The sequence below is a fragment of the Microtus pennsylvanicus genome, chromosome 6 (genome assembly GCF_037038515.1).
Source record: "Microtus pennsylvanicus isolate mMicPen1 chromosome 6, mMicPen1.hap1, whole genome shotgun sequence".
Taxonomy (NCBI): Eukaryota; Metazoa; Chordata; class Mammalia; order Rodentia; family Cricetidae; genus Microtus; species Microtus pennsylvanicus.
Genome location: NC_134584.1, coordinates 119189902 through 119322483, shown reverse-complemented (window position 1 = coordinate 119322483; position 132582 = coordinate 119189902). Strand labels below are relative to the sequence as shown.

General features: G+C 51.5%; 3 protein-coding genes across 6 annotated transcripts; 2 read left to right on the top strand and 1 right to left on the bottom strand.

Annotated features, from left to right (window-relative positions):
• The first annotated feature begins 23993 nt into the window (after positions 1-23993).
• Positions 23994-34392, top strand: Cibar2 (CBY1 interacting BAR domain containing 2). Its single transcript, XM_075977471.1, has 9 exons — positions 23994-24124; positions 26349-26583; positions 28390-28458; positions 28543-28644; position 29000; positions 30990-31099; positions 32145-32258; positions 33284-33385; positions 34166-34392. Exons 1-9 carry the CDS (start codon positions 24105-24107, stop codon positions 34280-34282), a joined length of 870 nt encoding a protein of 289 aa, XP_075833586.1. The 5' UTR covers positions 23994-24104; the 3' UTR covers positions 34283-34392.
• A 1067-nt stretch (positions 34393-35459) lies between these two features.
• Kiaa0513 (KIAA0513 ortholog) lies at positions 35460-83782 on the bottom strand. 3 transcript variants are annotated; one of them, XM_075977469.1, is made up of 13 exons: positions 83570-83782; positions 53638-53976; positions 50687-50786; positions 49959-50032; positions 48781-48851; positions 48404-48599; positions 47496-47536; positions 46939-47017; positions 44921-44998; positions 43826-43855; positions 41142-41222; positions 40786-40880; positions 35460-39936 (listed from the first exon to the last, which is right to left on the bottom strand). In XM_075977469.1, exons 2-13 carry the CDS (start codon positions 53964-53966, stop codon positions 39887-39889), a joined length of 1224 nt encoding a protein of 407 aa, XP_075833584.1. In that variant the 5' UTR covers positions 53967-53976; positions 83570-83782; the 3' UTR covers positions 35460-39886. The 3 variants fall into 3 exon arrangements, with proteins under 3 accessions (XP_075833584.1, XP_075833581.1, XP_075833582.1); XM_075977466.1 differs by having other exon boundaries at positions 53638-54098; positions 83570-83734; XM_075977467.1 differs by lacking the exons at positions 43826-43855; positions 83570-83782 and having other exon boundaries at positions 53638-54093.
• Positions 83783-93384: 9602 nt separating this feature from the next.
• Zdhhc7 (zDHHC palmitoyltransferase 7) lies at positions 93385-111200 on the top strand. 2 transcript variants are annotated; one of them, XM_075977456.1, is made up of 9 exons: positions 93385-93524; positions 100379-100463; positions 100543-100653; positions 104529-104859; positions 106109-106233; positions 107505-107601; positions 108098-108179; positions 108924-109054; positions 109556-111200. In XM_075977456.1, the coding sequence occupies exons 4-9, from the start codon at positions 104545-104547 to the stop codon at positions 109730-109732; spliced, it is 927 nt and encodes a 308-aa protein (XP_075833571.1). In that variant the 5' UTR covers positions 93385-93524; positions 100379-100463; positions 100543-100653; positions 104529-104544; the 3' UTR covers positions 109733-111200. The 2 variants fall into 2 exon arrangements, with proteins under 2 accessions (XP_075833571.1, XP_075833570.1); XM_075977455.1 differs by lacking the exon at positions 100543-100653.
• The last annotated feature ends 21382 nt before the right edge of the window (positions 111201-132582 follow it).

The following is a 132582-nucleotide window of genomic DNA, read 5'->3' as shown; positions in this document are numbered from 1 at the left end:
GAATGAGTTCAAGGCCTCCTGGTGGGAACTGTGGCAGCGAGGCAGGTGACATGAAGCAGGGTACACGGTCCCTGGTGAGAAAGTCCCAGGTTTGGGGACTCCTGTGTGTTTCCCACTCCCCGCCCCACCCCCAGAACACCTCCAAGCTATGTAGCCTCTCAGCAGATGTGGGTTAATCAAGAGCGATTAACTCTATGATTATGGTTTCCTGAAGCTCGTGAAAACCCTGCCAGGAAAGCATACGATGGGGTGCTGGCGGCTGCGCTGGCCTTCCTGTCCTTATCTTCAAGACATCTTCAAAACAGTCCCATCCGATGGGACTCTCTGACAGTTTCTTACCCATTAATCTAGCCGTGTTTACAGAGCAGGAAGCCAGCAGGGGCTGCGGGGCCCACCCAGGGTCAGCCAAGAGGCCAGGTAAGTGGGCTGCAGGCTCATCTGGTACAGACCCACCAATAGACTAGCCGTAGAGCGGGGCCCCTCATGCCAGGTTGAATTTAGGTCTGAGGCCATCGCTCACTGGGTCCATGTGCATTTGCCCTGATTCCTGCAAGCAGGAAGGAAGGCCCACAGGGATCTAGGCTGCAGGGAAGAAGTAACTAAGGCACAGAAAACCAGAGACCTGCCCGTGCTGACTATGCTGGCCACAGAACCCTTCACCTTCCCCGAGCTCAGACTCCCATGCTCAGGCCCCAGACTGGCCACTCTCTTTGTGGTGACAAAAAAAATGTCCTACAAAAGCAGCATAAGGACGAAGGGCTTGTGGCACGAAAGAATGGCAGCAGAAGTCTGAGGCGACTGTAAGTGTCATCCCCAGTCAGGAAGCAGAGAGACATGAACACTGGTGCCCAGCTCGCTGTCTCCTTTTTATTCCATCTGGGACCCCAGCCATGGGTGTCTCTTCCCCCCCTCAGCTCATCCTGTCTGGAAATGCCCTCACAGATACACCCAGAGCTGCGCCTCCCTGGAGACTCCAAATTCAATCAAGGTGACAGGAACCATCTCTGAGTTGGGTATGTCCTAATTCTTAGAAGCATCCCTTCCCACCTGCCCCGCCTCCTTCTTGTCTGCATCTTGTCTGGTCTTACTGACTGCTCCCTCAAGTCACCATGCCACTTCCTATCCACACTGGGGAGCACCTCCCTAGGGATCACCAACCCATTTCCAAACCAATGCTCCCAAGATGGGAAGGTGGAGACATCAGACCCAGACCCAAGAGTGGCCCACAGGCACTGCTGCTACAGTGGCAGGAACCACAGCCTGGAAGCCCCTAGCTCAGAAGTTCGGGAAGGGAAGGGAAGGGGAAGAGAAAGGGAAAGGGGAAGGGGAGGGGGAGGGGGAAGGGAGGGAGAAGGGAAGGGGAGGGGAGGCGGAGGGGGAGGGAGAAGGAAGGGAAGGGTCCAGGTTTCTTCCCAGAACTCCAACAGGATCTAGTCCCTGGCCCCAGAATGTGACCTCCTGTTTCTTCTTTCTTCCTCCTCCATCTCCCCCTCCTCTTCTCTTTCTCCCCCCTTTCCTCCTCTGTCTCCTTCCCCCGTCTCCTTCTCCATCTCTTCTTCCTTCTCTTCCTTCTCTTGTGCTAGGCACCAAACTTAAGACCCCATGTGTATATACCAGTCAAACACCCTACCACTGACTTATGCCTCAGCCTTCCACATCAGACTTCTGACCCCCACAACTGATAGAATAAATGCAGGATGCTTGAAGTCTCTCTCTCTCTCTCTCTCTCTCTCTCTCTCTCTCTCTCTCTCTCTCTCTTCCAGACTAGCCTGGAAATCACTGTGTAGCTCATGCTGGCTTCAAACTCATGGCGGTCCTCTTGCTTCAGCTTCCTGAGTTACAGGTGTACCAGCCACCACATCTAGTCTACACTAGCATCCCAGTGACACCAGGAAACTGATTTGGTGCCTTGCCTGGCCTGCCCTATTGCTGTACAGAGTCCCGACTGTGCCCACCTGGCCTCCCCACCCCCAGCTTGGCTCAGCACAGCCCCAGCACTGAGTCCTGAAGGAGGTCTTGGCTGCCCCAGCCCAGTGAGTCAGCCCCTGGGTTGTCACCATATCTGCAGCTCCTCACACTCGTTCACCTCACCTCCAGCCTGACTGTAATTTCCTCAAAGGCAGGAAGCCCCATTCAGGCGTCTTTGTTTTGTCCACCCCCTGGCAAGGAGGGGGAGCCCAAGGCCAGTTAGAGCACTGTGCAGTGTGGTTCCCACCAGCATCTCCTGCTCGCCATCCCCTCAGAGCTCTGTTCCAGCCACCCCGTCAACCCCCTGCTGCATCAGCCCTTCTGACAGCAGTGGTCATGCCACCCCTCTGAGAGGCACTCTGATCACAGTCTGCCATGACACAGTCTCCCATGCACCTTCCAGGCAGAAGACATGTCATTTGGGGGCTCACCATCCCTTTCTGGAATATCTTTGAGTAAAGCATACTCCTATGCTATTCCCCAGGAATGACCACCGACTGGGCGGGCAAAGACTGCTGGGTAAATGCATTCTGGCATCTACCCAGCCCTACCTGGCCAGCGGAGGGACATTGTTGAGCCATGTCCCCTCTTTGGGTGTTTCACCATTGCACTACAGAACCTGCCTCTAGGAACAGCGAGTCTGATTAAGACATCGTATCTGGGGCCTGATACAAGCTTAGCCATTAGATGTTCATCGTGTTTTCTTTGGCCATCTCACAGCCACCAAGGTTTGCCCTGCACCCTAGGTCTGCAGGGAGGCATTTATGTTTTTTTTTTTGTTGTTGTTGTTGTTGTTGCTGTTTTTTTACAAGCATCTTCAAGACAATGGAAGGCTAAACTCAAAAACACCTGTCCACCTTCACCAAGGTGTGCCACCAGCTTGGGGGTGGGCAGCCACCTCACAGGCAGCTAACCGACTGGTCTATAGGACCAGTCTCCTGCTCTGGGCCCCATCACGATCTCAGGCTGGCCCACGCTGCTTGTGCCCACTGTGGCCAGCAGCAGGGATCAGGGCCATGAATCTGCCGGCCACTGTCACAGTGTTCCCAGAGCTGTGTCAGGACCCTAGTCTGTCAGTTACTGTGACAAGCAGAGAAACGGTTTGGGACAGGCAGAAGAACCAAAAGGCCTCATGGACCCTCAGACCAGACCTCAGGCCTGACTCCTGCCCTGGCCAAGTCCCAACCCCAGCCCCTAGGCCCTCTGAGGCTTTCCTATGGAATTTCTGGGTGGGTTTGGATCCAGGCCACAAGGAACATGTATCGGAAGCTCAGTGACAGGAAATGTGGTGTGGCCTTGGCTAGCTTTCCAGGCTGTGGCCTTGAGCCGGCTGTGCCCTGGGTACTGCAGTCATTGAAGGTTTCAATGAGTAGGAAGGGCTTTGGTCCCTAGGGCTGGCACTGACTCGTCCTCCCTCCCTGGCTGGCTGCCCCAACACCCTGTGCAGAGCCCGGTTATCCACAGGCACTGGGTAGACACCACATCATCAAATCTTGTTTGGGCTGTGAATGCCCAGGCCTAAGTCAAAGGGCCGAGAGGGCAAGGACTGACCATCCAGGGAGGACTGGGACAAAAAGGGGAGGGATCCTTTTACAACTCACTCTTCCTGCCATGTCCTTGGTACGAGGGGTAGTGGCCCAGAGCCATGGGGAGGGTATGAAAGGGTCGTCGGGTGGAGAAGGGTCACAGCTGGATCAGGCTGTGGCTGTACTCACAATTTCTGTGCTGGCTGCAAATACAGAGGAACCATTGGCAGAGGTGACAGCTACCCACCTCAGAAAGAAGGAGCCAGTTAGCACCTACCACCACACAGCATGAGGCACTTAAGATAGAGAACATGCTGGGAGCTGGACAAGCACCATGGGATGGGGGGGGGGCTGGAGGAAGTGGCTCCCAAGAGTCCTCTAACTCTGGCCCAAAAATGCAGAGAATACCCCATCCTAAGTGTCCTATTTGATGAGCTAATAGCTACCCTGACTCTGTCCCCTGTCCCTGACCTTAACCCAGAGTCATGGGACCCTCTTGGGAGGTTCCACAAAGATCTGTCCAGCCCTGGGCTGCAGCAGGAAATCCGGAGGCCAGCATATAATTCATTATTTTCGGCTACCCAGGGATCCCCAGGTACAGGACTAACCCAGGAGACCCCCCCCCAGCGTCTCCCCCAGTTTTATGGCCTTGACCATCCTAGTTCTTTCAAGGGGAGCAGACGTCCTTTCAGCCAGTGGATCAGGGACAACCAGCTGTCTACATGCAAAAGGATGAAGTCGCACCTCTGAGTCACACACAGTACAAAAGCAAACGGAGATGGGCAAAGATCTTCATGAAAAAGCTGTACATACACTTAGAATCCACCAGGGGGCTCTGTGACAGCAGAGCAGGTGACAACAGGATGTAACTGAACTTCTATCACAGTGCCTGAAGACTCCTTCACAAAGGCCAAGTGGAGGCTATGCATGTTTTTAACGGGAGGCAGAGGCAGGTGGATCTCTGTGAGTTTGAGGCCAGCCTGGTTTACAAAGGGAGTTTGAGGACAGCTAGAGTTGTTGCACAAAGAAACCCTGTCTCAACAAAAACCAAACCAAAACAAAACAAAACGAAATCCTTCACAAGGTAAGCAGAGGCACTGGAGAGATGGCTCAGCGGTTAAGAGCACTTGCTGCTTTTATAGAGGGCTCGGGTTTAGTTCCCAGCAACCACCTGGCAGCTCACAACCACCTGTAACTCCAGTTCTAGGGGATCTGATGCCCTCTCCTGGCCTCCAGGGGCGCCAGGCATGGAAGAGATGTACACATGCATACATGCGAAACACTCATATACATAAAATAAATAAACCTAAAAGAAAGAGGGAGGGAGGGAGGGAGGGAGAGAGAGACAGACAGACAGACAGACAGACAGACGGACGGCAGGCCTGGTGGCACAGGCTTGTCAACTCAGCTACTCCGGACACTGAGGCAGGAGGATCACAAGTTCAATACTCACCTAGACTAGTCTCAAAACAAACAAGTGGAAAGAGAGAGCATCGTGTACAGCTCCTCATACAGGTCCTGAATTCTCTCTCCACTACTGGGGCGGCGGATATTTTTTTAGTCAAAAGACAGAATAAAGAAAATTAGAGCACACACTTACAGCTTTATAGAGAAGAGTCAATGACTGAATTTTTAAAAACGAGCAGATGGATGGATGGATGGACAGACAGACAAAATTTAAAAGACAAATGGCCAGCAAGAACACTAGTCACTAGGGGAAAGGCAGCAAGTGATGTGAGCAGGGGAGTGGCAAGGCTGAATATGGGGGTTCCTCACAAGGTTGAAGCTAGCGCTGGAGCCAGCAGCTTTTCTGCTGGGTGTGGAAAGAAAGCAGTCACCCACACAAATATCTACAACCGTTAGCCATGACTGCCAGAAGTGGACACAACTGAGAAGTCACCAACATTGAATGAATACCATGGGGACTGGCTGTGTGTGGGAAAAGGAGCGGGGTCTGAGGCAGGAGCTACAGCAGGGAGGAAAATCCAAGACTGAGCGAAGGAAGCCAGACACAGGCAGCACAGCTCACAGGACCTGTCTGCAAAAGCTGTTGGGAACAGAAACATCCACGGGTGGGCCAGGAGTGAGCAAATTTAGGGGCGGGGAGGTGGAGGGAAATGGGGACTGTTTGAGGTTCACAGCACAGGACTCGGGAAACACTTTCGGATTCAGGGCTGCCCGCCTTCAAAGACACACTGGGAAGTGCTGAACTCAGAGGCATGAGGGTGGGGTGCACAAGCTAAACCTCAGTGCCTGTAACAAAAGCCTCTAAGGCAGACTGCTCTCCAGCTGGCTCAGTCCCCTGCAGACCCAGTCCCCACTCTTCCACACACCTCCCTCTACGGCGAGCCATTTGCTCCGCTCCCCACTCCAACCAAGCACTTTGGAACACCCTCTCTCTGCTGACAAGCAAGTTCACCAGAATGACAGAGAGGCAGACCAGACCCCTCTAGGAGGACACACTGTGGTCAGACAGCCCTCAGCTGTCACCCTCCAGAGCCAGTTCACCCAAGGTCAAACAGTACCCAGGAAGCACAGGCTCTCAAACCTGCCAAGACTGGCCCACAAAATCCAGCCATCTCCGTGTAGCCAAGGATGACCCTGAGGGACAACCTACCTCCGCAGCTCCTGGGGGTCAGCCAAGGCTGCACTGTGTCCTTCCAAGGGTGTTCCCCTAACATATGTCCACATGGCACTTACGCCTCAGGGTCCTCCACCTACAGACAGGAGCTGCCCATGCCAAGAGCTGGAAGCGCCCACAGTGGCAGAAAGCAAGGGGCAGCAAGGAGGTAGATGCAGCCCTCAGGGTGCAGGATGAGTTCCAGACCCTCAAATAAGGGCTGCTTGGTCTTCAAGGGCCAAGCCTGGTGCTGCCCCATCTCGTTTGTGTTTGCCTCCCATGGCCCATCCTGGGACCTGAGCCAGCATGGCAGAGTGCCAAGGGAATCCAAAGATCCCCCTCCCTGCTGTGACACTCCCTCCCTCCCATGCCAGCACTTCTCTCTCTCTCTCTCTCTCTCTTTCTCTCTCTCTCTCTCTCTCAGAGTGATTTGCCCTTAGGGGATAGTTAGCCAGACCAGGAGGCCACGTTTCTGCTATCCTGCTCAGAAGGAAGCTGGTGCTGAGGGTGCAATTGGCAAGGAGCAGGCAAAGGTGGAGACCCAACTCTGGAGGACCGAATACACTGAGAGCCTGCAGGATCCAGCTTGGTGGCCGTAGTGCCCAGCCCTAAAGCTAGCTTCTCCTCAAAGGCATGTTAGGACAGTGGGGACCTCACCAAGTTTCCTTGCAGAGAGTGGCAGAAAGAGGTGACATAAACGAGACTCTATACTAAGTTAACCCCTCACAGGCTGGACCTGATGGGACGTGGATCTAAATAAACCCTGTTCTATTCAGAGCAGAGAGAGCACACGGCTTTGGGCCTTGGCCAGGTGTATGCAACCACAGCCTGTGGGCTGTGTGCCACCTAGGTAGTTATGAATGCCACCCAACACAAAACTGTAAACGTACTTAAAGCCATTATACACTGTTTTTACCATTAAAAAAACAATTCAAAGGCACAAATGTGTATATGCCATTGACCAACGCGAGATGCCAGAAGAAGGTGGGACATGCCTGGGACAGCTTTCTCCGACAAGCCCCAGGGGATGGCTGGTCCTGAGGTCAATGGACCAAGCTCAGATCACAGCTGTGGGTGATAACGGGAGTCTCTTCCCACACAGCCCGTGTCTCTCCTCTTGTTCCTCCACACACTGTCTTGTCTGCTTTGCTTATTTGGAGGTGCTAAGGATTGAACTCGGGGCTCTGCACAGTAGACGGAGCTCTGCTGACTGAGCCACACCCCCAGCCTTGACACTGATTTGTCAGTGAACAAGCCACACCATCAGTGGCTGCTGAGCTCCCCGCCACTCCCCTGCATCCCGGCAAGATGTGACCATTTTAAGTATGTCAGAAAGCCAGGTATGCAATGGGTCTACCCTTGCAACCTCAGCACCTGAGAGGCTGAGCTGGCAGAGTGGAGGGTTCAAGGCCAACCTGGGCTACATAGCGAAGCTCTCCAAAAGACATAAAACAAGGTGAAACAGGTATTCTTCGAGGTAGGTCATTTATGCCACAGCAGGTATAGAGATTCTGCCTCCTCACTCCTGCAACCATCAAAGCAGACAGTGTGTGCACTGGCTCAGCAGGGCTTGCCCAGGAACCCTAATATCCTGAGTTTGATTTTTAGACTCTATGTAAAGGCATAAGGAGACAACAGACTTCACGGAGTTGTCTACCAACCTCCACATGCATGCTGTCACACACACACACACACACACACACACACACACACACACACACACACACACACTAATAATGCAAATTGAAACACTTCTTAAATGGAAAGTTCTATTCTTAGGATTGTCCTTCCAAAGGTTGAGGTGGGACAGGTACCTTATGCAAGGCAGGACCTGGGTCACCTTGAACATCAGCCCTGCAGGAGCTGTGGAGACCGGAGCTCTGAAGTCGTGGCTCCCTCCACAAGTGAGACCCTGTCATATGTCCTCAGGCTATCTATCTGTCTCCATGTCATCACAAGGCTCTGGCCAGAACCCTTCATGATTCGTTATGCATCTCCTCAGGACTAGTGTGGAGATGAGGCCTTGAAACCACCTCTCTATGTGAGTGATCAGGGGACTGGGGGCAGCCAATCTGAGCCCTTTGATAACCCAGCCTGTCACAGTCAAGTCCACCGAACCCTCCTAGAGGCCAGGTGGAGGCCTATTCCTGTAAAGAAACTGGAGTCCAGGGTCCTACTACTGTCCTGAGGTCACGTGGTAGCATAGCTGCCCCGCACTGGCTTCCTACGTGCAGGATGCAGCTCTGGTGTTGACACTTGGTCCAGGGATACCCGCTGGTTCCACAGGGCCTGGCTTTACCTCTGCTGCAGGAAGAAACTGTCCTGAGCACAAAGGGTTAATCAGGCTATGCTTCCACAGTATATGAGCGAGGGAAGTCAAGGCAGGAACTCAAGCAGCTAGTCAGAGGAAAATAATAATAATAATAATAATAATGACCCCATGCTGCTTGCTTGTCAGCTTCATGCTCAGCCAGCTTTCTTTATTCAGATAGAGTTTAGGGTCCAACCTAGGGAATGGTACCACCCATAATGGGCTGTGATAATTAATAGTCCAGACAACCTGCCATGGACATGCTCACAGGCCAACCCGATCCAGATCACTCCTCAATCGAGGCTGTCTTCTCAAGGGATTCTAGATTGTGCTGACAGTTAAAAGCACAGACAGAGCCCATCAGGACAGAGGCTCCTTCCAGACACCCCCCCCCATCCTTTCTGGCACCAGCAGCCACAGCTCACACGTTCTAGAGCCCTGGGGACCCCAAAGCCCTTCGCTTCTTGGAGTCCAGGCACACCGCATCCCTGTCCTGCATCTCCTCACCTGAGCCAAGAACACAGCGGCCAAGGTCCCTAAGGGTGTTTCGTCTCTGTACACAGCCAGTCCCCTGCTAGGAACACCTCTCTGCTCGTCCTCATCTCCCCACCCGCAGCACCATCCCCCCAATTCGACGATCAGTCTTTCTCTACTGTCTTTCCTGCTCATTCTCGGGTCTTCTCCATGTGACCCCCCCATAGGGATCCAGGCATGCTCCTGCCTCGCCCCACAGAGTGTCTTCCCTATTGCCAAACCCAGACCCTGTCCCTCCGCATTTTTTCTGCCCTCCTCCATGATGCCAGAAGGGCTTCATTTTAGATCCAGGAGTCCACAAGCTTCTCTGTGCCCCGAGGACCTTTGCACTGCTGCCTGGAGCATTGGTCTGCTCCTTACAGGGCTGAGTGACTGGAGGAGGAAGCCACAGGCAGATGGGAGAACAGAGGTCTGAGTCTCAGATTCCAAGGGGCAGGGCACGCGGCTTTGAGGCTGGAGCCGGGGGGGGGGGGCTGCTATGGGTCCCAGCCAGGATCTTCACTCTCCCTGAGCCCTGGGAAACCCCTTCTACTCCATTTCATTCTGGTAGCAAATGCCATGATCCCTATCCCAAAGAGATCTGGGGCCAAAGCTGGATGCCTGCCATCAAGCTGGTCTTGTCCTTAAAAGGCCTGTGGGAGTGTGTGACATGGTGTGGAGATGCGGGGTCACAGCCACTCCCTAGCCCTTGTCCTCTGAAGTAGACATGGCTATGGAGAGCCTGTAAGATACTCAAGTTCCCACCTCTAAGGGGGATCTTGGGATGGGATGGGCCCCTTGAGCTGGGAAGGAAAAGTCAGGAGGAGGGGAGGGAAGAGAGGAGCAGAAAGAGGAGGAAAGAGAAGGTAGAAAAACCATCGGGAAAGGAGAAATATGGGGACAGAGAAGAGAGAGCCCAGAGAAAAGGCAGGATGAATATAAGAAAAGTGTAGAAAAGAGGGGGCAGTGCCCTTGCTGCGAACGTCCCCAGCCACCCCAGGCCTGCTGGGGACCTGGCGGCAGCCCCAGCTGGAGCCCTGCCCCACAGCCTCGCCTCTCTCCTGGACAAGGCTGGTTACACAACGGTGGTGGCCGGTGTCCAGCAAGCTGTCACGTGGGGTGTGGGGTGGGGGCTGCTCCCTCAGCGTGGCTGGGACTCAACTCCAGCCCGGAGGCCAGAGCGTTCCCAGATGCGCTGGCGGCTGTAAAAGGCGCTGGTTCCTGTCAGCAGCAGGGCTCCGGGAGGGGACCCCCAGCAGCAGGCTGGCCAGATGGCTGCAACATGCGCGCTGGTGACAGGGCAGGATGCACAGGGTGTCCCTGCGCCTTCTCCTGGACACAGCACAGGATCCCCCTTCTCCTGTCCTGCCCTCCCTCTATCCTGCAAGGCTCTGCGTTAGGCTTGGGGGGTCAGCAGCACCCCAAATCCTTCTCCATACTTGGAGGTGATGCAGCTGACCCGGGACTGCTCCCCACTGTCCCTCAGCTTCTTGATAGTTGCCTAGCTCAGTAGTCTGCCATTGCACCTTGGCAACAAAGAAAGCATATAGCCCAACTCCATCCAATTGCAGGTTCCCATTTTCCCAGCAATGATGATTGGTGCAGACGTGGACATGTGACCCAGACAGACCCAATTAGTGTCCTTCCCTGAGATCTTTCTAGGTAGACCCAGGTGGATGAGACCTGGGAACAGCAGAACTAACCAACTTATGTTTGGGTGACCCTCAGTCTGTCTGGTTCCCCAATGAGGCTAGGGCTCATTGTCTGGGTTCATATCGCTGGCCAGGGCAGGTGACTCAGATGGCCCAACCACTGGAATGGGAAGGACACACAGGGCAGCCCAGTGGCTATGAACACAAGAACCGTGAAATCATAGCAGCCGCAGGAGGCCACAACTGGAGCCCATTTCCTGGACAAGAGGGTCTGGGAACTTTCACAGGAGGGCAGGCCGGCTGGCAAGTTCAAATAAGGAACTCAAGGCCTTGGAGGAGAAGGGATGCTACCCCTCCACCCCCAGCAGGCCCTTCTGAGTCTTCACCCCCTTTCTCTATAATGTGAATCCCTTGTAATTCTTCTTGATGTTTGCTCCTCATGACAGCCCCTTGGGTCAATGTGAGGTCTCAAACCCAGAACAAATGGCTAACTGAGGTGCCTGTTTAACAGAGAAGTGGACCTGGCTGCCAGGTTCTCCCATCATCCCTCAGTCCCTAGCTGTTTCAGGGCATATGGCTGGTGTATCCTGCCCCCTACCCTGAACCCTCCAGTCCAGGGGCTAGGATGCCCTTCTCCCAGCTGCCTTCCCTATATAATCCAGACATTTTGGTTACCCAGCCCTTTCACCTTTTTGGTGATTGTACCTAGGTACCTGGCTCACTCCTCTCCCCTCCTGAAGAGACTCTGGAGAGCTCCAGCATGTCAAACGTGGCCCTGGCAGGCCTTGCCCTTCTCCCCCATTCCCTCTGCCTTGTGAAAGCCAATAGATTATATTCCTAAAGCTAGCCACTAAGGGCCATTCCTTTATTTCGCCACTTCCCCCTCCTGAGGCTGACCACCAAGGTCCAGCTATCAAAGTATTGAAGTCCAGCAATCAAAAGCCCCCTTTGGCTCACCAACATGCCCAATTAAAATGAAACCCCTCATCCCAACACAGGGTTTTCTCTTGCCCCTTTACAAACCACCATTTCCTGTGTGCCACATCCATCTCCTCTCTATCCAGAGGCAATTCTTTCTTCTTCCCCCTCCAGGACAAATACCCCTGCCCCCTCTCTCCCATATTCCCTTCCCCTTCTCCCTCATCCTCTATCTCCCATCTTTGTCTATTATTCCCGGTCTCCTGGGGCAAATAAATCTCCTTTGTTCTGGGAACTTGGTCTTGGGGGTCCTGAGTAAATACAGTTCCTTTAACCTCTTGCTGCTCCTCACGTGGCCTGGCTCACGGTCATGCCCACTCTGGATTCTACCAGATGTCTCTGCTGGGCCCTGTGTCTCTGGCTATACTCTCCCCTTTATCTACACTAAACCTCCTTCACCAAACCTGGGAGCAGCCATGTTCTTCCTTCCATGTCATTGCTTTCATTCAGGCGGATGCTATTTTGCCCACTTGACAGAGGAGGAGACCAAGGGTCACAATGACCCTCTCCCCTAAGTTGCGCTGAGCCTGACAGAGCTGAGCTGGGATCTGGCTGGCTGGCCCCAGGCCAGTTCTTTCTTCCTGACCCAGTGACTCCTCCTGACCAGCTTGGCAGGAGACCAGGGAAGCCACCACATTGTACATGCTCTCCCCTCACACCCCTTGACCAGCAGTGGTCTCCCAGTGTCTCCCTAGCCTTCCTCTTCTTAGCCTCCGTCTTCTGCCTAACAGTGCCAAATTCACAGAGACCTCTGTCCCAGGTTGTGGGTGGTCACATGCATCCCTCTTCCCCTAGGTGTGCCCTGAAGAAGCCCAGAGGAGGGTGCCACATGGCCTCTTCCTTTAAGGACAGTGTCAGGACCTCTGTTCCAGCTGTAGCTGGTCACAACTCACCTATTGAGGAGCCAGAGTCATGAGTTAGACACACAGGGACATCCCAACCCTGGCTCGCTCCATGCAGGCCCAAGAGGCTCAGAGGTATTGGGATCCTGGGGCTGGTATGTCCCCAGTAAGATAGGGTAGAGATGTGATCAGACACTGTCTGCTGGAGGCATTCTCTCTTAACTGTGAATTTAGTTGTGTGAATTTGTCAAAACACTTCTCAGAACCTCAGTTTCCCCATCCATGCAAGGACAACAGTGACCCTCGGTGTCAGGTTGGCGAGCAGAGCCAAGCGGTTACCAAGGACAAACTCATGTCATCCGCTAGAACAGTGGTGGCACCATTGCCCCAGCCCTCCCTTCTGTCCTAGAGGAGCAAGCCTGTGGCAGGGTGGAGGCTCAGGGTGGGGACCCAACACTGGAGGTGGCGCAGGAAAGGTGTGGCCGGAACCCCTGGAGCCAGGACTACAGCTGGAAGGAAGGAGTCTCCAGGTGGCCGCCCTGGGCAGGCTGCCTGCAGGCACAGGGCCAGGTAGCTGGGCAGGGTCACTGGCCTCCGGAGACCCAGGGGTGTCCTTCGGGATAATGGGCCAAGCATTGTCCTTGATTACAAGAGGCCCTGGCCAGTGGTGTTGACACAGTCATTGTGCAGGGGTCTGTGGGAACTGATCTCAAGCTCCTGACTCAGTGGCAGCTGGGGTCGTGGCCTCGGCAGCAACCGTCAGCCCTGAGCTAGTGCTGTGGAGTGGAGTGGGGGCGTGGGTACTCGGGCTGCCATAGCTGACGGGGTTCCAACAGTGCTAGGCCCCAGGCCCTGGGGACACATCAACAGGTGAGGTCAGTATAGGGTCCTTGGTCCCTTGGGGACTCCCAGAGTGGCCACAGGGGTGCCGTAACCTGACTTAAGCATCTCAGGAGCTGGCTTCTAGGGAAGTCACTGGAGAAAGCCCAGAGTGGACCAATGGGAGGGGAAACTGAGGGCTAACAACCAAGAACCTAGCAGGCTAGGGTAGCAAGGAGGAGGTGATCCAGTCCATAGAACAGTACATACAAAGACAACCCTGTGAACATGACCACAGGCCTGTGCTCCTGCCAACTGAGATCTCAGCCCTGAGAAGGGGCTCCAAGAGGTAGGTGAAAGAAGAGATGGGTTGCAAAGCCTCTCCCACCAGTGGTCGGGGGTAGCACATAAACTCACACTACTAAGATCTGTCCAGGACCCTCAGCCAGTAAAGGAGAGGACAGGGACTCACCTCTGGCTGAGGGGCTCTGTCCTTAGGGCCAGCAGTCTAGCCAGACACCAAGCAGAAACCCGGCCCTGGTTTCTTAGGACAGGGGGCAGGCTCCGGGAGAGTGTCTAGGTTGTCAGAGCGGGTGACCTCATCCTGGTAGGATTTAGGATTCTGTGGGGAACAGAATGGACTGTGCATGAAGCTGAGATCTGTGGGAATGTGCTCAGGGCTGGTTCTGGGACAAAGCCATGTCTCAGGGTTCATGAGTGTCCCTAAAATGAAGGCCAGGGCTAATGAAAGTGATCAATGTTTAAAGTGTTTGCTGTGCGAGTTTGGCGACCTGAGTTCAAGTCCTGAAGTCCACGTGAAGGTAAAGGGGAACAGTGAGGCTGGGGGTTGGATGCCAGCACCCATGTGACAAGCCAGGTGTCCTACACAAGCCTGCAACCCCAGGTCCAAGTCAGGTGGAGACAGGAGGATTGTTGGTGCATGCTGGCGTCTAGCCTAGCCTAGAAAATGCAAGCCCTGGTTGGTTCAGAGTCCTGTCCCGTCTGTCGCCCCCCTCCCTCATGCCCCCATCCCCGTCCCCTCCCCTCTACCACCACCCCCACTCAGATGAACAGGCGGAGAGTGACAGACGAGGATGTGGCTGGTCTCTGCATACACACACAGGCACACACACACAACAGGACACATACAAGCAGAAACACACAGGCACACCCGCCCACACACGGACACACAAAGACACACGTGGAATCTTCTTTTCATTCACACTCCGCTGTACATAGCCCTCCCGGTTAGCTGCACTGTTGTGGATGACATACGAACCCCAGAGTCACTCACAAATGTTGCCTGCCTGAGCTGTCCCCTATCTGTCTCAAGAGCTGACCACTAGCCTTCGGTGTGCTAAGGATGCAGGGTGGTACATCAGAAGCTGGGATATTCAATGTGCTGCAAGCTTGCTCTGCAGCACAAGAAATAGGGAGGACACCTCGGTGCCTCAGTTTACCCCCTCTAGAAGCAAAATACAAAGCTGTTTGCAAGATCTCCCACTAGGGAGGACACACTGTCCTCGCTGCTCTGCTCCTGAAACTCTTGGCCCTGAGTGTCTCCCAATTTGGAGATGCCTGGAGCTGCGACCCCATTTCCTGTGTCTGCACACGCCCCTCCATTCTGGCTGCCAGAGAGGCCCCCACCAATCAGGCCCCTGAGACCTCAGAGGCCACTCAGAGAGGAAGTCCCCTTCCGCCTCTCCCAGGCTGGACCCTGTGGTGTTTCTTTTGGAATTTCTTGGCTCGCATGGGGCAGAATGTTCTAGCCGGCAGCCACAGGCCTTCCTTCTTGGCCAGGGGACTTGACCTGCCACCGCCCACCACCACTGCCTCCCATGTCTCTTTAAAGAAAACACAGTGTGTCTGGGAGCTGAGACCTGACCCAAGCTCACCAATACCACAAGACATGGGGATGGGCCTGATGGCTCAGGGTCCCCCGTGACGAGAGGCAGGATGGGAGGAGTTGGCTGGCTGGCAGGACCCTGAGTGGCCCTTCCAGAAGAGAAAGCCAGCCCTTCATTCACCGGCTCCACCAGGCCTCTTAGCCGTGGGGTAATTAAATATTTATGCCTCTCTCTCCCCAAGAAAAGTGATAAGTCAGATTTCTACACCAGAGAGAGCGCCCAGGGCGAGGTGTCTGTGCCAAGAGCCATGAAGACAAAGCCTTCACTTCAAGCCACGGGTGCAAACAGCCCTCACCTCCCACCGCCACCACGGGCTCCACACCGGACAGCCAGAGACTCACAAGGCTCCAGGACCAATTAGGCTCAGTGCTGACGTCAAGTCTGGGGCAGGCTTTCTCGCTGCCTTGATATTCATGACACCAACAGATGGAGCAGGGAAACATCCCAGGGCAGGACAGGGCCCAGCGCCACCGTGGGAGTGGGAGAAGGGGGTCTCTGGGAATGGAGCTCTAGGATGTCATGCTACAGAATGTGCAGACAGGGAAGGTGTGCATACTAAGTGCCTGTTGTATGCCTGTGTGCCTCCATATGCAAGAGCAACAAGAAGGCAGAAGAGGGAATTTACTGCATACCTACTGTTTACCTACAAATCCTCGTCTGCCATGGTGGCAAGGTGACGGGAGAAGATTTGCTTACTAAGTACCTACTGTGTGCTGACGGGTCCCTAGGCGAGTTCTAGACTGCTTTGTTTGCCTTGTTACGACAGACCTGGCAGGATGATCTCCCTTGCTTCAGCTGGGGAAACGAAGGTGGTAGCAGCAGGTTGGGACGGGTGAGGTCAGGGTGGGGCCTGGACCACTCCCCTTGCTCAGAGCACAGCTGCCCTCTGGAGCCCTCTTACCTGTGTCTGTGCAGATGCCGGGTGGGTGTGAGCTTCCCTGGGGATGTAGAGGTGCCGCCTGAGGGGTCTGTCTGGGAACAAGTCTCTACTGAGAGGGAGGTGAGGTGAAGATCCCATGCTTCTGCCTGATAAGACCACCTGCAGCGGGGGGCATCTGAGTCGGCACCCACACGTGCCCACCTCCAGCACCTGCTGTGTGCGCAGGGGCGTGTAGTGACGGGCAGCCTCCTCAGCACTGCCCCGAGTCGGAACGAGCAGCAGATCCCTCTGCACCCAGTCAGGGTCCACAGCACTAAATTTCATTATGTGCTACATCTGTGGCCCAGGCTTCTCGCAGTAGAAAGGGGTCGTCTCGCGATGTTATAAGGTGTCAGGAAAGAGACATTGCGTACACAATTCCTTAACACAGCCCAGGCTCCAACTGCGCTCAAGACAGGGTGCTGCTCCTGTTGTTACGTGGGCCAGTGGGAGCAGGGAGAGTCTCAGAGTAGCCAAGAGGCAGGAGCCAGGCCGACAGCTTACACGGTGTCTTTGTATGTCTGTGAGGACAAAACTGCCCTTGGGGACAGACAGAAGCCCAGGGTAGGCAACATGGCCTGTCAGGTGAATCCACGTTCCCTTGTAGGGAGAACCACCTGTCTGACAGCACCTAGCCAACCCCGGATGAGAAGAAATAACAGAGCTCTGTTAATGAGCGCCTCTGCTCCTGTCTTTTGTCTATGGCTCAGTGTCCCTTCCCTGGCCCCCTGCCTAAAGCAGGCGGCCCAACCTGACAGCTGCGGCATGTGGAAAGACTCCTAACCTGGCCAGGGGTGAGCCTGCGGGTGGCAAGGATAGTGTTCTACATCCTGAGTCCTGTCCCAGCTAGCCTGCCCCCCACCCCCTGCCACATGTGCACATGCATGCATGAGCATGCGCGCGTGCACACACACACACACATAAACACACACTAACACACACACACACACACACACACACACACACACACTTCCCCATCTCTCTTTTCCCTCTTGCAATCCAGACTGTGAGTAGATTGGAGGGGTGGGAGATGCCAAAAGGCTGCAAAGGAGGGAGCCCCTTGTGTGAAAGGTGAGCCATGCTACTTGGAGCTCCCTGGTGGCAGGGGAGCCTGAGATAGACAGGGCCAGCTGGGGGAAGCTTAGGCGCCAAGGTGGCCGAGTGGGAGGGGACATCCCCACCCTGAGGCCCCTTCTGGGCTGTTTGCCACCCAGCCTTAAGACAGGGCTCTCAGGGAGATACTGACCCTTTGTGGCTAATAGTGGGCTTCCACCTGCCAGGAGGGGCCTCCAGACCCCCCATGGATGGTTCTAAGGTGTCAGTTCAGCACCTGGTACTAGGGCATGCTCCAGCCCTCATTCATTCCTTCGAATATACTGCGGTGGTAGCACAGTGGTCAATTCCAGGCACTAGGGACTGAAGAGAAGGACGGCAGAAAAGGATAGCAGATCCCTGCTCTCTGGGCAGGAGGGAAAACAACCATCCCTACATGTGGACCAGCAATGGAGCACAGAGCCTTGGCTCCAGCCAGGACTCAGGCCCTGGGATTGCCCAGGGCAGCTCTGCCAGGTTGGACTCCATGCCTGGCTGAGAGGCCTGTGGAATGTTCCTGACAAAGGATGGGACAGCATTGCCGGTAAAGTGCTCAGCATGTGCTTTGGCACGCAGTAGGTGTCGTTATTACCACTTAGACGGTGAGCAACCTGCACAACAGCACCCGCAGCAACCTTCCAGCCCCCCATTCATCAAAGGCCTTGGTGTGCAGTACGAATGCAATTAAAAATACATTTTGGGCTTAGGATGTGGTTCCATGGGGTGGAGGGCTCACCTGGCATGCACAAAGCCCTGGGTTGGGCATGGTGGCAAATGCCTGTCATCCCAGCACTCAGGTGGTGGATACAGGAGGATCGGAAGTTCAAGGTTATCCTTGGCTACACAGAGGTTTTGAGAACAGCCTCAGTGGATGAGGCTATGTCCTCCTCCTAATTTTGGATTACCATAGTTGGCTGTCCAGCCAGCTTAGCCAAAAAGTTGTGAATCCAGGTTCAATGAGAGACTCTGGCTCAAGGAACAAGGCAGAGAGTGGAGCAAAACCCTCACTGCCTTCCTCTGGCCTCTGTTTGCCCGTGCATACATACACAACATACAAACATACAGCAGCTACATATGTTACGGGACCATGAGCACAGAGGTCCTTGGAGGCCTGAAAGCAGCTGGGCCTGGGGCAATGGCCTATGAGCCCAGCACTTGGGAAGCTGAGGCAGGAGGATTGTGAGTTCTAGGCTAGTCTGGGGTACAGGGGATTTGAGACCACTCCTGGCTAGACAGTAACCCAGGAAAGGCAGGCACACCGTTGCCCTGCACTGTGCTGTTCAAGGGCTGAGTGCAGAGATCTGGTCAGCAATGACACACTGAAGGGTGGATGTGGAAACGTCCCACAGTGTCGTCACATTGGCCACAGCCAACCTTGGCTGCTTTAAGAGCCAAAGGGCCTTTGTCAGCTGATATCCAGGTACTACACCAAGCCCTCTGTCCTGGGGACATTTCTAAGCTCTGACAAATACTCATTAGCCTGTTGCCCAGGCACCGTCCTCCACATGGCTGCCCTAGATTTGATCCTGGGGTAAGCAGAGCAGAGCCAGGATGCTGGCCTGGTGCGGTGGCCTGGCTGTGGCCCTGGTCCCAGGTCCCAGCTACAGCTGAGGTGTCATTGACCTAGCATGGTGAATTGCTCCCCTAGTGGACAAACCAACCTAGCCAGTGGAGAGAGGGCCTGGCCAAGGGTCACTTGCAGTTCAAAGGACAAACTTGTGTAAAACCTCGGGACGGGACATGTCCCTGTGCAGCCAGGCCTGAGGGAGGTCACTCTTTGTTCCCTCTGATACAGGTAGCTTGGACGGTAGCTGCTGGCCTCTGCAGGAGCCTCCTGAGTCGGCAGAGTTTGTTTTGGCCATTGTCCCACTTTCCCTGCCCAAGCTTGCCACCCTGACTCCAGCCTAGGGACACAGGGAGAGGAATCAGAGTAGTCACCATGCAGTGTCATGCACAGAGCAGGGGCTGTACCCGGGCCTACCCATTCTCTGAGGGAAGAGATACCTGACTAGTCCCTTTTCACAGATGGGAAAACTGAGGTCCAGAATCAATGCTGGCCACAGTCTCCAGTTGTGAGGCAATGGAGCTGGAATCCAACTTTTATTTTGTTTTATTATTATTAATTATTTATTTATGTGTCATAAGTTAGATTTTCTTTTATTTTGTAGTCTTTTTTTATGTTTACAGACTCTATTTCTTATTTATTTATTTATTTGTTTATTTATTTATTTAAGATTTCTGCCTCCTCCCTGCCACCGCCTCCCATTTCCTTCCCCCTCCACCATCAAGTCCCCCTCCCTCATCAGCCCATAGAGCAATCAGGATTTCCTGCCCTGTGGGAAGTCTAAGGACCACCCACCTCCATCCAGGTCTAGTAAGGTGAGCATCCAAACTGCCTAGGCTCCCACAAAGCAGTGGAATCAAAAACCCATTGCCATTGTTCTTGAGTTCTCAGTAGTCCTCATTGTCCCCTATGTTCAGCGAGTCCAGTTTTATCCCATGCTTTTCAGACCCGGGCCAACTGGCCTTGGTGCGTTCCCGATAGAACATCCCCATTGTCTCAGTGTGTGGAATCCAACTTTTAAATCCAGCTATTTATTGTATGTGTGGGCATACATACCAGAGGATAATTCGTGGGAGTTGATTCCCTCCTTCTACCATGGTTAGATCTCCAGAACAGAACTTTGGTCATCAAGCTTGGCTGCAAGTTCCTTTGTCCCGTGAACCATCTCATCATCTCCGGAGCTGGGATTAGAATCAAATAGTTTGGCTGTAGTGCCAAGATGGGCGGGGGTGACTAGTCAGGATCCAGCACGAAATCACCAGCTATTTCAAACCGGGCAGGTGAGAACCGAGCTCCAGGAGGAAGTCAGAGGTTGCCATGTGTCCCATGGGCCTCACGTTTGATCTCAGGGCTACTCTGTCATCCCAGAGGCTGTGTGGGCTGGCCTAACTATCATCACAAGCTTTCAGACACCCTGGGTAGGAGGCTTTGCTTCCTAGTTTGGGGGATTCACAGAGCGTGCTGACTTTGTGTGGTACCAAGCAGGGCCTCTGTTTCATAGCTGCACAGTGGTGGAACCCCAGCTTCTACATGTCATATGCCAACCACAAGGCCATATTTATCAATTGCACACAGCCTATCATCTTATACTTGAAAGTAAAGGTAGCAGGATCAGGGGTTCAAGGTCAGCCTTAGCTACATAGTGAGTTCACAATCAGCCTGGCACACCTGAGCCCCTGCCTCAGAAATAAATCAAAATTGACAACCCTCACCATCTGCTTGCAGGGAAGGGCCAGGAGGCTAACCCAAGCTAAACAAGAGCCTGGCATGCTTCCACCCAGAACTTGGAGGTTGAGGCAAGAGGAACTCACCACAGAGTTAGCCTGGGCTTACAAAGGGAGACTCTGTTTAAAACACACACACCAGCACCGAGGTAGAAAGAGAGCTCACACAGTAGGGCCTCCTGTGGAGGAAGCTCTGTGTCTTCTACCTTTTACCCCCCTGGCTCCTGGCTATGGAGAAATGCCCCAACATTGGGCAGTGTATAAAGGCATGACTCTAGCCCTCTGCTCTCTGGAGACAGCCCTGTGACCTCATTCTGAAGAAGCAACCCCCAGAATATTATCAGACATTTGCCTTGGAGACCTTCCCACTTTGAGGTGCAGGAGCGCAGAGAGAAAGACTGAGACCCACGTGGCTGTTTGAAGCATCTTGTTGGCTGGGATCCCCTGCTTCCCCAGACAGAATGTTCTCTGAGTGAACACAAGGCCCTGTGCCTGCTGTTCTCTCGCAGACACGGCCCAAGTGCCTGGTGACGGCTGTGTACACAGTAGGCACTTAGTTCGTACTCCCCCAGTGACAGATCACATCCATCTGAACATACGGCCTAGGATGGACCAGCGCTCAGCTCTCAGAAACTGCCCACGAGGACCCAGATGGCAGGCATACACATCCCAGTCTGGGTTCTCTTGTCCTGTGTATTGAAACCCTTCATAAGTAGGTGAACGTAACAGCAAGGTAGGCTGACAGAGGACAAGCGTCACACAGCAGGCAGGGACTGTAAGCAGGTGCTAGGAACCCATGAATCACCAAAAGGATGGTGGCAGGTGAGGGGAACACTCATGACTCCCAGATCATGGCTCCTGTTCCAGGCTGCCACAGAACTTCTCAGAGAGGGAAAGTAACCGCCCAAATCACACACCACACCTGAGGACAAGGCAAAGTCTAACTGAGGGCCACCTGAGCCCTCATGTTCCATTCACCGAGTCTTCCTGGGGTTTTCTGTTTCTGGGCCTGGGGCGATAGTGATCCCAGTCCCTCCTGGCCTTTGTCCTTGGGCGTTGAAGTTGCCACTGGGTTTTCAAAGTGGACACAGCTCAAGGATTTCCCTCTTTTTCCTAATTGTTCAAGACTGTAGCTGTCAGGGACTGCCTCAGAGACACCATGGGGGCCCAGGGACGAGAGAGGCACCTGGACTGCCGTGAGACATGCCCCTGAGACTGGAGGGAAAACCATCTCAGCTATGACAGGGTCCCACGTAGCACACACGTAGCTGTGGAGAACACAGCCACCACAAGACGGTAGGTGGGCTCCTCTCTTGAGTGGGGAGTGACCAGGATGCATGCCCTTGCCTTCCTGAGATGCAACCTGGGCCTCATAGTGTGTGTCCCTGTCCTATATGGCTCAGCAATATGTTCTTCTGTAGGGGTACACACACACACACACACACACACACACACACACACACACAGACTAAGACAGACAAAGGCAGGCAAGCAGAGAGAGAGACAAAGAGACAGAGACTCAGATAGACAGAGATAGAAACAGAAACAGACAGATAGACAGAGACAGACACAAAGAGTAACAGGGAGAGACAGAACAGAGGAAAAGGAGAGACCAAAGCAAAGCTGACAAGGACAGAGAGCATGCACCCTCCAGTGGCCACCCTGGACTCTGCGGGTTGGCAACTGGAGGCCCAGCCTTACCCTCTTTGGCCACCAGATGTCTTGGTTCTATGTAGCCCAGGGCAGTTTTTCTTTTTCAAAAGCCATGAGGTTCTCAAGGCTTCCAGTGAACAAGACCTCACACACTCTGCCCATGACACCTATGTCACTCGTGTGTCTCCAGCCTCCTGTGGTCCCTCCTGTGGTCCCTCCGCCCCAGGCAGGAGAATCTGAGCATGGTCTCTGTTGCCCTCTGGTGGTCGCATGCTATAATACAGGACAGACTAAGATGAAGCTGACTACTGGAAGACAGACGGATAAAGGATGTACCAGTTCACTGGTTATCAGAGGCCAGTTCTGGCTCTCAGGGTTCAGCCCATTCCTGCACCCAGAATCTGACCATATCCTTGGGGCATTAACACCCCCCCCAACAGGCAGAAAAGCCACCAGCAGTCAGTGAATGGGTCCTCAGGGGCACAGGAGGAGGACAGGTGCCCTGTGTGGGTGGTTCCTCTGCAGGCTGAAGCAGTAGCCCCTGAGTGAGCCCCACCTCCCACGCCAAAGTGACGCATCTGCTCATCCAATGTGCAGAGACCTCATTTCCCATAAGGCTATGTCCTGAGGCCTAGGGCGGATGTGTGCTTTGGGAGACTCTTTTCAGCCCAGCAAGAGGCCCATAGTGGAAGGAGTAGAACAGGGCTTGAGGCTGTGGGCACCACAACCTGACATTACCCAGAGAGAAAAACCACAGGACTGGCAGAGCCCCTGTGGACAGCAAGGGCTGTGACAGCCTCAAACAGAAGTCATAGTACCTTAAAGAACATGCGGAGATTTGCCTGTATGTTGTCTGAGGGGACCTGCCCTCCCCCCCTGCGAGAAGGGGAACATAACACAGGTGCCTCTGAGACCGACACACAGGGATGTTCCTGAGGGCCAGCTGCAAGGGCACCAAGCTCCCAGTGCCCTGCCCACCCTACCTCTTCACCACAGTGCCAGGGGCTCCTTCTCCCTAATTAGGTAATAGTCTAGATTCAAGAGAGGTCATGTGATTTGCTTCAGGTCACACAGCAAAGCTGGGGTGTGGGATTTGAACCTGGTGCAGCTGACCTTAAAGTCCTTGCCTTAATAAGTGTTTGAAAGCAAATACCAGCATGGCAAGAGCTGGACCGCACAAAAAGCTGACCCGGTGTGACAGTCACTCCAGGGAGCTATCAGCATCCCGCCTGCTATCTCTGCCTCCACCGCCAGGCCTGGGCATGACTCCGGCAGCTTTGCATCTTTTGCGAAATGCCAGGCTGTGACACATAGACCTCTCACCATGAGTAAAATACACCTGGGGTGGTGGGGGTTTCAGTGCTCTGACACTGGGGTCACATTTGCTAACTCTCTCCGTGGGAGCTGCACACTCAGGGAGACCCAGGACCACGTGATATGCTAAGCGCTGCTCTGAGCTACTGCCCTTCACTCCTCATTCACAGGCAAGTCCTCTGCCCACCCCGCCCCCGCTGCCCCCTCCTTTACCGTCTACTTCTCCACCTCACCCTTGACAACAACACCAGCTCCTAGGCCCCGCCCACCTGGCCCTCTACCTTGGGGCCCACATATTGTGCCAGGACCCGGGGTAAAGTCCCAGGCAAGCTGCCTTCAGGGCTCTCCCTGTTCCCCTGGTGAACACAGGCTCTTGGAACCCCAAGAAGTTTCATATTTGAAAACATGTGGAGTCTCTCTACTACCCCACCCACCCATCCCGCCCCATTTCAGAGTGCAGTTAAGCCCAAAGCAAGCCCTCCTCACCCCACAGGGGAGGCCCTGGTTGCCCGGCAACCAGCAGGGCTCCTCCCAGGGCTTGCCTGGGATGGCCCGTTGCCTGGCAACCAGGCAGCAGAGTCCCTCGAGCCCAGCCAGACCACACAGCTGGGCCCAGCCTTGGCTGACTTCTCTCTGCCTAGGGAACCCCTGGGACCTTGTTTTTATTCCCCAAGATCAAGGCGGCAATTGCCTCTGTCCACAATGAATGTCGTCCTCTCCAGGTGAGCAGCCTGCGCTGCTGGGAGGGAATTGCTGGCGGGATCGCGCACACCGCCATCCCTTCTAGGTGGAGGGAGGATAGAGCTTGGAGCACAGAGGTTTCCAGGATCCAGTCTGCCTGCCTCGCCTTTGCTGCCTGGAGACCTGGTACAGCCACTCACGGGTCTGTTCCCTGCTTCCCACTCGTGCCTCCTAGAAAGCCCCTGACAACTCAGGTCCCAGACCTTGCCCTCGGGTACCCTGCCCACTGCTCTGCCTCATGCCCCAGGTTCACTGTCATCTGCCCTCTCTGATTGACTTTGAGTCTCCCTATGGCTCAGAGGCCGGGTGCCCTGAATGCACCTAGGGTACTCCTTACAAGTTGGCTTCCCGGTCTCACCCCAAGGGGCCTGCTTCCCAGAGCCTGGGACCTGCATGTCTAACCTGTGTGTGAGTGAGTGGGGTCCGGCCTGCTGTGTGCCCTTGGATGGAACACTTTGCCTCTCTGGAACTCAGTTTACTTGATTTAAAAGCAACATCTTCTAGGGGAGTGTGACCAGAGCATTTGTAAACTACAAAATTAAGGCTCATTAGGACATGGTGTTCCTCACAGGTCTGGGGGGCCCAGGAGGGGCTTGGGTTCTAGAAAGCGAGAACTGCAAAGGACAGCAACAGCCAGGGACTGGGAGAGGGGGATGTGGGGGGAGCCTAAGGAGGCCAACACAGCAGCAGGCCCCCGAACTCTAGGAAGGCTGAGTCCCTGTGTTATCACTGAGCACCGGGTGTGGGTAGATTACATGGAAGGGGACAGGGACGGACAGGGATGGGTCGTGGGAAAGGTGGCATGAGCCCTGTGTGTGTCAGGGAGGGCGAGGGTATGGAGTGCAGTGGTCAGCAGTCTGCACGGTGCTCCATAGAGGAACTCAGGGCTGGTGGGGCAGGAGGAGGGACCAACCAGGGAGAATGGGAGAGCAAGGGCCCAAATACTCTCCAGGTAGCTTGGTGGGGACATGGCACCGTGCATGTCACACCTGAGCACGCCGCACCCAGTGGGAGTCATCATGGCTGTCTACAGCGATGACCCTGGTACCAAATGGACTGCAAGGCTCGAGAGACTGGGAAGGAGAGAGGGTGTGCAAAACAGTCCTATTAAAAATAAGTTGTGTATTTGTGTGTCTATAACATGTATGTGGCTGGCTCTGTGTGCCTGTGCACACTTGTGCGGAGCCCAGAGGAGGACGCTTGGTGTCTGTCACTTTCCACCTTATTCCCTTGAGACAGAGTCTCTCACTGATACTAGGCTGGCAGACAACAAATCAGTCATCCTCCTGTCTCCATGCCCCATAATATTGCAGTTACATACAGGTACATGTGGTGTCACTCTTGACTTTTTTTTTTTTTTTTGAGAGAGAGAGAGAGAGAGAGAGAGAGAGAGAGAGAGAGAGAGAATGTGTGTATGTTTTGTTTTTGAGACAGTTTCTCTGTGTAGTCCTGGCTGTTATGAAAGTCTCTATGGAGGCCAGGCTGACCTCAGACTCACAGAGATTTGCCTCCCCAGTGCTGGAATTAAAGGCATGCATGACCATGCCAGTTATGTATGTGTGTATACAAGTGTGGATTTGTACACATGAGTGTAGGTGCCCATGGAGGCCAGCAGAGGGCATCAGATCCCCTAGAGTTGAAGTTACAGGTGGTTTTGAATCTCGGTTTTTCTATAAGCAATAGGCATGCTTAACCACTGAGCCATCTCTCTAGCCCCTCTAACTGGGGATCTGGACTCAGGTCTTCGGTGGTGTTTTTTTTTCCCCACTGAACCATTTTTCCAGGCCTCAAACTATCTTTTAGTCTCAAATAGATTCCCCCAAAGGTCACTCAATGAACCCAAAGCTTCTCAAAAGGCAGGAAGAGTGGACAGTATGGGGAGGGCCCATGGGAGTGGAGAGGGTTGGAGGAGGAGCCTCTGCAGTTGAGACAGTGGTGTGTACGAGAGTGTGGGGTGCTGCACCCCTTCTCAGGCCCCAGGGACAAAGGCCCCACCTGAGTCCCATCTACTGCTGCTTGGTCATGGGGCATAGGCAGGTCTTGTCTTCTGCCTCAATGGGCCCAAGGATTATTACTTAGAACTGCCCAGGGACCAGGTGCTTGGGGATCAGGTGCTTGGGTGGTGCCTGCCACACTGGAGAGGTGGGTACCGTGACTCCAGGGACTGTAACCTTGTCTGCACTTGGTGACCTCACCCCCATCCAGGGACAGTCAGGTGAAGGCCATGGAGAACACTGTGACCAACGCTGAGAGGTATTTCGGTCAGTTCTGCTCACTGCTGGCCTCCTACACGCGCAAGACAGCCCGGCTGCGTGACAAGGCCGACCAGCTGGTGAAGCAGCTCATGGATTTTGCCAACACTGAGAACCCGGAGCTTCGGGCTACCATGCGAGACTTTGCAGAGGACCTGGCCAAAGTGCAGGATTACAGGCAGGCAGAGGTGAACATGGCAGCCTGGGTCAGAAGCGAGAGCTGGAACATTCTCTCCCCTCAGGAACACACTGGTGACAGGGTGGAGAGCTAGAAAGCTTCAATGTGCTGGACAATGACCATTCCAGTCAAGGGGACCTGGAAGCCTATCGGGGGTCCCATGAGGGGCATAGATTCCTGGTGTAGGGAGAAGATGAATGAGATAGTGGTGGAGTGATGTCTTTTCAGAAACATCCTGTATGGTTGGCAGAGAAGAAGACATGGGAACGCTGTGGCTGAAATTTACAAAGGGGTCCACAGAGCACAGGCTGGGTGACAGACAGCTCTTTCTATACCCACAGATAGTCCGGCAGGTGCAACCTCTTGGCATACAGGGTAACTGTACTTGAAAGAGGCTGCTGTGCTTCTCTGATGGTACATGGGGATGCCACATGGTCACTGGGTGGCTGCCTATGCCCACTGTCCTTTTGGAGGGAACAAGGTCACTCTGTAGTCTAGTCTGGCCTGGAACTCAAGGCCAGCCTCCTGCCTCAGCTTCCTACGTGCCAGGGTTACGGGTGTGAGGCACCCTTCCCTTCTCTAACCAGTGGGAAAATGGAAGCTTCTAGCTCCGTGCTGGGCAACTGAGTGCCAACCAGCATCCCCCCCCCCCCAGCTGCAGGCCTCTGGCTTCCTCCTTGCCTTCCATGCTGAGTGCTGGCACTAAGCCTAAGAAAGAGCTCACACAGCCACCCAAGAAGGACATTACATTCTTAAAGCGTTTAGGACATCAAAGGGGCAGAGAAAGGAATTGCAACCGAGCTTTCTGAAAGGAAGGGGTCTGGCTGTCCCTTTCATGACCCTTTACCATGACACTGTCCCTCTCAAGGGTCCAGGGCACTGGAAAGGAATGGCCTAGTGGCGCTCCACGCACTCCTGTTCTCTGGCGCATCTGATCCCCAAGACGCTAGGAGCCATGACAGGAAGGCAGACCTCTCTATCTTGCCCAGATACTGGCCCTCCACAGGCCTTGACCCGGGACTCCTCTGCTGCTGCTGAAGCCTCAAGACTCAGAGCAGCACCACCTCAGGGTCCTGTGGGCACTGTGGCTGTATTAGCGTGTCATTGCTTCAGTCAAACACCCGACAGAATGACCTAAGGCAGGAAGGGTTTTGTAACATGAGGGGGCCTTGCTTGTTGGGGTTTCTGTCCTGCCCTGTTCCCACAGCCGTTTAGCCCCAAAGAATCACACAGAAGTCTACATTAAATATAAAGTGATTGGCCCATTAGCTCAGGCTTCTTATTAGCTCTTGTAGTTTATATTAACCCATTATTCTTATCTATGTTAGCCACATGGCTCAGTACATTTTTCAGTGGGTCAGGTCACATCCTGCTTCTTCAGTGGTCTGGGCAGGACTGGGAGGAGTCAGCTTCCTTCTTCCCAGAATTCTGCTGTTCTCATTTCTCCACCTCTACTTCCTGTCTGGCTACTGGCCAATCAGCATTTATTTAAAATGTAATCAACAGAATACAGAATTGCCCCCCACCAGGGTTTATTCTGGCACACATGACGGGAAAGTCATGGTGGTTATGATGAGGCAATTAGTCACAAGTTCTGTGCCTGCTGTTATCCTCCCAGGCTCTGCAAGGGTCCCACTAACCTGCTGAGATAGTCTGAGGCACAGTCACTATCCCAGCACACAGCTAGGGATGCTGGCTTAGTGGGAAAAAGCTCATGGCAGGGCCAGGCCAGGCCCTCGCCATTCCTGGGGGTGCAGGTATCTAGTCATAGAGCTGTCTTCTCTGTTTTTCTTACGCTGTCCCATGCGCTCTGCAGGTTGAGAGGCTGGAGGCCAAGGTCATCAGCCCCCTGAAGCTCTATGGAGCCCAGATAAAGCAGACCCAGGTGAGCTGGGTGCACTTCAAGGTGTGCAGGAGTGGGGCCTGGCCCCTTGGGATCCCTAGAAAACGGCCCTCTTTTTCTGTGTAGGCAGATATCAAGAAATGTAAACGTGTCCAAAATAATGAGATCAAGCAACTGGAAAAGCTGGAGAAATTAAGGCAGAAGTCACCCTCAGATCGACAAATGATTGTATCCTTCCTCCTGCTAGGCAGGGTGGCCATTCCACACAGTGCACTGGAGGGATTGGGGACCTGGGGCTGCCAAGGGGGTACTGTAGTCAGAGACTGTTCGTTCATTTCCTGGCTACCCAGGCCTGAAATAATCACACAGAAACTATACTAATTACAACACTTCTTGGCTGTTGCCTGTGGTTTCTCTCCTGCCTGGTTCCCACAGTCGCTAGGTTCCAAAGAAATCACACAGAGAGCCTGCATTAGTTATAAACTGATTGGCCCATTAGCTCAGGCTTCTTATCAGCTCTTACAACTTATAATAACCCATTATTCTTATCTATGTTAGCCACATCACTTGGTACCTTCTTCAGTGTCTGGGCAGGACTGCGGATGGAGCTTCCTGCTTCCCAGAATTCTCCTGTTCTCATTCCCCCACCTCTACTTCCTGTCTGGTTGTCTTGCCTATACTTCCTACCTGGCTACTGGCCAATCAGCATTTATTTAGAACATAATTGACAGAATACAGAATTGTCCCACATCACTTGGCCAATAACTTAGACTTTTTATTAACCAACTCTTACATCTTAAATGAACTCACTCCTATTATTTTATATTTTACCACAAGGCTCATGACTTACTGGTAAGATTTCAGGGCATCTGTCTCCTTTGGTAGCTATATGGCATCCCTTTGCCTCTCTGCCTACTTTCTCTCTAAATCTCTGTTTGGATTTCCTGCCTGGCTTTATTCTGCACTGCCATAGGCCCAAAGCAGCTTCTCTATTAACCAATGGTATTAAAATATATTCATAGCATACAGAGGGGAATCCCACATCAGGGTACCTACCTAACCTGCAGGCCACCTGGCTTCATCTGAAACCTTAACAGCCCCCCTCAGTCCCAGGTGAGTATTGTGTATTCCATTTCCACCTGGGCAGGCAGCATCTCCGCATCTTATACAGGTAACAAAGACTTCATGGAAGGGTGGGTGAGACTTAACCAGTGAGGCCAGTGCCCACGGGGCTCAGCACAGCAAGGTGAGGCAAAGGGGAGGGTGGTTGCTGAGGGTCAGGAGGTCTGGGCTCTGTCAAGCAAGCCACCCAGTCATGGGGTCACCTGCATCCTGATCACAAGGTAGCCACTGCCAGCCCCAGCCCTACTACTACTCAAGCAAACTCAGGCAAGCTTGGGTATGAATGCCAGTCTCAGTGAGATGACACTAACGCCTCTCCATGGCACCAGCCTGCCTGTGAGCTGGGTGTAGGACTCTAGAGGGCTAGCCATCTCTGTCCTGCTTGTCACTGTGAAAGCAGCCTCATTGGGTGTCACCATGACAGATGGTCTCTCTCTCTCTCTCTCTCTCTCTCTCTCTCTCTCTCTCTCTCTCTCTCTTCATAGATCAGGGGTTAGAATCGACCGAGGGGCTCTCTGGCCTCATCATGAGTAGGCAGGCTGTGCCTCTGGGAAACTAGGGGATTGGCCCTACCTCTTCCAGCATCTAGGCCACAGTCCCACTGGGCCTCTTGTCCTATTGTCCCCTCCCCACACTTTTCCTATGCACACCTTCCCCCAGTTCCCCTCCAGCTCACGCCTGGGCTTTATCAGAGAATTCGGGATCACTATGCATCTCAGGTCAGATAAATAAGCAGCCACAGGCTACTGCAGCCTTGTCTGGTGACCTGTGCACAGGACACAGAGTTTAGGAGGTGGACATCTCTAGATGTCCACTCTATAACCTGGGGAGCACCACACCTGAAGTGAGGGGCTCAGGCATGGCCTTCAGCTTAGAGCAAGCACCTGACTTGTATCCTAAGCCCCGCCAGTGCCCCTACCTCCTGGTCACCCATCTGTTTAGATCCCTGCTCCCTTCCCTTACTGGGGACCAGACCCTAGCTCCATTTCACAAACACAGAAGCTCCATTGAGTAACGCTCAGACCAGCAAGTACCTGTCTTGGAATGATGGTTGTTGCTGTCAGTGCTGGAGCTGACTGTGAGGCTCTCCGGTCCCCCCCCCACATGCTGAACATGGGCTCCCCTGTGGAGCAGCTCCCACCTTTTACCATCCAATTCTCCCAACTTTGCAAGCACATCTCATAACTGCCTCCTGGCTGGCAAGAAAATTTGAGCCCAGAGAAGTTAAGTGACTTGTCTGAGGTCAGACAGCTAAGCAGCAGGTCTGTCCAGCCCCAGTGAACATGCTTTCACCATGTCTGTCTGACTATTCCTTCAATGACCCAGTTAACAAGAGACCACCCAAGGTGGGAGAAAGTGCCCCACAGGAGATGGTAGGACTGAGAACGACCCAGAATAGTATCTCGGGGCCAGGCTCACCCTGTGACACTTTCTACTCCTGTGTCCCCGAGCCCAGGCGGAGACAAGTGCACAGAGGGCCTCTGTGGACACCAACCGCTCTACCCACCACCTGGCAGAGACAGTGGATGCCTTCCAGGAGCAGAAGCTGAAGGACCTCCGGGTAGGCAGTGGCAGCCTTGTGTGAGTGTGTGCACGCATATGAGCGGGTGTGAATTCCCGTGTTTGAGAGTAGGCACACATGCACTGTGTGACAACACGGCCCTCAGAGGCCAGGGCTCTGGGGAGAGTTGATCCTAGCTGCAGGGGCAGCCTGTCTGCTTAGGGTAGGCTGGTCTCACCCAGCCGTTCAGTGCTCTTGACTGGGAGGATACTGAGGCACAGGTCTGTCCCCATTGTCCCCTCCTGCGCCTGCTCTTCTTTCCCAGGTGTGTCCACCTAGCTCCTCCTTGAAGCTCTAAAAGCCCTTTTAGGAAGCAGCCATGTTGGGGTGCTGTGAGGCAGGCAGGGTCTCCTTTATCTCCACCAGAACCCCCACCCGCCCAGCATCATGGGATACTAGGTCAAGTCCCACTTGCTCTCACTGGACTAACTAACCACGGATGTCCCTATCTGCCTTGCCCTCCAGTCCTCTCTTTTCCACCCTTAAAACTCAGGAACCTCTTGACAGACAGTTCCGATCTGTCAGGCTTGGTGTTCACACCCTTGGCTCACCTTGTCCCAGGCTCAAAGAACAGCCCCTCCCAAGGCAGCAATCTGGGCCCTTCCAGCCTCCTACACAGTCACCCCCACCCAAAGCTAAGGCTCAGGTTCCTTCCTACCCCAGGGACTTAGCACATGCTGTGCCCTGGGTCAGGCCTCTGTCTTGGGTTTACCCCTTTTACCTCTGGGGTACAGAAGATCAGCTAGACCTCCAGACCATCAGGGCCTGGGCAGTTGCGGGTACTTGGGAAGTATTTGTGGAGTGAATGAGTGAGTATATAAATGAATGAAGCCGGGAACTGGTGTCTCGATTAGGAGGCTTTCCAAAAGCCGGGACTGTTAGTGCGGTGTGAAAGGGACTTGGTACCAGTGGGGTCTTCTTGCCTCTAGGTAGAGAGCTGTTCTCTCCCCCTCCCCCCAATTTAAAAAGACTCAGGGATGTTGCTCGGCATCCACAGTGTGACCCTGTGTGGCGCTGCTACCCTGACCAGGCTTCTCTCTTGCAGAGAATCTTCTCTGACTTTGTGACCATCGAGATGGTCTTCCACGCAAAGGCAGTGGAGGTGTATTCCAGCGCTTTCAGGACCCTGGAGAGCTACGACCTGGAGCGAGACCTGCAGGTGGGTCCCTGGGCTTGACTGCTTTTGTGGGTTTCTATCTAGCCTGAGGGCTTGCTCTGATGAGCTACTTCAAACAGCTGGTCTGGATGCCACCCCGTCGTGGACTCTTCTCCTGGTCACCTGGAATGTCACCTGCTCAGCATCACAGGGCTGTTCAGTACTGAAGAGAGATAGCTGGGACAAAAGCTTTCTGTGGCTGGCACTCAGCTCTCAGCTCAAAGCGCTGACTGTCCCCAGCCGTGCTGATTAGATTCGCAGCAAGCTTTATCTGCAGAGCTCAGGTCCCCGAACCAACGCTGTGAGCCAATCGTCTGTCCCTGTATCTTGTGGCTTTGGGTCACAGTCTGGAGCCGGGCTATTTCAAAGACGTCTTTCTGTGTGGGCAGATGTTGATGGGAGGTAGCTGTTCTCTGGACACAGGGAAAGGGTAAAGGTGCCTTAGGAGGCAGTGTGGGGGTCCAATGGGTGTGGAGCTTGGTGACTGAGCCAGGAGTCCACAAAGCCCACAGCCTGGGGTCAAGAGGAAATCATTCTGTGTGCTCCTGCCAGGATGGTACAGATGACCCACTAAGGCTGTCACTCAAGAACAGAATGGGAGATGGAAGATCCATCAAAGGGTTGTTACATAAGCTTTAAAACCACACAGAAGGCTACAGAAGAACCCCAGGTTCTCCAAAGCTTCATTCGTCTTTATGGCCCATGATAGCCTCAATCATGATCCTCCTGTCTCGGCCTCCTCAGGGCTAGGATTACAGGCATATGGCCCGAGTCCCAGCTCTACAATATTCTTTGAGGGGTGGAGAGCAATAGCTAACCAGTGCTTTCTCTGTGTTACCTGGTGCCTTTGGCCTCAGTTTGTCCATCTGTTTGATGGGATTAGAGCACCCCCTCAGGGGGCTGCTGTAAGGTCTATAAAAGAGCAAACAGGAAGTGCCCAGAGAGGCTTCATAGCTTCCTATCTTTGCTTCCTACTCCACTCCTGTGCTTTCAAACTGGATCCATTCACCCTGGTCTTTCCTTGGCAGGACTTCAGAGCCAAGATGCATGGAATTTATGGGCACAGTGAAGTTCGGCCACCCACAGACACCAGCCCTTCTCCATCTCTCCCTTGGCCTCTGGTCAGCCAGGTGAGCACTTACATATCATGGGAGTCAATCCAGGACAAAGTGAAGAAGCCAGGGGAGTAGATGGATGGCTGACAGCTGGTACAATGGGGACACCGCTGGGGTGGGACTGTTCGTGTCTGCCTGCGTGGGCCACCACTCCAGAGGTCTGGCATGACAGGGTCTGACCTGATCCCACCTGGGCCAGATTCAGAACTTCTCAGATGTTAGGAATAAGGCACACATGGCAAATGTCATCTGACGGTTCAGGATGGCTCGCCGTCGCCAGCCTTAGGCCAACAACCTCGGGGAGATTGGCAGGGTCTGCAAGAAGGAAGTGGACAGGGCAGGCATGGTCCTAGAGTCACAGTGAAGAGAGGTGGCCACTGTGAGGGGGTGGACACTGTGAGGGAGGTGGCCACTGTGAGGGGGTGGACACTGTGAGGGAGGTAGCCACTGTGAGGGGGTGGACACTGTGAGGGAGGGAGACACAGTGAGGGGGTGGACACTGTGAGGGAGGGGGACACTATGAGGGAGGGGGACACTGAGAGGGGGTGGACATGGCCAAGAGTTGTCACTGAGCTTCACAAAGGTCTTTTCTAAGCACAGTAAAGAGATTGGGCTTTCTCCAATGCACTCTCTGTGGCTGGCCGGTAGTCATGCCCTCTCTTGGCCTCACCTACTATGTGGCTCATGGCCATAGTCCCTCCTTATAGTGGTACAGGAGAGTCACCTGTCCAGTTCCTCATCACCACTGCTCCTGGTTTGGATGCTGTGGCTGTGACTTTTCTTTCCGTCATTCAGAGTGTTCAGAGCACCGTGGCACGCCAGGGAAAAGACGAGGAGGAGAGCGAGGCAGACTCTGTGGAGGAGATCCCCCTGGAGGACCTCAAGGGACAGCAGCAGGGACGCCGTGACTAGGAAGAGGATGCAGTAGCAGGTTGAAGGCCTAGGCTGGCCTGGACCCTGGTGGGCTCTGCTTGTGTCCTCAGGTCAGGGATCCCCGGAGCCTCACTTCCCTTATCGGCACAGCAGGCTGCTCTGCGGACTCCTACTCCTGGTGTCAGTGAGAGACATGTGACTTTCAGTTGCATCCTTGCTTTGCCTGTTTCCTGCCTTCATCTGGGGACCGGAGTCTCCACATGTGTTAATGCTAAAGCATGGTGGATTAGTTTTGGGGGTCTTCCTGGTCAAGTACCACCAACGGGGAGGCTAAAGCAGCAGCAGAATAGACCGCCCTACCCAGAAGCTGCCATCCACATCAGGTGTTGGGGGGCTAGCTCCTCCAGAGCGGGGAGGTACGGGCAGCCTAGGCCTCCGTCCAGCTTCCGGCTCGTGCAGCCTGTTCCTGTGGCCACGATGCCCAATGTCTGCTTTTGATTCTACATGGTGTTCTCCCTAAGTGCACCGAAGTCTGTGCCCAAATGCCCCCTTCTGTAAGCTGAGGACCCCTGCTGTGGTTGCCTTCCAACCCCTGCACAAGGACCATTTTCAGGCTCTGCACCCCAGGACTTAACTCTTCAATACACAGACTTGGCAGATAGGCACAGATCTCAGCCATCACACAGACATGGCATGATCTATACAATGGCCATGGGGCCATAAACATACAGAGATCCACAGCGAGGGTAGGTAGAGGGTGGGTGGGCACCTCCAGGAGCATGTGTGAGGTGATCCCTGGGCACACTCTTCAGGGGTTGTTCCCTAGGAAGAATGAGGCCACCATGAACGTGATAGGTCCTAGACTTGGATCAATGAACTCTTGGGTGAGAGGGTATCCCCTGTCCTGTATTACTGTTCCACAGACAACTTGGGTAAGCGCAGGCTTGATCACCCCCTGGCATCAGCGTGCCCCCGACCCTGCCTCCTCTCTGAGCCAAAGCACTCCCTCCTGGGAGACCCCAATTTGGCCCCACATGACAGGTGGTGATCAGGTACCCCACATGTCCAAGTAGCAGGCCACACTGTCCTCAGGCAAACTCTAGCCCAGCTTCTGAGTCTAGACGGGGGGGGGGGGCTATCTATTTCTGCAAAGCCCATGATGTGACTATGTATTCCGTGAGGTCCTCACAGATATGTGAAAACAAGTTAATATGACTTCTTTTTCAAAGATAATTTATTTCAGTTTTCACCTCCTGACAAGTCAAGGTACTATATATATGGATAGGTACACTTTTTTTTTTCTTCACAGGAAACAGCCCTGCCTGAGATCCTCAACCTCATAACTTTCTCAACCTTAATTTTAGAACATGACCTGGCAGGGCACCAAGTTGTGTAACATATAAAAGACAGCATCACTGGAGGGCTTCTGGCAAAAAAAATGGGTATGGAACCCTAAAGAGAGAACAGACCGCGCAGGCGGAGTCCCCACAGAAACTGCACTGGGAACCAGGTAGAGCAAGGCAGCCGACGGTCCAGGTCCTCACATATGCTCTATAGAGATACATGGCTGCTGTCTGAGACTAGTATCTCCCAACAGTCAAATGTCCAACTCATCCCTCTCAGGGATCCCCATTCTGAATGAAGTGACGGTCGGTCTCAGGCTACTGACCAGCGTTCTTCTCCCCAGCTGACACTATGCTAGCGCCTCTTGCAAGCATGGCGGTGAACCAACCTTTTCCCCCAGGCAGGGTGTCTTTCCTCCTTTCCCTGAACACAGCCATCATCTAGGAGTAAGGCTCAGCCTCAGCTCAGGGTCCAAGCCAAGGCATTCCATGGGCATGGGTCCTTTCTGGATAAAGTTCTGTCTCTGAAGTTGAGCACAACTTGTACCTGGGCTCATGCCACTTCCTGTCAGAACCTGGAGTCTACAGTGAAGCTGGTCCCCCAAAGCACCAACTTCCTGAGGAGCCCCATGAACACAGCCCAACTTGGGGTGGTGCTCCCAACTCTGTGCCCATCTGTTCTTCAAAGCTCAGACCAACTACCAGAGGAACATTGGCATAAGCTTCCCTGTCACCCTGCAGCAGGACAAACTGGCCCACATCACTCCCTGGACCCCACCCCTCTCCAGGAGCAGGTAGCACACTGACCCAGAGTCTCCAGGGGGACTGCAGAATGAAGGCCCTGCAGGAACCTGCCATGGAAGGTAGCCTTAGTAGGGGTATGTTCACCACATGTGAGCAGACTGGAAAAGACCGGTCCACTCATTTTCTTACCTAACAGTATACTCCTGTCCCATCCCTGATGGAGTGGAGCGTAGGAACCCAGCCGCAAGAGGCCTGTCCAGTCAATGAGGCCCATTCCATGGGCATCTACCGGCAGCTTCTCAAGCTAAACAAGCCTGAGACTATGGCTGTGAGGACGGATCTGAAGGATAGACTGGTTAGGCAGCTCAGCCCTTAGAAGGGCTCTGCAGAGCTGGCTGACTTGGAAGATGGGAGGAGCGGGGGCAGGAGGCTGGAACCCAGGAACCTCTGTGGAGGAAGGTTCTCTTACTGTTTCCCTGAGGCTGTACGTGTCCCATACAAGAATCCTCTAGTTTTGGAGTCTTCTGGCTGTCCGACTGCAGTCTGGGAACCGGGATAAAGCTGCTCCAGCTGTGCAGGCTCAGAATGAAAAACCAGCTAGTCACGTGCCCCAGGAAGGTCAAGGTCAGGTGAGACTACACCTGGGACTCCTAAGGTCACCACAATTAGACCTCTACTCTTCGCATAGTTCCCAGCAGAGAAGCTTGGGCCACTCACACCAGCAACCTGGAGTGGCAGGTGTTTCTAGAGTAGCAAGCTGCCCTTGGAGCCTCCTGTGTCCATGGGCCCTGCAGGGTCCCTGACCTACAGAAACCGACAGAGCATTGATTGCTTCCTCTCAGATGAGGGGGGACAAGACAGGCTGTGGGACCCCATCTGCATCAGGCTAAGTCTTCAGATGGGACACTGGCTCTAAGGCTACCCTGAGTTCATGTGGCCCAGGCTGGCTTTGAACTCCCTGTGTGGCTGAGGATGACCTTGAACTCCTGATCCTCCTGCCTTCACCTCCTGAGTGAAGGATTACAGGTGTACACTATGCCCAGCCAGGAAGACTTCCTTCCCATGTGGATGAAGCTTGAACACGAGCTTTGTCCGCAGTCTGCTTGTTGAGACACTGACCTCCTCAGCCCCTTTGTTTCTTGGACAAGAGGAAAATCACGGTGTGCCAGGATGCACAATGCAGATCTCTCAATAGACCTGCGTGTGGCCCTGTCTGAGGCTAGACACTCAGCAGAGGCAGCCTGTAGGCTGCCACGCTCTGCCACCAACACCCACAATACCCTAACAAAGCTGACCGCAGCAGAGCCACAGTAACTGGCCTGTTTTCAGAACTGGGGACTATTTTCTGTAAGGGTAAACACTGTCGTGAGTGACAAAGACTCACGCAGCCCTGAAGGTCACATGCCAGGAAGGCTTGAGTGTGTTGCTAATGGGCCTGCACAGATCTGGGCCACTACCGGCCAAGACTGGAGATACTGCTTGGGATTATCCAGGTAATTTGACCTGCTTGTGAGCTCAGCCGGGCAGCCAAGGAGTGCTTGCCAGGGAGCCCCCTTCACACTTGCTTGGTGAGCCCTAGGGGAAAGCTACCACTGGAAGACAAGATACTTCATGGGGCAGACTGGTAACCTCCCAGAGACACTGGCCAGAGGCTCCCAGATATGAAACTTTATCAAGGCTAGTTGTCAACACAGGACATCTGCATGTGATAGTGGAACCACCTCCATCACCTGCATCTTTGCTTCCATCAAAGACCACCTTGTCCTCAGAGGGTTACCAAGTCCTTAGCAGTGGCCTGTGGATCTAACGTGGGTCAGAATTTCCCAACTCTGAGGGGCTGGATCTGCAAGAATAAAGAGCAAGACAGACAAAACAGATAACAGAGCCATCCTTCTTTTTTTCCTTGAAGGGATATCTCAAAAAGTTGGTGTGGAGCAGTCTCCAAGTCACTTCTAAAGACCGTGTGCTGGAACCATTGGTGCTCTTCCCCTTAAGGCTGTGCATGGCTGCACGGGGCAAGGCAGAAGTCAGACAACGCAGCTGCTGGAGTCAAGTCTCACTGAACTCAACTAATGCAGGACTGGGAGGAGCAAGGAGAGGCTGCCATGCTTGTACAGTTGAGGAAGGCTCTAGAGAGGACAGCAGGGGTGACCCCACTTGACGTCACCTCCCTTAAGCACAGGAGCAGAGACAGGCACAGTTATGGGGTCCTAATGTTGGGGTGGGTGTCCTTGCTGGCCCCAACAATACATCCTATGTCATCAGGGGCTGAGTAGGCTGTCATTTGTTGGAATTGTTCTGCGATGAATGAACGGCCTCGGTCACCACCAACATCCAAGAAATGCTCGTTCAAAAGCTCGATCCATCTGCTTTTCTTTGGACATCCTAGGAGGACATTCCCCACAGGGAAAGCTTGCCTTCGGCAGCTGAGTACATGGCTGTCAGGAGAGGACTGCTGTGCTTGCAGACAGACCTTGACTAAATATGACTGAAGGCTGAGGGACGGGGAACGATGAGGCGATGAAGAGTGACAGCAGAGCCTGCAAGGCCGAATTCAAGGTCAGTGGCCAGAATGGCTGTAGCTGGCACAGAAGGAACCTAGGCTGCTGGTGGGGCAGATGGGGACAGCAGCTCTGGAGCCAGCACACTGGATGCTGTGGGTTAGACTTTGTCTGGCACGTGGGTGCAGAAGAGGAAAGTCCCTGTGGGTCTTTCAGAAGGAGAAGGGCACGGGCTGGAGCTATCAGGCAACTTCACTTCCCTGTGGCCTCCTCTCAGTCAGATGGATTCTGTGCTCCAGCTCTAACCAGTTGCTCTTAGCAAGGGTGTCATCCCAGCGCTGCAGACAACCTTCCCCCACGCTTCCTGCACTCCATGACATATATTGTTGCTGTCTGGGAACTGAAGGATTTTCTCTGCTACTGAAGGATAGACGGCATTGAGTGGACAGTTCACGGGTTCTGTTGACAGACTCTGGAGTCTGAGACAAGGTTGTGGCTGGCAGAATGCTCACACCGTTAGGAAAGTGACAACCCTTGAGTTCTCTTCCAGTTCCTGTGATTTCTAGTTCCTGCCCCATGCAGAGGTGACAAAGAGCAGGTATCCAAGACCTTTCAGGAAGGCTCCACAGTCCCTCCACACAGCTATGCTCCCAGAAAGTCCTGTGGCAGGGAGTGGCAGGCTGTGACCCTTAGTGGAGGTTCTGTTCACACCTTATAGCTGTGTGTATCCCTCCTGCACCTCCATGTCCGCATGTCCCTGGCTCTCAGCAGGAACTTTGGGACCCTAGCTTATGGCCTCCTCCACCCTCTGTCTCATCTCATAAGCCTGGTGCTCAAGGACAGGTGGGGGTAGATGGTCCCTCATTTTTAGCTGTGTAACCAAAGGGACACCTTGTACATAGAGTGGGGAGCAAACACAGGCAGGGGGAGACAGGCTTCTGGAGTCTTTTAACTGCTAGTTCTAGGGCAGCCAGGAGCGGTTCTGGGTGCTGCTGGTGTCATGCAGGGTCATCACTAGGGTGACAGCTCCTGGGAGAGCGGCGTGTGCTGACCTTCTATTCTGTGGCCATTTGTTCAATGTGGTCACTTAGCAGCTTGTATTGCTCTGGAAGAGAAGACAGGATTATTCCAGAAGAGATGGTTGGTGGCCAGGAATGACTTGGCCTAATCTGCACACTCAGGCCAGGGATGAGGCTGCTGGCTCGAGCCACAGTCAGTCACAGGTAGTTAGGCACTGCTCGCTAGAGCTCAGAGCTGAGCCCTTGACAAGGAGCACACACTTGGGAGTGGGTCCTCACTCTGAGGAACACGGATTTTTACAGGAATGGTGTCAAGTGTGGAGTGCGGCCCCAGCAGTCAACAGAAGGCTTGTTGAGCTCTGATGGCCACATGGAGGGGGAGATAACAGTGAGGCTTCCTGGTGGCTGCAAATGCCCTTGTGCCTTTGCAGCAGCTCCTCCTGGCTAGGAATGAGGGCAGGGGTCTTTTACTGGTTTATCAAACAGAGGTCTAAACATAAGGCCTTGGCCCAGGAGAACACCAGTAGCAAATGGTGACACACAAACTTGCTGCAGTGTTGAGACAACACTGAGCGACAAGGCTCTCTGCTGAGGCAGAGAAATGGACTCTGGGAAGCCTCAGAGTCCCCCCATTATCCACCATCCTTCCCTGACAGATGGCATTCTAAAAGGTACATACTTGTGGCCAAGGTTTTGCTCTGCACAAGAGATAGACTGACAGAGTCATGTTCATTTCTGACCTGGCTGTGCCTCCTGTCACTTGCCATCCCTCACCAGAAACAACTTCCAGCTATACAGCCAGAGTATACGTTCCATGTACTGGGGAAAGAAGGTAAGCCAGGGAAACAGGTTTCCATGGCAGGTGCCCTCCTCTGGCAGGGTGAGAGGGCTTGCTCTGGCTCCCACCTCCCCATGATACCCCTTGCTCAGCTCACCCTCATCCAGGTTGCCAATCACAGCCTGCTTCTTCAGGAAGTCACTGCACAGCTTCTTGTTCAGGCCAAAGGCCAGCATGTTGTGGGTGAACGTACTGCAGGAGAAACACCCATGGTCATTACCCTCCCGTCAGTCCAGAAAAGGGAGCCAAGACCCTGGGCTCTAAGACCGGGGGATTGGCTGGGATCTGGGGCAGCACCAGGTGAAAAGTTTACCCACACCTCTTAACTGGAATTTGCACTCCAGGATCAAGAGAAGGACCGACTAACAACCCCTGTGCCCCTGAAAAATCAGACCTGCTACACCACCCCATCCTGGTAGGTGGCCCAGGCTGGTTTCATGGCTCGGTTCTCACCCCAGTTGCCCGAAGGTGATGTTCTCATTGAACCGCAGGCTGTCATCCCGCTCTTCCTGGGTCATGTGGCACCATTTCTCCCTGTGGGCACAGGAAGGACAGGATGGGCTTCAGAATGGCCTGGGACCCTCCCTCCCCTGCTCTGTGGAGCTGGTAGTCTGCACTGGCTCTTGGACACATGGGGACCTGACTTGGGGGTACCTTCCACCAGAGACTGCCACTTGTCTGGGGATTGCCAAACACCAGCATTTACTCCCTGCCTAAGATGAAGAACCACAAAGATAACAACACTCGGTTGTCCTGGAGACCTGGGAGGTTCTTTGTCCTGAGGACTTGGTCCACTTAACGGGTCAGGAAATTCAGGGAGTGTAGGGCCTTGCCTGGTGTCCTGTGACCATATGCGAAAGGCAGCATCTACAGGAGACCCAGGAATGGGGAGCCTGGGAATATATGACAGCCACACTTTCTGCACAGAATCACAGGGAGTCTCCACCATGACTGTTTCCCACCATGGAGGAGACAGTCACTCGACACTCTGCCTACAGGCTTCCTGGCACTGGTCTGTGACCACGTGGCCATCATGAAGCCAGCCCAAACTCTAAAGCCAATGGGGTTGTGGGCAGTCTCTAAGAAGGACAGGTGGCATGGGGTGGGTACCAGGGTAAGATTGGAGTATTCTTTTAAGCATCCACCTGCCCTGTGTAGAGGAAAGGCCCAGGAGTAGGAGAGAAAAGTGCCTATACTAACACCTCTGCCACTAACAAAGAAAGACTGTTGCCTGCCACCCATCACCCTGGCTTTCCCCTTCCTGGTAAGGCTCCTGGACAACCCTTAAGAGGGCACAGCAGCCCCCTGTGTCTATGCTCACTGCCCATGTGAAGTCAGACCCTGGTACTCAGAGGACAAATACACGGCTTCCCATGGGAGGGGAGCTCATTTTGGCCCACTTCCTCCAAAGAGAAGCCTCAGGATGGATGACTCTAACTAAAGCAAAGTGGAGAGAAAGATCAGAGCACAGGGAGAGAAGTAGCATGGAGGACGGAGAGGTCAGTCGTGGAGAAGCAGAAGGAAGGAAGGGAGAGAACAAAACAAAGGGACGAAAGCCCAGGCCTGGCTCTTCCTGGCCCAGGCCACTGACTGCCACAGCTCAGCAGGGTGGAGTTCACCTGCACCCTCCGCACGCTCAGGCAGCACACCTATCGAGATCCCAGAATGCACTGGAGGATGGTGCAGCCTTCCAACACTTGCTCTGAGGCTGTTTAGGTACACACAACCCTGTACCACCAGTGGCCTGCCATGTACAGATGTGCACAGTAAACCACTGAGTTGGGCAGCATAGCAGCTCTGATCCTTTATACCCGACCTCATAAGGAAGTGATTCTCCTTGCTGCAGGCAGGACTAAAAAACTGAGCTGTCACCTGACTTCTGAAAGAAGAGTAAAAGGTCATGAGCAACTTGGCCTGGCTGGTGCCTTCTATCTAGTTGCTTCCTAAGAGCTGAGTTCAGGCCTCTGCAATGACCTACACATGGAACATCTATCACAATCTAAGCAGTCTCTCTCCCCGTGTGTGCTTGCGTCTGTGTGTACGTGAGTGCATGCATGTGTGTGTGCATGTGTGCGTTCTGCACTTGATTGGAACCTCTGGGACTAGGCGATGGAAAGGAATCTGCTGTTAGCAGGGGACACTGGGAAAGACAGCTGCTGGAGGCTGGGGAACTTGAGTGACACCAGCTACTCTCCAGGAGGCCTGTGCTGACCAGTTGGCAGCTTGGGCTCCACTGAGGTGGCTTGTGAGGCCTAGTTGGGTGGAAGCTCCTTCAGCTGGATTCAGAACAGGTCGCTGAGCCAGTAGCATGGACCAGCTCAGGTGTCTGGGATGGGAGGTGGGGGTGGACTGTGACAGTGCCCATCTTCAGGCCCACGTTGTTCCTAGGAAACTGGCTTGTCACAGGGTTCTCTGAGAGAACATGGGGGTATGGGTCCCTGACACTGAGAGTGGGATGTCAGGCCTGAATACTCCTCACAGCTGCCGTGAAGTCACAGTATCAAGGGGCATCAGAGCAGAAGAGCTGTGAACCATTGCCATGAAACATGTGTGTCCAGGCTCCAGAGAAACCCACCTGGGTTCACAGCTCTTTGTGATTGGGCACAGCTTTTACTCTAAAAATGTCGCAGAGACTTCTGGGACACATGAGTCAGACCCCTGCAGGTTCAAAGGCAGGCAGCCCATCTTTGCTTCAAGGGACCACCCCAGCTCTTCTGATTACCCAGTGGCTGAAGGAGAGGGGGTCCTTCTATGTGACCCTAGACCAGGTAGCACATCCCTCCAGTGGGAGTGGGAGGAGCTGGAAACAGGACAGCTTTTCCACATCCACCCTCAATTTCCACACCTGTGGGATTCCTGTGTCTGGCCCAGGTACAGAGAGGTCCATGAGAGTGCCATGCCCCTGAGGGCTAGCAGTCTTCTGCACTGTGTGCCTCTTGGGGTGGCTCACAGTGTCCTGTTTTCTAACTATCTTAGGGTGCTCTGACCCTGGCAAGCTCTATCTGTCTTGGGTTAGGCCCTGTCACCAGCCTACCTAGCACAGGGCATGCCTCCCCAAAGACACCCTCCCCTCCTGGCAGTGGCCTTGGAAGGAACCCCAGAGCTGTAAAATGGAACGAAGTCACGTGGACACACACCTCTTCTCCTCCTGCTCTCCAGCATCCCCTCTGGAGCGGCAGCAGAAACAGGTAAACAAAGGCACATGTCAAAGTCATGCAAGATATGTGGATGGAAAAGAACAAGCAGAGAGGATTATTCTAGGTGGGAGCGGAGAGGACAGAGAGAGACAGGGAACCCAGAACAGATGGATCCCTAGGTGCTGGGAGAGCTCAGTGAGAAGCCAATGGCGCACCTGGAGGCTGCCCAGTCTCCAGACAGAGTGGAATTCTCCCCAGGGTCTTCTAGAAGTCTAGGGCCTTATCCACCCCATGCTCCCTCAGTTTCCCCACAAAACAGTCCCAACAGATGATCATGGGACTTGAGGCAAGCCACCTCATTTCCACTGGCCTCAGCTGCTCCTCTGAGGAAGGGCACAACCTCAAATAATCACTTTCCAGCAGAGGAGCCTCGACCAGATGGTGCTCTGCTCATCTGCTCCCTCTCAAACACAGCAAAGACACAGGGCCTCCCTCGTGATAGTCAATCCAAGCTCTGAGTTACTGGCTACAAAGCCCCACACTTGCGGGCCAGTAGGGCTGGCTGTCCTTCCATAGGAGCTGCTGCCGTGCAGCCAACTGGAGTGGGTAGCAACCTGTGCCTGCTCCCAAAGAGAGCCTCTGTGGTATTGGGGACAAGCCCTTCCCTGCTTTCCATGCCTTCTGAACAGAGTCCCAAAGGGCATCGGAGGTGCAGGACTAGCGTGGGCATGGCTGGGAAGGTCTGCTTAGGCTGCAGCTATGGGCCCAGGGGGTAGTTACACTGCCAGGCCTGATGCTAGCAGTGGATGGAGGGGTAGAGTGGAGGCCAGTGTTTTCCCTTGGGCAGAGGTGGCATTTTCAGGAGGATCAGGCCATGTCATGCCAGAGCCCCAGAACAGAAAGCACCATGCAAGCTGAGCATCCCACCCCCAAAGCTGTGAGCACTAACCCCTCAGGCAGCTTGCAGGGCTCTGGGACACATGGGTGGAAGAACCCAACAGCAGTTCAGCCATCTTGCTGGCTCCCAAGAACTTGGGAGAGTGAGCCAAGACTTGGTCCTCTCCCAAGGCTGGAGGGGACACTCTTGGCTCATACCTGGTGGTGGGGGATCGCTTCCGCCTCTCACAGTGGACAGCATCAAAAAAGGCTGCATTCCAGAACCTCAATGTGTGCCTGCAGGATGAGACAAGGGTAAAGATCTACCCAGGAGTAGGTACGCCCTTCCTACCCTCCACACCAAGAGTGACAATTTCCCATTTTGTGCCTGGGAAGTCTGAGAGGTGAAGAAAATATTGTCTGGCAGGGGACGGAAGAGTTGAAGAGGCCTGTGGGAGGGTGGAGCAAGCCAGCCTGCTCAGCTGCTCAGGCAGGCAGCAGTGGGCTTCCAAGGGAAAGTGGACAACGAGACCCCTTCTTGCTAAGCAGGATCTCCTCACCAACATAGGAACCCAGAAGCCACACACCATGGCAGTTATAGGAACATAGCCATGGGAACATGGAAACTGGAAAATTAGGGGTGGCCTGTGGCCTGTGTTGCAACTGCACATGTCATTGCCACAGGCAGTTTTTACTACTCAGCATAGCGAGTGGGAGAACAGAGACCACGTGATCCAGTGTCTAGACCCTTTGTTACACCAGGTCCAGGTACCTAAGGGTCCAGCACAGCTACTGGGGTAATGTGGCCCCAGTGAGGCCCTCACCTCTCAGCTGAACAGTGTCTCCAGTTGGTTCAGGTCCAGCCTCCCTATGCTGACCTCGCTAGCCTCTACCCAGCCCCCTGCCCCGGTGGTTCCCATTGCATTTCTCAGTCACACTTCTCGCATGCCCTTGCTGGACTGTGACCTTTGAGGGAGGAGCCATGCTGATACATTCTACTACATGCTAGAGTTGCTCTTCACTGATGAGAGAATGGGAAATGGCTGGCTCCCCAGGGCTCCGCGCAACACTAAGGGCTGCCAGAGCTCCTAACGGCTACTGTCTTGGTCTCTTTTGTGCTAACGGCTGGTGATGTTAGCACAATGATATATTCAGAAAAGATATGACTCAAGATTTATGGCTAGAGGCTTCCAACAGCCTTGTATTGGTTCTGGCAAGGGTCCCTGACTGCATCCCAACATGGCCAGGACAGGCCAAGTGTACAAGGCAGCCCTGCTTCACAGCATACTTCAAGAACTGACCTGAAAGTGTGGTGACCACCTGAATCCCTTCCTGGGGTGCCCAGTGAAGACTCTTGCACGAGATCTTACTTCTAGCGCTCAGTGGTTAAGACCACTTACTGCTCTTCCAGAGGACCAGGGTGCTGATTCCCAACTCACACATGGCAGCCCACAATCATCTGCAACTCCAGTTCTAGGGGATCTAAGGCCTACTTCTAGCTTCCAAGGGTACCAGGCACAGATATGGTGCAGAGACATACATGCAAGCAATACACTCCAAATAACTTAGAAAGTTAAATAAAGAAATAAATGAGGTGTGCAACTCAGTGATTTCTCAGTGTATTCACTTGTGTAGCGCTCCCCATTGTCTAGCCCCAGGGAACTTCTGCAGCCCCCTAAAGGAGCCCACAACAATCACTCATCGCTCTTGCCGCTTATCTACTGTGGCTCTATGTTCCCTGCATTCTGCACAAACAGGATGAGATGACTCATGGTCTTTTGTGCCTGCCTTCAACGGCTTGAGACGGGGGGGGGGGGGGTGTCACTGTGTGGTGATCTGTGTGCAGGCTTACTCCACAATTCAGGTGCAGAAAGACGACATGCCTACTCAGGCAGCTAGCCTTGCCCATTTGTGACTGCTCTGATCAGTGCACTGTAAGCTTCATACAGATTTCTGCAGAGGTACATGCAAGAACCCACAATGGAATGGCTAGTCACATGGCTACTCTGTTAGCCCCTGGCGAGCTGTCCGGCATTCCCACAATGGCCATGCCACTGTACCTTCCCACCTCCATGGAGAGTCAGATGCCTTCTCATACCTATTAACACGAGCTGGCAGCTGTTCTCTCACTGTGACTACCCTAGAGGTGAGGATGGTCGCTATGGAGACATAGGCAGCTGAGGGGCTGGGCAGCAGCTAGGCCAGGTCAGTTGGGGCAGGATGTGGGTGGGCCTTACCAGATGGGTTGCTGCTTCAGATGCGTGTACAGGTAAACCTTCTCCCCCTTCTGTTCATCTTCGGGGCTGATCACAGTCACTGCGGGAGTAAGGAGATCTGAGGGCAGCCTGGGCTGGACACCCCATGTTGGGAGATCCTATGGACACTCAGCAGACACTGTGGTCTCCCAGATATACTGTCCTAATTCCAGAAATCTACTGGTCATTCTTAGCTTAGGGCTTCTTCCCAGTGTGGCCCATGAAGTGGCACCTCCCATAACTCACTGAGGTGGAGGGTTTAGTTTCTGCACAGTCTGCCCTCCAGCAAAGCCCTTTTATGTGCAACTTGCTTGTTCCTGTTGATGGTTAATGGTGGGCCAGTTTAACAGTCCTGGGTGGTATGTCTTGGTTACAAGGCCAGAGAGGTAGGCCCTGCCTTCCTTCACAGGCACCCCTTTACCCCAGGTATCAATCCCCAGGTTCCACCGTGCCAAAGCACCCCCCAGGTTCCACCACGCCATAGGTCCCACCTCTCCAGGGCCCCACTTCCTGGACCCCCCAGAGAGCTGTGTTCTTACCAGTCTTCAGCTGTCTGTCCTTGGGTTTGTTCTCGTCTTCCCTGGAGGGAGAGAGATCAAAGCAGTGACAAGGTGGCCCATGCCACACTTCCTGTCAGATGCTGCCCTGTTCTGTGTGGCTTCTCTGAAGAGAGGCTGGAATCAGTGCCACAGTGGCAAATGACAGGCCTAGGGATTGAGGCCTGTGGTGCTGAGACTGCATGGCACCATCTTCTATGAGCCCTCTGTGTGGACGGGGACAAGTTGTGTATCCTGACTATAACCAGGCCTCAGGTACTGCAGGGGCTTGGATGGATGGTTGCCTCTGTACTGTTGTGCCCCCTCGTCTTGGTGTCTCAGCTTCAGCACTCCAATGACTAGTGTAACCATCCCAAGAGCCCTCTGGGACAGGTGTGGTACTCATGACTTTAATCCCAGGACTTGGGAAGCAGAGGCAGGCAGATGAGCTCAAGGCCAGCCTGCTACATAGCCAGGTCCAGGACAGCCAGAACTACATAGAGAACCTGTCTCAAACAACAAACAAACAAACAAACAAAACAAAATCGAACAAAAAAGTACTATTTCTCAGAGCAGCCTCTCCTAGAGGCAATGGCACCCAAGGCTTTCCTGATCTCACTCACATGAATTTGCATGACAGCAATAGGAGGAAGGGGGTGGCAGAGAATATGGTTTCCCTATTGCCAAATGACAAAGCCATATGCTCCCATCATCCCCAGAAACACGGTTCCTGGACTCCAGTGTGTCAGCCAGCAAACAGCATGTGGAAACCATGGGAAGCTCTGGGAGTGTAGAGTCATGCTGAGCTGACAGTTGTGTGACTCTAAAGCGCTGTGGGGCCAATACTAGGCAGGCCACCTGCTTCCCCAAAGTCTGTCTCCACACAAGCTCAGGTTCGAGCTCACACTCACTCGTTTTTCCTGATCAGCGGCCCTTTCAGCTTGGTCTCCAGGCCCCCAAAGAAGCCCTTCATGTTCTCTGTGTTCTTCAGCAGACGCTCAGCAATGTCCTTCTTCTCAGCCAGCCAGCTGTTAGCTGACTTCAGGTAGGAGTCAATGCTGCCAGCTGGCTTCTCCCTGGGCTCTGTAGGGAGCAGGTGTGGTTTGCCTTAAAAGAGGAGAGAAAGGGAGTAAGAAGAGATCTGCAGCATGGACAGGAGAGGGAGAGTGCCTGAAGGTGCTCCAGGGACTGCAGGATAGAAGGCTGATTCTAGACAAAGCTTCCCTCCATGTCGTGTCACAGCACATAACTTCACTCTAGGGAGGCTGCTCTGCTCAGGCTTACTCACCCAGGTGATAGTAGGTGAAGCACATGGTCATGAGGTTCTTAGCAGGCCCGAAGTCGTCCATCTGGTGACACCTGGGATGGAAGCAAGGTTGGCAGGCTAGAGCCCCACTACCTGACTCCCATGCATACTTGCTTTTTGTTTTTGATTGTTTGGTTGGTTTTCGTTGTTGTTTTGGTTTTTTGACATAAGATTTCTCTATGTAGCTCTGGCTGTCCCAGAACTTGCTCTGTAGACCAGGCTGGCCTTGAACTCACAGAGATCTGCCTGCCTCTGCCTCCCGAGTGCTGGGATTAAAGGCGTGCGCCATAACCAGGCACCACTTTAAATTGATGGAGCAGGACCAAAGTGCTGCAGAAGCATCAGTACCAAGACACTGCCAGGCAGTGACAGGAACATGCAAGCATGCAGTCAGGAGAGCCACTGCAGGTGCATGGCCTGGCTCTAGGTGTGGGAAGGTGTTCGTGGCTCTCAGCCTTCACATTAAGATAAAATCAAGGCCCAGGAGGCTCAGCCCAGTGCACCCCAGCAGGGCCAGGACCAGAAGTCACCTCAAGCTTTGGTCCACGCCAATGACAAAGATCATTTTGCCATTGCCCCTATTTCTCAGGGGTCATCAGGATGTGTCTTTTGTCTCTCACATACAAGCTCAGAAGTCAGATATCCTGGAGGGCTATTAGGACATGCACCACTGGACAGCCCCAGGCTCAGACTCAGAGATTTGGTAGGGTAGGAATACACATAGTTCACAAGACCCCAGGTCCAGGGGTAGCACTTGTGAACCACAGTAGATAAATACACAAGTCCATAACAAACTATTGTATACAAGAAAGTGACATACTGTGTGGCATTCTACAAATGCAAAGGGCCGCTCTTACTGTACCGTGGTATGCTGAAGATTACAACCAAACGTTAATGGAATATTCACACAGCCATTTGACTTAGCCAACAAATGGAGAGAAAGAAGCTTTTAAAAAGAGGAAATCATACTAGTCCAGTTACAGACGCTGCACTGTGAATGAGAAGGGCAAACGGAACAACCCTATCTCCCGCCAAGGCAGGAGGGAGCCCAGAAGATGCTGGTCATGAATTCTAGCCAAAAGACGGTAACAGCTGGTTCATCACGGGTGGGAAAAATGGGACAGACAACTGCAGGAGGCTCTGGGGAGGACATCACTTACTCAAACAGCACCACCGCGAAGGATTGCACCAGGCGGTAGAAGGTTGGCTCAGACACACACTTGGATTTGCAGCGCTGTGCAGAAAGAACCAGGAAAATCAGCAAGACCTGGTGACACGCAGCAGGTCAGCAAGGCTGGATGCTTGTCACTCTGCATTTCTCCACGCTTCTTAGATGGGCCCCAATGGCTGCTTCCCTTCTGCCAGGTCTCTGGGCAGGACACAGGCACTCAGCACTGGAGCCCAGAAGGTGCTCTCCTGCATTGTCCTCACAGGATTTCGTAAAGCTTCTCCATGGGGGAGAAGTACGGTGCAATAGAACCCCAGGCGACAACTGGCTGTTCCAGGCTTTGCTAATTACTGTTTTCTGCATTTTCTAACTTCTCTACGAAGAATACATCCCTATAATGGGAATATGCAAAATGGGATTCTTCCCACGCTTTCGTAATACGTCAGGTTTTACCTGCCTTTCACAACCTTGAAATGTTTTGACAAAATTTGAATACTATGGGTTATTTAATAAAAAACATGCATGGACAGAGCCCAACATGCTTGCCTCCGAAATAGAAATGTCGAGCTTGCCATAGTCCTCACTCCTTCCAGTCAGGGGTAGCCTTTCTATGCTGCCCCAGCTGTTTCTGGCCTCATTCTACCGGCTTATGCCCTCTGCTCTCTTCACCGTGGTGGTGCTGGCCAGGTTGCTGGTCCTTTCTGCCCACCTTGTACTCACCTGTGCGCTCACAAACCGTGCGAACCACTCACGGCCTTTCCCGTCTTCACCACTGCAGTACTCCCCAAACTTGGCCTTCTCTTCCTGGTCCAAGTCCTCCCTGTGAGCAGTCAAATATTTTCCTCAAATTTAAAGAAGAAAACAGAGCAGAAGGCTGGATACTGGCCAGCTTATGTCATTTGTATTTATGGGATTGTCACCAGACAATAATAATATTATCAATCATATAAAATATATAATATTAACATATGATATTAATATATTAATTATAAGAAATAATGTCTAAAATATTATAAATATATAATGTATTTACTGTAGTAATTATAATATTATAATTAATATTACAATTTATATATTATATACATATTTAAGATAAGAGTCTTTATAATAGTCTTGTCTCAAATTGTTATGTGGCCAAGGATGATCTTGACCTCTCCATTCTCCTGTCTCTATCTCCTAAGTGCTGGGATCACTAATATATGCCACCATGCTTGGTTTATGAATTGCTTGGGATTAAATCAGGGTTTTGTGCACACTGGGCAAGCACTTTGCCAGATGAGCCCCAGCTGTAGACCAACAAGCAAACATTTGTATTGCTTTTAATGAGAGTGGACCATCAAGCCATAAACCTCAAAACTATAGCTGTGGGCAGACTGTCTCTCCCACAAGACAGGCTTGACAGAATCCAGGTGCACACCCAGAGGAGCTGCAGTGCTTGAAGCTCTGCATTTCCAGCACTCAGGAGATGCGGATGTGGCTGGTCCGTAAAGACCCTAAGTTCTGGCATGCTGATGTAGCTTCTAACATCTCAGTGCTACACCCAGGACCTTCGGATTCTGGGCTGGCACCTACCTCCCTGTCCCAGCTGAGGTACCACTTAACAGTGACGTGGACAGGCAGAGCTAGGGGGCCCACCCAGAGATATCCCTGCTCAGGCCATATTCTAACCCAGCATCTGTATCCCGGGCCTCTGCTCCTTCAAGAACCACAACAGAGAGCCAGGAGAGGACTCAGGGGATAAAGGTACTTACTACTGGGCAAGCATGATGACTTGAGTTTGATTCCTGGAACCCATGTGAAAAGCTGGCTCTGATGGGCCAGCTAGTCTATAATGAGCCATGCAGCAGCATAGCAAGAGAAACTCTGCCTCAACAAGGTGGAAAGTGAGAACCGACTCCTAAAGTTGTTCCCTCCCACCACACACACACACACACACACACACACACACACACGCTATGGGAGGCCAAAGCAACAACAAAGTATGACAGGTGTCAGTGGAGCTGGGGGTGCAGAGTGGAATCCCACAGAGAGAAGGGTTGTGGAAGGGACACAGTTGGTAAACAGAGAAGTTGAGTTTAGATCCCAGCACCCACATAAAAGCTAGACAAGCTAGCATGACCTGTAACTCCAGGGCTGGGGACAGGCACAGGAGCATCTTGAGGGCTCACTGACCAGTCAGACCAGCCAAACCAAGGAGCCTCAGGTTCAGAAGAGACTTCTCAAAAAGGTGAAGAGAGAATAAAGAAGATACCCAACATGAACCTCTGGTCTCTGCACACTCACAGGGATGCATACCTGCATATACAGGCATAACTACGCAGGCCAGACCCAGCTACACACACACACACACACACACACACACACACACACACACACACACACACACACGAATGCAGAGTGGCTATGGGAATAGCTCAACAAAAAGGCACTTGCCTAGCATGTATGAGGCCTGGACATTCTATCTCTATGTTGGCTTGAATGACAATGGCCCCATAGGCTAACACATTTAAATGTTTAGTCCCCAGTTGGTGAAACTGTTTGGGAAGAGGTATGTCACTGGGGGTGGGCTTTGAGGTTCAGAAACCCACACCATTCCCAGTTATCCTTCTCTGCATTGTGCTTATGGATCAAGATATAAATGCTCAGATCTAGTGCCATGCCTGTCTGTCTGCTGCCATGCTCCTCATCATGGTTGTCATGATTCATCCTCTAAAACTGTAAGTCCTAAATAAAAGTTTTATTTTATAAGTTGCCTTGGTTATGGTGACTCTTCACAATATAAAAGTAACTAAGACAATCTTCAATACCCTTATGAAAAAAGAATACACAGAAAAAATTATGAAATGACATATGTCAACAACTAACAGAGCTTATCATGGTTTCTCTACAGCGTCCTCTGCCTGTGTGGCAATAAGGGCACAGCCCATGCCATACAGGCTATTGAAGATACCATGGTAGACAGCCTCCTATCGCTTCCTTGGTCCCCATGAGGCCTAGGCAGAGCCACTCATGAAGTGAGAAAATGAAGGGGAAATGGATGAATTGGCTATTCTGAGTCTGTGTTCCCACACCACTAGGATAAGCAGAGAACATGGGCCTGGCCAGGCTGCAGACCACTCCCTCCATGACACCCTTGGTGCTGGCATCCCACCTAAGGGCTGTCAATATGCTGTTTCCTAGACAGTCCAGGCAGCCTGTAGGTATGTGACCTGTTGCTCCAGGGAACAGGTATTAGTTTGTCTTTGGTAGAGTCCAGGACTGGGAAGTCTTTACCTTTTATCCCTGAGGACCAAGTTGGGACCATGCACTTGTGAGGCAAGCACTCTACCACTGAGCTAAGTTCCCAACCCCCAGGACTGAAACTTCTTAAAACCTCACAAGGTGACTCTATAGGCAGCCTAGGATGGCCAAGAGCCACTATGGCCTACAGTAGGAAGCAGGTCCCCGGGATTCGACAGCAGGCTAGTATCCTTAGAAGGCCTACCCTGCATTCCAAAGAAGGTTTAATCCCCTTCCCAAAGAGGGTCCGCCCTCTATTCTACAGAGGGTTCACTACCCTCCATCCCACAGAGGGCCTAGCCTCCATCCCACAGACGGCCTACCCTCCATCCCATAGACGGCCTACCCTCCATCCCAAAGAGGGTCCACCCTTCTTCCCACAAAGGGCCTACCCTCCAGAGAAGATCTTCTCTACGTAGTTGCGCATGAACTCTCGAAGTGCCAGGGTCTCCTCGTCTGGAGCTGAATCAGCGCTCTGATTGGAGGAGAAGGACTCATTGGAGGAAGAGCGGCGGTCTTGGTCCCAGGACGGGTGTGAGGGTGACTCGCCCATGTCATTCTCACTGTCTGCAGACTCAGTGGTCTCACTCTCAGATGCACCGTCACCCAACGAGCCATCTGGGTCCTGGAGTGTTGAAGGGGCTGCCTCCAGGGGAGGAGAGGTAGGTGGTTCAGTCCCAAAGTCGATCAGGGAGCCCACAGGGACTTCTGGGGCCTCCATGGTAGCCGGGCTGCCAAACAGGATAGTAACAGGCTGAGGAGCAGTTTCCTGAAGCTGCAAACACACACAAGTGTGTTGGGAGCCTCTGGCCACCAAGGCTGAGTCTCAAGCAGCTCAGAAGCCTTATGGCATCTGGAATGAAAACAGACATAAACACTGTCACCATGAGAAGGCCAGTCCCCCAATGAAAGTCACTGATCACAAATCAACCTGAGGAAACCATGAGTCACATTTTTCCTGCAATGATGATCATCTCTGTACCTACAGAATCTGGGATGCCACCAGCCAGAGTCTGTTTCCTATGCCCACTTTGCTGCCATGTGGTAGCATGCCATTGGCACTTGCTAACTGAAGGAGCCCAGGGACACCAGCGGCAGTGTCCCTCCCATCTAAGCAGCACACTACATCTCCACATGCTCCAGCCAACCAAATCAGAGCATAATGATGCCCATTTTCACTGGTGGCCAGCATCGGCCAGGCAGTGCTCCTGCTGGTTCACTGTCCTCAGTAGCTGTGGAAGTGGCACCCTGCTAAGCAGCAGCCTTCAGAGACCCTTTCTCTTTAGTCTCCCCTCCAGGCCTCTTGCTGCTGCTCAGTCTCTTTGTGGTTCTACCCTGCTCTTCCCCTTTTCTGTGCTGCAGCTGCCTGGATACCAATGGGAAGTCACCTCCTGTGCTCTGATCACGATGCCTGGAGTAATTCCTCCTCCTCTCCCTTCTTTTTGCCCATCGCTTCTTTCTCTCCTTCCCTCTCTCATTCTCTATCCCCACTGCAGAATCCTGTTCACCCTCAAGGCCAGGCTCACGTGCTCATCTTCTAAGAGGCTTCAATCCACAGCAATTCAAAATCAATTACGGTCCCTGCTGACCTGGCACTAGCCTTTCATCTAGACTCATGTGTGAATCAGTGCAGAATCTACTGAGCATCTGGTGCATGAATGAGCACACCTCACTGAGAACACACTCGTGGAGCTGAGAGGGCATGAGAACCCTGTTTCTGGCACTGGCTCAGGATGTATTTGCCATTCTGGAAGCCCTTCCTACCAATACCAAGGGGCAGCAGCCGAACGGCAAAAGCCTGGGACAGCCATGCTTAGTGGTGGAGGAAGCATCCTCACCCTGGCTCAGGACTATTAGACAAGACACCTAAAAGGCTACTGCAGGGGGCAGGACCACCATCTGTACTGCGGAGATGATTGCATCTTCTGGGGGAAATGCAGTTCAAACCCACACACGCTGACTCCTGAGAGCTTAACACTCACAGGTTGATCATAGTTCCCTCCAAACACCCATTCCAAGGTATTTTTAGATTCTCTGAGTCAGAAAGATGGAACAGCTGGCTCTGGCCACCATCCTCATGCACACATGCACAGGGGCAGTGGTACATGTGAGGCAGAGCCTACAAAGTCTGCTTCCATGCAGGGGAGACTCACAAACCTTGGCTCTGGCATGCTGTCTAAGCCAAGACAGTAGCAAGGGCCCCCAAGGTCAGAGGACACTGAGTGGCAGCTCAGAAAGAGGGGCATTAGGACCCTCTGTCCTAGTAACATCTGCTGCCTGTGGCCCTGCTTTCTGGGGAGGTCTCTCTATGTGAGACAGCAAGACTGGGTTAGATGTCAAAGGGCCATGTAGAACCACACCCCTACTCTCCAAAGAACAGAAAGCCACACACATGGGCCCATGAGAAACACACAAGGAAAGCATTTGCAATGACCAGGGCAGGGACATTGTTAATCCTACCACATTTATAGATTCATGCACCTCTAACCAAAACCTTAATTCTCACTAATACACAGATCACTGAGGAGAACACACAATAGGAAGTACAGTCACTAAATGCTTGGACAAGTCTCAATCCACACTAATCACCACAGAGATATATGCAAAAACAGGTGTCTATGTACGGCAAGTGGAGAAGTAGTAACATGGACATCACAGCAGTCGCGGACTAAGGCAGTGAGGACAGTGTCAAGAGTTGCCGGAAGTGTCCTCCTGGGCACCATCCCTGTTGGGGCACTGGGAACATAGGATTGAAAGGGAATCATATGACAATGGGCTGCAGACATGCACAGCACTGGTTACAGCATGACACTGAGTCCAGGTCCCCTCTTCAGCCGATTTTCATACCAATGACCCGCGAGCCAAAAACCAGTTTAAAGGGACAGAAGAGTCACGTGGGCCTGCCAGCACAGGAGGCACAAGACAAGACTGACTTTTTAGGGCTACTTCTGATCCAATCTGGGGCTCCTGGGGCTGGCAAGGTAAATAAGTCACCCTTCCCATTAGCACAGAGCTAACCTCTGCCTCTCTGGGTTCAGGATTGTGTCTTAGTCATTGTTCTATTGCTGTGACAAGACACTATGACCATGGCAACTCCTATAAAGGAAAGTCTTTAGCTGAGGCTCGCTTATAGCCTTAGATGTTTAGTTCATTATTAGCATGGCGGGAAGCATGGCAACATGTGGGCAGACATGGTACTAGAGAGGAGCTGAGGGTTCTACATCGGGAGCCACAGACAGCAGGAAAAGAGCGAGATACTCGACCAGGCTTGAGCATTTGAAACCTCGAAGTTCACCCCCAATGACATATTTCTTCCCACATATTCTAACAAAATTATACCTCCGAATCTTTTCAAATAGTGCTACTTCCTATGAGCCTATGGGGACCATTTCTATTCATATCACCACAGATGGTGACAAAATCACAAGCCAGGGCCAAAGTGAGAGGAAGCAGAGGGAGCAGACACTGGTCCTTATCCTTGTGCACGGCGACAGGTCAGTGTCCCTGCCCCTGAGGATGCTCAGCATCATGATCTCATCCCTCCCAGAGCAACAGGCCAGCTGGTCAACCCTACATACAGAGCCAGGATGCCCTGGTGAGGTGGTGTGTATCATAAAAGCCTGGACACCAGCTCCCAGCCTGCTCCTCGGGAAGGCAACACAGCTATAGGCTTCCAGGTGAGACAAGGTGTTGGCCACTGTACCTTTCATGCTAACCTCAGGGGAAGGTCTGGGATGGCCTGAGGACATAGAACTGACACTGTCTCTTTTTGGAGCCAGCTAGGGGCTCCCATTAAGAAGTACAGGTCTGGCAGTATCAGTTTCTAGAGTTTTCAAGGCATGCTGAAATCTGCTATATAAACTCTTCCAATTTTTCAATAGTGGCAATGAATTTAAATTCATTTCAAAGCACTTTGTGAGCCCTAAATCTGTAGATTGCACTTCAGTCTATTGGAGGGGGCTCCAAGAGGCCCTGGTGGTGCCCAGTCTAAGACACTGGCTTTCTGTCTCAGGACTCTGCTACCACAGTGTAGACACCCTCTGGCTTCCGGAAGAGCTACCTGTCTCCCTGCACTTTCTGACTCATGGTCAAGGTGCTGCTAAGTAACTGTGACTTCCACACTCGGCTGAGATTCCTTCATGCCACGAGTCTCATCCATGGGACTGTGAATCAACCACTGTGCAAGGAGATGGAGACACAGCCAAGAGGAAGACCAAGAGTGTCTGCTTGCGTGAGCTCACAAAGTACAAGATCCAGGGAGAGGAAAATAGAGACAGCTCAGTTGGCAAAGTGCTAGCCACACAAGCACAAGGTCCCACGCTTGATCCCCTATACCCATGTGAACGCAAACAAACCGCGTGCAACAATGAGCACTTGAGGTTTCAACACCGAGGATGTGAAAACAGGCAGAATCCTGTAGGTCACTGGCTGGCCAACCTGCCTTGGAAAATCTGCTCCAGGCTCAGTGAGAGACCCTATTGCAAAAAATAGGGTGCCAGATGGATAAACGGGTGCTATGACTGCTTTGTGGTATGGTTAAGGGGAAGGTTTTTATTGTGGATATGAGAGCGAGGACAGCCAGAGGCATCTGGAAGGGTCCAGAACAGACATAAAGCAGTAGACTGAACATGGCCAGCAGACTGGACCTGTCCACAAGAGAAGCAGGAGCAGAGCAGAGTGATGGGGGGGTTGCTATAGGGGGCGGGTGGAGGTGAAGACAAAGAGAGGGAGGGCACAGTCAAAATAACAGGGTTATAAGGAGGATGAGTAGCTGGGGGAGGGAAGTCTGTGAGCAAGGGAAGTTTAAGGTAGGGGAGGAAGTGAGAACAGCTGTGTCAGCACTGGACCTGACACAGAATAAATGAGAAAGTCATTTGTTCTGACATTGACCTCTGACTCCATGCACACATGCAAGAGTGCACATGCGCGTGTGTGCAACCCCCCTCCCCATGAACAAGTACACACACATATAGTACTACTGAGATGTTCTCAGGTAATGCCCCAAACCGTGCTGCTAGGTCTGGGAAGGAGAGCTGGACCTCAGAAACCAGTACCACACACAGGTCCTAAGGTGACCATTGCCTAGGAAGCCCTGGAAGTTGCTGGGCAGCCACTCATGGGAAAAGCAGACCAGGCAAGCTTTCCTGGCTACGTAAGTCCTGAATTGGACAAAGGAAGTCTGGGAGGAAGGTTAAGTACAGACCAGGGAGGCATAGCTGAACAGGCAAGCCCTGGGAGGCAGCTGTGTCATCAGCATTCTGAGGGTAGGGAAGGCACCCTAACTTCCTCCCTGGATTCCTTCCAGCCCTACCTTTGCCTCAACCCTTCCCAGAAGGCTTCATGAGGAACTATGGTCAAGACTGCCTGCTATTGCACTTAGCCACATCCCCTGAGCTTTGCTCAAACTCTGATTTTCCCAACACACCACCCGAGTGAGAGGGTTGGGACTTCCCTAGAAGAAAACTTTGAGCAGTGTACGTGTGTGTACAGCATGTTCTGGTCTCCTGGTAGCCTAGCCCTTGCATGAACAGAACACAGCACCATGCTTGCATGTATCTGCTTTATCTCTTGTCCTAAAATTGCCAAGAGTGGGGGCTAGGAGGGGTCTGGCGAGACTGTGTCATGGTCCTGGATTATGAAGGTAGCTGAAGTCATCATCAGAGGCCTTAGAAATAAGAGGGGTCAGAGTCAAAAAAGGAGATGCTGAGACTAGGCTGTTGAGTTTGATGATAAAGAAAGTCAAGGAGTGTGGGCAGATGCCATGGGAAACCAGAGAAGCAGGAAACATACTTCCCCTGCAGCCTTGAGAAGGAATCTTGCCAGCCCCTTGACTATCCCAGTGAGGCTACTGAGAGCTCCACAGTAGCACAGCAGAAAATGTGAGCTGTTAAAGCTGCTATGTACACAGTCATTTGTTCTGGTAGCAATAAGAAAGACCAATGTTGTTTGAACATAAATACCTGTCAGGTATAAACATCTGGGTGTTTCTTGTAGCCCCAGGGTGCCAGAGAAAAAAAAAAACTACTGAGATGTTGTAGGTACTGTGGAAGTTGGGGCCTGACTGGCCCACACCCAGCAGAAACCACCACAGCTGCCTTTCGGACTTGCTCTGGGATTTAACAGGCTTCTGTAATGGCCTGTTAAAGCTGCTTCCTCCTATTGGCCACTGGAGACTCTGAAGACTCCCAGTCCCTTGCTCAGATATGCTGCAGTGGGGCTGGGAGGCAGGAAGGCAAGGCGCCTGCTCCCTCTGCGTGTTCCTGCTAGCCCGGCAGTGCACTGGACACCTGTCTTTTCTCAACACTAGAAAACAATTTCATCTTCTGCCTCCAGCTCGTGGCTGATTCTCTTAGGACAGCTGCAAACAACAGTGGCCCTGTGTGAACAGTGTTCTCTAGTGCCCTGGAAGGTGCTTGGTTGGGAACTGACTATGCTGATCTGGGTGCAAATGCAGCAGTCGGCAGAGTAGCCTCCTAGCTTAGAATTCTGGCCTCCTGGGACAGAAACCCAAGAGTCTAATAACTCACTTCCTTCACAGGTGCTCAACCTAGTCACCTAGAGTGATGATGGTTCATACTGTCAATTCCCAGGACATGGACTCACCCAGGAGATAAGTCCTTGGTATACCTGTGACATATCTAGATTAGGTTAGCCTCTGGCAAGATCTGTGAGGGATTTTCTTGATTAGGTAAAGAGAAACGAGAAGGCCCACCCTCAGTGAGTGGCATCATTCCTCAGGCTGAGGTATCAAACCGAATAAAAAGAAGAAAGAGAGCTGAGTATGGGCATTTATATCTGTCCACTGGGGGCCTCAGGTTCTTGTTGCCTTGGTTTCCCCACTGCGATGAACTGAACCTGGAACCATGGACTGCAACAAGTCCTTTCCCCTGAGGCTGCTCTTGTCAGCTGTTCTGGCACAGTAACAGGAAGGAGCTGAGATGCCCTGTGCAGAAGAACAAGCACAGTGGAGGAAGGCACATATGATCCAAGGCTTCAGGGCCTCAGCCTACCCCACACCCCAGCCTGCTTCTAACACTGCTTCCTGTGATCGCTTGTATTTTCTGAGCATATGCTCGTACTGCCTCCCTTATATACTTCCTGACCTAACAGGAACCCCTGAAGGCTGTGACACCGTGCTTGAAAAAGTCCCCAACAAAGCCTGGTGCCTACTACCCCAATGAGGTGGCAGCCACCCAAGAAGTTGGAAAGCAGGCCACCTACCCTGAGACCAAAAGAGGACCCTCAAGTCTGCCAAGCTGATGAATTCGACCCCAAAGCTTCTGACCAACCAATCTTCTCCTCACTGATGGTAAGTGCAACCAGGAAGGGACTTGGGTCTAGCTGAGGAGGGAAGTGGTAGCTGGCTGGGCTAGGAAACAGTAGTTTTTCCAATGAGTGGAAGTATGTCAGCTTGATAATAGAGAACATTACCTTTTAGATAGCAGGGTACACAGTCATCTGCTTATAGATTTATACCCAGTTAATATGTCTCCAGGGCAATTTACAGACTTATAGGGTCACATAAGCCCATTACTGCCTTTAGGGGATGGGATGAGTTGAGCTTCTTTGATGTGGGAGTGTCATATATCAATCTGTTGATTTCATTGGTTAAGTAATAAACAAACTGCTTGGGCTCATAGCTTAGAACATAGGTGGGTGGAGTAAACAGAACAGAATGCTGGGAGGAAGAGGAAGTGAGGTAAGACGCCTCAGACAGAGATGCCATGCTCCGCTCTCCCAGAGAGACGCAATTCAGCTCCGACCCAGGATGGACATAGGCTAGAATCTTCCTGGTAAGCGTACCTTGGGGTGCAACACAGATGATTAGAAATGGGCTAAATTAATATGTGAGAATTAGCCTAGAAGAGGCTAGAGAGAAATGGGCCAAGCAGTGTTTAAAAGAATACAGTGTCCGTGTAATTATTTCGGGTAAAGCTAGCCGTGGGGGTGGCCGGATGCCGGGGACGTAGCCCGCCGCTCCTACCACTACACTTCTTGGTGGTCCAACCAAAGGTGGTGCTGTGAGACCCTTTTTGTCCAGCCAGATACACCCTCCATCACTTTCTCTAAGCCCCTGCTGAGCCTCTCCTCTCCTCTCTTCTCCTCTTCCCTTCCTCCCCTCCCCTCTTCCCTCTCCTCTCCTCTCCATGAAAAGACACTGGTTGTCCCAACGACAAAGTCTCTAACAAGGCAGAGACCAAATGTTCCTTTACAGGAGTCTAGAAAGCAGCAGGTGCCCAAGCCTGTGCCTTTGGAATGGGAATCTGGCTGGCTAGAGACTGCCACTAGGCGAAGACATGCATGGCATTTTGCAAGCCTCCCATCAGGTACCAGATGTCTCATGCTGAAGTTCTAAGAGGGTTTCCAGTGCCAGTACAGAAAGGTGGTAGCCAAAACAGGAGTGGCGCCGCAGTTGCCAGGGAAGGAGCTGCCGTGAGGCTGTGAAAGTGGAAGTTTGGCTATGTCCCCAGATATCAACAGAACCTTACACATCTGCAAGGGACATTCCCATGTGAAGGAGGGTAGAGGAAGCAACTCCCAGCATCTCTACCTCAGCCCCAACCTCCAAAGGCACACTTCTAGTAATGGGGACAATCTAATGATCTAGCAGGGCAGCAGGACAAAGAGGTTGTCACCAAGAAAAGACAAAGGGCTTGGGGAAGGATGGCTGAGGAGAGGCCAGGAACACACTGTAACAAAAGATTCTCAGGGGAGACCATGAATAACATTAACAGGGTGGGTCACTTTGTGGTAAGGGGAGAGAGAGAGGGAGCAACATCTCGACTGTGACACTGCCCACAGGTAGGTCTGAAACAGGTTACCAAGTGCTACCACTGCAGGGTAGCCCCATGAGCAGCTATGTCATGGTCTTGGTCTACACTGAAACACTGTGTTTGGGTGTGCTAACAAGTAGCCTTGTGAAAGGGGATTGCAACATACAACTGGTTATATGGGGATAACACAGTTTGGGGTCTTCATTCAGGGTTCTGGATCTGAACTGAAGACTGATATGCCACCTACCACAGCATAGCTTAACCCCTGGGTACAAGGCTGGAGGGGAAACATGGCTGCAGCTCTAGAAATAGGTGAGGGCCATGAATTAGCAGCATGGGAAGGACCACCCAGAATGTAGAACCAACACAAGAGCTAAAGACATTTGAGGAAAGGGGGAGCAGGCAGGTCTAGGGTGCAGAGCAGCTGAATGGAGCTGCTCTCAGGGACCAGTTAAGGTTGGCACGGAACTATGACCATCCAGAAGACCAGAGCTGATCACTGGTGGGTCATACACAGACTGCTTCTTTATTTCAGGCAAGGGAGGAGGAGCACGAGAGGACCTGTGGGGAGTTGGGGCAGAATCTAGGAAGAAGTCACACCAAGGATGTTCTGTGAGCACAAGAGGAGTGGCAAGAGCTAGGAAGAGCAGCTGACGGTCTGAGTGTCCAAGGTCCAACACCATGGAAATAGCACGCCAGGCTTAGAACACAGGTAACAAACCCATGACAGGACAAAAGAAGTGACCTGACGCTAATAAGTGCTTGATAGACAGCTTATCTCATTCTTATACAAAGGACCTAGGAAACAGATGTGCCCTTTACTGTTCCCATCACCACAGACCCATCATGATGTGGTTGCCACTGTGTGGTGACAAGAGCAGCCCCTCCTTTTCTGAAGCAAAAACAAATGAAGCATATAAATAAACCCTAACCACACTGCTGACAGAGTCTTTGCAAAGTGAATACACCCATGTGGTCAGCTCCAAGGACAGAACAGCCAGGTCCTGTGACTTCCCAGGAAGAAATACCATGCTAAAAGGTAATCAAAGGGTGAGGACACATTTAGTATGAATCCATGTGTCAGGGCAGCAGCCACACAATCTCAAGATCACTATCCTGAGATGCACCCACACGTGTGCTCTAAGGCCAGATAACAATGTTGTTTGTGCTTGTGCTGGTTAGAATGCTAAGAACACTCTGCAACTCTGCACCTCGGAAGCAGTGATATGGTTCCCTTTCTTCGGCAACACTGTCAGTAGCCACGGCCATAGCTATTGGCTATCTGTTCATACTGTTAACCTCATCCCCAAGTTCAGAGCAACCCTGGAGTCATCTCTTTATATAGAATAGATTTGCAAAGGCATTTTAATTTGATGCACTTGCAAGACTTCAAACATGATGAAAGGAGGGTGCTGGAGGATGGCTCAGCAGTTAAGAGCACTGGTTGATCTTCCAGAGTTTCTGAGTTCAATTCCCAGCACCCACATGGTGGCTCACAACTGTCTATTACTGTAGTCCCATGGGATCCAATGCCCTCTCCTGGTTTGCAAATGTACATGCAGACAATACATCCATATATATACATATATATATATATATATATATACACATACATATATATAGTGCATAAATAAATAAATAATTTTTTTAAGATGAAGAGAGAAAGTAGTGAGCTGCTGAGAATCTGCTTGGCATCCAATGGAATTGAAATTCAACCATGCTGAGCTGCCACAGGTCTAGATCATGTCATAGGAACATTGGAGAGGAAGTGGAGGGAATTCATGGTTGGGGACAGCTATTTGGAGATAGCCCTCCCATCTGTGAGGGGCTGGGTAGGAAGAACTAGACTGGTAGGGTTCCAACAAGGTAAGGCCCACTGACTAGTATGGCCCTGAACATAGAATCTTCTTGCCAAGAAACCCAAGCAGAAGGAGGGGCTCCTGTTGTTTCCCTCTGAGTTGTCTCTCTGTAAAATTCAACCTAGCTTTTCTCTGCTGCAACCCTCATCATGTTACGTGCAAAGGGGTGCAAGTTTATCAACTCTAGGAAGGAGATGGCTAACATGTTTCCAAGGCTGTGGGAAAAAGAGAGAACTGACCGTGGGTCCATAATCCAGGAGAAACAACAGGGGACATTCTCCATGAACAGCAACTGGCAGAATTGCCCATGCCTGGATGAGCCAGGACTTGTGCCACAGGCTGGGAGCATGGCATGGCAGAGACAAGCTTTCTCCTTCTTCCTTGATTTGGCTACCACAGAAGGTTCCAGAACAAATACCCCATAGCCAGCATCCAGAAGGTTCTAAGAGTCTAGCAGCCCAAGTGGCCATGAAGGGAGGATAGAGATTGTGACTAGAAGGAACAGCTCCTCCAAGTCTGAGCCCTGGGCTTCTGTGTGCCACTCAAAGCTCAGGTCATACACTCAGAGATAATGGTTCAGGCAAGTCCACTGTTTTCCACAACCTTCGCCATTCCCCAACTCCACTGCTTCCATAATAGCCACATGCTCCAGGTCAATGTCAGTCACCGTCCTTCTTCTGTGAACAGCATCTCTCACTATGTAGCTCTAGGTGGCCTGGAGCTTGCTACGTAGACCAGGCTGGCACTGACCTCATAGAGAACTGCCTATCTCTGAGTGGCAGGGATTAAAGGGTGTGCCACCAATCCGATCAGCTACAGTTTTTATTTGTTGTTGTTTGTTTCTTGAGACAGGGTTTCTCTATGTAGCCTTGGCTGTCCTAGAACTTGCTCTGTAGACCAGGCTGACCTCAAACTCACAGAGACTCTCCTGCCTCTGCCTCGCAAGTGCTGGGATTAAAGACATGTGCCACTACCACCTGGCTGAGCTGCAGTTCTTTTATCAGGAAAGCCAACAATTGAGACATCTGGATGCGATTTGGACAGACTGGCTTGGCTTGACTCTTCATCCTTTTCGCTAATTTGACAAAATACATAAACAGGGTCTGGAAAAAAAGAGCTGGCCTTCCCCAGATGGATACAGGTTCTCACAGGATATGAAAGTGTGCCTTCCCTGAAATTCCGCTGGAGGTCATGATGGGAGCCAATGATGGTTCACTCTCTTCAGGTTCAGTGCTGTCTGCTGACCCAGGAGAGGGTCAAGCACAAAGCTGTGCATGTGTAGAGGACATCTGTGTCCCGTGGGAGAAGAGATCAAGCTACTATCCCAGGGGCAGGAAGCCCTGGAAGGCTGCCTAAAGTCCTCTGCGGAAAGGCCACTAGTATCCATCTCCGCCTACTCAGGACACCTGTCATCTCTGTCAAAGCTGCCCACACAGCTCTCTGGGGACAAAGGTAGAGATGCTGCCAGCATTCAGAAGCAATCTCAGGAGGGTACTTGAGTACTTCTGAACCTTCATCAGCATCCTACCCCTTCAAGACTGGCTTCCTCTCCTACCTTGCCTCCCCCTCTGGCTAAATCTCTAGCTGGCTGGAAACCTTCTCCTCCGCACACAGAAATCTCAAGTTGACAGTGTTCTATCTATGGGTGCCTTCTGCAGGTCACTGGTGTCCTCTGACCCCTCATGTCATCACACCTGCTTGTTTAGTCTATCGGAGGGCAATAACCTAAGCACACAGCAAAGTTGGGAAAATAACCAAAATGTGCAATGAAAACATTATGTAAATTTTGTTACATTAACTCTGGCACTTCATTGACATATGAGAGCAATAATGACAGTGGGGCATCGGGGGAAATGTTTATGCTAGACGAGAACGAGACTAAACTGAAAGGGGAGCAGCAAGATGATCATAGCCCTTGGGGAACCTGGCTGCCCTCGTAAGTTGCTGTAGAGATCAGATGAGTGATGAAAAGGAGGCCTGTCCGGGAGCTAGAAGCACTCAGCAGCTTGCTAATACTAGGTGTTTGAAGGGAGCTCAGCATGAAAATCCAGTAAGAACCCTGACGGCCATGGTCAACGTACTGTTGGCTATTCACTGATGGGGTCCGAACACAGTCCTTCAGAGGTCTTTTAATCCATTGAGAATCATTCTTGCAATAAAAACTTCTTTTTGAGATAGGGTTTAATATAGCCCAGGAAAGACTTAAACTCATTATGCAGCCCAAATGACTCTGAACTTTTGATCTTACTGTCTCCAGCTCTAGAGTGTTGTGGTTACAGGTGTATTCTACCATACCCAGTTTATGTGGTGCTGGGAGCTGAACCCAGGGCTTTGAACACACTAGGCAAGCACTCTACCAACAGAGCTACATTTCCAGCCCTTGGTTTTGGTTGTTTCTTGGTTGTCTTTCTGTTTGTTTTTGTTTCAAGGCAGGATGTCATTTTGTAGTCAAGGTGGACCTACAATTTAGTAGGTAGTTCAGGCTGGCCTCAAACTGACCACTCTCTTGTCTCACGGAGAATATAAATGTGTACCATCACACCCAACATTAGCTTTGCTTTTTGAGAGGAAAAAAAAGATGAAGAAAGGGATAATGAGAGAGCACAACCATGTACAAACACTGATAACTTTTATTGTTGCTGAGACAGAACCTCACTCTGCAGCCTAGATTGGCCTGGAAACCACCTGCTTCATCTTCTGGAGTACTGGCTTATCGCTGTGCTCCACTATGGATGGCTAGATACTAATTTCTTTATGGAGCTAGATTGGTCTCTGCTGCAGGATGCACCGACATGGTGACCATCTGGGTGCTAACACCCAACACCTTGGATTCAAGGCTCCATTCTCAGAAGTCTTTCCCCACATATCCACCTAAGATTGTCTAATCCAGGCTGCCTGTGGCTGATCTGAGATATGCCATACTTTGGGATACATGCATTTTCCACACATGCCTTATAGACATAGCCCAAAGGTAATTTTATACAGTATTTTTGTATGTCTGTGTTGACTTGAACTCTCACATGAGGTTTGCACCACGTTGGTGCTGAGGGTTTCAAACTTTGAAGGGCTGGGAATTTTAGACTTTCAGATTCTAGATCCTCAGCCTGTGCTCCAGGTATAGAGGAGGCTCATCTGGTGTCACTCACTAGCTTAGAAGGCTGCTCACTCTGTGAACACAAAACCAGCTGTCTCAGCAAAGGAGCGGCAGAAAGCCCCTGAGCAGCAGTACTTGTCCTTGCCCAATTATCCACCCTTTTCCTCTTTCCCCACACAAACCACATGGTTCCTGGCCAGACATGCAGTAACTTCCTCTTTTCTTTATTCAGTCCAGGCTCTCAGTTCCATGCTTTACAGGCTGGGGCTTCTAGGCTCTGAGTCGCCCACCTCACCTCAAATGTGGCTTTGATACCTTCAGAAAATGTAGACTAATGATTCTGGAACTCTAATTCTGGTTGATAAGCGATAGAAGAGATCAATATGTAAAGTACCACCAGAGTGGTAGGAGACTCATTTCTGCTCTTGCTGTTCCCAGCCTGGACTAAATATAGCCCAATACCTGGAAGTAGCATGGGGGAGGGGGGCTGGCCATCCAGTCTTGGCTTAGGGGAAAGGAATAAGGCGGCTTGCTTTCCAGACAACGAGCCAAATCCTTTAGGTTTCACTGTTGTTTTATCTCTATTCTTTGCTCTCCAGTGGACCGGTCCCCAGGCCATTCCTCAGCTACAGGTGACCTGTGTACATGTACATCAGCCCCAAGACAGGAAATCCCCCTTTCAGTTAGAAAAGTGTGAATGAGTGGAAACCCCACAGTTTTTCCTGTCTTCTTGGACAAGGAAGCAAGCACTTAGACAGGAAAAGCACAAGGAAGCCTTGTAAGGCCCTGATTGGAGGGCCGAAGGATGGCCGAGGGGAGGCCCTGCAAGAGGAAAACACAGAAGCCTCCCTTTATCTATGGTGTCCTTGTCGTCCTCAGTCAATCGCAGTCTGATAACATTAAACAGAAATTTTCAGAAATAAAATTCCTGTTTTAAATCATGTGCTGTTCTGAATAGTGTGATTGGGCTTCCTGATATACTGTCTCATCCTGCCTAAGAGGTCCAGCGTATTCACATTCTATACACTGCCCATTCGATATCACTTGATATCTATGTTGGTTATCAGTTCCATTGCGTTAGTACCTAGTGCTTGTGTTTCAGTATAAAAGCGCTATATGCTGCTCATAGCATTACAGTGTGCTGTGTAACTGCTCATCACATTGCTATTGTTGTTGGTCTCTTGGTGTGCCTAACTTGGAAATTAAACTCTATCATGAATTTGGTACCACTAGGGTTTTAGGCATCTGTGGGAACCACTTTATAGAAAGATTACGTCAATGGAAGATAAGACAGCTGGGCAAAGTCATGGGAAACAGCCAAAATCAAAACCTGCAGAGGTTAATGCCTGCTAAAGCCAAGATACCAACCAACACTCCCTGAAAGATTTAAACATGACTCAGAGTCTTATAACTTGACACGCGGAGCATCCAGGGTTAATCCAAAATTACCCAGCTTATAAAGAACCAGGAAAGTCTTCAGGAGAGAGATGAATGCTCAGATCACCTGAGAGGGCACTGCTACTGGAATCAGCTGACAGAGGTTTCAGAATGGCTGTTGTTAAAAATACTCTAAGAAGCAAAACTGGGTGGTCCTGTCATGGAATGAAAAAAAAATTAAAAGTCTCAGGGGAGAAGAAGCTAAGGGGAAATCAAACAGAAATTGTAGAATGGAAAATTAGAAACTCGCTGGAGAGGATCAGAATGGCATGGCAGAGCAGTCAGCGAACACCAAAAGGTCAGCAAGCGTCTGATCCAAGCAACAGAGAAAAGACAAGTAAATGAGCTGAGCCTGCAGACAAAGGACAGCAGCAAAGGGTCCAATATGTGTGCGTTGGAAGGAAAGCACAAAGCAGAGAAACAAGCCAAAACCAACCAAAACCCTCAAAGCCATGGCTGACAAAGGACAAAGCCCATAGATCCAAGAAGCTAGTTCTATAGACTTATTTCACACCCTCTGACACTCACATCCAAACACACACCATACATGCATCATATAATCCAACAGTGAAAGAGGACATCTTGAGGAGCAGGCAAGCACAGCTAACTGGATGGAAGTATCATACAGCAGCACATGCCTGTTATCTTAGCACTCAGGAGGCACAGACAGAGGGCAGAAGCTTATCCTTAGCCACGTGCTGAGTTTGAGGACACGAGACCCTGTTTCCAAAAATCCAAAGAGAGGAAAGTAAATAGCCCTGGGATGTAGCTGAACAGTCTTTAGAGAAAGCCATTTCTCTCTCACCACATCTGGGCTCTGAATGCATGCTAGCCCTGGGCTTCAGGTTGCTGTGTCCTTCATCAACTTTCTCTTCTGCAGAATTATATATTCTCTCTTTCTGTGTGTGTATGTGTATGTGTGAATGCACACACGCACGTGTGCTCACCATGCTTCTCTATAAGTGCATTCTGTGTGTAAAGGTGCCTGTGGAGGCCAGTAGAGATCATCTATTCTGGCCTCCAGATTCCTTGGAACTGGAGTTACAGGTAGGTGTGAGTCATTCATCATGGATCCTGGGAAGTGAACCTCAGTCCTCTGTAAGAGCAACGAGTGCTCTTAACTGCTGAGCCATCTCGATAGCCATAAGAATGAATCTCTTCATCTCTCCTATTTTGTTCATTACCTTACCTGAGAAACAAGAGCAAAGCATCTGCACACATCACTGGGAGCCCCTCTGCATGGGAGGCCTGGGTATCTTACAGTGCTAAGCACAGTGACCACAGAGCCCAGCAAGCTCACTCCAAGTGTGCACGGCTCTGAGGGGAGTAACACATCTCAGATCTGCTCAGCAGTGTCCACGCTAAGAGCTAGAGACAACAAGGTTCTATCAGCCATCACGGCCTCACTCTAGACTACAGGCATGAATGCATCGGTGAGCCTCAGCAGGGTGAAGGGAGCCTCCTTGACAGTTCACCTCATTCCATCTGAAACATCTTCCAAAAGACAGAGAGATGCCCTTGTCTGGTAGAGATGGGGAGGGCCATCATCAAAGGGAGTTTGGGGTAATAGGAACTACTCCTTAATTGAATTCAGTAGTGATTGAACGAATCTATGCATCTTAAAATATACCCCAAAGATGCCTATTTTACTGCATAAAAATTACAAGGGAGAGAAGCAGCAGATGTACTGAGTGCCCAAGACACAGCCCAGGTTGACCAGTTTCCTTTCTTAGGAAGATGGCTGAAGTGTAGACCAGTAGCAGAGCACTTACCTGACATAAAATAAACTTAATACAAAATAAACTTGGAAAAAGAAAGAGAAAAAGAAGAGAAAGAGGGTGCTCTAGAGACCCCAGACTCAGCAGCTGGCTGCACCCTCCCACCACATTCCCAGCATGGGACCCGGACTTGGTCCTTGGACTCAGTTTTCCCCCAGGTTTTCCACTGTGCTCAGAGACCTCAGCTACAGCCCCCCTGACAGGCAGCTCTGAACCTGGTCCTTTAGGAATATGAGTCATCTCAGGCTCTGTCATCAGCAGGCCCCAAAGGACAAAGATGTTCCCGCCTACAGTCTCTCTTGCTCATGACAACAATGAAGCTCAGGGAGGGCCTGGAACCTGGAGAGGGGCTGGAAATGAGGAAGGTCAATTCCAAGCTCCCCGCCAGCTGGCGTGGCTATTGGAAGGAAGGGAGGAGAGCTGGAGCTTCCCATGCTGGCCTCCTTCTTATCCTCCACCAGTGGGGAGAAAGGCAGGTTTAGTGTTTTAACGGAGCAGGGCAGGCAACTTCAGAGAGGGTGGCTGTATGTGAAAGGTACCACTGCACAGCAAGAAAGACAACCGAGTGAGAGAATGACAGGCAAAACTCACGGGGACACAAGAACAAGTCCCGCCAGGCTTCTGTGGGAAGCTCCAATGACCCAGGGCTAAGAAGGAAACCACCTCTCTCACTTACAGGCCAGATGCATCATTGCCAGGGCTATAACTAGTTTGATTCTGAGATGCCACACTGCACCCTGCCACTGTGACAATCCCTGTTGGACACTCTTCTGAGTATACCCACGCTGGCCTTCTTCAGCATCAGCCATGAATCCAGGGCAGCACCAGGTGTGCGGGTCAGGGGCAGTAAGCACAGAAAACCACATGAGTCCCAGCACCACACACTGCCCTTAAGATGGAGGGTTACTCTCTGGGGTGGGAGAGCAGATGCTTCTAGAACTGCTGGGACAACACGAACCTCAGTCCTTGCCAGGAGCAACAATTCATGCTGCAGGTTTTCTTCAGGGTCCCTGGGCGAAGCTCCATTTCTTGCCAACTCCCTGAATACCATGGCCCAGCCTGGTTGACAGGAAGGTCACCTCAACTTCCTGCATTGTGCCAGGCATCCACCCACCCCCTTCCTTCCCTATAAACCAACACCTATGACCCAGAGTCTTCACCACTGACTGCCCAAGAGTCAGAGCCACAGATAAGCAACACAAAACACTTGCCTCTACCTCACTCAGGCAGGAAACGAGTAGGAGAGGGTTTGTGCCTGTCTGCCGCATTTCACCTGCGGCATGGCAACCCAAAGAAAAGAGCAAGAGTGGCTAGGCAAATCCCCAGGGCTGCGCCCTCATCTTCTGTGGCAGAGAGGAGCTACACTGGCACGACCTCTCCGCACTGGGGCTGGGTCCTGAGTAGCAGCAGGCCAGGCTCAGCAAGGCTCAGGAACAGAGGCCTGAGTCTGACAGAGCACACCTGGCCTTCCTGTGGCCATGGCCTCACATTACACATTGCTCTTCCTGGAGTGACTGGCCTCAGTTTGATGCCTCTTGCCGCAGAATGTTGAATTTAGACAACTTCCTAAAATGCCACACCAGATCCTTCAGATGACTTGATACGAGAGATGAAGTGAGCTCCGTGGGTCAAAATCCCCCAAATACCATGTGGGGGAGTGCCATCTCTCCATATGCCTCTGATCAGACCAGACTGCTCAGTCTTTCCAGTAGCCACAAAGAAGGACACACACACAGACACTCATGGGGTGGAGTGGGGTTTCAGTTACACAACAGAGAGAGAAAGAAAGACACAATATGAGACAGAAATGGAGAGAGTAATACTGAGGCAGAGAAATGAACACAGAGACCCAGAGAGAGAGAGAGAATGAGAACTGAGAGAGTTGAACACACACATAGGGCCCGAGAGCAGCACCTCATTGTGTACCAATACTTGGTATCTGAAATACAGTTGAGTTTTGGATTTTTGGAGGGAAACAAGGAAAAGAGTATCTTAGCATCCTGGCAAATGCCACAATTCTAGATGCAGACGCAAATAGCAGCCCAAGTTTTAAACTCAAGGGCTCGAGTGCTCCTAATGTCTCGGCCTCATTTATAGCTGAAACAACAGCTGTGTACCAGCACTTTAAATCTCCCTTACTAAGTAGTCCAAAGATTTTGTGCCACTCATTATAGAATTTTTCTCTCAGTAAAACTGCATTTGAAGCTGGGTGGTGACGCACACCTTTAACCCCAGCACTTGGGAGGCAGAGGCGTGCAGATCTCTCAGAGTTCAAGGACAGCCTGGTCAACAGAGCTAGTTCCAGGACAGTCAAGGCTGTTACATAGTAAAAGCCTGTCTCAAAACAAAAAACAAACAACAACAACAAAAATGTGCATTTGAATCAAAGAATGGATTTTTCAGGTGTCTTGGAGGAGACCCTGCTTCATCCTCTCCAGGGCCCTGTGTGACATGGCTACTCCTCTGCATGCTGTGTAAACCTGTCACCAGTTGCCCCAGAGTCAAAGCCAGTCAAATCCAGTGCTGCTTGCACTTGAGGCAGGGCAGCCAGATGGGATTTTCCAGGAGTGGCAAGGGATTCTTGGTTATTAAAAGTAATGACAACTTAACACTATGCTGTCGCAACCCACCAGGCAATGAGCCACATGGGCCAGGTCCACTGTTACTTCAGGCTGTGGGTACAGAAGCCTTAAAGCTTAGAAAGCCACATAGTCGTCTGGGACCAAAGAGCTACTGCATAAGTCTAGATAGAGCCGGCAGAGCCTGACTCCACAGTCTTGCTATGCTGGATCCTGGAAACCACTGCAGCTAGAATGGACTTTGTGTTCCTCTACTGGTCCATCCCGTTACAGGCTTAGTCCACAGGCTGGCAGTGTGGGAGGGGCTAGGAGTGATCTAGAGGCAGATACAATGAGAGGTCTTTAGGTCACTAGGACTCTGCTCATCTTGTCTTGCTCAGGCTAGAGCTGAGACTACTCTCTCTCCATAGGTTCTGCCATGGTTCCTTTCACTGGAGGCTGAACCAACAATGTGGCCCAGCCTTGGAATTGAACTTTCAAACCTGTGAGCTAAACAACCTTTCTCTTCATCCGGCTGTCTCTGGTATTGTGTTTCAGTAATGAAAGCTGATGAACACAGATAAGGACTCTTCAAACAGAAACAGTACTGGGGTGGGCTGGAAGCCCCTGGCTGTGGGACACTAACAGGAGAGACTGTTCTTGCTCTGGACTGGCTGTCAACCCTGCTTGGTACAGAGAACTCAGATTCCACAGCTGCTATCTTGATGCCACTTCCCCTTCCTTCCCACAGCGGGCACAGATGGGAGGATACAGGGTGTTACTGCACAGAGTTCAGGTAATTTATTTGACAACCATTGATTAGATCCTTGTTAGCTCCGGGGGTGTGAAGATAAATGGGATAAGGCCTATATCCAATCACAAGCTAGAGACATAACAAAAGTATCTTAGCACCCGGACAAATGCCACAGTCCTGGATGCAATGCTAATAGCAGCACTGAAGTGGAACCTTGTTTCTGCCCTGGAAAACCTTAGGAGCCTAATTTTCCTAGTGCTGAGGAGATGGCTCATAGGGTAAAACACTTGCTTCACAAGCAGGGAGACTCAATTTGGAGCAAGAGGACCCCAGAATCTCTGGAAAGCCATGAGAAGTAGTGTCCATTTATAACCCAGGTTCCTACAGCAAGATGAGAGGTGGAGACAGAGGAATCCTTGGAAACTCATGGGCCAGCTAACCTGACATGCACACTGGCTAGCAACAACTCTGTCTCATATAAAGTAGAAGGTGAAGACTGATACCTAAGGCCATACTCTCACCTCCACAAGAGGACCACGGCACCATACTCACAAATTAACATGGGCACAGACATGGATGGATGGACAGACAGATGGACGGACAGACACACACACACACACACAGAGAGAGAGAGAGAGACAGAGAGAGAGAGAGAGAGAGAGAGAGAGAGAGAGAGAGAGAGAGAGAGAGAGAGAGAGAATATTTTTGTGCCAAATCTGATAAGAACATAAGCATGCCAGACACAAAGAAGATATTTAAGACCACAAAACAGATGGTATAAAACAGCAAGAGTAAGGATAGAGGTGGACTGACATACCCCACATGCAGACTCACTCAGACTTAGCTGGAGAGCTGGGAGGGATAAACAATGCTGGAAGCCTAGCACAGCTTCAGTTTACATTCAATCCATACAATTCAAACGTATACAATTGACCACTGTTTTAAACATCATAAAATCAGCTCCAATCTCTCTCATGGGTTCTCATATACAACAAGAGCTAAAATTAGCTCAGAACTCTCTCATGGGTACTCACGTACAGGAGCTAAACATCCTCAGTCCCCACTCTTCTCTTAATTTGTAATATAAACACATGTCCTTCAGAAACATGGGATGCAGAATTTGCAGGTGTCAATGGCCGGTGGATGAAAAAGAAGGGTCCAGCCACCCCAACACTCTTGCAAGGATCACTCTGTGCGTACAGATACAGTCCCTCTACTGCCTGTGGCAGATCTGTTTACAGGTGACCTTCCCTTCTCTCAGTTTTCACTGGAGGCTGCTCTCATTTGTTCTGTCTTCTGAGGGAAAGAAATATTAGGTTGAGAGACTCCAACCTGAGACAAAGGGGAATTAGAAGGTGATGTCTGCATGGAACTACCAAGTTCCTAAATAAGGAACTTCCCGATGTCACCAGAGGTGATGGAGCAGGCACCATGGATTACAGCAAGCAGGGCATCTCTCCACAGCATGGTGGACCTTCAGCCTGTCATTCTCCTTTGATCATAGCTAGGCTTCTCACTGCAGTATGTGTGCCTTCAGCAGACTGGTCTATATAATAGGAACTCCCCTGCCTAGTGTAGGGGTACCTAGGGCTGGTGTGACACTACAGTGTCTCAAAGCACTGTCCCTAGGCAGGTTTTCCTGATCTACATTATCCCTAAGCAACAGAAACTCCAAAGGATCCCAACCCTTTGAGGTGCCTCATGTTGAACTCTTCCCTAGTTTTACTGTTCCCCAAAATCCCACCAGCAGAGTAATCAGGATGGTTCTTGATACAGCAGTTATACAAAATGGGTAGTACTCCTGGTGACAAGGAAGCCTGGACCTTAAGCTGCCCTGTTAGGAAAGGCATCAAAGGCACTGACTACCAGGCTGCCTCTACATGCTTAGTGGAGACTTTATGTGTTGGGCCACATGCCCGCTGAGATGCTGAGCAGAGATTGCTGTGCATTTACAGGGGGACGCACTTTGTCCAGAGGGGGCAAGACAAACAGGGAGCTTCTGCTTCAGTCAGAGGCACCGAAGAACACGCAGAAACCATAGCACCATCAACAGTGCTGCAAATGAAACACGAATGTAAACAGATCAGAGCTGAATTGCCCAGCGGCGATGGCCACGTGTGTTAGTACAAACAGACGTCAGGACCATCGGATTTCAAACTTTATGTGAAGAAAAAGAAAGGAGCTTCAAGTCGCTCAGTCATAATTATCATGAAGTAGGTGTGGTGGTGTTGCCTGCAATTCCAGCACTCAAGAGGCTGAAGCAGGAGGATAGTGAATTCTAGGTCAACTTCAACTACATAGTGAGACCCTATCTAAAAATACAAAAAAAAAAAATCAAAAATAAACAAAACCCTATATAGTGGGGCTGGAGAGATGGCTCAGCCATTAAGAGCACTGTGTACTTCCAGAGGACTCCAGTTTGATTCCTAGTACCCATATAGTGCCTTCCCTCACAACTGTCTGTAACCCGAGTCTCAAGGGATCTGATAACCTCTCTGTCATCCATGGGCACCAGACCCACATATGCTGCACAGACATACATACACCCACATACATAAAAATAAATACACCTTTTAAAAACTATATCATGTGGAAATAATGCTTTGGTTATACTTGCCACATTAAAAAAAATTGCTAAATTCATTTTATTGTTTCCTTTATTTAAAGAAGCTTAATGTGGCTTCTAGAACAATGTACCCATGAGGCTTACCTTGAATTTCTGCTGAGTGATGCTGAGTGAGAAGGAATAACTGGGCAGGGAGACTCCAGCTTGAGAAGGCAGGGAAACTGACCATGTAGCCCACAGTGAGGCAAAGGCCCGGGTCAGGAGCTGGGGCTGGGAGGGCTCCAGGCTAGTCCCTGAGATCCAGGCTTATATCCCAGAAGCAATCAGCTAGGGCAGATTTCCACTCTGGTCATGGAACAGACTGCATACTAGCAGAACAAAATTGGGATGCCAAGAAGAGACACTGACCCCAGACCTGCAGCCATGAACCCTCAGTGCTGGGACTGCCAGGGTTATAGCCATGCACCACCAATCCAAGCTGTAAGCATGCTCTTGATTCCAGAATAGAAGCAGCATTAATCTGGGTTATTAGCCGGCTTTCTGTTTCCTTTGGACCACCCCAAACCAAATTACTAGGGGAATATATCTCAGGTTGGATACTGTTTGGATTCCATTTTCTCCATTCCTAACATTTATGATTTTCCAGGATGGGGCTCCTGTTCTTCTGGGGTTCATCTGGAACCCCAGCTCTGCACTCCCAGTTCAAGCATGTTGGCTCATCGGCCACTAGTGCCTGTCTGCTTTGGTATTTCCCATCTGCACTGGAACTGCTCTTTCCAGTGTCCCATCTCTCCCAAGCTCAGTGGCTACTTTGCAGCTGTGACTCATCTGCTCTGAATCATGCCTGCCTAAGACGCAAAGGCCAGGGAAATGTCTCTGGCACACCTTGCTGGGTCGGAGCCCCTGCACACAGCACAATGCCCTGAATGGGGTTGGTAACTAAGAGAAAAACAACCCTTGCCCCAGTCTTTGCTGGACATTTTCCTGCCCTGCAGTGGATCGTGACCACCCAGTTCTGGCTCTAGAGGCAGGAAAAAGCTTCTGGAAGGAGCCCACATAGCCAAGATTCATAGCAGCATTTACTCCTGACAACCCTCCCTCCACCATACAGCAGGCAGTTTCGTGTACATTGTCTTGTTGTTCCTTTCTTTTTTCAAAGCTGGTGATTCTCACAGGCACCACCATGCTTGTGTGTGTGTGTGGTACTCACACACATGCATGTGTATGTAGAGGCAAGACAAGAGGGATTCCAGCAGAGATGGCTAAAACAGAAATGCAACAGGGACCCTACTAGGATCCTAAGACAGAAAGAAGACACTCATGGACAAATTCATGTAATTCAAATGAAGCCAGGCTAGTGCCACATGCCTGTGATCCCAGCACTGGGAGACAGAAGCAGGAGGACCATGGGTTCAAACCAGCCAGAGATGTTATTCCCCCAAACTGAAGTCCACATCTGAGACAACGAGAATGCTATGGGCGCCCTCACTCACCTGCCCACCCACAGCAGAGGCAGGTGGGACAGGAAGACAGAGGGACAGAAGGCACCACATTTTCTCAGGACAGAACAATGACTGAATGGGAGCAAAGACTGGTGCATGCTCCAATAGGGTTGAGCTAGAAATGACATTTGTCACAAAGGGTCATCTACTGCCCAGTGCCAAGAATAGGCACAACTCTGGTGAGGATGCAGAATGGTAGCTCCTGGGCAGGGGATGGGACAAAGAGTGTCTTCTATCACTAGCAACTTGCTTTTTTGGGGGCAATGGAAATGGTCTAAAATTAGACTATGACGATGGTCTTACCACTCAGTAGAGTTACTAAAAATACTTGAATCGTGAAATTGGTTGATTCTATAATGTGTAAAATGCACTTCTACAAGCTCTTAAAGAAAGGAGGAAACATACAAGAGAGGGGGGAGGGAGGAGGCTGTTTAAGGTCTATGCAGCGAGAGGGTGAGAGGAGGCAGAAGACACACGAGGAGCGAGCTCTTGGGACTGAAGCCGAGGGCTGAACATCTCCACAGAAGGAAGTGGGTAGTAAGTCAGCAGCCAGGCTTGGAGAGGTCAGGGCTCTCAAGCCATCTGCAGCCTTCTATCTCAAGCATTTCTCCATCCCCAAAGCGTTAGGAAGTGCCGAGGCCAGGTAAGAGAATGAGTGAAGTAGGTGAAGACCCACCTTGCCAGGCTACAAAGTTGTTGGTAGGGAGGGGGCCATAAGACCTAGAGACTAAATAGGTCAGGGCTGGCAGGGCAACAGGAATGCCTGGGCACAGAGGGCAGAGGGTCAGTGTTGTCCCCAGCACCTGTCAGAGGCACACCAACAGGGAATCTCACGGGTGACTTGGGCTCAGACCAGAGCAGCAGCAGAGTAGACAAGCTGAAAGCCAGGTCCAGAGCTAGGAAGCCTGGACTTGCAAATTCCTTGGCTCTTCTATGCTTGGTTTCTCAACTGTAAATTGGGATATTACCAGACTGTTTTTGTGGGGATTGAGGTGACAACCCTATAAAGCTGAACACATTGCTTGTCATGGCAGAGTATGCCCTATAATAAGCACCAGCTATCATAAGAGTCTGGACAATTTCACACTCTTAGAACATAAGATCAGCTGCCTCTGCCCCCAGGGTCCCTTGTCCTCATCCCTGTCATCACTAACCTAGCTAATGAGGTTGGAGGAAAAGGACACTGAGAACCAGCCTTCCAGAGAAGCGCTTTCCTCCCAGTTGTCTCAAATGTGCTACCACCAAGTCATTTCTTCTAGCATGTTCTTTACCAATATAGAACTCCTGGCAGGGGTAGTGTCATCATCTCTGAAAACATGGGAACAAGCCAGTCCACTGGGCACAGAAGAGCAGGAGGAAAGACGGCTGAGAGGAGAGACAGCAACAGCCCTGGGTTGACTGGGAATGAAAACATCAAAAGAGCATCAGGTCTCTGGAAGGAGCCCCAAGATGCTGACAGGAATGGTGCCTTGTAGAGATGGGGAGTACAGCAGGATGACCAAAGCAACTTTTCATTAACATCTTTTGATATCATTTGAATTTGGCATCAGTCACATGGATTACCTAATCAGAAAATACTAGCAACCTAGACATTGAGGCACAGATTTGTGAAGCCAGTAGAAGGCTGAGGGAGGATTGTGAGCTATAGGCTAACCTGGGCAACACAGCAAGAACCCGTCTCAAAGCAAAATAAAACAAGATAAGGATTTAGAGAACCAGGAAGGGAGGAACAATGTTCTGTCCCCACAAATCTTCAACCATTCTGACAGGAGCTCCCAAAAGCTCATGCATAGTCGAGGGTCAAGGTCAGAGACTGCATGCCCCAAGATCTCATTAGCTGCCTCTGGGAACCATTCAGGGAGGGCACAGCTTCCCTGATGTCAGCACCTCTTCCACACAGAGGTGTGAAGTCCACAGTGAACAGAACAGGGATGGAATATCTTCATCTTACTGCTAGACACTGACAAGCTGTTTCTGCCCCATCAGACAGAACCCAGCAAAAAGCCAAGGAAGAAAATCCTGTCCCAGGACCTGCCATGAAGCACACCACACAGGCTTTCCCTGAAGGTTGGGAGGATCGTGCACATTTCCCAAGAAAGCATCTAAATCACTGTCATTGTCCCTAAACATCACCAAGCACCATCCACCAATTTTCCCCTTTAAAATGTCACTACATTTTGTGGAGGGAAGGGTTGTTTGTTTTTAGTTTATTTCCTTGTTAGTGTTTTGAAATAGGATCTTATTCTATAGATATGAATGACTTCAAACTTACTATAAAACTGGCCTCAAACTTGCTGCAATCCTCCTGTCTCTGCTTCCCAAGTGTTAGTGTTACAAGTGAGTGCCACTATACCCAACTAAAGGTCACTAGATCTTGCAGTTGGAAGATGTTAAATTGAATTATGCCCTCTCCAAAGCCAACTGAAGTTCTAACCCCAGAATCTCTTGGGGTGAACTTATTTGGAAAAGGGTAGTCATAGATGTGGGTTGGTTGAGACCACAGTGGAATACCGTGGACCCTAAATTCAGTCCAACTGGTGTCCATTTAAGAGAAGACCCAGAGACAAGAGAAGATAACTGTGTGACCACAGAAGCAGAGGCTGGAGTGCTTCAGCTAAAAGGGAAGGATACCTGGGCTCAGCAGCAACCACTAGAAGCTGAAAGACCAGGTCATCTCCCTCTGAGTTCCAGAAAAGGAACCAGCCTTGCTCATGCCTCAACTCTGGAATTCTGATCTACAAACTTCTGAGGGAATACATTTATCTTTTTTAAGGCACCCAGTTTGTGGTACTTTGTTACAGCTAGGTGCGCCAAGAGGCTGACACAGCCCATCACTTGGCTTTCCTTCCCAGCCACCCGTGCCTGAACTCTTCTGCCCAATGGTCAGCTGCCAGCTAGCTGCTATCTCTAATCAGAGAAAACCAATTCAGTGTCCCTCTCAGTAGCACAACTTCCCATCTTGCAAGGCTCTGACTGAAATAAACAGCCCCACAGCAAATATGTTTTGAGCACTTGCTACAAGCTAGTCACTATTCTGGTCCTGTTGATGCAAGCAGTGAAAATGAAAAGATAATAAAAATATTCTCAAAGAAACAAAGTCATTTCTAATACAGATAAAGACTAGTACAATATACTGCAGGAAGTGGACTGGGGACCAGGGCAAATAGGAAGATCATTTTGACCATTAGGGAAGATCTCATTTAACATGTGACATAGGAGTGGTGACCTGAATGACAGGGAGGTGGCTACTACAGGGAAATCTGGAAGGAGGAACAACCAGTGTACAGGCTCTGTGGCACAGCGAATGAGGCACGCTTAAAGAGGGATCTCCGGGAGTGACTGAGTAGCTGCTGACACTGGAGAAACAGGTGAGATCAGTCAGTACCTGTGTCACTACCTGGCAGCCCAGGGAAAGTTCATCCTGAGAGACCGTGGCATTCTCCAAACTGCAGCCTTTCCAACTGTACTGTTTGTCCTTTGCTTTTTGGGACCTTACCAATAACAGTTCTGAATGTTCTGTAATTTTGGCCATCAAGATGTTCCTGGCTCACCAGCCCTAATTCCTGCACCTCAGTGAGTACTCTGAGTGGCTTCCTGTGACCTTCATGAAAAGAACACAGTCTCTGAGGCACGCAACAAACAAAACCTTCCAGGCCAGACCTTGGCTTTGATACACGTGCCCAAGACTGTCTTGGCCTTCAGTCTGGCCTGAACCACTGGCCTGCAGAGACAGACACAAGGCAGACCCCAGCAGTCCTGTGGTGATGCCCGGATTTAGAGACTGGGATAAAAAGCTTGTTCTTCCCTAACAAGAACAGCTGTGTATGCTAAAAATAGAAAAAAAATGCCACGAAACCTCAAACAATGCCGTGTACAAAATTTAGGTGAGACCAGCAGAGCCAGCAGCAGCTGCCTGGATTTTTATGTTTCTCTTCCAGGTGGGAGATGAGAAGAAATCATTGGTGCACGTATCCCTGGAACGTCCTATCTTGCGTCATAACTGAGGACACCTGGCCTGTTTGGAAACACTGGGCACTTGAGCAAAGATGCTCTGCAAGGCACTTCCTACTGGCTTTCTCAAAGCCAGAAACAAATCTGAGTTGCCACAGAGTGTGTAGAGAGCGGTAACAGTATGGCGAGCCGGCTGGCTGGTCAGCCAGGCTGAATGTCAGTCAGGCAAGGAAGGCAGAGAAGGATGCTCCACTCAGTACCACCCCCAGCCCAGCAGGAGGCAACATCCACTCAGACCCATCTACTGTCCTTAGGTAGTGAGGTACTATACGGTCAGCACTTTTAGCAACCAAGTTATTGTGAAGCTTTCTTTGCCTCCAACAGTTGAGTGGCCCTGGACAAGTGAGTCTTGGTTTCCTCATCAGGAGGAATGCCATCTGCCACTCCCGAATTAATGAGGATGAGCTAAGAGCTCCTGCTGAAAGTACTTTGTAAGCTACCAAAGCAAGAGGACACAGTGGCAGTAAAGCCACACTGCTATTGCTGTTCCTTCCTGAAGCGCTGTCATTCTGCTTTTGATTCCTCATTTTTGACTGGGTTTTGTTATACAGCCCAGGCTGGTCTTGAACTCATGATACCTGTGCCTCAGCTTCTGGGGTGCTAATATTACAAGCCTATGCCACTGTACCCAGCTTTTGATATTTTATTTTTTTAGGCGTTGTTTTTATTATTTAATGTTGGGTCTGTATGTGAGTGTAGGTGTTTGAGGAGACAAGAAGAGAATGTCAGATTCTGAGGAGACAAGGTTACAGGTGGCTGTGAGTCAGCTAAGGTGGGTGCTGGGAACTGAACTCTGGTCCTCGGCAAGAGCAGAACATGCTCTTCACCGGAGAGCCTTCTCTCCAGTCCCCTGACATTTCTTTTAACCTCCTGTGAAAGGAATGCAGAGAAGGGAGGGAAGGAAAGAAAGCCAGGTATCCAGGTATACCCGCTACCAGGTATCCACATGACTTGCCCACTCTATAGTTTCCCTGGGGAAGGGGCTCTCCTAAAGGCAGCTCCCTCAACACCATTTGGGGTCACTATAAAACAACTTACCTTTGAAGAAACAACCATTGCCATGAAGGTAAAAGTGCAGTTAGCATCTGTAGAAATACCTCACTTCAATTTCTCTCAGACTTCTGATATGCCCATCTTACTGCTTATACTTGTGACATTCTCAAAAAAAAATCCACTCCACATGATCTGATACAGACCACCAAAAGCCAACCATTGCAAGGAACTTGTGGAAAGCAACAGAGACTGAGATAGCCCATCATCACCAACCAAGAAGTCACCAGTGTTTGAGGAGGAAAGAAAATCTCCGATGTCAACTTTTTCCATGGAGCCCACCTAATCAGCTTCTCTTCCATCTTGGTCTCCAAAGGCCTAAATATCCCTATTTCTGACCACAGTGTGGGAAAGAGGGAAGGGACGAGGCTCCGGAGCCTCTCTGCTCCTGTCGTGGAGTTCGTGCTGTGCGTCTGCCCTGTTTTCACGATCAGGGAGGAGGCAGAACGGGATGAATCAGAACCTCAGCATCGGGTTACAGGCTGGATCCCAGCCTGGGGAGGGCAGCCCGACTTGACAGCTGCCAGCTCACCTCTACCTCTGACTCACCACCCGGACAGCTCCACGTCGGGGACCCAGCCTGTGCCAGCGCACCTGTGCCGGCAGAGCCGCGCTCCCGCTCACGCTGTAGGTGCAGCACTTGGCCGAACCTCCTTCCTCCACCCTGTCACCTTCCCACGTCTCAACCCGCAACTCGGGGGGTGGGGCGGGGACGGGGGACGCAGACCAGGGCAAGGCTGGGTCGGCTTGTCCCACATCCTAGAAGCTGCTGCGGTGCCCGAGCCTTCTCTGGCGGCCCCGTGCAGCCGTGGCCTCAGACCAACTCGCGGCCCCCGGCGGGCCCCGCACTCAGGTTGGCGGAGTGACAGCCCTGCCCGCCCCACCGACCGTCCAGCCGACCCGCCCACGCCGCCGGCGACCCCCTCCTCACGCTTCCTCACCCGTCCCCGCGCAGCCACGCCGCCCGGCCCCTCGAGAGCGCAGCACCGCAGCCCCGGACCCTCTCACCGCGGCGGCCCGCGGGACCCGGCAGGGGGCGGACACGCCGTCGAGTCCGCAGCTGCCGCGAATGCGCCGCGCTTGACGAGCCGTCCCCGGTCCCTTCTGAGGCGCGGCGGAGCGAGCTGTCAGTCAGAGGGGCTCTCCCCGCCCCTTTGGCACCACGTGACGTGCGGAGCAGCCGGGTCCTTTGGAGGCGCTGTCAGTCATCCGGTAGCGCCCCGCCCAACCCCGCCCCCCCATCCCGCGTGACGCGCGAGCTGCGGGGTTCTCCCGTGGCCCGGAGTGAGAGGGGCGCCCCGCCTCTGGAGCACCACGTGACACGCGAGCGAGCAGTCTGGTCCTTCTGAAGCTACGAGAGAGAGCGAGCTGTCACTTTGCGGGGAGCGCCCCGCCTCCCTCGGCTCCTGGACGCAGGCGCAGAAGCACCCCTTCGTCCCTGTGCAGCCTGACAGCCGCGCGGGTTCGCTTCGGAACAGAGTTCCTGCAGGGATGACCAGGGCGCGGCTTTTTTGCGCGCAAGAGTGGTTTAGGAAAGGGAAAAGCTCCTCCAGGTCAGGTTCAGGTCACTTCCTGACCCTGCCTGGGTAGCAGAGTCCTTGCGAAGATCCCCTGGACCGACACGCCTTTGAAGGCACGGGTGGCAGGCTAAGTCCGTTTGTCTTCTGGAAGGCGTGTCTTAAAAGGCCGGGAGATTTGGCTCTTTTCATAAACGGCAATAAACACAACGTCCAGCCATACAGCTTCTTCCACATCTCTTCAACAGGGAAACACAAAGAGGCTGGGGGTGGAGCTCAGCGGCGGATCACTGGCCCAGGGTGGCCAAGGTCCTGGCTCCCATGCCCAGTGCCAGGAAGGAAGAGAAAAAGAAAACCAAGGCCGATCTCTAGGGATCTTCTGAAGTCACGAATGTTAGGCAGTGGGACTGGAGTTCTGCTACTCAGGAAGATGGTGTAGGTAGTGTAGCCAAGCGCTGGTCCTTTGCTAATGGCAGATGTGAACATGTGTTCCGCTAAGACTTCTTAGGAAAATTTAAGAGCGAGGAAAAGATTGAGAGCTGCCGTTCCTGGAGAGTTTGGAACCTTCAAGGTGCACGTAGCCACCCCAGGAGAAGCTAGACCTCCTGGTGTGAGAGCTTAGTGCCAGCTCTGGAGGTGGGAGGGTAGGTTGTAGCCTTCTTCCTTGTGAGGACGCTAAGATAGGTAGGTGCTCAGAAAACTTGAAGGATGGAAGAGGACGGTTGCTGGGGTTGAAGTTCCCTGCTTCCGTGAAGGAAGCTGGCAATAGGTACCAACTCCTGCAGCCTTGACCTCACATGGACAGCTGTTGGGGAGAACTGGAATAAATCATTGAGGGTCATATGCCATGTGAGAGACATCATTCTTTCTCAAGAGATTCAGCAGCACCCTGCTTGCCTTCCACGCAGGCCTCTGACCTCAGGAAATTGGACAGAGGCAGATGACATGACATTTTGAAATGAGGAAGAAAGTTCTGCAAGCCACAGACCAGTGAACTTGGTATCACCCTGGGAAGCATTCGGGGCAGATGGCTCAGAAAACATCTGTGACCCCTCTGAAAATGAAGCCCCGAGACGTGATAGGCAAGGAGAATGAAAGGGACTGAGGCCGCATTCTCTGGCAGTCAGGATGCTCCTTTTCAGGTAAACATCCTTGAGTCTGCAGATAGGTTATCCATTTTATCAGACGAAGGTACCATAGACCTTTCCCGGTTGCCACACACGGCACTAACAAAAGGTCTGCATCTTCAAAAGACCCTTGTTTCTTCATGCTATCATTTACATTCCGGTGTTACACTACTCCATGGGCTTTTCAAGAGGATCATGGGAATATCCTAAAAGGGAGATCTGTCCAATCATAACTCAAGAGGGGATCATAAATGATCATAAGATCAGCTGGACAGTGGTGGCACACACCTTTAATCCCAGCACTCGGGAAGCAGAGAAAGGCTTTGAGTTTGAGGCCAGCCTGGTCTACAGAGCTAGTTCCAGGAGAGCCAAGGCTACACAAAGAAATCCTGTCTCAGGGGGCTGGAGAGATGGCTCAGTGGTTAAGAGCATTGCCTGCTCTTCCAAAGGTCCTGAGTTCAATTCCCGGCAACCACATGGTGGCTCACAACTATCTGTAAAGAGGTCTGGTGCCCTCTTCCGGCCTGCAGACATACACACAGACAGAATATTGTATACATAATAAATAAATAAATATTAAAAAAAAAAAAAAGAAATCCTGTCTCAAAAGGAACAACTAATAATAACAATCATAAATTCTCCCTTTAGGAAATCCACAATGAAGACCCACTGGGGTGGCTTCTTTCTTTGGGACAGCCCACTCCAATCTTTGCTGAAAACATTTTTCTTTAAACTGTCCATGTCTCCCAACTAAATTCTTTCCTTTGAGAAGACAAGGATAGAGAGAGCCTTGTAACAACAACAAAGTCAAAGACCCCGTGATGGCTAGTTTGCTGTATTTCCTGTTGTGAACATACAGATAAGGGGGTGTGGTGGGAATACCATCTCCAGCCAAAGGGGGCATGGCTAGCCTTGGTTGTCAGCCTGCTTGGGTCTGAGATCAACTGAGAGTCAAGCCTCTGGCCAGGTATGAGAGTGTTTCCCAGAGGATTTACTTAGGGGGGAAGCCCCGCCCCCCAGGGTGGGTGGCATTTTCTGCTGGGAGACCCAAAGAGGCAGAGTGCAAAGCAGTGCTTCCTTTGCCTACCACCTTTGCCCCTTGCTGGTGAGCACATCTATGGCATTGCTGCCACCAGCCTTTGGCGACATCAGAACCCAGCTTCTTTGGCCTTCTAACATGGACTGAAGACCAGCAGCCTTCAGGGGCACACCGGGACAGCTAAGCCATCCAGTCTCGGGCCTGGATAGCCACCAAGTTCTCACACTCACCAGTTTGCAGGTGGCCATTGTTGGGTGCCCAGGCATTATCATGCAGGGCAGCCTCATATACCTCTTTTGTAGCACATATTCTGTTCCGCTCCCCTGAAGAACCCTCACTGATAGATCAGACCTGCCTGGATTCTCCTCCTTATAAGCAAGAAACTCAATTCAAATTGTCCTTTTGAAGAGGGATCTGTGACTAGATAGCTCTGAGGCAGGCCCAGCAGGATCTGGGAGTGCAAAAAAATGTCACTAGAATTTATTTCTTCCTGGCCTGCCTGTGCTAGCTAGTTTTATGTCAGTATGACACAGCTGGAGTCATTTGGGAAAAGGGAATCTTGGCTGAGAAGATGTCCCCACCAGATTGGCCTGTGGGGCATTTTTTTGGGTTGATGTGAGAGGGCCCACCTCATTGTGACACCCCTCACCCCAGGCAGGAGCTATAAAACAGTAGCCTGAGCAACCCATGAGGAGCAGGCCAGGAGGAATCAGCACTCCGCTGGGGTTTCTGCCTCCAGGTTTCTGCCCTGACTTCCTTCAGTGATGGACTGTGTCTGTCACAGCAACAGAAACCCTAGCCAAGATACTGCCTAGAATGACTTCCTTCTCGGATTAGGTACTTTTCCCAGAATGGTCTCGAGTAGTTCCACGACCATCTCTCAATATACTTATACTCAGTGGCCCAGTGGACAAAAGGGGTTTTTCTTTTGATTCTTCCAGCAAAATCCCAGAATTTGGGAGTGCGCCATCCTTAGAGCTAGTCTCTGAGGTCAGTTTACCAAGATAACTAACTGGATTGGACAAATCTGAAGAGCAGGCTGGGCCAGCCCCATCATGCCAACTGGTACAAGGAAAAGGTGACTTCCAGGACACAGAAATGCTTTTGCCAGAAGAGCGGGAAACAACAGGTATCCAGGACAGAGCGCTTGCCAAGGTCTCAACATACCTCCTGCCTTCTGTGAAGTTTGCTTCATGGGGAGGAAAAGAATCGTGTAAATGAGTGGAAAATGGAGGACCAGAGGAGAAAGGCTGCAGGGAAGAGGATGGGATGAAATGCGACAGGAGTATGACTGGGGAGGAATTCTACAGTGGACCGGGCACGGGAGCTTTTCAGTTAGTCTTGAGAGACATGGCCGTGCAGGGAAGAGTAGCAAGGATAGGCCCAGCTTTCAGGAGCAGCTCCAGGCACACGTGGTGAGCCAAACACTGCTCTCCGAAGTACCTGAGCTGCTTAGCACCCATACTACCAAGTACCCGATCCACCCAGCAACCATCCCACCAAGCTCCTGTTTCACCCAGCACTCCACCTACCAAGCACCTAGGTCACTCCTAGCAGGCTCTGCCCACAGGTGAGGTGAAGTGCCCAAAACAAAAGATTTGAGGAACACATTGCCCCACTTCGGGTTTTGACTTCTGGGGCCTTGCTCAACACTGTGGGGTGGGGTGGGGTGTTTCAGTCATCAGGCCTTCCTAATCTGGCTGTTGACAGACTCATCCCCACGAACTAAGAAGAAAATGTCCAACAACCCAGGCAGCTTTCCAGAACACATCTCTGCTTCCCCGGGTGCTGCCTTAGGGGGTCTGCCTCTCCAGCATTTGCTTAAGGAGGATACAAATCTTAATGGCGAGATGAGTTCTCGTCAAGAGAATACCCTGCTGCAAGCACCCAGGCCACAAGGCAGATTATCACTGCTTCCTGTACCTCCCCAAGAGTGGAGCACAGCAGCCCTGGCTTGGCGGAGGCTACTTTTGTGTGTTTTTGACAGGAATGCAATGAGCATTCTTGGTGCTTCGCCTCTATGTAACACCGTGTTCTGTGGCTTACGCTGCCGCCTGTATGTGCTTTCCTTCTCATTACTTCAGACTATTTCTACTGTACACATTTATCTTCCCTGTACATCAGGAACATGTAGGTTCTGTCAAGTGTGAGGCTCTTCGGGGCAGTACTGTAGGCGAGCATATGCTGAAGTTTATCAAGTCCTGTCTTGTCCCAGCAGCAAAGAGTGTAGGGGATCTTGAATCGGTTTCTCATTGCAGCCTTTTTGGGGGGATCATGACCAGTACTTCACTGTGGCCTGAGTTTGACTAATGCAAATGAGAAACAGTGTGTTTTGGAGTGTCTCTTCTGAGATAACCTATTCAAGTGTTTTGCCAGTTGTTTTGTTGGGTTTCTTATATTTCCAACGATTCATTTAAAAATAGGCTCCGGACTGGTGAGATGGCTCAAAGGTGAAGGTGCCTCCTGCCAAGCCTGAGGACCCGAGTTCGAGCTCTGGGTTCCACATGGTGGATGGAGAGGACCAACTCTCACAAGCTGTTCTCTGAGCTACACAAAGATATGCAAATATATATATTTTTAACAGGCTTGGTAGAGCTCATGCCCGGCATGGGCAAACACCTCAGTTCCATCTCCCACGTGCCCCTCCCAGTAAAAACCACTATGTAGTCATGGGCCAAAAACACTTAAAGGGGTTTTTTAATGCCAGTAAGCACATGAAGAAAATGTCCAACCTCATTAGTCATCTGAGAAACTCAAGCCCAGTGCAGTGGGAGTCCAGCACTCCAGCCCGATGGCAATCATGAAGACAACAAATAGATGCTGGTGAGGGTGTGGACAACAAACCTGACCTGCGGTAATGGTGCATATCTTTAATCCCAGCACTCTAAAAGCAGAGTCTGAAGCCAATGTGGTCTACAGAGAGAGTTCCTGGACAGCCAGGGCTACCCAGAGAAACCTTGTCTCAAAAAAGAATAAATAAACAAACAAAAAGCTTAGTTCAGATTTGAAGAACATTTGCTGACGGAACCTGCCCCAGAAACTGCATCTCTTTCCTGCTGGCATTTCTAAGAGGACATTGTTTTTTACTTCAGAGGTTCCTGGCTTTCAGAGTGGCTCACAGGACCAAGAGGAGGGGCCTGTCACTCTCCCTTTTCTTGTGAAAGACTTGGTAATGGGTCCAAAGGGTGGGCACACGGGGGAGGAAAACGCCCTTTCCTTCTTCCTCCTAAACTCTGGGCTGGAGCCCTGGAACAAAGACAGACTGCCAGGAGAAAAACAGGCAGGCATTTACCTCCTTACACTTCACTGGACACATGGAGGAAGCCCATGAAAGGCTTCAAATCCAGCCCCTCTAACACTGTCAACCAAGAATACATCTGCCAAGAGCAGGATGAAGCAGGTTTAGGGTTCGTGGCAGCGGATTGAGCAGGTCAATTATATTCTCAGCATTTCACAGGATGCTCCTTTGCCCTCTCCTGGGTGAAGGAGGCTGAAGTCTCCAGTCAGAGCTGGGGAGGCAGAGAAAGCTTTCCCATAACTTTTGGCTCACTTGGAGTTAGAGGTGTATTTTGGGGTGACATGTTCTGATTTCTCTGAGGTATCTTAGGAAAGCAGTAGGCCTGTCTGGCATTCCTTACTGGGTCCCTGGTTCTGTGAAGTCCTGTCTTTAAGTTCCCTGTAACTAAAGACTGTTAGTGCAATGATTCTTATCATTTCTTACATATTCTGTGGCTCTTCTTAGATAGGGTTTCGTTCTGTATCCTAAGCGCTGGGATTATGTTAGGGAGCCACATTACTGGCTGCCAATGTTTCTTGGCCACGGACATCAGACAGAAAGATGAATCTGTTATGTACAAGTTTAGCTGACTTCTCCCTCCCCTGAAAGCCATTTTCTGTTTATTAAGCAGACCATCTTGGTATTCCTGATGACCTACACGTGCCTGCCTTCTAGATTCACCTCTGAGCCACTGCACACTGCCTACCTGTGTTGTAGATTCACCTGAGCCACTGCACACTGCCTGCCTGTCTTCTAGATTCATCTCTGAGCCACTGCACACTGCCCGTCTGCCTTCTAGATTCATCTCTGAGCCACTGCACACTGCCTGCCTGTGTTCTAGATTCACCTGAGCCACTGCACACTGCCTGCCTGTCTTCTAGATTCATCTCTGAGCCACTGCACACTGCCCGTCTGCCTTCTAGATTCGCCTCTGAGCCACTGCATGACTTTTCCTGGCCAGACATGAACAAGCATCTGTTCACCTAGATAGTGCACCAACCCCAGACCAAAGAAATGACTCTGTCGGTGGCTGTGGGGAGACACAATCCAACAGCCACCAGCAGCCCCAGGTTCCCTTCCTGTTTGGGGCTTTCAACGCAAGGATCCTAGACTTGGCTGTGGGAAAGAATTTCAGGATGAGCCAAACAGAAGTCAAGTTAGTGAGTTTATTAAGTATTGAGACAGTCACAGAAGAGAAGCATAATACACAATCTCAGGACAGGTGTGTGGGCTTCTCCAGAAAATCATGCTTAGGTGTCTCCACAATCGCCACAATTATGAACCTTCAGTTTTTTAAGTTATATTCCTCAAAAGATATAGTTTACAAAGTTTCAAGAGTAAGAAAAGGTTAAAATTTAATAAAGGGTTGAGATGACCTGGAACTTCAGCTCCTCTCACCTTCACTTTCCAAGTGAAGGAATTACAGGCATGAACCATCATGACCACCACCATTCCCGGGCTTCTACAGTGCTGGGGAGGGAACCCAAGGCTTCACGGGAAGTTTGAGGTTAGCCTGCGCTACATGAGATCCTACCTCAAAAAAACATAGACAAACACTGTAAATGTTAAGTAAAATATATGAGTTGGTAACTTTTTAAACATTTATTTTTATGTATATGAGTGTTTTGGATGCATGTGTGTGTGTGTGTGTGTGTGTGTGTGTGTGTGTGTGTGTATGTGTGTGTGTGTACCATGTGCCCTCAAAGGTCAGAAGGCGGTGTCAAACTCCCTGGAACTGGAGTACAGATGGTTTGTGAGCTGTCATATGAGTGCTGGGACCAAACCTAGGTCTTCTGCAAAAGCAGCCAGTGCTATTAACACTAAGCCATCTCTCCAGCCAGCTCCAAGGTTAATTATATTTTAATCTCATGTGCGTATGTGTATGTGTGCGTGCAAGCGTGCTCAAGCTTTTGTTATTCAGCTAGGCTGGATATTTAAGGTCACAGTCACAAACAACCCAGCCATGAGTGTGCACAGTTTATTTCCTGTTTTTCACATCCTGTCTGCGTTGTCTGAAGGAAAGCACACCATCTCTGTAGGCAGTGTTGGCTTTATCAATTACGCTGATGTTTCTTGACTCTCAGTCAACAGGAAAGTTCAACTAGACCCCAGGGCGGGGGGTGGGGTGGGGGGTGGGGTTCTTTCCTTTCCCATGTCCCTTGATGTCCCTGTCTTTGTATTCAGTTCTATTTAAGTCCATTTCAGTGAACCGATGAGTTCACTGGGGTTACCGACAAGTGCATGCGTGATGGGTTACTTACAGGGGTACGGGTGACTGAGGTGGCACCTACACTGAAACGTTCACCCTAGCATGGGAAAACACGGTGGAAGGCTGCCTCACTGGAGCCTCTGACACAGCCTGCAAAGCTCCAGAAAGTCTCCTCTGGCCAGCAACAGTGTACTGCCTATATGATCTGGAGGGCTTCCTAGGTCTTGTGAGTTTCCTGAATCTTCCTTTCCCTCTAAGAGCAAATGATCCCCACTCAGGAAATTGCTACACAGGGCAGGCAGAGCAAGAGTTGACTGAAAGCTGGGCATCATCTTGAATATACAGATGTACAAGATAAAACCATAAAGGGGGCTGGAGAAACCAGCTAGTCTGTTAAGAGCACTGGTTGCCCTTCCAGAAGATCTGGGTTTGATTTCCTAGCACCCATAAGGCAATTCAAAGGGTTAACGCCAGTTCTAGGGTTTCTAATGCCCTCTTCTGGCCTCCTCAAGCACTGAATGCATGTGGTGCACAGATATAAACGGAGGCAAAATACCCATAGACATAAAAATAAAGTTAAATTTTAAAAAGATATAACCATAAAAACTTAAACGAAACTATGCAGTTTTTTCGAGATGGCATTACTATGTAGTCTGGAATGGTCTCAAACTCAGGATCCTCCTGCCCCAGTCTTACTAGTGCTGGGATGTAGACGTGCGCCTAGCCTTAAACGCTGTACTTTTGGGGAAGTTAACTTAATGCACCCTTACTTCCAAAAGTCTGGCTCGAATGACAATTTCTGGTAGCGGGGACGGGAAACTCCGCTTTCATTATAGCCTTTTCCAATCTTAGAGCACATCCCACCAGTTTAACTACCAAACACTTCTCTGTCCTGAACAAACTGTGTAACAAACGGTGCCAAGTCTGTCAGGGGACCCAAAGGGATAAAACACACGTTTCTACCTCTGCAAATCTCAGGGCCGTCATCAGGAAGGGGTTGCAACGATGCTCCAGCAACCAGAGCGTGGAGCTGTGCAGGCCCGAACCCAGGCGCACCGTCCCCAGTCCAGGGCACTTCCACGGGCACCCAAACGCCCTCTGGGTCAGCGGTTTACACTCCCGTATGTCCGTCCTCCATCTCTGTAGTTCTCCATCCTCCACCTGGCACAGGCCAGTCTTGAGAGAGGATCTGAGTCTCCACTTGCTAGATCTATGATGCCATGGGAAACGTTTTCACGCGAAGTCGCACGAATCGCGACGCAGCATGGCCCTTGCGGCGGCCCGTAGGCGCCGGCTTTTCTCTTCCGGGACACCTTTCTCGGAGACCTTGGTTCAGCAGTCTTGTCGTAAGTGCTGTCTCTTCTCCAAGAACCGCTAGGTTTTTGGAAGATCGGTAGCGGAAGAAACCGCCAGTGTCCTCACGAACCTTCTCCCGGAAGCCCCGGGTGTCGCGGCCGGAAGTACGCAGGAGCTGCGCCTTGACCTCGCCGTGTCCAGTTCCGGGGTCGTTCCACTCCGCTGTCCAGGCCGTGGCGTTGGGCTCCTGCTTCTGCTGGGCTGTTGCCTCCAGTATACCGGCCCGGCCGGACCGAGCCGAGCGGAACTGAGCGGGTCCGGGTCCACCCGGCCCGGCCATGAGCGCGGTCGCATGATGCGTCGCCGCCCGCGCCGCTGCAGCCGCCGGCCGCGAGGAGCCGCCGCACTGGGCGACCCCGCCCGGGCCTCGGGTGAGTGCAGTGCCTACGGCGGTCGGACCGCGACCCCAGGCTCCCGCGGCTTCCTCGCCGCAGTCCCCTTGGGGGGGTCTCCTCCCTTCTCTGCCGATCCCGCAGAATCGGACCCCGTTTGCACCCGCAGCCTTTCTCCTGACCTTGGGCGCGACACCCCGCTCCGGAGCCCAGTGTTCTCTGTGGCTAATGTCAGAGTTGTCATAAAGTGCTGTCACCCGTCAGTGAGCTGTTAAGTTTTCGTAGGCATGCTTCGTCGCACGTCTGTCTTCTCCAATCCTATCCCTCCCCCCTTTAACGGGGCTCTCATTCTTTGTCGGTCCCCCCTTCCACCCCCCCCCCAGCCCCTGTCCATGGTGTTAAGGGAGTAGTTACCCGGGAAGGGCATCTTGGACAAGCAGGCTAGCTTTCAGGGTAATAAGGTTCAACTCTTCTGCGCTGTCATCACTTCTAGAACTAAGTCCCCTCTAGCTATTAAATAGGCGCATTTTATTAGCTCATGAACAACCAGTTTATTGTGGCAATTAAACTGGAGTAATGAAAGCCGCAGCTGAGGCCTCTATAGCGGCTTTCACAGTTGTGTTTGGCGCAGCCCAAACCCAAGCTACAGTCTCCTTCGCAGTCCTCTTGTTGACTGCATTTGTGCTTATTTTACTGGCTCGGACAGCGGGTCATCTCCATTCCTTCCCACATCTTTCCCAGCTGCCCCTCAATGATATTTCCAATGTTGTTTACAACTCTCACTTACCTAAAGTTATGCTTTTAAAAGATACTTTGTTAAACTTGCACTTGCTGCAGAATTGGTTGGCATGGAAGGCTCTTGGGGTATTTTACAAAATGGGCTAATGGGAGTGTGAACAAAATTTCATTTTTTGAACGTTGCACAAGATAGACAGGCTGGAGGTGTGGAACTTGGGTTGTGTACTTTGTAGAGTCACTGGCAGGGCACACTGGCTTCTGAATTGAGAGCAGGAGAGGACAACAGTGAGTGAAGAGGAAATTTCCCTCGGAATTTGTTCCCTACCGTTGACTCAGGTGTCAAATTAGAACTCTTCAGCTGGACATAGTGGGCGCTCACCTTTAGTCCTGGCACTTGAGAGGCAGAGGCAGGCGGATCTCTATGAGTCTGAGGCCAGTCTGGTGTACGAGCGAGTTCTAGGACAGCCACGGCTACACAGAGAAACCCTCTCTCGAAAAACAAAAATAAAAACTCAAATTAGAACTCTGTAGCCCTGCTAATTGACCTGCCTTAAAGCCAAGCCCTTTCCAAGAATGGAAAAGTAGGCATGTGTAGCCCCCAGCATCCAAGACTTAGAGGCAGAGATGAGAGGATCAACAGTTTGGGTCTACCTCAAGCAAAACAAAGCACGATGGAAAAATATTAGTGTTACGGGAATGGCCCTTGGTCCAAAAGTCTATGTGAAGCTTTAAGAGTGATTTTGACTAGTCAAAAGTATGGACGGGATTTTATATTCTTAATGAAATTATTACTTGCTTGCTTGAACTTCAGTGATGTAAAACAACATGATAACAATAATAACCCGAGGGAATGAGACTAGAAGTTAGTCCCTACTAAAGTAACGTCTGCAGAGCAGTGGACGTGGTTTTGCTGTCCACTCCAGCACGCCTAGCTTCAGTCCCCACTGGGCAACAACATGGGATGGTTTTCTTTTGTTTGTTTTTCCCCGAGACAGGCTGTCCTGGCGCTTGCTCTGTAGACCAGGCTGACCCGTCTCACAGAGATCCGCCTGCCTCTGCCTCCCGAGCACTGGGATTAAAGGTGTGCGCCACTACTGCCTGGCATGTGATAATTTTCTAAAGGTAGCTTTTGAGGGACATTTCTTAAAAGTAACTCTTTGATCATAAAAGTGACATGTTTTTAAAACAATTTATTTTATGTGCGTGCGTGGTGTGTGTATCTGCCCTATGTGTGCATGCGGGTGCCTGCAGAGGCCAGAAGAGAGCATCAGATTCCATGGAGCTGGAGTTACAGGCAGTTGTGAGTGACTAATGGTGGGTGCTGGGAACTGAGCTCAAGTCCTCTGCAAGAGTAGCATGTGCTCTTACCACTGAGCTGTCTCTCCAGCCTGTATACACTTTCTAAAGAAAATCAAAACTCATCTCAAGGGCAGGGTGAACACCTTACCGTGGGAGTAATAGCTGAGGAGAGTTTAAGTCCACTGTGAATATTGCTGAGTTACAAAATTTAGGGGAACAGCCCTGCTTTTCACACTGCATGTTGGGGTAGTGTTTTCCAAAACCACCCACTTGGTCATGGTTCATAGGAAGGACTCAGCTCGCTGAGGGAGATAATGTTCAGTTGGTTTATTATAGGAAAGGCTGCAAATTAAAGTTAGCCAAGAGAAAAGAATGGAACCCAGGGAAGTCTCAAATATCAGCATCTACCCTCCTCTGTGGTCCCCAGCTCCCTGATATTGCTGGATGACATGGCTAACCCAGGTCTCCTCTAATGAGGGGTATGATTGGTTAGTGGAGCAGTGGGCAGCCTTCCTTCCAGTTGGATGGACCCTGTGACAGTCAGAGCCTCACAGGACATCAAATTGTTAGGTTTTTGTTTTAACTCTTCCTACTTGAAAATGTAGCTCTTTGCTTTATAACTAATGGCTGCCCTTCTAAATCATGGAGGAGGCAAAGGTCAGTGGGAGAGCTGTCAATTCCAGCTCCCTTCTATCTAAAAAAGTCTCTGGAGTAGGGTGTGGTAGTGTGACTGTTGTTCTGGCTCCAGAACCTGAAACAGGATTGCCTGGGCCCAGGAGTTTGAGCTAGCCTGAGCAACACAGCAGGTCTTGGTCTGGCTTCTTGGTTCCCTGTGCTCCGTTTTTGCTGCTGTCTGCAAAGACTTGTCTTGCTGCTCCAAGCCCTGCTTACTGCTGAACTCCATTCCTGTAAACATGTCATAGAATTCTGCTGCTTCTTGAATGACGTCCAGACTGTGTACTATGTCTTACTGGCACAGCACCTGGTCATTTAAAAATACTGTATTCAATCATGGCTTGAAGATGGTGAATGAAAATCAGTGAATGAACACTCGTGCTAGGCAGAGAGAATGACTGTGAATTTTAATTGGAGGAAGGAGCAGAAGCCCAGAGGAGTACCTTGTGGGAGAAGTGGAAGGACTGAGCCTTGACAGATCTGAAGGAGAGTTCAGTAAAGCAGTCGTGGAGGAATATGGACCAGATGGATTTGGGGAATGGAACTGAGATTTTAAGTTATAATTGAGATCTTGCTCTGGGCTCCTTGTCATCTCTGGGGAAAGAATTCAGATGAGACATATTATAGTGCCATTATGGAGGGAAATGCAGTGTGACAATGACCAGAGAGCTGGTCACGCTGTCCCACATGTTTAGGCAGGCTTTCATGCTATGCTCCTAAAGTCTCTGGGACAGACAGCTTTCCTGAGAGGTGCCTTCCTGCGCAGGTGATTGACAGGCCAGTGGATTAATCCTTAAGGGACAGGCAAGGTTCATCTTCAATCTTTACCAGGAAGCTAGGTAGAAATCCTAGGATCTTTCTGGCAGTTCAGAAAGTCCTGTCTCCACCCAGGGCCAGTGATAACAACTCAGATCCCATTCTACCAGATCTAAGTCCTGCAGCTTCAGCTCCTGGTTTCCCAAGTTGCTGATTGTGAAGGGTGGGTCTGTCCTCAGTGGCCTTTGAACCTCCTAACTAGCCAACTAATGCAGAGATGCCCAGAGGCTTGAGTTCCATAGGATGAGGACTATCTTCACGGACATCATGGAGGGGTAGTGACAGACATGAGCCAGAGCCATAAGTAGTCATGTCCTCTGGCATATAGGAGAGCAGATTCATTATGCATGCACGTTGAAAGCCTCTGAGGAAATCTTGGCTGTTTGAAGAAGCCAGGCTCCATGCTTAGAGCACAGCGGGGAAGGGCCCCAGCTAGAGAAGTGTCAGTCTCCCTGGAGAAAAACTTTCTAAGTGTCATTGAGATGTTTTGAATTTTCAGATTTCTGCTGTTCCTTAGAGTGCTCTTTCTCAACCCTGGGCTCTGGAGGGAGTGTATGCCAGCAGAAGAACACAGTGGAGGCAGAGTAGCCCCGTCCCCATATTCACAGGGTGTATTCGAATCACTCATCTCTAAGACTTGGCTCCTCATTTAGCAGCAGCGCTCTGTGTTTAGTGAGCTGCATCAACACAGTCTGCCTCTAGCACCCTCCCTGCCCCACTTTTTCTCCCAGCCTCAAGCATCTTCCCTGTCCCCATCCCCCCACCAATCCAACAACATGCAGTGTACACTCACCCAGTGTTGGGCAGTATAGAGATTATGCTCAAGAGCCACCCTGGTGAGGATGTGGGAAAAAAGCAGCAAGGAAGAAGCCAGCCAGAGGGGATGTGTACCCACTCTGGGTGACTGTGACTGCAGCCCGTGGAGGGTGTGTGCACAGGAGAGTATGAAACCGACCTGGCCCAGTCCGCGAAGGGTTGCACTGAATGCAAGTGGGCATGTCAGTCAGGTAAATAGAGGCACTGAGTCTACAAGGGAACTGGTTGGAGGCGAGCTGAGTGCACAGTGCCAGGATCTAGGTGGGCAGGGGAGGTGGAGATGTGGTCAGGTTGGGGGCGGTTCTGGAGGTCAGACCCCAGCAATTGCTCATGGCTTAGATATGGGGACTGGAGGAAGAGGCCAGTGAAGGTGAGTTCTTAGCATTTGACCTTGGTGGCTAGATGGTGTAGTGTTGTGTATTGAAATGGAAAGGGGTGAGCTTTTAACAGTGGAGGTTCTGCTCCCACCCTCCTGCAGGAGAATGTGCTAGTAGTCAGTTGATTAGGCAATGATGTCTCCAGTATGGGTATTTTCTAGATTCAGTTCCTCTTTCCAACTCCCTGGGCCTGTGATTCCCCAAGACATCACCTCAGAGAGCGTGGAAGTAAAGAAGTCAGGACCCTAGCTAGGCAGTAGTGGCGCACGTCTTTAATCCCAGTACTCCGGAGGCAGAGGCAGGCGGATCTTTGTGAGTTAGAGGCTAGCCTGGTCTACAAAGCAAGTTCTAAGACAGTAAGGGCTGTTACACATAGAAACCCTGCCTCCTCACCCTAGTTCTCAGCCAGAAGGAAGGGTCACTGTCTACTCTTTTTGGAATCTTTCAGTACATTGTTTGGGAGGCTCAGCCCCACCTTGCAAGTATGGGAACCCTGTGGATGAAACTCTGGTCTTGATTTGGTTTTTGTTGTTGTTTTTAAATGCCAGGTGATGAGGTGTCTCTGTCTGCTGAAGAAGTCTGCTGTGTCTGTATGTAGGGCACTGGTGGTATGTGACCATGGCAGCCAGGAACTTTCTCAGCCATCAACTCAGTGTGAGATCAGGGTCCCAGGCAGGCACTCAGGGCATAACAGTGTTAGATGCCACATCTCTGATTCTTAGAGAAATTGAACATGGACAGATACTAATTCTTGAGTTCCTTCTGCTTATGTCCACATGACCACAGAGCCTGCAGCCACAGACCAGAGTAAATGGAAGGTAGCCTTGGCTCACAAATGCACTGATCAGGATGTGGCGTCTACTGAAGCTTTTTCCTCCAGCTCTGCCCCAGTTCCTGAGATGGCATTTTACCCCGGCTCCTGTTCTCATGGAAGCCTCACAGATGCATAGGGAAACATGTTTTTAAAGTGTATCCTTCATCTGTTTAAAACAACTTAGTGAATTGTTAAAGCATAGTCTCACAACGTAGCCCAGGCTGACCTCAGACTTGAGGCAGTCCTGAGTGCTGGGGTTACAGCCGTGTGCCACCACAGTGGGCTACTTAGTGAATCTTGCTTTGGTAAATCCATGTACCCATGTCCCTTGCTTCAGCTAGAAGGTAACCATCCTCTTGCTGGAACCTGCTCCAGTTTCCTCAGAAGCCTGTTTGTTTGTCTGGTCCCTCTGTCCATGCTCTTTCACTCGCTGGGGATTCGTGAGACTTGTCGGTGTTGTTGTGTGTTCATTGTTTTCTCTCTGTATGAATATGCCTCTCCCCGCCTGTCTCCTGCGACTCCATCTGCAGGTGGCCCTCACTCTGGTCTAGCACCTTCTTTTGGCTGCTCTGCAGGGCCTGGAGCTATAATTGCTCCCTCTTAGTCACACTCTCGCCCATCCTGTGACTTCTTCTCTGCTGAGAGAACAGGTACTGCAGGGCATAAAGGTGAGCCAGCTGTGGCCTGCCTGTCCCTGGAGCGTGTCTGTCTTTCCCTCCCTTCTTACCTCCCTCTCTCTTTCCCTTCCTCCTTCCTTCCTTCCTTCCTTCCTTTCTTTCTTTCTTTCTTTCTTTCTTTCTTTCTTTCTTTCTTTCTTTCTTTCTTTCTTTCTTTCTGTGCCTTTGAGACAGAGTCTCTCCTGAGTCTTACAGTGTATACTTCAGACTCATAAAGATTTGCCTGCCTCTGCCTCCCCAAGTGCTAGGACCAGAAACATGTGCCACCATACCTGGCTCCTGGAGCTTTCTTGAAGGATTTAGGCATCTGGATTTGTATCTAACATGAGGAGGGTAAAAGAGACTAAAGTAAGTTATTGTTGGCTGTAGTGTGTGCCCTAGTCTTAACTGCTGGGTCCTGTGGCATAAAGGTTTGAGCCCATGAGTTGGAGGGCAGCCTGGACAACTTATAATACCTTATCTCAAAAACATAAATAATAAAATCAATAATTTTGTTTCCATGGTTAATTTGCTAATGATTAGAAGTCAGAAGCCCAGTGATTTCATGATTTTGGACAGTCCCAAGTGTAGAGCCTCAGTGCTGCTGTAGGCTGTGTGTGTGACATCTCGGGTTCACAGACTGTGCTGTGCCCTGCTCTGTCATAAAGCAAGTAACCTGTCATTGAGTTTATTGTCTTGCAGGCCACATCACACAGGACAGCATGCGCCTTACAGTACTGAAAAAAAGGCACAAGTGTTCCCATGATGCTTAGAAGCAATCTGTAAGGTGAGTCTGCAGCTGGTATGTGTGTGACAGTCTCACTCTAGCTAAGACTGACTTCAGACTTACCGTCCTCTTGTCACAGCCTCCTGAGTACTGGGATTACGACAGCCACCAGTCCAGTTCGTTATGACTCTTGACTTAGAGTACAGTGTCCCTCCCTAGCTGATGCAGCTACGGATTGATTGTGGGACAGGTAAGGATGTGCCTGTGGTCAAGCCCAGGGGCAGCTGCAGGCTGAGGCCTTCCTTTCCACCTATCTGCCTTTGACCTGAACCACAAGACAAGAGGAAGAGCCACCAGTGTGGCTATCCCCAGGGCTAATGGAGATCTGGGATATTAATGGTAGTGTCCAGGAGTCAGTGTTTTACTCATAGCAGGGACAAAGAGCTTTACTCTTTGTGGGGAATAGGCTCAGGGGCAGATAAACCCCATTAGCTTGGTGGAGATGGAAGATGATTGCCTCAGGGGCAGATAAACCCCATTAGCTTGGTAGAGATGGAAGATGGTGCTTTTCCTGTCACCTCACTGACACCAGTGTTGTCAGGGTTCTTCCAGGAATCTGAGTGTGGCACCAGCAGACTGTCGTGTTTGTTGTTGGGGCATGGCTTTTGGTGGGTCATGTGGCCTCACATCCCATTTCTCGGTGCTAGCCTTGTTCTGTGTCTGGAGTGGTTTCCTCATGCCTTTCCTCCTTTCCCATGGCACTGCTGCAGTGGACGCGGTGACTTGGGTGGGGCACACTCACAGCTGCAGTGGACGAGGTGACTTGGGTGGGGCACACACAGCTGCAGTGGACACAGTGACTTGGGTGGGGCACACTCACAGCTGCAGTGGACGAGGTGACTTGGGTGGGGCACACTCACAGCTGCAGTGGACGAGGTGACTTGGGTGGGGCACACACAGCTGCAGTGGACACAGTGACTTGGGTGGGGCACACTCACAGACAGCTGCAGTGGACACGGTGACTTGGGTGGGGCACACTCACAGCTGCAGTGGACGAGGTGACTTGGGTGGGGCACACTCACAGCTGCAGTGGACGAGGTGACTTGGGTGGGGCACACACAGCTGCAGTGGACACAGTGACTTGGGTGGGGCACACTCACAGACAGCTGCAGTGGACGCGGTGACTTGGGTGGGGCACACTCACAGCTGCAGTGGACGAGGTGACTTGGGTGGGCACACTCACAGACAGCTGCAGTGGACACAGTGACTTGGGTGGGGCACACTCACAGACAGCTGCAGTGGACGCGGTGACTTGGGTGGGGCACACTCACAGACAGCTGCAGTGGACACAGTGACTTGGGTGGGCACACTCACAGCTGCAGTGGACACAGTGACTTGGGTGGGGCACACTCACAGACAGCTGCAGTGGACGCGGTGACTTGGGTGGGGCACACTCACAGACAGCTGCAGTGGACACAGTGACTTGGGTGGGGCACACTCAGCTGCAGTGGACGCGGTGACTTGGGTGGGGCACACTCACAGACAGCTGCAGTGGACACAGTGACTTGGGTGGGCACACTCACAGCTGCAGTGGACGAGGTGACTTGGGTGGGCACACTCACAGCTGCAGTGGACACAGTGACTTGGGTGGGGCACACTCACAGACAGCTGCAGTGGACGAGGTGACTTGGGTGGGGCACACTCACAGCTGCAGTGGACGCGGTGACTTGGGTAGAACACACTCACGGACATCCTCTGCCATGGCACTGACACAATGGACATGTGACTTGGGTGGAGCACACTCACAGACAGCTGCGGTCCTGCTGTGTTCGGTGACCGCATTCTTTCAGATTTGTCTAAGCATGGCAGCACATGCTTGTCATCCCAGCATTTGGTGGGTAGAGGCTGGAGGGTCAGGAGTTCCAGGACAACCTGGGCTGCATGAAACCTTGTATCAAAGAAAAGAAGAGAAAAAGGAAATGAAGTGATGCCTGGATCTTGGGATGTTTTCCTTCTTTGGTGCCCATGGATTTTGCAGGTATGCAACTCATGTTATACACCGCCAGCCTGATGTTCTACCACAGCCCTCTGGGGGTGTCATTCTTATATGGATATCCCTGCCACCTGTACCCCAGGAAGAGCAGAGCACTCAATGCCCTGGAGGCTCTCATGGGACCTAAGCCAGGAAGCACAGCAGTGCTGGTACCACTCAGTAGTGGCTGTGCCCCTGTGTGACTTGCAGCACCCTGCCGTCCAGGAAGAGCTCAGACTGTAAACATGGAATTCTGACCCAAGAACCTCTTGTCTCTCTGTGTTAACCAGGCTGTACCTTACAGAGCGTGTCTTGCAGAGGAAACCAGAAAACCAAGGGGTTCTGGCCTGTAGAATCTTTCAGTTGGAGGCCTTGATGTTCCTGGCCCAGTTACAGTTTGTTGACAGAATTGGAAATTAGCTGGGTGTGGTGGTACACTGCCTTCAATCCCAGCACTTGGAGGCAGAGGCAGGCTTATATCTCTGTGGGACTGAGGCAAGGCAAGTCTCTGTGGCCAGTTCCAGGCCAGCCAGGGATGTACAGTGAAATCATGTCTTAAAAGCGGTGGGGGTGGGGTGGAGAGACAGTGGCACTCACAGGAGAGTGTTGGATCTGCGAGGGGCCTTTCCTGTCACATCTTCCTTCGAGCAGACAGCTCTTGCTGTGTGCAGGTGTCCTCTGTCTCCACATGCTGATGTCGGGCAGGTAGCAGGAGAGGTAAGTGGGTGGAAGCTGGCTGGTGGACATCCTGAGAGCTCAGATGAGGCAGAGCCACCCAGCTTCTTGTTGGTCTCTCCGAACCAGGCTCAGCCAGTGGTGCCTGAGACTCTGAGACCCTAGGTACAGGGTTCAGGAAGGAGGAGCTATGCAGGGTGTTTATAGGTGAGAGAAGCAAGGTCCTGTGTGGCTTATAGGAGCCTGCCCAGGAAAGCTGCATGTGGGCCTGAGGAGGGCAGCTCTGGCCCGCGTAGATGTCCCCATGAAACTCTTTTGCTCTCCTTCTTCTCTGGCTTTGGAAACAATGGGGTCTCTTCTTGCCCTGGTCTGTGCTGCGTGTCGAAGTTATGTACTCTGCAAATGGGGACACCCATTGGCAAGTGTGTTCCACTTATAATTAAGAAAAAAAATGTATGTCCAGACTTGAAAAGCCATGTTGCTGGTTGGTGGAGCCTCAAGAGCACCACCCCCCTTTTGCCCACCTCAGAGCTGCTCTGGAGGGGGCAGGTTCACCTTGGTGCCCACCAGCATTTCCCTTCCATGTACCAGGGCCAGGACACAGTCGGACTCTCCCTCCCCTCACTGTGCTTGTCACGAGTGTTTCCACCCTTAGCAAACATGATAAGAGGAGGACTGGCCGGGCAGGGCAGGCACCGCAGGCAGAGCAGTTCCTGCTAAGAGTCCAATTCTTTAGCTGCTCTGACCTATCTGCTCTTGGCAGTTAGTTGGAGGCCACGGGAAGTACGGGGAAAGTCTGGAAAGAAAGAATGGAGTTATAAACAGAGGGGACCTTAGGAAGGTTAAAATCATATGCTAGAAGCTGCATGTGATTGAGGAACTGAGAGGCAAGAACAGGAGCTGTCCAAAAAAGCCACCGCACACCTTCCGCTGTAACCTGGGGAGGAGGACGCTGAAGCGGTGGAGGGAAGTGCAAATTCAGCCTGGTGAGCCTCTAGGAAGGGGAGGACGGAACATCCTTTGCCTGTGCTTCTTTCCCTATGCCTTGGTGACATCTGTGTTGAGGAGGTGAAAGCCCTGTCTAGAGCACAGACAGGTCAGGTCATTGGGGACAGTGGTGTCCAACGGGCTCCTCTATGCTGTGCTGGATGCTGTGATTCTGTACAGCTGGTGCCTTTCATATCTCTGTGGTGGTGACAGTTTGTGTGCGCAGGCAAACCCCACACTGAGACCCCTTGGGTCTCACACAACAGGACATGAAAAAGGCAGAGATTGAGCCCTCAGCTAGTTTGGTACTTGGGTTCTTTACTGCTCCGCGTATTCGAGCTGACTTTGCACATGTTGCTTATCATGTTTAAGTGTGTAAGTGTGTGCGTGTTTTTGCCCAGGAGCCTCACCAGCTCTCACCCCCTCTACAGGGTGTGTCAGGGAATCATGCAGCCATCAGGACACAGGCTCCGGGACATCGAGCATCATCCTCTCCTGACCGACAATGACAATTACGATTCTGCGTCCTCCTCGTCCTCCGAGGCTGACATGGCAGACAGGGTGTGGTTCATCCGTGATGGCTGTGGCATGGTCTGTGCTGTTATGACATGGCTTCTCGTCGTCTATGCAGACTTCGTGGTGACTTTCGTCATGCTGCTGCCTTCCAAAGACTTCTGGTACTCTGTGGTGAATGGCGTCATCTTCAACTGCTTGGCGGTGCTCGCACTGTCGTCCCACCTAAGGACCATGCTCACTGACCCGGTGAGTACACAGCGTCTCAGGCTTGGAGCATCCACGGATTCTGTCTTGATGCTGTCAAGGAGCAGCTCACAGCATTGACACAGATACGCAGCAAACATGAAGAGTGTGTTGGCTTCCGAGTGGAGGCAGTCCTGTACTTCAGTTCATTAGTTCCTGATGCCATGAAGGCTCAGTTCAGAGCTTCCAGGGCAAGGACCGCTGCCTCTCAGAACTTTGACACACCCTTTTTGTGGTCACCCCAAAGCCAGGGGAGATGGCTGGGACTTCCTTCTGGCAAGGGCAATCGGAAGGCCATGTGGGAGCAGTCCCCACAGGCAGCCACCACACTGCAGGTGTATGAGCCATGCGTGTTCCTTACGATAGAGTTCTCAGCTTCTTTCCAGCACTAACTGTGACCCTGGCACAGGGACCCTTGCATGTGACTTATGCTTGTGTCTGCCAGTTTCCACCCAGGAAGGTGACAAGAGAGGAGTGCTGGCTGTGCAGCTCCTTGCAAACCAGTGGTCTCAACATAGGGGTAGTGACCCCTTTGGGTCACATATCAGATATCCTGATTGGTTACGATTCATAACAATAACAAAATTACAGTTCTTTTTTAATGTACAGTTTTCATTTTAATGAAATGAAAGGAAGTATTAAGGTTAGGGGTCACCACAACATGAGGGACATTAGGTTCGTAGCATTAGGAAGATTGAGACCCACTGTTGTAAACTTACATTGCCGTCTAAGGTAGAGACAAGGCTGCCTCCCTGCCATGTTGAGATCCACAGCATACCCTTTGCTTTCTCTCCTGTCTGAATCACAGTGGCCTCGGCTAGCCTATCCATGGAAACAGAGCTGTGTCGTAGACTGCCATGGCCTGCTATGCTTGTGGGCCTCTGGCCATACTAGCTCACTTCCTTAAAGTCAGTACACCTGGGGCTTCAGAAGCCTTTTATTTCCTAAAACAGGGTCCTACTATACAGCCCAGGCTGGGTTCAAACTCAGCCATCCTGTATCTCCCTCCTCAGTGCTGGGATTATGGGCATGTTTTACTGATGTTTTTGTAGGGGAGGGAGCCAGAATGGTTAAGAGAAGGTAGCCCTGCGAGGCCCTAGCTGGCCTGGAACTCACTGTGTCAATTAGACTGGCCTTAGACTAGTGGCAATCCTCCTGCCTCTGCCTCTCAAGGGCTAGGATTATGGGTGTGAGCCTTGTTTCATTGTTCTGCCTTCTTTTCACCCAACCTAAATTCAATCTGTGTGTACAGGGCGCTGTCCCCAAGGGCAATGCCACAAAGGAGTACATGGAGAGCTTGCAGCTGAAGCCTGGCGAGGTGATCTACAAGTGCCCCAAGTGCTGCTGCATCAAGCCGGAGCGTGCCCACCACTGCAGGTATAGCCTGTGCTCTCAGCTGAGCCCAGCCCGGGTCCAGCACCCAGGCAGCACCTGGAGTCCTGTGGGAGTTTGCAGATGGTGCAGACGTCAGGTCCCTTCCCTGCTGCAGGAGACAAGCGCACAACAGCCAGAGGATAACATGGTGTCCGTGTGTTTCCTGGCCTGGTTGCCATGGCTGGCACATAAATTTTGTAGCTGGAAAAACAGGCCTCTGTATGGTTGCTGCCCTTCATGCGTGGCAGACTAGATGCAGGCTCCTGTAGACATACTGTCTGACAACAGTCCAGCCTGCAGACGTTTATTTGAGCATCAGCCTTTCTTGGGCTCCGTCTGCTGGCCTTTTCTGCAATCTGTCATTTGTCCTGCTGTGCCAGGACTTGGTTTTAGACAGGCTGCAGTTTCTTGAGGGTGCTGATATCTGGTGTGCAGGATGAACTTGGGCTACTTCTCTATTCCTGGAAATCTGTTAGACTTCTCTGCCTGTCTTTGGACTGAGTCCCTGTGTGTGCACAAAGGTGGAGTGTAATCTCCCATTCGAGTGTCTTCTTCTAATGGGTTGGGATTTCCCAGGGGGAACAAATAAAGATGAGCAGGGCCATCAGTGGTCTGCAGTGAGAAAAGCAACACAAGAGGGCTTTGTCCCTGTTGGCTGTGGAGAAAGTATGGGAAGAGGTATATCTTCCCAGCTAGGCCAGGAAGTGAACAAATGTGCCACGGCAGAGAGAGTAGTGGCCTTGGGCTGGGGGGACTGGCTATGAGCGTGAGTTCCTTTTTGGGGCGGTCACCTCACAGTTCTGCATGTGCAGGAGTCACTCCATTGTGCATTTAAAGTGGGTGAACTTCCATGGCAGGGAACTTCCTCCTCCAGTCCATTGGAGATGATCTGGGAATGTTTTGGAAGCTGTTAGATTGGCATGTGCACTGGGGGACATGCAAAGAAACTGCATCTAACAAAGTGGCGTAGTTACAGAGACCAGGGAGCCGACTATTGCTGTCACAATGCTCACAGGATGCAGTCAGTGATGTAGGCTGTTTCAAAAGCTCAACTGGCAGCAAAGCCAGGCATGTGGGACAGTGTAGGAAAAGACACAACCCACGCTTGTAATCCTAGCACTTGGGAGGCTTAAGCAGAGGAATAGTCATGGGTGCGAGGCCAGCCAGTTTGAGACTTGTCACAGGTGTCCCCAGCTTCTCCCTCCTTGGAGTCTGTCTGCTGTCACTGGTTTCCCCAGCACACAAGGCACTGAGCAGTGCACTCTCCTTCGCAGCATCTGCAAGAGGTGCATCCGGAAGATGGACCACCACTGCCCGTGGGTGAACAACTGCGTGGGAGAAAAGAACCAGAGATTCTTCGTGCTCTTCACTGTGAGTGCAGACGTTTTATGGATATGGGATTGGACTGGATGTTCTGAAATTGAATCTGCTAGAGTTGGGGGAGGGGTATTTAGCCTGGCTCCCCACCTCCCCAGAGCTGATGACTGTGTTGGCCCATGCAGAGCACAGTCCAAGGGTGACTGTGTGCTACTTTTACATCACCTGCTGGCTGTGGATTTGTCTGTCCCTCTCAGTTGCCATTGTCGTACACTGGGCCTTCACACATAGAACTCATTTCCCCTGCTTATTTTGCCATGCAGCTGTTGGGCTTGATCCACTGTGGTCTCGGATCAGCTTCTAGCAACTATAATTCACTCTTCCATGCCACCTTTCCCCCATCAGGGGTGGGGTGTGTGTGTGCACGCGTGCGTGCGTGAGAGAGAGAGAGAGAGAGAGAGAGAGAGAGAGAGAGAGAGAGAGAGAGCGCTAGCCTCTGCTTATAGGATGACCAATTGTTAAAACAGCTAACCCGTCTCCCTCCTCCTAGATGTACATAGCTCTGTCTTCAGTCCACGCTCTGATTCTCTGTGGGCTTCAGTTTATCTCCTGCGTCCGAGGACAGTGGACAGGTAACTGAGGCTCTGGGGGTCATTCCTGAAAGCACTGTAATGGCGGGGGCAAGGGGTTCTCAAGGGAAAGTCAGGCTCCTGGATGGGACAGAAAGCCTTAGTCATAATTACCTGAGTTTCGTTTGTTGTAGTTAGTTCTGTTTGTATGATTTGGTTTCTTTGAAATAGGGTCTAACTTTGTGTCCCAGGTTGGCCTTGAACTCAGAGATGAGTCTTTTACCTCAGCTTTGTGGGCGTGGGGATAACAGGTAAAAGCCATTATACCTGGAAAACAGGCTGAGGTTTAATGTGTTAGTTTCACCCCGCTATTCTGCTTATTTGCTGACCCCTCATTATTGGATTCCTCCTCATGGCACACAGTGTAAACACAAGAGTGTCCTTTCGGGCCAGGCTCGTACCTCAAGGAAACCAATAAGTTCAAGGCCAGCCAGGCAACTTAGTGAGACCTTATCTCATAGAGAGAGCTGGGGGTGTAAGTCAGTGCTAGAATGCTTACGTGGTGTTTGTAAAGCTTTGTGTACAATCCCCAGTGCAGCAAGAGCTTCAGGGAGGGTGGACTAAGATTGCTGGCTGGAGGGGTGGGCAGGCTGTGTGCCAGCTTCTTGGGGAGCTCAAGTGGGTCTTGTACAGCGGTACCACATTCCTTCCAGGAAACCTGCTGCAGGTGCCAGGGGTGCATGAGTGTAGGGTCCTCTGTGGTGTAGGGTGCTTGTGGCATGCTGACCACCTCACTCTTGTCCCCAGAGTGCAGCGACTTCTCACCTCCCATAACTGTAATCCTGTTGGTCTTCCTGTGCCTTGAGGGCCTCTTGTTCTTCACGTTCACTGCAGTCATGTTTGGCACCCAGATCCACTCGATATGCAATGACGAAACTGTGAGTCTTGTTTTGTGTCTGCGGGGGGTGGGGTCTGATTTGGGGTCTCAGACAGCCTTGGACCCCACAGGACCCCATGGCCTGTGTTTGGTGCTCCCTCCATTAGCGCAGTGTTGTTTCTGGGCCCTGGCTTGATTTAGTCAGTAAAGCCAAGGAGGCTCTGAGTCTCAGGAACTCAACTGCCCTCCTGCCCTTGCAGGCCTGGAGTAGGTGCTGCCTAAATATGGGATTGAGTAGGAATTCTAGCAAAGTATCGGACTCATGCAGAGGGCCACTGCTCCTGTGAAGAGCCACCACCAGGCTGACTTTGAGACTGGTCCATGCAGATGGCTGCAGCCTGGCTGTGCGTGAGACTGGGAGGAGCACTGGAAAGTGCCCAGCTCCACACAGGCTTGGGGGTCTGGCGACAGACTTGTGTGTAGCCCTGTATAGCTGCGTGCAGCAGCGGGCTGTCTGTGTGTCTCTCCTCACTGCTACTGTGGCTTCTCCTTCTGCTTCCAGGAGATCGAGAGGCTAAAGAGCGAGAAGCCTACGTGGGAGCGAAGGCTGCGGTGGGAAGGGATGAAGTCTGTCTTCGGGGGCCCCCCCTCCCTCCTCTGGATGAACCCCTTTGTTGGCTTCCGATTCAGGCGACTGCAAATGAGGGCTAGGAAAGGGGGCCCCGAGTTCTCTGTATGAGCCTTCAGGGCAGGAATGTCTGCAGACAGTTGATGCTCACCAGCCTGCAAGCACAGCAGCCTTGTGGGCAGATGGAGCTGGCCAGCTGACGGGGCCATGAGCAGCTTCATGGACTTAGGGCCACAGGCACTTGTCAGTTTTTGTGTGTACTGCCAGGAGAAGCATGCAGCCCCAGGAGGCCATTCTGTCACCATCCTGACACTTGGGATGTCATGTGGGCCATGAGCATCCATCCCATAGGCAGAGCTGCTTCTCCATCATGAAGAAAGCCAGCGCAGCAGCTGCTGGGAGTCCTGCTGGCCCATACCCAGCACACTCCTTACCAGAAGGGTTTCCACAGAGACTTTGCGACTTGGAGGGCTCCGACACCTAGCACTGAACAGTGAAGATGGCTTCCAGAACACTCCCTGCTGTCCAGGAATAGGCATCTTTTGACCCTTCCAGCAAGTCTGTATGTGCTCATCTATGTGTGTCTGTGTGTGTGCGTGCGTGTGCGCATGTGTCAGAATCAGCAGTGTTGTTCAGGCATGTGTGTGGTAGACAAGCTGTCTTTCAGACTCCAGTGTTTCAGGGAAGTGGGACGCACTGCTGGCCCTTGCTGGCCTTCTATGAATGTATCATACAGTGTCCAGATCCAAAGAACAGGCATGCCTGCGCTTGGGCCCGGCCTCCTGCTTTTATTTCATTGAAAGTTTAGTGTTTGAGGGTGTGGAGCTGAGGTTTTGTTGTTCCAGCCAAACTAACAGCATGCAACAGTCCCTCAACAAGGAAGGTGGTGGGTGCCCTGTGCTGAGGCCCAACACTGTGGGGGAGGGGCCATGGGGATCTCAGCATGAGAGAAGCAAGCCGCCTTGGCCCCCTTTGGGCAGGTGCTGCAGGGGGAGACAGCCTGGTGCCCGAGCGTCAGAGCAGTGATGTGATGACTTTCTTTCTCTACCCATGGCACAGCAGTCAGAGTGGACCCTTGGTGCGGGCTTAGAATTACGTCAGTACACACACAGCTCCCCTCAGGGGACTTGCCTTAAACTTCTAGGTTGTTCCTTTGCTGCTGAGTGAGAGCGGTCTGACAGAGGCTGGGGACTGCCTGTGAGTCCGCTCCCATGCAGAGACACCAGTGTTTCCCTGTTGGGACCAGCTGCCTTTCTGTCCCTGTGACACCATGACTGGTTTTGGTGTCAGTCGCTTTTGCCCTGCCCTCATCTGGGCTCCTATGCTACTGAGGTGAACCCCAGGGGCCTGCGAGCCTAGCCCTAAAGCAGTGAGCAAACTGTGGGGCCCGAGTCACTGCAGAGGGACAGCGTGGCCTCGGATTGTCTCTGCATTCATTTGCACATGTGTCTGGTCATGCAGGCTCTGGTGGTGTCACCCTCCAGTGTGGAGTCTGTGGCGGTGAACCCAAGCTGAGTATACTTGACTTTTCAATTCCTCAGTGTGATTTTATATGAAATAAAGTAACCCGTCCACAGTTCTCACCCTCCTGCAGCCCTCTTCTTCCTGGGTGGCCGGCCTTGCTCTTCTCCAGAACCTACTGCTGTGTGCCTGGGACGGGATGCAGGTATCTGGGCACAGCTCCCAGAGTCACCTGTGCAGCTGTTGCCTGACTAGGGTTTTACTCTGAGACCCCTTGATCTTCTCCTAAATAGCCTTGGGATTTTTTTTAAATGTATTTTAAAATAAAAAATAAATTTGAGTATAGAAGCTGGTCCATGTAACCTCAGCCTTTGGGAGGCTAGGGCAGGAGAATTGACTGCTGTGCCTTTGAGGCCAGTCTGCTGACAGAGTCTAATTGACCCAAACATGTGAACACACACTATTAAAATCTTTCCAAGCTGGGCAGTGGTTACATGCCTTTAACCCCAGCACTTGGGAGACAGAGACAGGCAGATCTCTGAATTCAAGGCCAGCCTGATCTACAGAGCTAATTCTAGGACAGCCAGGGCTACAAAGAAAAACTCTGTACAAACAAACAAACAAAACAAAACAAAAGGTCTGGGGTGGAGAGATGGCTCAGCAGTTGAGACTGCTTTTCCAGAGGTCTTGAGTTCAATTTCCAGCAACCACAAAGTGGCCCACAAACACCTGTAATGAGATTTGGTGCCCTCTTCTGGCCTGCAGAGCTACACGCAGGCAGAACACTAAACACTGTATAAATGAATCTTTTAAAAAGCAAAACAAAACAAAAAAAAAAAAACCTTCCGTAGGCCTGATGTGGGATTACCTTCCACATAAATAAATGTATAATAATTGAAAGGAAAACCCCAGATATTGATAGCACCTAGGGAACAATGCTGAGGTTGACCCTTGGACTACACACACACGCACACACACACTCATGAAACCTGTGTCCATTGCTAAGTTTGCTTGCATGCATGGTTTCCTTGACTATCCACTGTACCACTATGTACATGGGAAACTGAGGCTCAGGGCACCTAGGCAGCAAGCAGTGGTAAATGCTGTTTAACGTGAGTAACTTTAGAAAAATCTCAGTGGACACAATGGCCAACAGGATGCCTGCCACTCTGCTGATCATCCAGCCACAGCCGCACAAGGACCAAGAACTGGACCCTTGAAGCTCACACTATGAGAAGGGTGGGCGCATCCCTCCCTCTAGGAGCAGACTGAAAAGGAAGTGAGTTTTACAATGCTAGATGATGGCCACCAGGGGGCGCCAGGAGACAGCAATTGCTGCTTAGGCCTCTCAAGGCAAAACGCCAATGCACATGAAATAAAAAAAATAATAACCAAACAAACCCAGGTCTGTCAAGACACTAAAAGAAGAGGTTATACATCCTAGTGAAGCTGATGGTGGGAGTGGGCATATCAGCTGAGCCTTAAGTGTGAGGCAGGAAGGGCTTTGAGGGCCAGATGAGGGAGGACACACACACACACCCGCTAGACTGTGCAAGGGTTCTGGGACAGGAACAGGTGAGTGGCAGTCTACCCATTAGTATGGAATCTGAGCCAGTTGGGACCACAGAACCCTGGAAAAGAGCTGGGAAATTCTCCCAGCCCAGAGGTGCTGGGGGATTCACCTTATTGGTCACCAGGCTCAAGGGCAGGTGGAGGCAGCAGGGACCAGCAGGGATGTGCTGCCCTCAGGGCCCTACCTGGGGGAGACCCAGACCTCTGAGTCACAGAGACAAGTGCTCACTGGATGGCCTTGGAGGCTGGTTCTAGCTGGCCCATGGGCAGCCCAGCTAGGCTTCCTGAGCTGCAGAGCTCCTGGTGAGACCTTGGCCCTCACCCCAGCAAGGCCATAGCTGGAACTGCCCTGAGCCCCAGGGACAAAACACAAACCCTGTTCCCAGTCTGTGTTTCCTATGGCCAGGCCCTGCTACCTTCACTTTCCCCTCTCCCCTTCTCCCCTGCAGGCAGAGAGTTTCTGCTGAGGGTGAGGACTGTGAGGGTTTCTCTCTCTCCTTCCTCCCTGAGCAGCACACCTACCCGGAGAGTCTCCTGCTCCAGGCTATCTCAGTGTGATTGACCTCATTGCTTCTTTTTAGCCTTCCCCAACTTTCCTCTCCCTGGGTCGGCGGCATGGCAGCACAGGCAGCCAGGCGTGAGAAAGGCCGCCCTGACCTCCTGAGCTGAGATCTGTGCTTCGGGAAGAGCATTTGGTCAGAAACAATGGCCCTGGGAGCTCCTGGGTGCAAGGCTGCAGGTCTTCTGAGCTCTCTGCCACCAGAAATGAGCCAACCTGGCTGCCTATTTGCTGCTCCCTGACTGTGCGAGCCCCTTGGTTCCTCTGTGCCAAAATGTATTCATTTGTAAGATGAACAGGCATAGGTAAACTCCTCCCTTGACTGCTGTTGGGATCAGAAACGAGGAAGTGCACAGCTAAGGGGGACCCCTGGCACACAGCAGACCTCAAGAAACAGCATCCAGTGATGATGACTGAGGGTTGCTCTCCAGCCCATGGCTAAGGTGGAGAGCGTAGGCCCCCGCCTCATCAGCCCAGCTTGTTCTTTGTGAACCCAACTTTCCTGGGTAACATGGTGTCCTCACTTAAGATGGCCCTGCCAGGGGTTTGTGGGTTTTTAAAAAGTAAATAAAAATTTAACCAACTAAACAAAAACCAAGTCCATTTACAACACACGCCAGCAGGGCTAACATTTATGGTCTCCCAGAGAGCATCTCACCCTGGCAGAGGCCCTGCTGGTCTAAAACCACAGCCCTATTCTGCCGCTTTCCCGGGGCTGAGGTACTTTTCCATTTCCACCTTTCTCCTGTCCCCACACAGTCAAGGGGCAGCCCCCACGTGACCCTGTCGTCTCTGAGGCTGCACACTAGTGGCTGAGACCCTAATCTGCCACCAAAATGTTGATAAAATACCACCCCTCCATCACTGAGATCTGCAAATGAAGGGCCTTTACACAACACCTAGACCCCATAGCTTCCTGTCCTGGCGCAGGATCCCTGGACAGGATCTCCCAGAGTCCACATGGTGCAAGAGCAGTCATTTTCAAGTGACACCTAGGGGGTGGGGGCTGGAGAGATGGCTCAACAGTTAAGAACACTAGCTGCTCTTCCAGAGGACCCAAGTTCAATTCCCAGCACCCACATGGAGGCTTGCTTCAGGTCTAGGGGATCTATTGCCCTCTTCTGGTCTCTGCAGGCACCACGCATGCACAGGACATAGACATGCATGCTGTCAAAACCCCAAGCATGTAAAAATCATAATAAAATGGCCAGGCGGTGGTGGCATACACCTTTAATTCCAGCACTCGGGAGACAGAGGCAGGCGGATCTCTGTAAGTTCAAGGCCAGCCTGGTTTACAGAGCTAGTTCTAGGACAGCTAGGGCTGTTACACAGAGAAGCCCTGTCTCGGAATACCAAACCAAAATAAATAAATAAAAAATAAATAAAATGACAAGCATTGGTGGTATTGCAAGGAGGGCTGCTTGTTCATCCTAGCCACCCAGAACCAAAATAATCACACAGATAATGTATTAATTAAATCACTGCTTGGCCCCTTAGCTCTAGCTTCTTATTGGCTAACTCATACATATGAATTTAACCCATCTCTATTAATCTGTGTATCGCCATGTGGCTGTGGCTTACCAGGTAAAGTTTTCAGAATCTATCTTGTGGCTCCATGACTTCTCTCGGACTCCACCCTTCTTTCTCCCAGCACTCAGCCTAGTTTTCCCCACCTACCTAAGTTCTGCCTTGCTATAGGTCCAAAGCAGTTTCTTTATTCATTAATGGTAATCACAGCACACAGAGGGGACTCCCACATCAGTGGTGGCGCACACCTTTAATCCCAGCACTCAGGAGGCAGAGGCAGGTGGATCTCTGAGTTCAAGGTCAGCCTGGTCTAAGGAGTAAGTTCCAGGACAGCCAGGACTACACAGAGAAACCCTGTCCCAAAACGCCAAAATAAAATAAGAAAAAAAATGATAGTATATGACTTCTGTCCAGTTTCAAAACATTGCTGTCGCCTGGAGAAGACACTCAGTTACACCGTCCCTACCCACAGAATGCCTGCTATGGGTTCCTGTGCCACAGGTTGGTCCTCTATGCAGCCTTCAGACTGAGCTCTGGGGAAGCCCCTTCTCAGTACGCTCACCCCTTGGGGGCTCATAACCTGATCACATTAACTTTAACCAATCTTAGTTGGAAGAAGTGAGTCACTGGGAGGTGTGCCCCAAAAGGCATGCCTTGTCCCCAGCCTTTCCCCTGTGTCCTGAGCTGCCTTGGGGGTGATGCTTAGCTCCCCCACAAACTCCAACCGTGCTGCCGCTGGTGGCCAACCCTCTGAAACAGGAGTCCAAATAAACTGTATTTATTTATTTGAGGCAGGGTCTCACCAGGTATCCTTAGATGTCCTGGAACTCACTGTATAGACCAAACTGGTCTCAAACTCAGATCCACTTTCAGCCTCCTAAGACTAGAATTAAAGGCAACCATCACTCCTGGTCCAATAAGCCTTTCTTCCTTTGGACTGTTTTCCTCTGCCATTATGTCACAGGGACAAAAAGCTGACATCAACTCACAGTCACCCTTGTTCCAAGACTCGAAAGTGTTTGGAACAAGCAACAAGAGGTCAGGACAGAGGAGGGAGCCTTGGTTGGATATTCTCATTCACCCATCCCTTGCTCGAGCGAGACTGCATACCCTCTTACCTTGGATCCGTGGGACCTGTTGGCTCAGTGGCTCAGGGTTCCCACCGCCTCAGGCCTTCTCACTGCATCAGCCCATCTCCCAGAGACTCGATGTTCTTAAGGATGAGGGGGGCATCACGGGTCCTGTACAGGGGAGTTGCGGATGAGTTTGCTATCGTGGCTGTAGGGAAAGCCCATGGCCATGGTAGCTCAGAGTCCAGCACACCACCCCACGCTGACTTCCTGGTGTGGGCAATGCCCGTTTCTTCCATCTTCTAATCCTTGTGCCACCCTGTCCCATATCACACAAGCACCCAGGTTCCTGGGCCCTTGACTTTTTGCCTCCACCATTGAGCCAGCTAAATCGCCTTCCTCCCTCTGACTCTCTTAGTCCCAAGCCCTCTGGCCACAGCTGGGAAATACTCTCCCTCACGAAGCACTTGGGTATTTTATGAGACCCATCTGGACACCTGGGATGCTCCTCCCTCACCCCCTCTCCACACATGTGAAGCCCCTTTGCCTGTCAGTTAGGCAAGCCCAGGTTTTAGGAGTTAAGGTGGGGACGGCTGGGGTCTGCAGCATTCTGCTAACCACAGATAGGCAGGGTTGAATGCCACTGGCCTCTGGAGTTTCTTCTGGAAGCAGAGGATCCCAACAAAACCAGTGTGTTCCCAGCCACCTAGTCAAAGGAACCTTGTGCAGCCCAGGAAACCAGTGTATCTGCCAAACCCCTAAACCCCTGCTTCCCGGCACACTGTCCGGGGAAATTTCCACAGGCCCCGCCCTCTCCCTTTCCTCACCTGCCAGACAGTCAAACTCCAGCCCTAGGCCTCCTGCCTCCCTCCAGCATGGCTCTCCTTGTGGGATGTCTTTCTCTGCTTGGTTTGTTCTGCTGGGTAGGTGGGGTGACTTGACCCTGGCCTAGGGCCATAGGGATCAGCTTGGGAAAGAGCCTAGCCCGTCACCCTGTCCTGGCTACAGCCTCCAGAAGATCCATTCTTGAGAGTCTGTTTGTCCCACTAGTCAGTGTCAGTATGTCTGTCTGACTTCAATTCACCCAGAATATGGCCATTTACAACCAGGTTCAGGGCTGGACCAGCATGGAGGGGAAGTGCATCCATTTTGTATTCCTAGGAGGTCCATGGGGACAGATCATAGAGTCTCAAATATTCACCAGAGGAGAAAACTGATGTAAGAGATGGGAGAGGACCAGGTCCTGGCCGCCGAGGAACTGGGTCTTGGATCTACATCCAAACCGCCTTGTCTCCCTTTCCAGAAGGTCTGACTAGCTCCAGCAGCAGACCTTTGGTACAGCGGGGCGGCAGATAGAGATCTTTTGCTTGAAGCCGGGCTTTGAGGGCATGCCGAAGCGTGACTAATGCCTCTGCCAAGCAGGCGATAAGCATGTGTGATCTCAGACAGAGCCAGGCCTCCCTGTAAGAGAGGGCCAACGAGGCCTGGGATGGCCGAGCAGCAGGCTGGCTGGTTGATCACCCTCCTGCATGGAAGAGAGCTCAGCCGTTTGTTCAGCTGTCTGTCTGGACATAAACCATGCACACGTGTGTCTGAAGTCGGAGATTCACAGGCCGCCCCAGAAAGGCTCGGGAAGGTGATCACAGTCCACCCATTATCCCTTGCTCAACTTCAGAGGGCAGGCCCCAGCAAAAAACCGCTGACCAGCCAGATCTGTCTGGGAATGCACAGAACAGCTGAGGATGGTACCAGGCTGCCTGGAGATTAGGTCGGGGCAGGCCCTCTCGGAGGTCTGCAGGGAAGGCACAGGTATTGCCTCGGCGGCGAGGCTGGCCCTGTGAGCTGTGCCCACCTGGCATCTCTAGGACAGCATCTCTCAGGACTGCAGCAGTGAAGGCCAGTCCCCACGCAGGCCACCTTCCTGTTGCCCAGTACTGCCAGCATTGGGGGTGCCACACACAGCCACCAGAGGTCATAGTTCAAAACTACATTACCCCAGCCCTTGAGGAAGCCTTCCTGGCTTGCAAGGGAGGACGGGGGAGTGGGTGAGGGAGTAAAAATTTATAAATGCGAACCCATACGGCCCCTTTGGGGTCACATATCAGATATCCTGCATATCAGATATTAACATTATGATTCATAACAGTAGCAAACTTACAGTTATGAAGTAGCAACAAAATAATTTTATGGTTGGGAGTCACCACAACATGAGGAACTGTTAAAGTGTCTGCAATTGGTATTCATTAAGAAGATAATTTTGATGAATGTTTTCATGTTTTGCTTGTTTGTTTCATGCCCTTGCATAGTTGAGACTGGACTCGAACTCCTGACCCCCTGGTCTCAACCTTCCAGTGCTGGACTTGCAGGTGTGTTTCCACCAGTGCAAGACAATTCTGAGATATATATATATATATATATATATATATATATATATATATATATATATTATAACTTCTATTAACTAAGAACTAAAAACTTGATTACATCAGTGCAAGACAATTCTGAGATATATATATATATATATATTATAACTTCTATTAACTAAGAACTAAAAACTTGATTACATCAATTGATCAGTAAATATAATAAATTAACAAATGGATTATTGAAGGGTTTGGAGAAGGCCCTCCCTCTTGCACACTGTATGTTTCTGAAGTTGTAGAAAGCAGGGGCTAAGCTGAGGCAGTGGAGGAAGGGCAACGGCTGTGCACCCCCTCAGCGAGGTGCCTTGGTGGCCCCGGGGTAGCATTTGAACAGGGCCAGGGATCAGGATCTGGACAGTAAAGTGAGAGGCTTCATGGAACAAAGTACTATGTGGCATTTCCGGAGCTTCAGCCCTTCTCAGAGTGGCAACCAGACACTGCTCTTGGCTAGCATCCCCCTGCTGCTGAGAGTTCACATTGTTTTGTCAAAGTCCAAAACGGCCTATCTGTGTCAAATCGTTTCCTCCGGTTAAGGTGACTAATTCTGAATTGACAGTAAAGTTCTTCCCAATTGTTGTCTTCACAGTATGGCCACTCCTTTGTGGAGGAAGGCAGGATGAGAACCTGGTTGAAGACATGACATGGTCTGCACTGAGCTCCTCACTGATACTGGCCTGCTCAGAATTCTCTATTCCAACATAGCTATCTCAGCATCCTCCATCTAAGCATCCCAGTATCCACATCTCTATGTCAGAATCCTTTATCTCAGCATCTCGCATCCCCACCTCAGGATCCCCACCTCAGCATTCCCAATCCCCACCTCAGCATCCCCACCACAGCATCCCCACCACAGCATCATCATCTCAGCATCCCCACCTCAGCATCCCCACCACAGCATCCCCATCTCAGCATCCCCACCTCAGCATCCCCACCACAGCATCCCCATCTCAGCATCCCCACCTCAGCATCCCCACCACAGCATCCCCATCTCAGCATTCCCAGATCAGCATCCCACCTCAGCATCACCACCACAGCATCCCCATCTCAGCATCCCCACCTCAGCATCCCCATCTCAGCATTCCCAGATCAGCATCCCCACCTCAGCATCCCCACCACAGCATCCCCATCTCAGCATTCCCAGATCAGCATCCCCACCTCAGCATCACTGACTTCAGGCTGGGTACTGTGTATCACATTTCAGTCCCTGATTTCTGAGGCACTCAACGGGGACTCTGCCCTGGCCCTCTCTATCTGACAAAGGTCTCTAACAGCTGCATCACAGGTGCTGGGCACCTGTGGACATCTCTGCAATGTCTGTATTACCCACTCTGAATGCTTCTGAGGAAAGCAATTACATCAAGGGTGGACCATGTGTGTGGCATGTGTGAGCTCTGCGGTTCCATTCGAAGGTCACAAAGGGAAGAAGAAGAAAGAAAAGTATCTTCATAAGCTGACCTTGACAGCAGGAGGGGGAGGAAAACACCTGGCCGCCTCTGTCAGCACAGTGTAGGACAAGTCTGTGGTGTCGGTTTCCATTTGGTAAATGTCACAGGAGCATAGGTCTGACCTCCTAGGCCAGCTGGACGGCAGATGAACGACATGGCATGGTTCCACAGCCACGCCTGGCACCGAGGCCCTGTGGGGCACAGGTGGGCTTGAGGCCATCGCAGCATCTCGTTAACCACATGCCTTTCTGGCCAAGGTGGGGGCAGTGGAGCTAGAGTGTGAGGGAGACAAAGTAGAAGCCTGTGCCCAAGTCCGGCAGTTCCAGAAGGTCCCTCCCAGGCTCTGGCCTGCAGCCTGGCCTCCTGTTTGCCTCTTGTTAATGAGAGCTGAGTGGCAGGTGGTGGATTGCTTACAGATGGCAAGGGGGCCAAAGGCAGCAAAGATGGGCCAGTGGGACCAGGACTTCATTTAGACCGATGTGTGGGATGGAGGATGTGTGTTGGATCCGGGCCGCAATTGAGTGAGCACCGGGCAGGAAGCTGAGCTGGTTTGTTCTAGGCTGGACAATGTCTTCCCAAGTGGAACTTCAGTACTCTTGGTGAAAAAGACATAGCATTTGGAGAGAAGCCCCGGTCTCCAGCCAGTGGCTCTGGGCCGCACATGGCCTGACCCACATAGAAGTGCAGGAAAACAGAGCTGCAGCAGTGCTAGACCAAAGAAGCTTCTAGACCTTGTCAGACCAGGAGGCAGCAGGGCCCTTCCTTCTGTCTCTCCTTCCTTCCTTTTCTTTCATTTCTTTCTTCTTTATTTGTTAACTGCATTAATTGATTTAAAAAAAAAAACAAAAACAATCTCTGTGCCCACAGCACCTATCAGAGTTGAGGGAGGAAAGGTTGTTTTGGCTTGTGATCCTGAGGGTTGCATCCGTCACAGTGAGAAGATGGATGGTGGCTGTGGGAGCCCATGGCGAGGCGATTCACATCACATTGACCAGGAAGAAGAGGGGACAGGAAGCAGGCAGGGTGATGTGCTCTCAAGGACCTGCCCCCTGCCCCACTTCTTCTGGGTACACTTGTCCCCAAAGGTTCACCCACCTCCCCAGATAGTGTCACTAGCTGGGGGCCAAGCACTCAGAACACAGTTGGGACACATCTCAGGTTCAAACCAAACAGTAGCTTTAAATTTAGCTATCGTGTGACCTTTCCTGGGAAGAAAGGAGCAAACACCCATTCAACTCAGATACAGCAACATCAACAGATCCACCCAAGTTCAACCTGGTGACCCGGCAGGCTTATGGGGGTCACTCCCAGGAGCTCAGGTGACTTAGGCTGCTGTCTCATTGAACAGCCCAGCATGGGTGATACCTCCAAACCACATTCTAGGGGGCCCTGCGCAGCTTGCAGGCAGCTTCACCAAAGAGTGTCCTCCAGCACAACTAGGAACCTCAGACATCCGTGAATTTTCTGAATTTCTTTCACTGAGTTTCAGGAGCTGCCATGCTTCCTGGAGGAAGGAACATTTCCCTCCGGAGAAAAAAGCTACACAGGCACTTGGGAGGCAGAGGCAGACCGATCTCTGTGAGTTTGGGGCCAGCCTGGTCTACAAGAACTAGTTCCAGGATAGTCTCCAAAGCTACAGAGAAACCCTGTCTCGAAAAATCAAACCAACCAACCAAACAAAAAACTACACAGCAGATACATTTCAAACTCAAAGAAAATGTATAGACCCGACCTGTGGGTTCCGTCTAGCCTCGCGCAGAATCGTCGAAGCGTTAGGTTGTGACCCCTCTGCACCATCATCCACGTTCCTTTAGCCACGTGAACTCACGTACACATACATCTCATTTCTCAGGTTACCTAGTGGCAGTTCATAGCCATCTGCCACCCTCTTCCCCACGAACCCTCTGTAAGCAATTCCTAGGAATGAGGTGTTCTCATAACCCTAGCCTAATCACCGACTGTGGGCAACACTCCTACAGTCAGTTCCGTTACCAAAGCCTTGTGGTTTGTAGGTAACACACTGCCTTTAGTTACAGCACGGCCTCCCGCCCGCGCTACTCAGAAATGAGTTTCACTGAATGCTTTTACACTCACGTGCACGTGCAAGTGTCTGTGGGCATGCTTGTAGAGGTGAGGGGAAAATTTTTGGAAGTCATTCAGCTCTCTCATGCCTCACACAGGTCCTGGAAATCGGACTCAAGTCTTACCCCTGAGACATCTTGCTAGCCTACCATCCCTCCTCTGGCTTTTGGGATACTGAGCTTTTCTGAGAGTTTGGACGAGGCATTCTGCAGTGTGCCTTCAGATCAAGATGTATCAAGCTGAGCTTTTTATTATTATTGTTGTTGTTTGTTTTTCGAGACAGGCTTTTTCTGTGTAGCCCTGGCTGTCCTGGAACTCACTACGTAGACCAGGCTGGTCTCAATCTCACAGAGATCTGTCTGCCTCTGCCTCCTGAGTGCTGGGATTAAAGGTGTGTGCCATCACAACCAGCCTTCAAGCTGAGCTGGAGTTAGGCAATTGGACAAGGCTAGCACAGAATGTCATGGTATCCTCCTAGGGCACCTTATGAGGCAACACAGTGCTGGTTTATCCTAGAACCTACTATCAGTGTGCTCACTGATGGAGCCAGGGGCAGCCATGCCTATCTACTGATGAGTTCCAATTTCCAATTCCTCTCTTTGTAAATAAGAAATAATTGGTCGGGCGACACCGAGTCTAAAAATATCCTAATGCTTGAAACCTTGTTGATCTTTAGTTTTGCGCATGCTCTGATGAGCTCACCCCTCCATTGCTAATGTGTTTATTTGCTGGTGGTGCACATTAGAGTCAGAAGTACAAAGGCTTCCAGAAGCTTCTGAAAGGAGAGATGAGCTATCTGCGTGTTGGGCTGGGGAGTTGGTGCCTCCTTGGAATGGGGATGCAGCTCATATGAGTGTCTTCCCCAAATGAGTCATGAGGGGGGATGTGACATTCCCCAGCCTCCCCACCTCCTTCCCAGGACCAAGCCAGCATACCCGTAAGCAGAGTTTTAGCACAGCCTGTAGGTGGTAGGGGTGAGCCTGCTGGGGCACATCTGTTTGGGATACAAGGAGCAGGAGGCTGTGTTCCATGATGCACTGGGGTGGGCCACAAGCAGGGCCTCTTCAAGTCTTTAGGATCCACTGTCAGTCCCTCTGGGGCTAGAATCTTGCCATTTTCAGGTCTGGTAAGGCAGATTCCTCAAATCTAAAGGAAAGGGGGTGCCCCAGAGTCAGAAAATGTAAGGGGGTCTACAGAGATCTTTTGCACACTGCCAACAGAGAGATGTGCACCCCATGAATTCCTGGTCTTCAGGAAAAGGTTGGGTACTGTCAATGAATAGGGTATTCTGGAACCTTCTGTGGGCTGTCTTCCCAGACCTGGGCTAATCCTTCCCACTTGGGGCCCTCCCTGGGCTGTTGTTTTTGTCCGTATCTCTGTTCTAGCTTTCTGGGATTAGGTGTGCCCTGACACCCTCAGTCTTCCCAGAAATGCCCGTCTGCTTCCCGAACTGGGTCAGAGCCTCATGCAGACTTCCTGGGCACCAATTAAACCACCGTGACGAAGACTCCCCTGACAAAGCTGTGCCAGTTCCTGTCCACCTACTTCCAACTGGCCTTAATCATTGGGCATCTGAGCAAGCATCCACATCCTCAGCTTTAGTGGGCTCCCAACCACAAGGCCAGTGTGAGCCCCTTTCCACAAACACACTGTTGTCTGATCAGGATGAGATCTGACCACCCTGGCTGCCTTCCCCAGGAAAACCCACATGGTGCTGCCTCCCAGACCCCCAGCCTGCTCCTCTCTGCCATGGTGGGAACTGGGCAGGCTCTCTCCCCTGCCTCAGTATACTTTAGTTCTACCTGCTATTAAGATCATTGTCTGGCTGTCTGTATGTCTGATGCCGGCTCTGGGCAAACAGGGCTATATCTTTCTAGTCTTCTGGAATTCAGCAGAAACTGAAGAAGGAATTGGTACCCTTGGGTGGGCAAGAGGGAACCCAGGAAAAACTTCTCCTGGGGGTCTCACCTGGAGTGCACATACTTGGAGACAGCCCCTTGATGGAGTACCCTTCTTCCTGCAGTGTGCTCTTGATGTGTCAGGGACACAGAAGCTGAAATAAGTGACATCCATCTGCTGAAGGAGACATAGGCCTTAGGCCACTGACACAGTTTCAAAGGCTCCTCTGATGTTCCAGAACCTTCTAAGGTTTGCAGCTGGTTTGGTAGGGCCATTCGATGGTCTGATCTGTTGATGGGGAGTTTGATGGAGGCTCACACCACTGGGGGATGGTTTGCAGTGAAGTCACACAAGGTCCCCTAAAATGGGGACCTGGGAGTCACCTGTCCAGAGTTTCCTTAAGAGAGGAGAGGTGGGAAGCAGGGCTGGGCCCACAGATCAAGGGACACCCTGATCCTGAAAGGCTGGGTTAGGAACTTCGTCAGGGAGGGTTGTGGGGCCAAGGGTGACAGATGACTGTGGACACTGAGGCTGAGACCTGTGAGACATTTGGAAGATGCGCCCTACCCATGGGTGATGCTGTCTGGTGAGCACAGAGTAGATTCGTGTGCCACAGTCAACAGCCTCACAAAACCATCAGGAAGCTTTGCACAAGAGGAAAAAAATGTTGAAATAAACAAACATGAGAGAAAAAGAGGCGGAAAATGTTTTCCAAAGCGCTGGAAGCAGTTTGGGGGGTTAAACCCAGCCGGCCTCTCTCATGTTATTCTATATGATTTATTTCCTGTGAGCGCATTTGAGAAACACGGGCAAACATTTCCCTGCGCTCTGGAAAGGCCCTGTCTTCTCATCTGAGAGGTCACCAGCACCCAGCCCAACCCAAACAACAACAACTGGTTCTCATTTGGAGAAACAAAACCCACCAGAAGACAGACATTCCTGACTGAGTCACCAGGACACCTCTGTCCTCCCTGAGAGAGCTAAGATGGGCCCTGCTGCCCGTACTCGGGACAACGGCTTAATCTCTCCGTGCTCCATGCCATCTCCATAGGTGGGGACAGTTGCCAGCTCAACTCACAGGGTTGAGGTATCCGCGGAGATTGGGCTTCGCATATCGTCAGCACTGGCAGAGGGCAGCAGTTCTCAGTGCGCTAAGCTGAAAACCCTTTACACACAGGGTGGGGTCAAGGGTATGGATAGTGACAGTTACAGATGGACCTCAGAGAAGGGACCAGACCAGGTCCACTATGGGCATCCACAGCTGTATAGTGGGCTCAAGGTCAGCCTGGGCTACGCTCTGGAAAGGCTGAGGTGGGGGAGGGGCTTCATATAATCAAGGTATGAGAAAAATTGTCAGTCTAATTGAGAAGAATCTTTTCATCTGAAAAATGAGATTCTCCCTTAGGAAAAATGGTTTTGGGGGCTGGGGAGATGTCAGTAACATGGGGTATCTGCCTTGCACCCCTCAAGAACTCTGGGAGTCAAGTGCCAACAGCCACAACTGCTGTGGGCTCTGAGGAAAGTGGTACCTCTGGGCTTGGCATGGAGCAGCCAAGGGCCAGGCCAGCTGGCCAGGGAAGTCCACACTGACCCGAGCCTGGCTGGCTGAGCTCTGGCCTCTTCCAGATCCGAACTCGGGGTCGGGTACTATGCCGCCTTGGTAAGTCCATTACCCCGTCAGGACACCACGATGATAAGAGGAAGGAGGTCGCAGCTGGAGGCCAAGCAAGTGATCTGAGGTCAGGATTGACAGAGCCAAGCAAAGCCAGCGGGGCAAGTGCAGACGAGGATCAGTGCCCAGGATCAGTGCCTGGGTTCCAAACCAAGCAACGCCAGCCCGGTTGGAAGCCGGGCCAGCCAGGCAGACCGAGCCAGCACCAAGATGCTGACCAGGCTTCGGAAGGGCCTGGAACTGGGCAGAGAATGGGCACCAGGCCAGGGGTTCCCAGCAGTACACCTGAGGACACAGTTGCTCACCCTGGCCATGATCTTGGCAGCTGCAGGGGCTGGAGGGGGCCAGGGCCAGGGCAGAAGAGCGGTGTGAGCTAAGTGTTGGGGAGGTGCCTGGGCTGTCATTGGATTGCTCTACCTCAAGGTCAGGATTGAGCACAGGCTTTGATGGACCTCAGAACAGGGAGGACACTTCCAAACATTCTAGGCACTTCCAAAGAGTCAGGGGCAGCTCAATGGGGTGGCCAATCTGAGTTCCCAGAAGCAGAGCCTGCAGCAAGAATTTGGGTGCCCACAGTTCAGGGCAAGAGAAGTTCACAGCAGGCCCAGGCCAGCCTGGGGGCATGAGGCAGGCAGGGCAGATGGCAAAGCACTGACCTGGAGGGCAAGCCACACAGAGCGTGAGGTGGCCTGGTAACTGAGGTCCTGCTGGAGCACCAGCTCTGGCACAGAAGTGTTGAGCTGGCGTGAAGCTTCCCCATAGCTTATGAGCTCCCAGGGGGCTGATGAGCAGAAAACCTTCCCTGGGCAGTGGCTTCAAGCTGCACTTTCCACAGGTCCGGACAGGAATTGAGGCAGAGACACCTGAATCCATGTGTCTGAATTATGGCACAATGTTGGTCCAAACGACAAAGAGACGCCCTAACACTGGTTTGAGCAAGACAGGTGCCAGGCAGGGTTGCTTGCTATGTTTCTACCATGGCTCTTATCTTTGGATCCACAGTAGTGGCTCTGGCTCCTGCAATCACATATACGTCCTGGAGAGCAAGAGGTAGGAAAAGGGCTTCTACTCAAAGCAATCAGCTGTTCACTACCATACACACGCTCAGGCCTAATCGCAAAGGAGGCTGGGGAATGTAGTCCACAGCTGTGGTATACTACCATGACAAAGGGAAGCCAGGAAAGGCTGCTGGGGACAGCTACAGGAAGATGATTCTAGGTTCGCGTCTCAAAGCTGAGGTTGTGTGAATCCTGTTCTATCCCACCTAGACTACACATGGCTATAGGGACATTGCTGCTTACTGGCTTACCTGGCTTACTTCCCATGGCTTGCTCAGCCTACTTTCTTTTTTTTTCTTTTTTCTGGTTTTGGTTTTTTCAAGACAGGGTTTCTTTGGAGCCTGTCCTGGAGCTAGTTCTAGACCAGACTGACCTTGAACTCACAGAGATCTGCCTGCCTCTGCCTCACTAGTGCTGGGATTAAAAGGCATTTCACTACCACCACAACCTGGCTTCAGCTTGCTTTCTTATAGAACCCAGGGCCACCAGCCCCGGGATGGCACCACCCACCATGGGCTGAGCCTTCCCCCGTTGATCACGTACCTTTCCTTAACTGGGGATCCTTTCTCTTTGATGGCTCTGTGTCAAGTCAAGATGCAAAACCAGGCAGGACAAAAGGGTTTGTTTTGGCTCATGGTTTGAGCATACAGTTCGTCATGCTGGAAAGGCCTGAAAGCAGGAAAAGGAAGCAGCTGGTCACATGGTGCCCACAGTCAGGAAGCAGAGAGAGGCCAGTGCCCAGCTCGCTTTCACTTTTTGATGCAGTTGAGGACCCCAACCCACAGGATGCTGCTGCCCAGCTCGCCTTCTCCTTCGTATCCAGGCCATGACCGACCCCACCCCCACCCCCAATGGCTGCTGCTGCCCACATTCAGGCTGGGTCTTCTCAGCACAGTTAACAAGGCCCAGACACTCCTTACAGGCCGGTCCAAAGCTCATCTCCTAGGCGATCCAGTCCTAGGTCCTATCAAAGTTATAGTCAATATTAATCATCAAAAATATACCTCAGGACCTGGCTCTGCTGATGGGAACTTGAATAGGGCAGGTGACTAATGAACCCCTCAAATGTGTGCCGGCCAGGTGACCCTCTCCATGTCCTTGCTGAGGAACTGACTGGGGATCAGTTAGAGCCTGGGTGTAGCTCTCTTACCCTGGTGGCCAATAGGGTTATCTAGCTCAGGTGGATCAGATCTGACTCACAAGTTCCCAGCTCCCCTAACCCTCTCCAACACCCCAAATTCTGGCAGACTCTAGTGGCCTTCTCTTCTTCCTCCAGCCAGTACCATTTCCCATGCCCTGGCCGATGAGCTGGCCCCGTGGCGTAATCCCTGCTTGATCAACCTAATCTAGACAAGCCTGGGGGTCGTCTCCTAGGCAACCCTAGACTGCTGACGGTCAATATTAACCAACCCAGGGCATGAGGAAAATCCCAAACTTGATTTATGGCTCTGCTGGCCTTCAGGAGCCCAGCATTGCCTGCCCTGGATGGTCGTATAAATCGTACCACTTGGGTCGCGTCTGGCTTCTTACTCCACAGTGACTTTGAGGGTTATCCATATGGTGACTTGTGCCAGATCTCCTTCCCTTGTTAGTCCACACTGTGCTCATAACCGTCATTGTTGGCAGGCATCTGGGCAGCATCTGCTTGGCTTTTGTGACTAGGGCTGATGTGAGCATCTGTGTTCAAGCTTTTGTGTGGTGTGAACATAAGTGTCCATTTCTCATGTGTGGTTACTGATAAGGGTGTTTGCCAAATGCATAACCTCTAGCCAGATTAAGAAAACACAGATTTTCACAACTCATGTGGGTTCTTCATAAAAAAAAAAAAAAAAAGGTGCTGACATGTTGAATGGTGACCATCGGATAGCTCTGACCCTCTCTACCAGGCAAGGCATCAGATCCCCTGGAGCGGGAGTGATCATGAGCCACCCAGTGTGGGTGCTGGGAACCAAATTTGGATCCTCTGTAAGAACATCAAGTACTCTTAACTATTGAGCCATCACTCCAACCCAGAACCAGGTTTGCTGTTCTCTCTCTCTCTCTCTCTCTCTCTCTCTCTCTCTCTCTCTCTCTCTCTCTCTGTGTGTGTGTGTGTGTGTGTGTGTGTGTGTGTGTGCTTGCAGGCACATATGTAGCACATTGTGAGTATGGAAGAAAGAGGACAACCTCAGTGGATGGCCCTCGCCTTCTACCCTGAGACAGAGTCTCTGGTTCAAACTGCTGTGTATGCCCAGGGCTATCCTGGTCTATGAGCTTCAGGGGACTCCTGTCTCCACATCCACCTTGATATAGGAGCCTGGATTATAGATGCACGCTCCAACAGTTCAACTCAAAGAACTGTCTGCACTGTCTCATCGTTCTCATCTCCCAAGCTCCGACAGAACAGCCCACTGAGCTCTCAACACTCAAGGACTTTTGTAGCCCAAAGTTCCAAAGTCCTTCCACAGTCCTCCCCAAAACAGCATGGTCAGGTCTGTCACAGCGACACCCCACCACCCTGTACTTTGGGTTACTGCTAATATTATGGAAATCCCTGACCAAAAGCAAGTTGGGGAGGAAAGGGTTTCTTTGGCTGACACTTCCACATCATAGCCCATCACTGAAGGAAGTCAAGACAGGAATTCAAACAGGGCAGGAACCTGGAGGCAGGAGCTGATGCAGAGGCCATGAAGGGGTGCTGATTGCTCCCCATGGCTTGCTCAGCCTGCTTTCTTATAGAACCCAGGACCACTAGCCCAGGGATGGCGCCACCCACAATGGACTTCCCCTCCCCCATCAAGCACTAATTAAGAAAATGCCCTACAGGCTTGTCTATAGCCCAGCCTTACAGGGACATTCTAATTGAGCTTTCTTCTTCACAGATGATTTTAACTTGTGCCAAGGTGATGTAAAATCAGCCAGCGCACCCTGTCTTCCTGACCTGGGGGTGCTGTTCCCTGGAGCTCCCTGGAGTTCTTACCTGGTGTTCTTTCCAGTTGCCTGGACGGAACTTGCCATGAGTTGCGAGGAGGAAGAGGGAGCCACCCAGATAGAGGCGTCTTCTGCCCTCTCCGTTGGTTCTAACACATGGTTCCATGTGCTCTCTGCCCACTAGCCTTGGGCATCTATACACTGACTCTGTCTAGGAGTTACAAGACCCTCAAAACCAAGGACCCCTACACTCTGGAACTCAGAGCCAGGATGCTAATATTTGTCACCTTTTGGGAACCGGTGTGCTGTCAATCCTCGGCACATTAGTGAAAATAAAGCTCGAAAGATTTGATTCTCCTCTTCTGGGGAGACTGCCATTTTAATGCCAAGTTCTTGCCTATAGGCCAGGAAAGCTCAGCTCTCGCTTTTAAACCTCACCTACCCAGTAGAGAAAGGTGTGTGTGTGGGGAAGTCCTCCCAAAATCCATGGAGAGCAATGGTGAAAAAGCTTGTGAAAGATCTACCGTTAGGCACCTCTGGATGTTATACCCCCTTTTTAAAATTTGTACTGCCACGTATCAAATTCAGGACCTTATGCATGCTAACCAAGTACTCCCACCGCTGCCCAACCATATCCTCAGTATAAGTAATGTCCCCAGATGGGAACTTCTGCAAGCTTTCCAGGTGACAGTCTCCACGGGGCCTGGGAGCCTGCGGATCATGGTCACAGTGGTGATGATGACTTGGGCCCCAGAACTGTACTCAGGCAGAGAGGGGACAAGAGACCCATTATTTGATCTGGATGGGAGTCACCCACGCACCTTCCTTTGAGAGTGATGGGCAGCTGGCAGGGGCTGTGGCCCAGATGTTGGGGTCATATAGCCCTGGCTCTGTCCTCTGGCCCTGTGACTTTTCACAAGGGGCCATGGAGATACAAAGACTGTTGTGGTGTTGGGCTAGGTCCACCCTCAGCCTGCTTGATCATCCTTGACAGCTGGTTCTTGTCCCCAGGAAGTAGCCAGCACTGACGTCCCCAGAGCAGCTGGTGGGGTGGGCCTCAAAGCCATCTGGAAGTTTCCAGGCCTCAAGGAACACTTACATAACTGTTTGAAGGGGAAGTTTGGGGTTTGGATGATGGTCAATTTAGGGACCAAGGACTGCTCCCTGATCAGCGCAGGGCCGGCCCAGCCTCACAAGCCTTTGCTGGACCTCAAGGATCAGGAACATGGTAAGAGAAACATTGTGTCTTGAATGAGTGTGTGGGGCTTCTATGAACGGAAACAGGGCTCTGTCCCTGCAGCCAAGATGGACACAGCACATCCTCACACAATGGTGTCTTCAGACCATCAAGGGTGCCCGGGAATATGCTAGAAGGACAGATGCTCTGCCTATGATAGCCCTTGGTTTGGACCCTGTGAGGTGGGGCTGATGCCTATGTTTCTCTGAGCAGCTCCAGGAATTGGTGCAGGATCATGGGCCAGGCAAATGCTTGAGACGTGGAGTCTGGTAAAGGTCGGCCTGGCTGCATGCCACTAACCCCCGGGGAGTTCAAACCACAAAGCAAACCTGACTCACACATATGTGAGATCAGAGGACAGCTTTGTGGAGTCTCTCTTAACCTCTACGTGGGGTCCAGGGATTGAACAGAAGTCAAAATGTTTACCCTGCAAGCACCTTTACCTGCTGAGCCACCTCACCAGCCCCACCTCTTCTTATTCAAACAACTTCTCTCACTGCCCCGGAACAAGGCTAGGCTTGGTGACCAGTGAGTCCCAGAGAGCTGCTGGTCTCTGCCTCCTCAGTATTGGGCTTAGAAGTTGGCACACTGTGTTTGACATTATTATTATTATTATTATTATATGTTTTTCAAGACAAGGTTTTAACATAGACTCTGGGGATCAAGCTCAGGTCCTCATGATTACACAACAAGTATTTTACTGGCTGCTCTGCCTCCCCAGAGGCCGGCCACACACACACACACACACACACACACAGAGAGAGAGAGAGAGAGAGAGAGAGAGAGAGAGAGAGAGAGAGAGAGAGAGAGAGAGATAAAGAAATTAACAGGCACGTGCCACCTGCTGATCGTGAAGAGATAGTGGCATTAGAAAGATCACCATTGCTTCTTTCTTAGGAAAACAAAAAAGAATGCCAGATGGCACCAGTACATCATGGAGGGAGGGGGTGATCCTGGGGAACCCGGGGCTCGGTACTGGGAGTCTGTGTCACCTCCACAATGGCATCTGGGACCATGGGGCTCCCGAAGCAAAGCCAAAGACAAGGAGTGAATCCCTATCACCCAGCTGGGCCGTCTGCTTCAGGATGTGAGAATCAAGTCCCTTGAGGAGATCCGCCACCTCTCCCTGCCCATCCAAGGGTCTGAGATAATTGACTCTGTTTTATGGGTGTCCTTCAGGGATGGGACTTTGAAGGTCATGCCTGGGCAGAAGCAGACTCGGGCTGGCCAGCTGACTAGGGTTAAGGCTTTTGTCACTACCAGAACAAAGGTCACGTTGGTCTGGGTATTGAGTGCTCCAAGAAGGTAGCCCCTGCTATCGGAACAACCATTACTTTCCAGGCTTCCCACTGCCCTGTGCAGAAAGGCTACCGGGGGAACAAGTCAGCAAGCCCCACGCTGTCCTATGCAAGGTGATCGTCTCTGTGTCACTGTGCTGGTGTCCTGCCCCAGAGGCCCCTGCATTGCATCTGTTCCTGTGCCCCAGAGGCTGCTGCTGCTGCTGCTGGCCTGTATTCATGACTGCCACATGTCAGTGACCCTGGGCAGCTTTACCAAAACTATTTTAGATGTCTTAGTCACTGTTCTGTTGCTGAGAAGAGACACCATGACCAAGCAACTCTTTTTTTTATTACATTTTTTAAAAAAAAATACCAATCCAAATTCCCACTCCCCCCCCCCTTTTTTTGATTTATTTTGCAACTCTTATTTAAAAAAAAACTATTTAATGGGAGCTCACTTATAGTTTCAGAGAGTTAATTTGTTATCATCATGGCAGGGGACGTGATGCGGAGCCCGGCAAGTGTGGTGCTGGAGAAGTAGCTGAGAGCTACATTCTGTCCCACAGGTGGAGACAGAGAAGGACTTGGCCTGTCACTGCTTTTGGAAGCTCAAAGCCCGCCCCCAGTGACACACTTCCTCCAACAAGGCCACACCTCCTAAATCCTTTCGAAGAGTTCCACTAGTGACTAAGTGTTCAAATAGATGAGCCTTTGAGAGCCAGGATCATTTAAACCACCACAGATACCAACAAGACCAGCATCTCCC

Excerpts from the sequence above, each read along its gene's own strand:
- Cibar2 (XM_075977471.1), top strand. The coding sequence starts at position 24,105 with ATGAATGTCGTCCTCTCCAG. Across the intron at positions 28,459-28,542 it reads CCCAGATAAAGCAGACCCAG|GCAGATATCAAGAAATGTAA; the intron begins GTGAGCTGGGTG and ends TTTTCTGTGTAG. Across the intron at positions 32,259-33,283 it reads ACCTGGAGCGAGACCTGCAG|GACTTCAGAGCCAAGATGCA; the intron begins GTGGGTCCCTGG and ends TTTCCTTGGCAG.
- Kiaa0513 (XM_075977469.1), bottom strand. The coding sequence starts at position 53,966 with ATGGAGGCCCCAGAAGTCCCTGTGGGCTCCCTGATCGACTTTGGGACT. Across the intron at positions 48,852-49,958 it reads TTCGCGGTGGTGCTGTTTGA|GTGTCACCAGATGGACGACT; the intron begins GTAAGTGATGTC and ends CTTCCATCCCAG. Across the intron at positions 43,856-44,920 it reads AAGCGATCCCCCACCACCAG|AGGGGATGCTGGAGAGCAGG; the intron begins GTATGAGCCAAG and ends CTGCCGCTCCAG.
- Zdhhc7 (XM_075977455.1), top strand. The coding sequence starts at position 104,545 with ATGCAGCCATCAGGACACAGGCTCCGGGACATCGAGCATCATCCTCTC. Across the intron at positions 106,234-107,504 it reads GAGCGTGCCCACCACTGCAG|CATCTGCAAGAGGTGCATCC; the intron begins GTATAGCCTGTG and ends TCTCCTTCGCAG. Across the intron at positions 107,602-108,097 it reads GATTCTTCGTGCTCTTCACT|ATGTACATAGCTCTGTCTTC; the intron begins GTGAGTGCAGAC and ends CCCTCCTCCTAG.